The following is a 141,294-nucleotide window of genomic DNA, read 5'->3' as shown; positions in this document are numbered from 1 at the left end:
CCCTTTCTCCCCTTCCTCCACCACCCTGAGTCATCACCAATGCCAATGCAGTGCAATGCCGGAGCGCCTTACTGGCCCAGGCATGCAGCACAGATGCAATGTAACATTATTGTATTATAGAATTACTTAAGGGATATGACTAGACACCTCATTACAAAGACTGAGGAGTAGTTCATTTTCAGAGCTATGTCACCAGAAAGCTGTATTTCACTACAACAAACATACAGCTCGTCCGTTACCTTTTATCTGTAAAAGATACCTTATTAAGGAAGCGATCAATCAAACAGGAATATTTTCAACCTAAGGCTATTTATAAAATAGTCAGGCAGAACCAGCGCTTTAAAAGCTCTTCAGAGATGACAGGAGCACAAGCAATGCGCCCTCTAGTGGAAATCTGCCATAAGTTGTCATAAGACATTTGTTTATAAACATTTGAAATCCTATTTGCGAAGTCCAAAGAATGCCCCATATAGAAGGCTAAAGAGACAGCCTAGAAATCCCTCAGGCTTTGCATTGTGGTTTCCCTGTGATTGGAGCCCCTGGATGGGCGGGTTCTAAGCTTGTAATTTCCAAAGTAGCATCATCCCCGCTCTTTCAATGGATATAACAGACATGCTAGTCAGAGCTAGCAAAAAAACCCAAACAAATCATAATGCTTATTAGCTGCATACAGTCCACTGGCATTCACTCGCACCAGCCTTTACTGTCTAATTTTTACTGCAGTAGCATTTAGATGCTCCAATCAAGTTTGAGGTCCCATTGTGTTACCAGCTGTATGAACAGACGCAGGCACGGCCCCTCTGCTGAAGAGCTTACTTACAGTTGAAGCTGGCAAATATACCCAGTGATACAGTCAAAATATGGACCACTTTTTAATATACATATCTATTCTTACATGATAAATCAATACAGATCAGCTATATCCAATTGCCCCTCGGCCTCTTTGGGGTGGTCAGATTTCTGGGGGTCTAGCAGAAAACATAGGTGTTGAGGGTGGGGCTTTGGAGGAGAAAAGTGGAGTGAGCTGGTGGATTGGTCTGAGGAAGGCATTTCATGCATGGAAGGAAGCTTGGCCTCATTTACAGAAGCAGTGGACAACTGAGCCATCACGTTGGGTATCACTGCTGGAGAGAAGGGGACGAAGGAGTGATGGAATAAGAGACAAGAGTAGATGAGCAGGGAGGGGCCGAGCAGGGAAGGGCCCTGAAGACAAAGGGAAAAAAAGGTAGGGGAAGGGTGCAATGGTCAGAGAATTAGGCAAGGAAGACTATCCTGGTAGCTACGTTTGGAATGGACTGTAGGGGACAACGGTAGGTGGCAGTGTGGGTGGCAGGGGACCAGAGAGGAGGAGGCTGCAGTAGTCAAGATGGAAGATGAGGAGGACCTGGCTGAGATATATTTTAGTGGTGTGGACAGAGAGAAACGGTTGGTTCTGAGCCTCCTAAGTATCATCCAGCTGGTTTTATAGATGAGGAAACAGGCAGGAAAAGATAAAGGGACAACATGACCAAGGTCACCGAAGGAGTCCGTGTCAGTTCCAGGATTAGAATTCCTGGCTTCCAGTCCCGTGCTTAGTCAACTACATCAGATGCAGTCGCACCGTAGCCGGGATGTAATTCAGAGAGCTGCTATCCCATAGCCATGATATACCAGTGGGAAATAAGAGTGACATTCAGTCCTGACAGAGAACAGATATAAAATCCCTGACTCAAGTAGAGTTGCACCTATCTACACCCGGGCTGAATTTGGTCTCACAGATGTTTGAAAAAGATTGTGGGCAAAATCTCAAGACGACTTGCCAAGCATTTTTCAACCCACACAATTACAAATTCTAGAAGTGAACTGTCCGAGTCCACGACGGGTAATTCAGCCTGTCATCTGCACTTACAGTATATGGCACCTTCCACACAAGTTACTCAGATTGCTTTATTAGTACTAATGAATAAAGTCCCATGCTACCGCTCTGGAATGATGGGCCCTGTATTATGAATGAGGAAACTGAGGCACGGCGAGGTGAGCTGTGACTAGCCCAAGGTCACACAGGGAGTTTGTGATAGACTTAGGGATTGAATCAGGTCTTCTGGCTCCAATCCTGTGCCTTAAAAACAAGACCACTCCACTTCTGCCAATGTATACAGTGGACCGGCAGCTCTCAGAAGGTTCTGTTTGGATACATCTATGAAAATGTGGCTGCTTAGCTAAACTAGACTGGTCTAGCAATAGGACTGAAAATTTCACTAGGAACCTGCTGCTATCAAAATCAATGGGACTTCTTGTGTGCTTAAAATTCAGCATATGTTTTAGTGTTTTGCTGGATGGAAGACTCAGTGCTGATTGTGTTGTGTCTCAGTGAGGTGAACCATCTCATCTGTTAGGAATGTCTTTACTTTGCCAAGTGATGTTTTTCCAGATTCATTATGATGGGTACATCTCTTGTGGCTGGCAGATATCTGTTAAAACAAGAGTGGTGCTGGTGATGGCAGTGTGTTGTATTTAATAGTTATTAGATTATTATATTTAAATACAAGGACTCCGCATTATGTCCTAGGAAAGAGTGACAGGTATGGTGTAATTTTTAGTGTTAGCCCTGATCCCACAAAAGAAGTAACTGAAAGGAAAGACAGGCCCTGAAGGGAAAAAACTCTGTTCAGATAGTCCCTGTTTGTTCAAACACGGCCAACCCAGAGTGGCATAAAACAAACTGGAAGTGCAATGCATCCAGTGGGTATTGCCATTCTTGGCTTGATGCTCTAGGCAAGGGCTTTAGGATTTTGGCCAAAGAAACTAAAAACAAACACCAGATGGCAGCAAAAGGACATGTTGTGGGGAAAGCATGGCTTAGAATACATTTCCATTTTGTCTTGTGGTTACAAGCGTCTCCCCCCTAAATATTATCCTCTGTTTAAGCTTTTCATGTTGATTGGGAGCTCAAATCCCAATGGAGAAAGTTAATGGGATTTCTGCTCCTAAATCACTTAAGTGCTTTGGAAAATCCTACCCAGAGTCCATCAGTTTTAGGCCCCCTTCTCTTAAAACCTCTGGCATTTTAAGGGCAGAAGGATTAACAAGTTAGACTAATAATTATAAATGGCAAATAAAGTAAAAGGAAAAAATGTATGTTGAATTATGAGAACTGAGGCTGAACTGCATTTATGTAGACTCGCTATACATGGGCCTGCATTGAAACACCTATGAACTTAGTAGCAAACCTGGAGCTGAGCCTATCCAAGCAGGCCAAACCAGACAACTGCGGGAAAGTTCACATCCAGATGTTGCTGAGGCCCGTCTCTAATAAATACCCCACTTTCTTAAAGACTTTCAGCAAGCCAGTGCCAATTATCGTTCAGGATGGGCAGAAGGGTGATGTAGCTACCCCTCGAGAGGCGGTATTTACGGTATTTAATGGTATGCTATCCTGTAGAAGCTCCCAGGAGAAAATGAATTCACCTAGGTTACCTCTAGTGCCCATTCTTTTAAAGGAGGGAGAGACGTGAGTATCACGATTTTCATAGGTGACTAGTCATTTTATATGGCACAGTTTTGAGGTGCTCAGCTTGAGACACCTTAAAAGGGCCAGATATTCAGAAGGTGCTGAGCACCCTCCTTCTGCAAATCAGACTCCTTTAAGATGAACATCCCAACACTGAACAAAATCACTAGCTACTTTTGAAACTCTTCCCATCAGATTTTCCGCTGGCAAAGGAGAGGGTTTTTAAAAGTATTGCTGAGGAGGCCGATTTTCCTACTGTAGGATGGCCCATCTATCATATTCCTAAACATCTGTTCTCGGTACATCTCAAACTACTTTCCTGTTTTCTACACTCTCTTGTCTTCCTAGTACAATTCTTACATGGCTGACAGGGACTAATTTATTCAAGTTTGAAAAGACTGGGCAGAAGTTCTAGTCTTTATGCTGTTAGAAGAATCTCTTTCCTTACTCCCCTCAACATCCTACCAGCTCTAGAGATTGTTTCTCTAGAGATTGGTAAAGCGTTGCAAAAACATAAAAACAGGAGAACATGTTAACTCAGCCTACAGAAGACAAGGCAGCATCTTTGTCAAATGACGCCAATGTCTTCAGTGCTGCAGCTGTAAATTTGTATGGGCAAAATTAAATTAACTACAGGACTAATTTTTAAAAATGTTCTAATCATGCCAGCAATGCACATATAAACTGTAGAGTACAAAATGTACAACAAGACATAATTAGGTGCACTATTTATTTCAATTAAGGTGTATTATTAGACATAATATCCAGTATCCCTAGGGATGATGCATCATTAGATCTCCAAAGCAATGTATGCAAACATCCTCTTGGGCGGTGAGTCTGTTCCGCATACTGTGTATTCCATACAATAGGTACAAAAACAGGACAGCTGCCAGCTCCTCAGCGATGTGTGGGAAATATTGCTAGGTGACCATGAAAAATATAATTTTGTGAAAAAATATTACAGTACGGGGGAGGGGGGGTTGGATGGGAGACACACACACCTTTCAAGGTTACAGATTCTATCCTAGTCTAGATCAATGGGGACTGAAAGTTGCCAACTGGCAGCTGTCCAGCAGCTGTCTCAGGCAAGGCCCTGTGGACTGATGTCCACACAGTGGTTGGCATTAACTGCCAGCAAGAGTGCCGGTCTCATACCAAGACGCCAAGTGTTGAATGAGCATTTAGAGAGAACTATGCTCTTACCCCTAGAGGTGGCCCATCCAGGCCATGGTTGGGGTGCGTTGATGGAGCAATGTGGGGAAGGTTGTGCTCTTGCCGGCTAATGAATAGCGGGTTTGATCCTGCATGGGGCTGAGCGCCCTGGCCCCGAGCCAGCATGTGGCTTATCCCACTTGAGGCAAGCACATGTTTACGTGCTTTGCTTGATTAGGGTCAGGTGTTCAGCGTCTTGCAGGACTGAGCCCAAAGAAAGGACTTCAGAGCTGGCTACCTGATTACCATCCAAAACACTGAAGCGGTTTGGAGCCAGAATCTGACCCCGTTGAAGCCCATGGTAAGGGCCCCTTTGACACCAGTAGGGCTGGGTGTTGGCTCTTTATATCAACATTTCAAAAACTGACCCCAACACCACTGACATTTTTCTTGATAGCTGTGGGGCTGGTTCTCTTAGAGTTTCTCTTCTGGGATATGAGAATACAAGATATGGCTCAGTTGTACAAGTGCCTCTTGCACTGAGGTCAATCCAAATATTGTCCAATATGGATTGCAAGACTGGACTCCTCCCTCCCTCCCCCCCACTCCCCCGAAGTAGGGGAATTGGCAATGCTGTATTGTAGCTGAATGGGAAAGCAGGCAAAGGAGAGAGTTCAAGCTATGCCAGAGTGCCATGCTCTCTCAGATATCTGCATCTAGCTTTACGTCTGCAAAGCTATACCAAGAGCCACAGGCTGTCCTCAGGCCCTGTGTGTGCCCAGTTCCAGGTATGGTCCAGAGAAGGGGTGGCCGAACAGTGGCTCATGAGCCACATGTGGCTCTTTTACAGTTAAAGTGAAGCTCACGCCTCATGAAGCCCCCCACACCCCACCCATTCTCCACCTACCGGTGGGTGGGAGGTCGGGATAGTGGGGCAGGGGCTTCTGCCCCATGGGGAGCGGGGTCTTGGGGCTTCAACAGGAGTGGGGCTGAAGCCCCAAGCCCCAGCAGGTGTGCCCCGTCTCTCAAACGTCTGAAGATTGTCGTATGCGACTTGGAGGGTCAGTACGTTTGGCCACACTTGGTCAGGAGAGTTTGCAACTCCAGCCCTGTCAGTATCTCTGCGCTCAATTGCCTCCTGCTGCCCGTGCTTCTTTGGCCATTGTGCATGCAGGAAAGAACTCAATGGATTTGAAACAGCTGCAGGTTCGTAACAAATAATCTAACCCAAGACATTTTCAGATGCAAAAATAATAAAACCACCACCACTGCATTGGAGAATTGTTGGGCCATATGAAGATGTGATACCTAAACAAATGAATATAAAATAAAGCAAGCTGTGCTAGGAAAGAGTTGGTTATTTACATTGTTGAATTCAAACATTCTTCCATCCCACAACTCTGACCATTAGGACCCTTTTTACAGATCATAAACCCACATGGGGAGCTCTGAGTTGGGGATCTGAAGTTACTTGATGTCTATGTAAACAAACAGGAGCAGACGTCTATAGCCAGACAACACCCCGCTATGTGGTTGAATTGTCCTTTTTCTAACTTGGAGCCTGATCCCAGAACCCCTTTTCCATGCATATACCCTTATTCAGTTATATGACCATTCCTATTGCCATCAGTGAGATTACTCAAGTGAGGAATCAAGTCCTGGGCTTCTTGCAAAATATTTTGGGGCAACTATTTATTTTAACCCTCCTTTGGGAACTGACAAGACTTAATCACTCTATGGATGGAAAAAAATGAATAGAAATGTACATAAAGGAACCACTCCAACAGGATTAACAACAGGATGTTCCCTTGTTGAATGGAAAAGCAGCAAACTCATGGCTCTTAGCGAGCCATGTCAAGAGGATGAAGGAAGGCCTGTGAAATTTTAAATTAAAGTTAATCCATATTTTGCACGCTGCTCAAACAAACCCATGTTGCGAGGAGGTAACAATGCGTGTGGTGTTTATACCTTTAAAGGAAGAGACACCCCCATATTGTACCTAAATACTGGAGCAATGGGCCCTTCATGAAGGCCTAATGGACAAATTCTCAGCTAGCAAGATGCACCATGGAAAGGACAGGTTACGCCAGCATTCGGGTGCATCTGCAGCTTTCCCCAGGCTCTGTCTCAGTGCATAAAACAATAACCAGGATTTGATCTCATGGACACAGTTCCCTGGTTTGTACTAAGCCTTTTTGATCCTGTGTGTGCAGCAGCCTGTGTGCGCAGTGAGGTCCTGATCTGGCACCATTAAAGTCAATAGGAGCTTTGCCACTGACTCATGAGCATAGACTCATGCCCTTAATTGGGATAAAGGGGGGCGAGCGGGGAAGAAGTCGACGATAATTGTCTCCCTCACTCCGTTTTCCTGGCTGTAGAGAGTTGCTGGGTTTTCTTGAAAAACATGGAAGCCAACAGGTCAGGTTGAACCAACAGATTTTTTTTTTAAGAGTCTCTTTATGTTAGACACCATTAGAATCAACAGGAGTTTTAGTTGTCCTGAGGATTAAACTTACCTAAGATCACATTTTAACAGAACCAGAGTGGTAGCTTGCTTGCTCCTGAGCTACAGCATTTGACCGAGTTATGGGGTACATTGCCTGTCTGTTTCCAACGGGGAAAGAAAGAAGTCCACCCATGGCATTTCTAGCAAACCTCTTCTTGCAAAGCAAGTGCCTGGAAATCGGCTGCCTGACTGAGTGTGTTTCATGCATTCAAAGAAGCACAATAATTTAAAATCTTTCCCAAGCAGGAGGATGGTTTTGAGACTAAGGCACCTGACTGGGACTCGGGAGACCCGAGTTCAAATTCCTAGCCTTGCCAGGGATTTCCTGTGTGATCCTGGCACATCATCTTCATCGGCTCCCAGCCTGCACAATGGGGAGAATACTTCCTTTCTCCCACCCTTTGTCTGTCTTGGCTATTTAGACCATAGGCCTCCCAGCCTGCGTAGCCAGACTTGTGCTGGCTTTGGCTCGAGCTAGTGCATTAATAATAGCAGTGTGAATGCTGCAGCACTAGCGATGGCTTGGGCTAGTCACCCAAGCTTGGACCCACCTGACACCCCACGTCTGAGCTGGGGTGGCTAGCCTGAGCCACTGCTTGTGCTGCAACACCCGTCCTGCTATTTTTAGTGCTCTAGCGCCAGCTGAGCTAGCTCAAGTCTCTCTACCTGGGCTGGGAAGCAAGCTCCCGGGGCAGTGTAGACATACCCTTTGGGGCAGGGATTGTCTCCTATGAGGTGTGCAGCACTTACCTACAGTCTCAGTCTTAGTTGGGACCTCTCATACAAAGAGCAAACGACACCATTACGGATGGGGTAGCACAGTGTAGGTAACAGCAGCATTTTCCCCCACTGCAAGTTTGAAAGTGGAAATAAGGCCCTGGGAGCTGTAATTTGAAAGGTGACAGTTATTGTTTAGAGTCTGTTTACATGAGGCAAAGAGATTTTAATTAACACTTACGGTACATTCCAGCCCATTCAGCCTTTATTAAAACCACAACACTCTTACAAGTTCCTGAACAGTATTGCAGATAATGCTTTCAGTAATACAAACAGTTCATAACTAAATCAATGCACATTTTCAGCATTTAGGGAGGAAGTAGGCCTGAGCTGCAAAATTTGGGTGCACATCTAGATCTGAAACTCTCCAATGGTCTTTTTTTTTCTTTTCTTTTTTTTTTAGAAGGGAGTTGGAGGGGGGAAGGGAATTTGTTGAGTCCAGTTTGACGGGTCCATGTAGTTTAATGCAAAAACATTTCTCTTTCTCTGTCTACGTATTTACTCATTACCATTGCACTCAGACTACACAGCTATCATTTCCCTTGCAAGTTCTAAAAGACACACAAAGGTTCTCGGTTTCTTTTCATCTCTCTAATAGATGGATTTTTTTAAAACAAAGTAATTATTGTGGGAAAGCAAATGAATATGGTCCCATATTAATGTACTGCTTATTAAACAGAAAGGAAAGCCTTTTCATGGAAACTGCCTCAGATACACACAGCCACAATTATCTTTTTAAATTCTAAATCAAAGCAAATTAGCAGCCTAGTGCTGAGCAGTAAACATGAATTGATTAGGCACGTCATAGGCAGGATGTGACAGAAGTTTTTGAAGAACTCAATTACGATTTGTGAATCATGCTTTTTCTGTATTATGAAGAGCTCACAGCACAATGATGACAGCTAATGCATACAGGGCCACAGTTTCAAAGGGATCACAACCGAGCATCGAGATTTAGCTTGGCACAGTTGGTCGAACTGAAATGTTTAAACTCCATGTTGCCAGCTCTCGTAATTTTATCCCAAGTCTCATTATATTCGGTGTTTTAATTAAAGCCCCAGCTCCTGGAGGCATGTGAATGCATCAAAATCTAAGCTTTCAGATTTTTCAAAAGTAAGGGTTCAACCTCAAGGTTCAAGGAAAAAAGGCTTGAAAATGTGATACCTGAAGTCTCAAAAGCCATAAGCAAATCCAAACTGCTATTTTACATCTTCAATTTTTAAGCAAATCTCATTATTCTGGCAGGACCAACTCCTGATTTTCAGTGCTTGAGGTTGGCAATATTGTAAACTACCTGACTGGGAGCACAGTCTATCGTCTGTGGCATCAACTGATTGTGGGCATAATTATATCTCTAATATGGCAGGGTCAGTTTGAGGCATGCTGTGAAAATTCTGACCTAGAAACTCAACAGTTCAGTAATAGTTATCTGACTTTGGGTGGCGTTTATGTCGCTTGGCCACAAAGCTTTAAGTTCAAGTCAGCTGGAGCAAAGATGTCCTTCTGCACCGTGCTTGCAAGGGTGTAATGGAGAATCAGAGGGCACTTCACACCCTCTAATCTTCACTAAAGTCGGGCAACTAATGGGCTCTCTGGGTTACTCTGAGGATCAAATAGGGCCTCTGAAGTTGACCGTGTACATTCACAGCATGCTAAGGCCAAAGTTTTCAAGTGGGGCTCAGGTTTGCAGACACCCATTTTTGCTCACAAGAGCATGCGCCTGTCATCCATTGCAGGTGCACATTTAGTAGTTAAAGTAGTTTTCAAAGGTAAAAGTGGCAATTTGGCACCTCGCTCCTATTGGATTTCAATGGAAGTTAAGCACCCAACTGCTGTTTGTACTTCTGAAAATGACCCTCATGAGGTTAAGTAGCTCCCCCTGTGAGGTCTAACTTCTATCTGTGCTTGCAGTTAAGTGCGGGTACAAAACAGAGCTTGGAGAGAAAAGAAAGAAGCCTCTTTTCTGGTCCTAAATATGCTAATCCAAGATGATGATTTTAAATGCCCAGAGCATGCCAGGTGTTTTCCAGACAAACAGAAGACATGATCCCTCCCCTGATAATCGTGTGGCCTAAACAGATGTGACAAGAGACTGCAAAACCAAAGGGAGTGGGACAGGACCAGGATGAAATGACGAGGACATGACTTTGTGTAAGTTGGTCTATCAGCATCTTGGTGGTACGTTGTCATTAGAAAATAAGCATCTTGTGAAGGGATCTCCTTGTAGAGCTGCCAAACAAGCTTGCACACCTCTCAGAGCTATAGTTTATAAATAATAAAACTGAGCTAACAATAAATGGCTGGAGAAATCTGGTTTCTCGTCAGCTCTTGATTTTCTCCAAGACTGAAGCAGGAACTGAATATCGGGAACATGCCGTTCTGACAGATTGTAAAGTACAAGAAAATCAACGAACAAAATAAGGCAGCATTAACAAGCTTGTTAAAGAGGAACTGAAACAGGGCACTGTTGCCTTGCCTAGTTCCTCAGAACATCCCTCTTTCCTTCTGCATCAAAGTAAAACCGTCAGTGCTCACCAGTTCCTTTGCACTGAGGCTTCGGGTCAGTGTAGTTGTAAGGAATTGTGTGCCAGAGAGCAACAGCATCAGCCAGAGGTGACACAGGAGGTAGCTGATGGATTGCAGACAGGGACATGCACAAGTGGCAGACACACTACTACTAGTCATATATTACACCACAGACGCCCGCCACTTCCACAGTACACAAGTGGTACTTGTTAGCCACAACAATCCACTATGGTCACATTTGGAATTCAGATTTTCCCTCCCTCACCCTCAAAACCACCTTTGTAAGAAACAGAAGCACAGAGGACATCTGGAAGAAGATTCACAGTAGCTAAGAGACTGCAAAAGCCCCAGGGGATGTGCCTGATGCTGCTATGCAGAGGCCAGTCAAATGAAAGGTGCATGTAGGTTTTCTACAAATTGTCTGCAGAGATGTTACAGGGCCATGAAACCAAAATCACTTTTGCTTTTCAATTGACTTATAAAATAAATAAAATATGGAGATACACCTCTCTCATAGAACTAGAAGGGACCTTGAAGGTCATTGAGTCCAGTCCCCTGCCTTCACTAGCAGAACCAAGTACTGATTTTGCCCCAGATCCCTACGTGGCCCCCTCAAGGATTGAACTCACAACCCTGGGTTTAGCAGGCCAATGCTCAAACCACTGAGCTATCCCTCCCTCCACACTTGTGTGTCTCTGTGCAGCTAATTCTCCCTGGGGCTCCCTTCCCCTTGATTGTTGTCAGTTCCGCTCTCTTTGAACAGGCCCACTAACTATTTGGGTAGGAGCAATGGAGCCTTGAGGAGTTTCCAGTAATGATTACAATGGAAGCAATGCCACATGCCTCTGCTGGCAATTTGTTCAAAGTGGCAGTCGTGGGTCTATAAGGTTCTGTGAAAGTTTTCAGTAAAGATTATGGATTATTCCCCTGCCAATAAGCTGCCGATGTCAAAGCATTTTAGTGTTAGAAAAGTTGTCTGCAGTAAGATACATACAGCATATCTATCAGTCACCTACACCCCATGAAGTCAACATGAGCCACACCTACTAAAGATCCATCTGAGCCCATGAATTCTTCATGCAAAGTATGTTAGCTACACAGGAAACAGCAGTGATACAGAGGAACACCAAAGATTGTTCCAAAATCCATTATATTAATTAATATTTTGATGTAACCACCACAACACATCTGCCAGTTAAATGTGCTTCCCAATTTACAGATGGAAAAATGGAGGCAGAGATTAAGGGTCGGATTAATTTTTTTTTAAATGCATATACAATTGCTTGGGTAATTTGCAAGCAGAATTTCTGTAATTACAAGCACAGATTGGATGATTGTTCATGAAAGTCAGAGGCAAAACTAACTGTTTCCCTTTAAGCATATTTGCAGCAATTTTTGTATATGTTGTTGTGTGCTTTCTGGGGAAGGGGAGGGAGTTGGTGATTTGACAAGCCCATGGGGGAAGGAAGAGTCAGTATTAAAGCTGGGAGATGAACTTGTGAGTTTCTAGCTCCCAGTCTCACAATCATTAGGTGATGCATCTGTCTACTGTGGGCTAAGTCTGCTATATAATTGGTATTCAGTTAGGCCCTGATTCAGCACTGCATTTAAATAGGTACTTTAAGCATGGACGTAATCCCAACAGAAGCTAATGCAACTCATGTGCTTAAGCTATTGGGACCCACTGCCCAGTCCAATGGCACTTAGGTTAGTAGGAGTCTCTCCATTGATTTCAGTAGGGGTTAGGGCAAACCCTGGTTGAATACGGATACTGTGCACATGATTTAACTGCTTTGCTTTTCTTAAATTCAATTTTATGAATCAAAGAGGGGGGTTATGGGTATACAACATCTCTGGGAATTCCATGGAGCCCTTGTTCACAATAGCAAAGGAAGCCATGCCATCTACTGGCTGTAACCAGCAAGGGAGCTGCCAAGGATCTCAGACCGAATTCTTAGCTCTCATTGCTTCTCTGCTTGATAAGCAGCCAACCAGAAAAGGAGGCATGGCTGCATATTAATAAGGTGCTATTTTTCCTAACCAATCTAATATTATGATAGTTTTACTGCCTAGTTTGACAGGAGAGGGAAAGTCACTGAGGAACTGGAACTGTTTATCGAGCTGGGTAATTTATGCCTTCTGTTTTTTCTGCATCACGTGTTAAGCCTTTAGGACAGTGCTGCCTAGACAGATGGCCACTCTATTGTCAGTTCAGTGCACGCTGCTGCAGAACATCCCCCACCCCACACACAGTGGACTCAGAGATGGCGTCTTCACCTTCATTCATTCTCAAGCTAAGAGCCAGGTCAGTCTGGCTGGAAGTATTGTTTGTGATTTGTGTGTGTGTGGTGGGGGGGAAATAACTTCTGAAGAGTTAGGAGAATGAAGACTTGATGACTAAAAAGATTACGTCAGTATTTGATAGACGACCAAAGAAAACGCAAAGTGATGCACGATGTTGTGCTAGTGATTCAGGAGATAGCTATTAAGTCAGTGCTAAGCCAATGCCCCGCACAGTGCTGGAAGCACAATGATGACTGAGCTTCTGTTTCTTGTGTTTGAGATCCCGCCCACTTGCTGTCACTAAGCTCCTACCGTGTGGCATTTATCACCAAGATAAGCGTGTTAGACATTGCATCGTGGCAAAAGCCCATTGCAGATATTTACTTCCTGGCTACACTCCACCTGGAACTTTCATCTGGATCTTGATAAATTGGAGAACTGGTCTGAAATCAATAGGATGAAATTCAAGTAAAGACAAGTGCAAAATACTGGGGTTACTTGTGATTGCGGGGAGGGAACGGGGAGTGGCAGAGCTCAACAGCCCAGTTCATGTCTTGTGTTGCTAAAGCTCATGCTTCAGGGTTTCAGCCAGCCACCAGCAGTGGTCAGGAAGTGATTATCACCCATCCCAATGTATTCTGGGAGGGTTTTTTAAAATCTTCTTCCTCTGAAGCATCAGGGATGGCCACAGCTGGAGATGGTACACTGCGCAGGACGGCTCAGGGTTCTGAGGTGGCACCAAGTACTCTGTCTCTCAGCTGCCTAGGTCACTCATTCTTGCTCACATGCTCAGGGTCTAACTGATCGCCATACGTAGGGTCGGGAAGAATTTTTTCCTCCAAGTCAGATTGGCAGTAACCTTGGGGGGTTTCAACTTCCTTGGCAGCATGTGGGTGCGGATCACTTGCCAACATTATCTGGGTATAGCTCATTTAATCAATTCCATGCCATTGCAGCGTACTACAGCCACTGGCGCACTTAGGTCCCTCCTATTCTCTGCATGTGGCACATAACAGTCTAGTCTTCTGTGGTACTTGGTCTCATTGCAGTTGTTGGGTTAGTGGCAGATGCTGGGTGGTATTGATGGCCTGTGATATACAGGAGCTCAGGCTCAGTGTTCTAGTGGTCCCTTCTGTCCTTAAACTCTATGACTTAGAAAGAAAAAATCAAATGTACAACTACAAAATGGGGGATAACTGGCTAGGCAGTGGTACTGCTGAAAAGGAGCTGGGTGGCTAGTGGATCACAAATTGAGCATAAGTCAACAATGTGATGCTGTTGTGACAAAGGCAAATATCATTCTGGGACGTATTAATAAGAGTGTCATATGTAAGACATAGGAGGTCATTATTCTGCTCTAGTCAGCACTGGTGAGGCCTCAGCTGGAGCTCTGTGCCCTAAATGATAAGAGGTTTAGAAAACATGACCTTGGGTATGTTTAGTTTAGAGAAGAAAAGGCTGAGGGGAGATATGATGAGAGTCTTCAAATATGTAGAGGGTTGTTATAAAGAGAAGAGTCATCCAATTGCTCTCATGTTCACCAAGGGCAGGACAAAAAGTAATCAGCTTAGTTTGCAGCACGGGAAAGATAGGTTAGATATTAGGTCAAACTTTCTAATTATAAGAATAGTTAAGTACTAGAACCCGTTACCTAGGTAGGTTGTGGAATCCCTATCACTGGAGGTTTTAAAGAACAGATTAGACAAAAAGCATGTCAGGGATAGTTAAGGTGTACTTGGCTCTGTCTCCAGGGGAGAATGCGGGGAATAGACTAGATGACTTCCTGAGGTCTCTTCCAGCCCTACATTTCTCTGATTCCATGACGGACAACTTCTCAGGTTTGAGACCATTCTAAACATCATAAATTAAAAAAGCATTTGAATGTGGCCTGCAGCCCTGCTACTCTGTGCTGTGATTCTGTCCAAGCAAAGCAAGGACAGGTAGGTTTGATTAGAACTGACTGGGAGAGGTCTTTAAAATACACCACCAGGGTGATGCAGGAAGTGGTGTTGGTGACTCAGGAGATATCAGTCAATTCTCTAACTAATGAGACACAGCTCAAATATGTTGAGGGAGCTCTGCGCTACTAGAGTTGCCATTTTTAAATGAAATGTATGATCTGAACACATGCGATGATCACCCTTAGTAAGAGTAAGGGTGTCCTGGCAAAATGCCAACTCCGATAATTTGTGCGATCTAAGGGTCTGATTCCTTTTGAAGTCAAGAGGAACCTTTCCATTGACTTCATTAGACTTCGGATCAGATCCTCAGTGTTTCACTGATATATGGTAACCACCACCTCTTTTCTTATACCATTTATGATTTTGGTGAGCTGTTACATAGCTGCTGCATTTCACCCCCAGCAGTAACTGTATTTCAGCAGGTGATTAAATGATCCTTGTGTAGAGCTGGTCAGGATCTGGAATTTCCATTCTATAAGAAATTCTGACTTTTGTGGAGGGGGAGGAGGGAAGATTGAATCAGAACAAAAAGCCAATTTTTCAAAATTTCCCACTAAATGAAAATATCATTTCAACTGTGTCAAAATGTTTTCCTTCTAGTTTATCATTTTGACCATGTAGATAATATTTTAATATAATATAAAAGTCAAAATGAAACAGTTGGACTTTTTCCTTGCAAAAAATGCAGTTTCATTGAAATCAACATATTCCTGCAAAATGTTTAAATTTTGACAGAACTGCATTTTGTGATGGAAAGTGATCAAAAATATTTCAACCACCTATATCCTTGGAAAACAGTTTTGGGACTCAAGATGAAAAGGCACAATTCGAATATAATATAATTTAACAACTACTATGTACAGAACATTTGAAAAATGGAAGAAGATATTTGCCCATGGTCTTCTTGATGAAAGAGACCAAAAACACCCTACAAGGGGAAGAAGTGGACTGCTATTAAAAACAAGATTTTAATTGGGAAAAAATCCACAGCTTTGCTAATTAACATTTTGGAAGAATGTCTGTTTAGACTATTAGACACATATGCTTGAAAATGAGTGCAATTCCCCTCTTGCAAATAATACAGGATTATCTGCCGTGTGGATTGAAGAGAGGGGTTTTGCTCAGAGGATTCATGGTGCATTAAGTCAGAGGTTTCAATGGACTGAAAATGCTTATTCTGACTAAGGGAGGATAGAGATCGCTCTTTAAAGCCACAGTGCTTATGATTCTGGGCCCTGATTCAGCTTAAAATTAAACATGTGCTTGCACAGACACTGACTTTTGTTTTTGTTGGTGGGTGCTTCTCCCTGCCCCCCACCACAAGCAGTGGGCGGGGCCTCAGGGGGAAGAGACCAAGCAGGGGCAGGGCCTCAGGGCGGCGTGCAGTGCAGGGCCACTCTCTGAGCACTGGGACCCACAAAAGATTAATACGGCCCTGCAGGCAGGCCAGCTCCAGGCACCAGCGCAGCAAGCAGGTGCCTGGGGCAGCCAATGGAGAGAGGCGGCACGTCCGGCTCTTCGGTGGCAATTCAGCGGCAGGTCTCTCAGTCCCTCCGGGAGGGTAAGACCTGCCGCTGAATTGCCGCCAAAGAATGAAGTGGTGGTGGTAGAGTGCTGATCGCGGCTTTTTTTTTTCCCCGCTTGAGGCGGCAAAAGTGCTGGAGCCGGCCCTGCCTGCAGGTGCTGAGCACCCCCTATTTTTTTTGGTGGGTGCTGGAGCCCTAGAGCACCTACAGAGCCAGCCCCTATGTGTGCTTGAGTAGCTTACTGAACTGAGGCCCTGGTGATTGGCTGGCTCAGTGCCATAAACTTGAAGAAAACGGAATCACTAATACGTTTTTGAAGGGAGGAAAGGATTCTTTCTCTCTCTCTCAGCAGATGCACAGTGTGCCCAGCCATTGAACTGCATCATCATCAGCCAGGTGAAGAGCCGGTAGCTCACTGTCCAAGTCAGTCAGCGGACACTCCTCAAGGATATGTGACATAGCCTGAAGTTGACTGCATCTACCTCGCGGGTCATTAGAGAAACCCCATTTGAAGCGGCTGACCGCACCATTGCCCTGTCCTGTTCAAAACTGTTTCAGGGATGACCACAGGTGCCTTGGTAGGTCAAAACCTGGGGAGCACATGGTTGGGTCAGTGACAAGAGAGTGATTAACACCTGTCGTTGCTGACTACTCGTTACGCCAGGAAAGGATAAAAATGCCACACAAATACCAATGAAGTCTATTTTATTCACAACAGGATTTGGTTACAAGTCTCTGCCACTTGAGAGACGCTCTCCTCAGTCTTTATCTAGGTTTTTGTACTGGCAGCCTCTGAATGTCATACACTGGTGCCCTCTCTGGGGGGCCCAGTCAGGGAACTCGACTTGTGGCTGAAAGCAATGGATCTCTTCACGTGAGCAAGTGAGGACTACTCCCACCAGTAAAGTTTGGATTGGATAATGTAACTTCCAATCCCATCACGTGTTTATTAGACAGGGACAACCCTCCCCAATAAAACCGAATAATTATCCCATTCTTCGACCTCCCAAATACAGCACTTTTTTCTTCTTAAATCCTGTTTTAGAAACTAGAGATGTGGTGATCAACTGGATAGGGCACTGCTACGATCTGTTGTATGACTTTGCTCAAGACACTATACCTCACTGTCCCTCTGTTTCCTTCCCACCCTTTGCCTAACTTGTCTCTTTAGACTGTAAACTCTTTAGGGAAAGGGCTGTCATACTATTCATTTGTACAGCACCTAGCACAGTTGTGATTCGGTCGCCATGGAGACCTCCAAGTATACAAATAATAAACAGCAACAGATAATGCCATTTGCACTTGGAGAGCTAAAGGAGAGGTATGGCTGAACAGGAGGCTATTTTGCTGCTGAGGTGGGGATTGTCATTTAAATAAGTTTTACAGGTAATTTTAAAACAACATGAAAAAGGTTGCAAGGAAAGCAGTTTTTCCATTGCTAGCTGAGGATATTATTTGGACTTGTCCGGACCAGGCCAACATTGCACTCTGCACATTCCCTGTAAATATCAACAAGTGGATATTTGAGGAATAAAATGGACTTCACTTCTGACCAGTTCTCCTTTAATGTGTTTTCTATTGTAAGGCAAAAAATTTAGCAGTTTCCACAGCAAATTGCTCTGTAAACTGTTTTTTCCCCTCTACTTAGGATACAAATTGCTCTCTCAGAGAAAGACCTTTAATTGCTAAACTTTATGAGCCAGTATATTCGAAGGAAGAAAACAAATCATACTCATGCATTCATACTCATGAGATGGCTGCCCAACAGCAAGAATAAAAAAGCCACTTATCCAGCAGATGGTAACACTCCTACAAGCACCAGGGGCAAACTCAAGCCTAACCACTGGAGGAGGGAACACCAATCCAACTTTGCCCATCCCAGTGAAGCTGACCAAAATGGAGCCCATGGATGACCTTGACGCATTCCTGGTTGCTTTCAAGCAGGTGGCTGTCATGGCCCAATGGCCCAGAGAAAGCCATCCTATTGGCTTCTTACTTGACCAGACTGGCCCACACCACCTATTGGGATCTCAGCGAGATGACTGCCCTGAACTACACAGCTAAGCAGACTCCTTCAACAAACCTATCAATAACAGTTATACCGTGAGAAATTCCCTGCAGTGCACGGCCACGAGCAGTCGCTCAAAGCCTGAAGGAACACTGCTGGCAGTGGCTCCAGCCAGAGGGGTGTAGTGGGGTCCAGGTGGCAGAGAAGATCATTGTGGAGCAAGTCACCCAAATCCTACCAGTGGGAGAACGTGTGTGGGGTGAGACATTGGCTGGAGACACCCATTTTTTCATGTTCTCTGTGTATATATACATCTTCCTACTGTATTTTCCACTCCATGCATCTGATGAAGTGGGTTTTAGCCCACGAAAGCTTATGCCTAAATAAATTTTTTAGTCTTTAAGGTGCCACAAGTATTCCTGTTCTTTTTGCAAATCTGGCAGAGTTTTTCCCTTATCACAGGTGAGATCCCAAGACATTTTATGAAGTTTTCAATCCCTCCACGCAGAGGCAGCAGCTTCCTTAGCCCTCACTGGTGTTACCCTTTGGATGAGGAATCATCCCTAACTGAAGCCATTTTTGGAGACAGAGCTTAGGTGAGGCACAGTCCCCCCCTTTACAGACAGAGAATAACCCTACAGTTACCTGTTGCCAAAAGTTTAAGGAGAAAAACATTGGAAACCATAATGGTTAAAATGGACAGCATAGAATAGAGCAGCAGATGCCAGTTCTGTATGTGCTAGAAAAGTCAGAGATTGGCCCAAGAACTCCTGTGAGAACCTGCTGCTGTAATTCTGGTAATAATTTAACCTAGATTATGTTCTTTTTGTTATGATTCAAAATGGCAGCTCCATGACACGTGTGAACAAACTAGATAAGGATATTGTAGGGAACAAGCTCTGTCCGCTACCCTCTAGTGGATGGAATCACAGCTGGTCAACTGTGTGACACAAGCCCTTTATTTCTTCCAGCTGGTAGGTTCTCCTTTAGCTCGCTGTGCAGCTGGAGAATCCGAGTTCTATCCCTGTGCAACTGATAATCGCCAGGTAGTCCAAGTGTGCAGCACAGCAACAACATGGACGTCCTGTGAACCCATAGGTTTGTTACAATATTTATTAGCCCTGCTTTGTTACCTTCACTTTCCATTCAGCTCCTTACAGACTATTCCTCACCCATAGTATCTGTACACCCACACTAAAGTATTCCTCTCAAGTCAGTCTCCAAACACTTGCGGGTCATTACTTTATTCCTTTTCATTCCCCACTCAATGAGAAATTCTCCTGGATCCAATTAAATTTATCCAGGAGCCAAAAGTAACAACAACAAATCAGAATCAATTCATGTCTCCACTGAGTCTAAAGGAAACCAGATGAATACCATAGAAGTGATTCAAACTCCATCAATACTTGATTATTCTGGACTCACCCTTTCATTATGGTTAAAAAAAAGTCTCACCCACATTAGTTTCCTTAGTCTAGAGAGTCTATGATTAAAATGGCATCTGGATAATTGGGTGTTGCCTTTTATTTTTCAGTCAGTTTACTCCCCTTTCCACAAAGCCATATGGTATCAGGAAACAGCTGTATGGGGGTTTCCATGAGGCCAAGAATGTAACTAATTCTACAGCCATTCTGTTCTACTCATGTAAACCTCAAATGATGCAAGGGGCAGCCGGACTTTAGGTGGGTGTCTTAACACAAGGGGTGGGGTTGAGACTCAAATCCACAGCTTTCAGACCAGGAGAATGCTTCCCAGCAGCCTCTTGCTGGTTCTGTGTGAGTGTTAGCCCAGCAGATGGGCTAGAGTAACATTTACTATGCCTCAGCAACCCACTTGGGAGATTTCTTGGGTACTGTAGCCACAGATTCAGCAGTGCCTTTTCCATCCTGCCCCTAGCGCTCTTTGTCACAAGTGTCTTCACAGTCAGCACATAGCCTGCTTCCCCAGAGCACTGAGGCCCATGCACATGGAGCTATGCATGAGAGAGCTCATTTTCTGATTTGATATATTTTGTTCCTCTACCAGAGAGATGACTCACTTCACTAGCCAACGAGGGCTGACGTAGACACATTGTTCCTGCACAGCCAAGGGTTGTGGAGAGACTCTCAGAAGCTAGTTTATGGGTAAGGAGGAGGGTAAGGCGAAGCATAAACAATGGTTAAGAACTAAGCCCTTGAAATGGCTGACTTAAGTTTAGTAATGTGCCTGAGTCATTGTAGCACACTGTAGAGTAGGGATGAAAGGAAAGAAGAGCCATGACGCAGGGACAGCGTGAGCGTCAAAGGAACAAAACGTTTGTGATTGCAGAGGTCCCACTTGTGTCACTTCCACTGGCTAGCTTCACTCAACACGGCCTTATCCCCATGGCTGTAGCAGGGAGAATGGGGGAGCAGACAGACTATATGCTGCCCTGCTCAAAGGCATCCAGTTTATCATTAAACATCTAGGCATATGTCTATTGAATCCTTAAAAATCCCTCACTTAAAGAAATTGAGGATCTGATCAATTCTGACTGGGGGAAAATTTCGAGGAGGAAAAGCAGGCCCAGGGGAGGAAACCTAGGCCAAGTTAATCACTAGCAGCAGTCTCTACTTGTTCAGTTGTAGGAGGAGGCACGTCTGTCCCCTCCCCACAGAACAAGCTGAAGAAGTGAGGGCTATGCAGGAAGCCTGGGAAATTCACTGGTGGCCCAACTTGGAGCTGTGGTGGGCTTGGTATGTGTCAGAATCAGGCCAGCCAGCTCTCTTTACCTCAGCTTATTCATCTGTAAATTCCACACTGGTCAACTGGCCCCTCAGGTAAATCCATAAGGAAAAGAAAAGATTCTGAACCTAGCCCCCAAAATGATGTCATTGGGTTACCTTGCTGGAGCTCAAACAAGCCGGAAGTCTGAAATTCACCAAGTTTAAAAGTTAAGCAAAACCTCGTGTCTCCTTCCCCCTCCCCAAGAAAGAACAAACTTCAACGCTTTTCTCTTCAGCATTTAAATCAACAGAAGCCCTTGAATTACATCTTACTTCAGAAAGAGGGAACAACACATGAATTCTAAATAGATTTAAAGCCAACCAACTCACATGTGCTTTCAAATATCCCCTTCTATGGAGGGTTGACTTCCCTCAGTGCAGTTGCTTGTGCACCCCAAGCACTCCCCCGGCCAATTTCCTCTTCCTTTTCCCTGCTCCAGGCTGATTTCCTGGGATGCTAATGGGCTGCAGGTGTTTCTAGGCCCTGCTGGTTAACCCTTGCCTCACCTGAACCTAGAACCCAGAGACTTCCTGACCCAGCCACTCTCCTGCACCCATAACAAGTACAGGAATTAGGGCTTGTGTCCTTATAACAGGGTAGCTGCCCTCAGATGAAACCAGGCGCAGCTCTCCTGTCCCAGTGTGCCCCCGTGTGGTGCAAAGAGGAGGGCGGGGCTGCCCCTGGATTTATAACTGAGTGACAGCCCAAAGGCCAGGGAGCGCTCAGAACTCAGAGCAGGGAATGGGGAGAAGGAGGAAAGAGCGTCTGTAAGCTCAGAAGAAGGGCAGAGCTAGGCTGAGAGCTTCAGGGAGGGTGTGGGGTGGTCACCCGCTCCTACCCTGAAGGGCTTGAAATCAGCCTTGGGTCAAGGCTGGGGCTGCTGCTAGGAAAAGCAGCAAGACTCGGCTGATTGGGGAACCAGCCACAGATGCGGCCATGCCCCAATCAGGGCCCAGCTGGCCCTTCTAAGAGGGCAGTGGGCCAGGAGCACACCGAGTTAGTCTCTCTCTGCTTGTAGAGAGAAGGGCCTGGCTGCTGGGGAGCTGAACAGGGTACCGAGAGTGGAGCAGGGCTGGGGGAAGGCTAGAGGAGCTGGGGAGGTCCAGTCTGTAAACCCCCCAGGCTGCAGGCCTTGTTAAAGGCCAAAGAAAGGTATTGGGGTTGCAGAGGGCAGCCCAAGGGTAGGCAGAGGTGGCAGGTCCAAACCTCCCTTCCCGGTGATCCCAGGGAACAAGGGCTAGTTGATGACTGGCAGTGGTCATAGACTGAGGTGAGGTGGGGATAGAGGGTGGGGGTTCCCTGGGGAGGGCAGACCCAGATCTGTGGGGGTATGGCCCAGGGGCAACACCCTGGCCTGAAAGGGGCACTGGGGGTCCAGGAGAGACTTGGGCCCAGCGGCAAACAGGACACTGGCCTGCAGAGGGCGCTCCGGAAGCTGGAAATGCTAATTCCCTGGACAACCAGCAGGAGGCGCCACACCAGTGAGTCCTGCCCTGTTACAGAAGGGATAGAATTACAGAAATGTAGGACTGGAAAGAACCACCCGAGGTCATCTAGTCCAGTCCCCTGCACTCATGGCAGGACTAAATATTATCTAGACCATCCCTGCCAAGTGTTTGTCTAACCTGCTCTTAAAAACCTCTGATGTTGGAGATTCTGCAGCCTCCCTAGGCAATTTGTTCCAGTGCTTAACCACCCTGACAGTTAGGAAGTTTTTCCTAATGTCCAACCTAAACCTCCCTTGCTGCAATTTAAGCCCATTGCTTCTTGTTCTATCCTCAGAGGTTAACAAGAACAATTTTTACCTTCCTCCTTGTAACAACCTTTTATATACTTAAAAAATTATTATATTGCCCCCTCAGTCTTCTCTCTGATCTAAACAAACCCATTTTTTTCCCCAATCTTCCCTCATAGGTCATGTTTTCTAGACCTTTAATCATTTTTGTTATTCTCCTCTGGATTTCCTCCAATTTGTCTACATCTTTCCTGAAATGTGGTGCCCAGAACTGGAGACAATACTCCAGGTGAGGCTTTAACAGGGTGGAGTAAAGTGAAAGAATTACTTCTTGTCTCACTTACAAGATTCACGCTAATACATCCCAGAATATTTTTTTGTTTTTGTTTTGCAAATGTTATACTGTAGATTCACATTTAGCTTGTGATCCAGTATGACCCCCAGATCCCTTTCCATAGCACTCCTTCCTACGCAGTCATTTCCCATTTTGTATGTGTGCAATTAATTGTTCCTTCCTAAGTGGACTACTTTGCATTTGTCCTTATTGAATTTCATCCTCAGACCATTTCTCCAGTTTGTCCAGATCATTTTGAATTTTAATCCTATCCTCCAAAGCATGTGCAACTCCTCCCAAGTTGGTATTGTCCACGAAGTTTAAAAGTGTACTCCCTGTACCATTATCTAAATCATTTATGAAGATGTTGAACAGAACTGGACATCCAGGACAGATCCCTGTGGGACCCCTCAGTATGCCCTTCCAGCTTGACTGAACCACTGATAACTACTCTCTGGGAATGGTTTTCCAACCATTCAGGATGCCCCTGAAAGAGGGAGTGGTGAGAGTTCCCTGGCTGAACAATGGAGCTGGATTTGAAAATGTGATCCGAGTGTAGTTAAACAACCATCACAGCTAGAGACTTTTTCTTTTTTAAACATGAGAGCTTATGTTATGGAGAACAAGGCAGCAACATGAAAGAGATGCCAGTACACCACTCCACTCCACAGTGGCTGAATCCTAGATGTGAAATTATTATAGAGATTACTCACCTGCTCCATGTAGTCTGCAAATAAAAACATATATTTGAAAATTCATGCTCTGTTGCAATGAAAGTCACCAAATGCTATTTTCTGTATTTTTTTTCCATGGAACAATATATGAAAAACTTTTTCTTCTAAGGCTACTAAAACTTAGTCTCATTTGTAAAAATGGAGGTTGCTTACCTGTAACTGGAGGTTCTTCAAGAGGAGTAGACCTTATCTGTATTCCACATGTGGAGACGCATGCACTCCATGCACCTGAGACTGGAGATTTTTAGCAAGTACTGTCTGTTGGTCTGCACATGCATAGTTGCTCTCCTCATGCTCAAGCTGAGGTTATAAAGGGCAGCGTGCACTGATACCTCCCCAGTTCCTTCTCTGACCACAGATCAGATAGGAAGGGTAGTGGAATAAAGATAGAGACCACACATCTCAAAGAACCTCCAGTTACAGGTAAGTAACCCCCACTTCTTCTTCGAGTGCTGGTCCTTATGTGTATTCCACATGTGGGTGATTAGTAAGCTATATTCAAATAGGAGGAGGGTGTGAGGATGCAGTTGGTATGGATGTCTGTAACACTGCTGTACCCACAGCTGCTTCTGCCAAGAAAGATTGGCCCAGGGTATCACAGAGCTCCAGGTAACTGCCTTACAAGTGTCTAGTGTTGGTACTTACTGAAGAAATGTCATTGATGTTGTTTGTGCTCTTGTAGAGTGGACTTTCACCCCATCTGGGGGAGGAATATGTGCCAACTGATAACATAAAGCGATGCATCCAGAGATCCACTTAAAGAGTGTCTGAACCAATAATGCTTGTCCTCACGATTGATCTGCTATAGCAACATAGTGTTTTCCCAGTTGACTTTGCTCTTTGCAGACAATGTGTGTCCCTGTGGGTGATCCACTTTAGGTGTTTGTGTGCCCCTGCGCTCATAATTGGGGATTTCTGGTAGCAGTGCCCGGTTGGTTCACACATTCGCAGTACTAGTCTCGCGATGCTTCAGGCAGTTAACTAATGCTGTGTGACCAAAACTCCCTCTGGGTTCAAATGGGGAACTGGTGAGGGCCCAAAACATAGTAGGATTGTGCAGTTCTGGGTAGATGTTGATGAGGCCTTTGAGGAAACGTTTGGTGAGTGGGTGAGCAAAGATAGATAATTGATCTATTTTGTGATGAAACACTGATAGTGGAGAGGTGTACTCTTATTGAACTCATCGAAAGGCCTGACATTTTAAGGTCTAAGAGGTAGTCTAATATTAAGGGTAAGGAGGCTGAGATGGATGCCGTCTGTTTTTGCTGGCACCAGGCATCAAATCGCTGTCATTTGTGTAGGTATGTGCAGCGGGTAGTTGCTCTATGACTATTTAACAATATGTTTCGTACAACTTCTGAGCTGGTCATCTCAGATCTCTTGAGCCATGGAGGAGCCAAGCTTTGAGATGGAGTCTTTGTGGATCTGGATGCAGGACGTGACCTGTGTCCTAGGACACCTGAAGAGGCAGAAGCGGGAGCATTTGTGGTGAACGCACAGCCATCCTGAGAAGGTAAAGATACCAGATTTGTCAAGAACATGCGTGGGCTATTAGGATTACTGTGGCTCTGTCCTATCTGACCTTGTGGATCACTTGAGCCAGGAGGAGGATGGGAGGGAAGGCATATAGGAGGGGAGCATTCCACTCAATGAGAAAGGTGTTGCCTAGAGACTGTGTGCTGAGACCTGCCCTGGAGCAAAACCAGGGGCATTTGGTATTTTGCATGGGTGCAAAGAGGTCTAACGTTGGGAACCCCTAGTGTTGGAATACGTGTAGGAGCACATGATTGTCGAGATCCCATTCGTGGTCCTGAGAAAAGTGCCTGCTTTAGGGTATCTGCCGTGGTGTTCTGGCATCCACGTAGGTATGATGCTGTGATGTGGATATTGTGCCTGATGCACCATTGTCAGAGTCTCATGGCTTCCACACATAGGGAGTGTGATCATGCTCCCCCTTGTCTGTTTATGTAAAACATACAAGCCATGTTGGCTGTAAGGATCTGAATGGCCTTGCCTTTGATGTTCGGCAAGAAGTGGGAGCCGGCGTTGCAAATGGCTCGCAGTTCTAACAGATTTATGTGGAGAAGGGATTTCTGCAGGGGACCAGTGTCCCTGGATGGAATGCAGATGCAGGTGTGCCCCCCAGCCGAAGAGCGAAGCGTCTGTGGTGATGGTCAGTGTTGATGTCTTCTGAACAAAGGACACGCCTGTGTAGATGCCTGGTTGTGTCCACCAGAGTAGGGAATTTTTTATTTTGTCTGGCATTGTGAGGTTTGTTTATGTTGTGTCTGTGTGGGACATAGTTTATATGGAGCCATGCTTGTAGGCAATGCACGTGCAATCTCATGTGTCTGACAATGAATGTTGTAGCAGCCATGTGGCTGAGAAGTTGCAAGCAGGTCCTGGCAGATACCTGTGGACTGTTTCGTGTCGTGGATATCAGGTTGGTTAGAGTGAGAAAGCATTGCTTTGGTAGAGAGGCTATGGCCTCAGGAGAATTGAGATGGGCTTCAATGAACTTCAGCTCTTGCATTGGTGTTAGTGTGGACTTTTGTGCACTTATTTGGAGACCTAATCTTGTGAATAGGGCCACCATCTGTTTGGTGGCTTGTAATGCTGCTTTCCACGTTGGTGCTTTCAACAGACTGTTGTCCAAGTACGGGAATATCATGATTCCATTTCTTCAGAGGTAGGCCGCAACCACTGCTAATACCTTCAAAAAAACTCAAGGGGACAGTGGATAGGCCAAAAGAAAGGGCCTTGTATTGGAAATATTCCTATCCTATAGTAAATCGGAGATCCCTCTGATGTGAGGGATGGATCATATGAAAATATGCATCCTGGAGGTCGAGGGCTGAGAACCAATCCCCTCTTTCTAGTGCTGGAATTATGGTACCTAGTGTAACCATTTTGAAGCGCTGGGTCTTCACGAACTTGTTGAGTTGCCATAGATCGAGCATGGATCTCCACCCGCCTGATTTTTTCTTTTTGAGAAAATAGTGGGAATAAAATCCCTTCCCTCTGTGTCTTGTTGGAACAGGTTCCATGGCTCCTAGATGTATGAGGTGGATTACCTCCTGACGCAGTAGATGCTAGTGAGAGGGGTCCCTTAGGAGGGATGGGGAGGGAGTGTGGGTAGGGGGCTTGAAAAGAAAGGGGGTGGAGTAACTAGTTTGTATGATTTCTAGAACCCATCTCTCAGATGTGATGGTTTTACAGAACTAAGGGATCTCTGAATGGTTGGGAGAGAGTAGATGTCTTCAAAGACATGGGGTTCTTGGGCCCTCGACCAAGGCTTTAAATCTGTTGCCTGAATATCGATGGCTGCCACACAGCTGCTGGAGGAGTAGACTGTCGTCTCCTCGATGGTCTATTTGCGACCCTGTGACTTGTATTGCTGTTGTTGTGGATACGGAGTGTGGTGGTAGTGCTGAGGGGCATAGTCCTTTGTCTTTTCTTGGGTCGAGGTGTATAAATCCCCCGAGATTGGAATGTCGCCCGTGAATCTTTGAGTGTATGGAGAGAGTCATCAATCTTTGTGGCAAAGAGTTTGGGTCCCTCGAATGGTAAGTCTTCGACCATGGATTGCAGTTCTCTAGGGAAGCCAGAGAGATGGAGCCATGAGGCCCTTCTCATCACCACTGTGGTCGCCACTGATCTTGCAGCTGTCTGAGGAGTCCAGTGCAGCTTGAAGGGCTGTTCTAGATATGAGTTGTCCCTCTGATACAAGTGCTGTAAATTGTTCTTTTTTATCCTCAGTAATAACATCAATGAATTCAGAAAACTCTGTGTAGCTGTAATCATACTTTGCCAGCAAGGCCTCATAATTGATTATCCAGAGATGTAGTGTAGCCAAGGAGTAAGCCTTGTGGCCGAAAAGGTCGAGACTTTTCCAGTCCTTATCATAAGGTGTGTTCTTGGGCTGCTGTTATCTACCACGTTCATGGACTGTGTCTACCACCAGAGAATTGGGTGCTGGATGGGAAGAAGAGGAACTCTGTGTCCTTCGCTGGGACATAATATTATTTGTCAGACCTCTTGCAGGTTGGAGGAGCAGTTGCAGGGGTCTGCCAAATGGTCTTGACCGGTTCCATTATCACATGGTTCATAGGTAAAGCAATTTTGGAAGAAGAGGATGTATTCAAAATGTCCACTAGTTTGTGCTATGTCACCTGGACCTCTTCCAGAGAGATGTTCAGAGAACTCACCACCCTTTTAAATAGGTCCTGGAATTGTCTGAAATCATCCCGCATATTAGGGGGAGAAGGCATGACAGTGTCATCTGGGGAGGATGATGAGAGGTGGTGCCTCTTCCTAGTCTGAGGGTTCTTCCTCCTCTTCATCTCCTTCCCCTGCCAGTTCCGATGGTCGAGGTACAGAAGGTGCAAGTGATTGCTGTGTGCTTAGTCTGGATGTGGTAGGCAGTCCCTGTTGTTGGGTATGTCACCCACAGATTCCAGTATGTCCACTGGGGTAGAAAGGTCACGGCTGGGCCGCAGGGCTGGCTGTACCACTGTTAGATGTCTGGGATCTGTATAATATGCTCCCTGAGGGGAGGGGGTCCCAGTTTGGGCAGCTCATGGTAGGCAGGAGATTGTGGAGGGGAGTCTATTTGCCCTTCCTCCTCCTCCTCATCGCTCAAAAGTGGGGGAGTGAAGTGTGATGGAGTTGCAAGGAGATTCAGTGCCAAACGTGCCAGGGTTGCATCCGTGCCGAGAATGGAAGAGTCAAGCATAGATCAAACTAAGAGATCTTTGTGCCGTAGGAACTACTGCGGTATCTGCATGATCTATACTGGAGGCTGCATGGTCGTTGGTGCCAGGAGCCACAGTGTTGGTACTATAGGCTGTGCCGATGTGTGTACCGAGTGTGCAGTGGAGGTCGAAGAGTGAGACACAGTCTGCATTGATGCCGCGGCTGTGTAGATGCTGAGGCATGGGATTCTGATTTCCTCCTCAGTGCCTGTGTCTGAGCTGGCTCTTTTAGAGTCCTTAGTTCTTGTGGTACAGGCGGTGCCGGATGGTCCTGCTGTCTCGGAATGGCCATTGCAGTTGGTGCTGAGACTATTTGCCCATTGGCGGAATGGCATTTCTTGGCCAATTCCTGCATTGAGGACGTGGTTACCTGCTTTTTGGAAACTTTTGGTCAGAAGCCTGGGTGATGGCTTCTGGGTGAGGAGGGACCCTTGCCAGAAGCCATGGTTGGCAAGGCTTGTCCAGGTGAGGTCTGGGCTTCAGGCTCAGACACCAGACTTCTCCATGAGAAGGAATTTTACTTGTAAGTCTCTAGCCTTTCTTGTTCTAGCACTTAACTTGTGGCAATGAGGACACTTCTTGGATGGAAAGTTTGTGCAGACTTAACTCCTTAGTACTCACCCGATTTGGAGCGACATGGGGAGGGATCCTTTTTCTTAGAGGCAGATCTCAACAGGGATCTGTTCTTATGACAATGGAAATGTCCCCTACTCTTGTGGGAGGTTTTCTTAGACTTGTTTTGGGCTGTACATGGAATGATGCTGCTCGCAGTCTGAGGCTACTGTATGGGGATGGGGTGTCTCCCCAGCCTTGATCCATCAGGGGCCTCATGGCCTTTTCCATGAAGTATTTCTGCAGATGAAGATTTTGTCCCTTATGCATTTGAGGGGAGGAAGGGACAGCAGATACAGCACTTGGTGGCAACATGAGTCTCTCCGAGGCAGTAAAGGCAGCACTGGTGTTTGGCACTGGTGAAAGAGCTGGACTAGGAGACATAATTCATAAACCCTAGGACTCTTGGCATAGTCTGGGGAGAAGTTCCCAGAGGTGGGAAGACTACACTAACTATAAAAACTATTTATAATATGTATTTACAGGAATTAAAGTATAGAAAAATTTTAGTGGACATAGAATTCTTACCCAGGCCATGTGGCAGTAAGAAGGAACTAGAGAGGAGTCAATCTGTACTGCCTTTTATTACTTTCGTTTGGAGCATGAGGAGAGCAACTAACTGCATATATGGACCAACAGACACTACTTGCAACAAATCTCTGGTCTCATGGAGCAGATGCATACCCACATGTGGAATACACATCCGGATCAGCACTCCAAGTTTTTCTTTATTTGAGATGTACAGTAAATTTCCCTTTTAGCATGTATGTTTTCTTCTTCTTTCATCCATATGTGCTTCTTATGTATCATATCTAATTACTCTGTGTTATTCCTTTAGCCCAATTGGGTTGGGATTTCTTTAGTCTTTCTGCACATATACCTTGTATTTGAAGTTTGTGTGAGCAATGATTTTCCAGTCGTTAGGGCTCTAACATAGGACATGGGAGACCTGTGTTCAACTCCCAGTTCCGCCAGACTTGTGATCTTGGGTGTTGAGGATAAAACCATTTAAGATTGCGAGGCACTCTGATACTACAGTGATGGGGGACATATAAATACCTAAAAGAGAGAGAGAAAACTGAATTGTCAACATATGTGAAGGATAAATGATTCTCAGAACCAAAAAGTTAGAATGACTTTCTACAAAGAATACACAGGAATATTATGAACTAAAAATGTCTGCTTCATGTTGCTGTTTACATTGTTCTGGAAGGGAACAAGCCGCTCATTTTGTCCTCAGAAGGGGAAGAGCCATTAGGATCAAGTCAGACACTATGTGTGCGCACTGCAATGCAAGCCCAGGGTTAGTAGAACTTGAGTTAGCAGACCCTAATTTGTTAACCCAGGGCTTGAGTGTCTACACTCATTTGTAACCCTAGATTGAACTCGTTCAACCCTGGGCCTCAACCTGGGGCGCCAGTGACTACACTGCATTATGCAGGCCTGAGTCCAACCACCCATATCCCAGACTTCCTAGTGCCATCCCAAAATATGGTTACTCTAGCCCAGGGGTCTGCAACCCGCGGCTCCAGAGCCGCATGCGGCTCTTCAGCCTCCTTGTTGTGGCTCCCTTCGGCCTTGACAAAAGAAAAAAAAAGAAAAAAAAAGAATAACGGTTATTAATTTAATTTTTATTTATATATTATTTTATTTTTGTTTATTTTGTTGCACAGTTATCTTGGAGTTCGAGGTGATACTTTAACATCGAATTTTTAAAAAGTTTTTATAATTTGTCAATTAAAATATGCGTCACATCCACGTCTATAGCCCTCGCCTTTACCTGCAGGTGGCTTCTTGAGTGTGCGACCCCCGCGGTAAGCTAACCATGAATACATCCCAAAAAAGAAAAATCTCAGAAGAAAATAGAGAGTTTAATTCTGCATGGACAGATTCCTTTGCCTTCACTGCCAACGACGCTGGCTTACCTGTGTGCTTGATATGTGGCGAGAAATTAGCAAACAACAAAAAATGTAACGTTGAAAGACATTTTCAAAACAAGCACTCAGCATTTTCTGAAAAGTACCCAACTGAAGATGGGTGAAAGAGAGCGATTTCGGAACTACTATGGAAAGTTGAGCAGAGCAAACATACTTTCAAGAAGTGGATCAACTCTCCAAACTCAACTACAGCTGCTAGTTTTGTGGCAGCTCATGAGATCGTAAGGAGGGGGAAGCCGTTCACAGACGGAGAATACATGAAAGAATCGTTCATAAAAATATCAGAGCATCTATTCTCCGAATTCAAAAACAAACAGGAAATTATTCAGAAAATTAAAGAAATGCCTCTCTCTGCAAAGACCGTCAAGGACAGGACCATTAAAATGGCAACAAACATCACCAGTAAGCAAATTGATGACATCAATTCAGCTCAAGCATATTCAATTGCCTGTGATGAGTCAAGTGATGTAAACGATATTGAGCAGACAGCACTGTTATGCAGATATGTGAACTCTGATGGGAAGAACTGATTGAACTCATACCGCTACAGGGCCAAACGCAGGGACAGGACATTTGTGAGGCTGTTTTGAGTTGTCTAAAAGCCAAAGGAATAAACACCACTCACCTGGTGTCAGTGTCTACTGATGGTGCACCCAGTATGAGAGGAGCACAGAAGGGCTTTGTGAATTTACTTCAAAAATCGCTGGATCGAGAGCTGATGACGTTTCACTGCATCTTGCACCAAGAAGCACTGTGCGCTCAAACACTCCCCCCTGAATGTGTGGAAGTGATGAACCTCGTTATTAAGATAGTGAACAAAATAATTGCAAACGGGTTAAACCACCGACAGTTTTGTTCATGGTTAGATGAAGTCGAGAGCGCATATTTGGATCTCCTGCTGCACAACAGAGTTTGGTGGTTGTCAAGGGGAGACGTGCTGAAACGCTTCGCTGCTTGTCTGGAACATGTGAAAACCTTCTTGGAAAGCAAAGGCCTCAGCTATCCCGAACTGGGAGACCTTGATTGGCTGGAAAAGTTTTATTTCATGGTGGATATGACAAGTCACTTAAACACGCTGAATAAAAATCTCCAGGGAAAGGGAAGCACGGCCCTGCAGTTGCTGGAGGATGTTCTGGCGTTTGAGCACAAGATGACAGTGTTTGCCAGAGATGTACAGAGAGGTACGCTCTCTCACTTCCCCTCCCTGAGAGAGTTCAAAGAAGAGAACAATCACATAAATTGTGATTATTTACACCGTGCAATTATGGCAATGCAAACTGCATTTGGAGAAAGATTCAGCGAGTTCAGAAAGGAAAAAAACACTCTGTCCTTCCCTGTCACACCGCTGGACATCGACCCATCCCTGCTGAACATATCCGCATTCACAGGGATAAGTCAGCCCGATCTTGAAATTGAACTGGCCGACATAGCGGATAAAGACTTATGGGTGTCCAAGTTCAAAAGCCTGACAGCGGATCTCGAAGAAGTCGCCCGTCAGAAGGCCACTCTCGCTAAAGAGCACAAATGGAATGATATTGAAAACCTCCCCAAACCCGACAAACTTGTTTTTGAAACATGGAGTGCCATTCCCGACACGTATATGAACATGAAAAAGTATGCATTTGGAGTCCTGTCCATCTTTGGCTCAACATACTTATGCGAGCAAGTTTTCTCGAGCATGAACTTCATAAAGTCCAAATATCGCTCCCGCCTCACAAATGAGAGCCTACAGTCCTGTGTGAAGATCAAAGTCACATCTTACAGCCCCGACATAGGGAAGATCAGCATCGAGCTTCAGAAACAGAAGTCACATTAAACAGGTGAGAACACTAGCATTTAATGGGCTATTATTATTCAGAAAAAAACATTTATTTCAGACCCAGAGCTGATGTAGTTTTTTATTGTATGTTCAGGTGCTTCGGTTGATTGCTGGCCAAGAAAGAAACCCGAAGAGGATGAGAGCACACTGAAATGGACTTGTCAAAAAACATTCCTAATTTTATGTTTACTTTTTTAAAACTGCTAAGCTGCAACTATATGTTTTTTTTATATTAAAGTGGGCTACATTTTATTTTAATTTTACACAAATACGGGAAGGACTCAAAAAGGCCTGCATAGTTCAGTGTTTAATTTATTTAAAAGTAGGCCTACACATGCACACTGCACTTCTGTTTGTTGTATTCTGTTGTAACAGGTAAAATTAAAAAAAGATTAAAACTTTTAAAAGTTTATAAGCAGTGTTATGTTTTGTGGCTCCAGACTATTTTTCTTTAGTGGAAGAGGGGGCAAAATGGCTCTTTTGATAGTAAAGGTTGCCGACCCCTGCTCTAGCCCTTTGGTTTTTTTGGTGTAGTGTGGGAAAACTGGACTGCCTACCAAACTTGACTGTCCAGAGGACAAAAAGTCAGTCCGTAGGATCGTGGAATACTATTGGCACATTCCTAGAGCACGAGTTCAGTGGGGCTGTGTCTACACTGCAAATCAATAGGGATTGAACCCTAGGACCCAATTTGACTCAGGCTCAGAGCTTCCACCCCCTTGGGGTCCTGGATCCCTGGTTCCAAGCTCTGGACTAGCATGATTTGTGTGTAGATGGAAGGGAGGTTAGGTTTGAGCTTGACTTCAAAAGCTGGGTTTACATTGTGGTATAGACATCCCGCAAGTAACTATACCTTCATAAAATGCACCATTCTTTGAAAATACTCTCTAGAAATCTAATATTAGAATCCTGCGTCAAATCCTCCCTTGACCACCCAGGGCCGGTGCAAGGAAGTTTTGCGCCCTAGGCGAAACTTCCACCTTGCGCCCCCCCACAGCCCTGAAGCAGCTCCCCACCCCCCATCCGCCCTGAGGCGCGCCCTCCCCCGTGGCAGCTCCCCGCCCCCTGGCCTGGGGAGCCCTGTGGTACCTCCTCACCCTAGCTCACCTCTGCTCCGCATCCTCTCCGAGCACGCTGTCCTGCTCTAATTCTCCTCCCAGGCTTGCAGCGCCAAAGATTGGCACCGCAAGCCTGGGAGGCGGGAGAAGCAAAGCAGCGACTGCGTGGTGGAACCCCCAGGCTGCCGGCAGCGGCGCGCTGACCCAGGGGAATCCCTGGGCTGCCGGCGGCAGCTCAGACTCTCTCTCCCTCCCAGGGCAGCAGCTGTTCAAACACTTAAAAAAAAATTGGGGGTGCCGCTTTTTGGCGCCCTAGGCAACCGCCTAGTCCGCCTAAATGGTAGCACCACCCCTGTGACCACCAATCATATACACAACATCTGTGCAAGCCAGTTGGCTCTGGACAGCTCCTGTGGTTCTTGAAGGACTATTTCTTGGCAGATAATTGTTTTTTTTTACTCTAATTGAAAGGTTAATCAAAATCCTTCATATTGTGTGTTGGCTACATAACCACTGTCTCCAATGATGATGAAACAGATGCTTTACAGCTCACATTTCCCAGGGGATTCATTTGTTCCATCATTGCGTTCACTTTTCTTCAAGCTACTCTATGCAATACCTGACAGTATTTTGGACAATTTTCATGAAATGAAATTGTGTTACCTTGAAGACATTCACCTCTTTTCACTGTTCTATATTTCTGTCAAATAGTAATACATCAACAGCATGGTTGCTGAAGATAGAAGAAATTTCTCCTAAAGGTGAGAACAGTTATAAAAGGAGACACAAGTAGGGCCAAATCCAGCAGTTCTATTTCAATCCCTAGGCAAAATTTCTCACATTCAATGCTACATTTGCCTGAGTAAAGATGACAGGATTTGTGCTGCAGTAAGTAGCTCTAACAATTTTAGCGGTAAGATCCCAGTCCTGTGAAGGCATATGCATGTGCTTAATTTTATGCACAGTGAGTAGTCCCACGGATTTTTGCCATGAGGAGTTATGCACACATGAACAGAGGCAGCTAACAGGAGAGTTTCAGAGGGAGTAGCTCCAGCCGCAAATTCTGTGCTCGGAGGCAGAGGGACTTGGTGAATGGTCTGTCTGTGGGCTGTTTGTTGTTCTCTGTATACAGACTGTGTAGCTGGGCCATGGGCCTGAGTAAGACCTTGGAGCTTTGATCAGTGCCTTGCTAAGGCTGCAAGGTGCCAGCCCTGGCATGTTCTCTTTCCTGTCTGAAACCAGAAAGAATTCCCTGTGCCTGAAGCACAAACTGGTGGCTGTGCTGGAGGAAAAGATTCTTGAACTGGAGGACAAGCTGAGACACTGTTGAAGAGCTCCTAGACAACCAAGTTCAGGAAACACCAGGAAGGAAGAATTGAGTTGGCTGCAAAGAAAAATCAATGTGAGGGGGAGTCAGACAGGAAGCCTGACAGTTCATAACCACCAGGAGCAAGTATTTGGCACTGGTGCGATCGCTGCTGCAATACTGTGTCCACTTCTGGTGCCCACAATTCAAGAAGGATGTTGATAAACTGAAGAGGGTTCTGAGAAGAGCCATTTAATCCTTGAATGATTAAAGGATTAGAAGACATGCCTTATAGTGATAAGCTAAATAGATTTGAGCTTCTAGAGTCTAACAAAGAGGTTAAGGGATCTTTTTGTTGTGTCCTCATACTGCCTCTTGCTATATCTGTGCACATATCAGTGCACTCCACCAGGTAATTGGAAGAGCATTCATGCTCAAGCAGATGGCACTGCAGGAGATGCTTCATATTTTGAAGCTCTCTGCCACAGTCCAGGTATTGGGGCCAATGGGTAGCCCTACTTGATCATCACATCTCTAGTCTGGCCAGCTCCAGTGCGGAGTTCATTAAGGTAACACTATATAGTCCTGGACTGATTTGTACCAAATGGAAGGTGCTCAACTGTTGGAAGCTGGAGCACACAGGCTACAAGGTTATTCTCTACTCTTGTTTGCCATAACTGAACCCTGGTCTGGGTGACAATGTTAGGCATTTAATGGTGGCAAGAAAACTTTGTTGCGACTTCAGTCGCCTCAGCATCCTGTTATGATATAGTGGATGTCTTGAATCTGTGCATCGCCCTGTGCGTTTGACTCTTAGCGACTTCATGGCATCTATAAGGAGCAATATCCGGAAGAAGGTAGAGACTGTTGAAGTGAGTAGGCCTAAGGCATCCTGCAATATAGTGGCAGGCAGTGTGAGGGGATTGGGCCCACACTGCACAGACTTATTCAGCAGATAAGTAGAAAAGGGCCAGTGCTGTTGGCTGGAAAACTGACAGGTCAGCATCCCGCTTTGATGTAACCAGCTTGCTGATAATGTTGTTTCAGATGCCAACCTAGGTTTTAGTTTTCTCACAGTGCGCACTCTACTGGAGAGTGTGCAGTTGAGAGTAACACTGAGGTATAAAAGATTTATGGAATGAGTAAATGTCATTGCATTTGTGCTCGGCTTTTGAGACAGAATGCACTGACTTGTGACTTTAGTGGGTTTGCATGCAGTTGGTTGGCTGTATAGTATTTGTCTAGGGTGTTAAGTGCATTCACCAGAGTACTCTCTAATATGCCAAACTTCTTAGACTATGTCTCACACAGATCATCTGCCTAGATAAGGCATCTTGTGCAGGGTAGCTTGATTGGTCATTTGTGTAGATGTTGAAAAACGTAGGTGCTAAGATACTACCTTGGGGGGGGGCATTTCTCTGTTGTTGCCATTGGCTCCGTTTGCCACAAAAGTTCATGAAGAATCTTCTGTTCTCCAGTATGGTCTGTATTAGCTTTGTGAAGTGGTGGCTCTTTCTTACCATTGATACCTTGGCAAGGAGCCCATGATGATGAACTGTATCGTAGGTGGCTGAGAAGCCAACAAACACCACTTCTGTAATCAATCCCTTTTCATATCAATCTTTGATATATGGTCAAATTCAAACGCTGTCCAGTATATAACTGACCCGGGTGAAAACCAGCCTGTCATTGTTAAATGGCTCAATATCTGGTATAAAGAGATATAACAGTAGTTAGATCAGTAGGTTAAGGGGTGACTTGATTACAGTCTGTCAGTACTGACGTGGATGTGATGGGGCTGTGGGCTGCAGCCCTGCCTCTACTAAAAGCACAGACTGCACTGAGACCTTCTTGTTTGTAAACACCACTGTGTAGTTTATTTAGTGTTCTAATCCCTCCTCTCATACATAGTGGTGTCTCACACCTTTACACACTGTATCTCAACTTTCTAACCCCTTCTCCAAAAGGGGTGTGTGGTAAGGTGTCACTGGCTCTCCTAGCCTTCTATTTCTCTCCTTCTCTTCCCCGCCCCAAGCACTCTTTCCTGTGCCCTTTTATACAGCTTCCCTATTAATGGGCTCATTAGCCCCAATCTGGCCTGGTAATCAAGTACACTTCTGTCCAATTAGGCCTTCTCCAGGGGAACCTAATTAATACCAATAGTGACTAGTAGTGCTGCCTTAAATGCTAGGCCTCAGCACTGTCACAATGGGGAACAAATGGGTTCTTCAGTCTAGCAGAGAAAAGTATAACGCAATGCAATGGCTGGAAATTGAAGCTAGACGAATTTACACTGGAAATGAGGTGTAAATTCTAATTAGCCATTGGAACAATTTACCAAAGGTCACGGTGGATTCTCCATCACCGACAATTTTTAAATAAAGAGTGGATTTTTTCCCCTAAAATCTGCTCTAGCACTTTTTTGTGGGAAGTTCTATGACCTGTATGATACAGGAGCTCAGACTAGAAGAGGATCATAGTGGTCCCTTCTTGCTTCTGAACCTATGAATTGCAGGATCAGGGCCTAAGTTTGTTAGAGGATTAATCTTTGTAATGTACTGTGAAGACATGAAGTTCTGTAACTGCCCTAAGTACTAGAACTCAGACTGGCATAAATAATTTTGCACTGAAAATATTTCTGCTTCAGAACAATTCCTTTAAATGCAAGGCCAGGAGCAACAAAAGCAGGTTTTTTTTGTATAACAAAATACATCTTAATCCCCACAAAGTGATGCACGGCACAGAGAAAATGCTTTTTAAACAACATACAACAGCTAACCCATCAGATTTAATTTTTATATCACAATCTGTGAAATTCATAAACATTTCAGGAACAATACAGTCACTATACCAAAAGAGAATATTACCCCATTCAATTTAAAACAGTTTGTATACAACCATAGAATAATAGAAGTGTAGGACTGGAAGGGACCTCAATAGATCATCTAGTCTAGTCCTCTACTCTCAAAGCAGGGCTATGTAAAAACTAGACCGTTTGAATGGTGTTTAATCTTAAAAACCTCCAGTGCCAGAGACGCCACATCATCTCTGGGTAATTTGTTCCAGTGCTTAACTACCCTGACAGTTAGGAAGCTTTCAGCCCATTGCTGCTTGTCCTACCCTCAGAAGTTAACGAGAACAATTTTTCTCCCTCCTTCTTGTAACAACTTTTTATGTACATGAAAATAGTAACCATGTTCCCCCTCAATCTTCTCTTCTCCAGACTAAATAAACCCTGGTTTTTTTCAATCTTTCCTTGGATATCACCTTTTTTTAAGACCTTTAATCATTTTTGTTGCTTTCCTCTGGACTTTCTCCAATTTGTCCATATCTTTCCTGAAATGTGGCGCCCAGAACTGGACACAGTACTTCAGCTGAAGCCTTATCAGCGCAGAGTGGAGTGGAAGAATTATTTCTTGTGTCTTGCTTACAACACTCCTGCTAATACAGCCCAGAATTATGTTTGCTTTTTTTTGCAAGAGTGTTACAAGAGTGCTTGTGACCCACTATTAATCCCAGACCCTTTTCCGCAGTACTCCTTCCTAGGCAGTCATTTCCTGTTTTGTATGTTTGCAATTGATTATTCCTTCCTAAGTGGAGTACTCTGCATTTGTTCTTATTGAATTTCATTCTATTTACTTCAGACCATTTCTCTAGTTTGTCTAGATCATTTTGAATTATAATTCTAGCCTCCAAAGCACATGCAATCCCTCCCATCTTGATATTGTCCACAAAATTTACAAGTGTATTTTCTATACCATTATCTGAATCATTGATGAAGATATTGAACAGAACTGTAACCAGGACAGATTCCTGCAGGACTCCACTCCATATGCCCTTCCAGGTTGACTGTGAATCACTGATAACTAGTCTCTGGGAACAGTTTTCCAACCAGTTATGCACCCACCTTAGAGTAGCTCCATCTAGGCTTTATTTCCTAGTTTGTTTATAAGAAGGTCATGTGGAGACATTATCAAAATGTCTTAGGCTGTCTACACTACAGCATGTCAGCAAAACATATGTTGCTCAGGGTGTGAATATTCCACCCCTCTCAGAGACATAAGTTACACTGACATAAGCGTTAGCGCTGTCCACACGATGTCGGCAAGAGAGCTTCTCCCACCGACATAACTTACACCGCTCACGGAGGTGGGTTTTTTATGCTCATAGGAGAGCTCCCTCCCGTTGGTACAGTTGTGCTGCAGAAGCACTGTATGTATAGACATATCCTTACTAAAGTCACAATATCTACCGCTTCCCTCATCCACAAGGCTTGTTATCCTGTGAAAAAAGCTATTAAGTTGGTTTGACATGATTTATTCTTGACAAATCTATGTTGATTATTACTTATTACCTTATTATCTTCTAGGTGTTTGCAATCTGATTCCTTGATTATTTCTGCCATTATCTTTCTGGGTACTGAAGTTTAAGCTGATTGGTCTGTAAGTCCACAGGTTGCATTTATTCCCCTTTTTATAGACTGGCACTATATTTGCCCTCTTCTGGTCCTCTGGAATCTCTCCCATTTTCCATGAGTTTTCGAAGATAATCACTAATGGCTCAGATACCTCCTCAGTCAGCTACTTGAGTGTTCTAGGATGCATTTCATCAGGCCCTGGTGACTTGAAGACATTTAACTTGTCTAAGCAATTTTTATCTAGTTCTTTCCCTAATTTAGCCTCAGATCATACCTCATTTTCACTGCCATTCACTATGTCAGACATCCAATTGCTGCTAACCTTTTTGGTAAAAACTGGAAACAAAAGTTGTTTAGTAATTCTGCCATTTCCACATTTTCTGGTATTGACTCCCCAACCCCTCCGTCATTGGGTAATGGGGCTATCCTATCCTATCCTTGGTCTTCCTCTTGCTTCTAATATATTTGTAGAATGTTTTCTTGTTACCCTTTATGTCTCTAGCTAGTTTAGTCTCATTGGGTATGTCTTCACTACCGGCCAGATTGGCAGGCAGCGATCGATCCAGTGGGGAACGATTTATCGTGTCTAGTCTAGACATGATAAATCGATCCCTGAGCACTCTCATGTCGACTCCTGTACTCCAGCTTGTAGAGAGGCACAGGCAGAGTCAACGGGGGATTGGCAGCTGTCGACTCACCGCGGTGAAAACACGATAGTAAGTCGATCTAAGTACAACGACTTCAGCTACGTTATTCACGTAACTGAAGTTGTGTAACTTAAATCAATCCTCCCCCCTGTCCCCCTCAGTGTAGACCAGGCCATTATGTGCCTTCGCCTTTCTAATTTTGTCCCTACATGCTTGTTGTTTGTTTATATTCATCCTTTGTAATTTGTCCAAGTTTCTACTTTATGTAGGACTTTTTTTTGAGTTTCAGATCATTGACAATCTCCTGGTTAAGCCAGTGTGGTTTCTTGCCATACTTCCTATCTTTCCTACACAGTGGGATAGTTTGCTCTTCTGCCTTTATAATGTCTCTTTGGAAAAACTGCCAATATACAGTAGAAGTTCCTTACTGCTTGAATGAAAACAATAACCCATCAGAAATACCCAGCCAGTTGACTCCTGCTGCGTTTTTCCACCCCTTTCCTTGACTCCCAGAAATCTTAAAATTAAACAAAAAAATACTGTGAAGGTTGATAATTTAAACATCAACAATGAGAATTATTTCACTGCTGATCAAACCCTGCAAGAAAGAGATCATATTATGAAGAGTTGCACAACTTGCTGAATGGCATCCCATTTTGGTGTCACAAGGAGGTGGAACTTCGGAGAGTCTCACCATTTTTTTCCTGTTCTGATCCTGGCTAACTTTTGCTCCCTTTCAGCCTCTCCACCTGCCTTGAAGCAAGAGACAACTTATTTCTAATGGCTTTGTCACCTGTGATAGGGCAGCCATACCAAAACTCATGCCGATCAAATCTTTGTCACTATTGTCACCATCATGTATTTTCTGTACCCAACACATAAAAATCACTACTCAGAGTAAAAAGATATGAAGTGAAAACTACAATGCTAAAGAAAACTGAAGTGATAGTTCAGGGACCCATTGCCTATGGTGGTAAGAAAACAACATAGGACAACAGGGCTGTTTCCTCAAATATCCTCACACTTAATTCTCAAATTCTAGAAACGTACACAGTGTACCAACATTCACTGCTTTCTAAACAGTTTCAGAACTCTCACTGACAATGTGCACATGCCCAAGAGTGAGAATCTGCAGAGGCAATTCTCAATGAAGAATCAATATTTATTTTGAATGAAACATGTTTCAACAAAAAATTCCAATAGATATTATTTGAACTGGCAAAAAAAATATATATTCTGAACTCAAAATTTTATCCAGCTCTAAGATCAGCAGTAAACAGTCTGTATAGTTGAAGATCTCATGTATTATAGTAACCCCAAGGAGGAGCAAAAAAATGCTTAAGAAATCACATTAGAGAGTGCAGGACTCCAGTTCAGCAAGGTACTTAACCATATGCCTAACTTTAAACATTCCCAGAAGGGAAGCAACAGAGAAAGAGGTCAATTACCACAAAGATTTTATGCATAGTTTTAAATACTTATATAAATTAAATAGTATGATATAAACCGAGCTTTCTATGGACAAACTGAAGATCAGCTTTGCTCACTTTTTGATATTACTATCTTTGCAAAATCTTCTCAACAAGTGGTGTCTAAATAAGAACATAGTGCCTGCTAAAAAACATGGTTAGATACTGTTCAAAATACTTTTGAGCAATTTACAGGGCACACTTAAATGCAAGAGTTACACTGGGTCATCATGCATGGTCCTTCACAAGCAAACAGAATGCCTCTTCCCTGAAGAGTTTAACATAACTGCTTGCTGATTAAGCAAAATGTAGGTCCTCTCTGACTGGGTTTTTTAATCTATTTGTTGATCGGGATTAAGAATCTAAAGTGATAAAGTAGATGTAATGGCATGTGTTTTGCAAGAACAGTTCACTTTTGATAAAATACAAGTTAAAAATAATTTTGAGAGATTTTAAAAAGTATTTATTTCATAAAATTGATTATACAGAAGAAAGTTATCACAACAGAGTTACGAGTGTGTGGGCTGTAGTCACTCCCTCCTCCAAGTTTATAAATGCGTTGGAAGAAACACATTTATACACTTACAAGAATTTCCGTTTAATTTACCTGGCTTTTATATATTAACATACCCCAAAAAATAAACTTAAAGTCTTACACCACGTGGAAAAATGATTCACTTTCTTTTACCAGAGTGCCATAAATGCACAATATTTAAAAAAACACCACTAAAATTTAGAGTAAAACATTTATAGTACATTTATTTAAAACTTGGGCAAAATACCAATATAAAAGAAAATAGAGTGTAAGAAATAAAAATAAAGTACAAAACATTTTCAATCTTCAAATCCATAACTTAAGAGACAGCAATCCCTTATTTTTATTTTCACATCCAAATTTTCCTTTAGGTTGAAGTACCATAGTTAAAATATTTAAAAACTAGCAAACTAATTATGATATCTAAAACGGGATCTTTTAAAACAGTAGTATCATACAAAACATAGTAAATTATGTTTCCTCATAATAAAATTACACATCCTAAAAAAGATGCAGTTTTTTTTGCTTTCCTGCTTTGAACTGCTCATCATCCCAAGGAACACGGCTGGAAAACAGCACTCACAGGAAGTATTAGTTACTTTACACGGTGGCTGGAACAGCTAGATTTAATGCTCCAAGGACTCCGAAGCAATAAGGCATTTTAATATCCATCAAGTAAATTTATATGTAAGTTTGTTAAGGGAAAACAACTTTGAAAAATCAGTGCAGAAAAAAAATGTACATAAAACATTAACTCAAAGTAGTATAATATTTGCTTTTCTTAGGCGAATATTACTGATGAGCCATTTGCTACTTCTAGAAACCACTGACAAATAGAATTCATACTTTTGCTTAAAATGTTGCTATTATTATGTTCAACCTACTTTTTTGTGTTCAGAGTAATCTTTTCTAGAATATACTTCAAACAAGCCACACATTTTTAAGGCCCGCCCCCCCATAGTGAATTACATCATATTTATGTAGTACCTTCTTTATCCATCTTTGATACATTATTGCAATCCAAAAATGTTTAGTTTCAGTAATCAGGATAAAATCTGTCATTTAAAATTAATTATTCAGATCATTCCCCAACTCACCTACCCCACAAGGTTCTCTGCTTCAGGGGAATCCAAAGTAATCTGTCAAGTACACCTCTACCCCGATATAATGCTGTCCTTGGGAGCCAAAAAATCTTACCGTGTTATAGGTGAAACCGTGTTAGATTGAACTTGCTTTGATCCGCCAGAGCGCGCAGCCCTGTCCCCCCAGAGCGCTGCTTTACCGATTATTTCCGAATTTGTGTTATATTGGGTTGCGCTGTATCAGGGTTGAGGTGTACTGGGAAAACAGCAAGTATGTTCTCCACAAATCCACCCAAGTTTTAAATTCAAGACAAAGCAATCAGTGTCTAGATAGGTCCAACTGTGCAAAAAGGGAGGAGGATGAATATGACAGAGGATATTACACGTCTGAGTGATTGGAAAAAAGTCACCAAATTCATTCTACTTTAAATTGAACCTACATCTCCAGAAACCACAGAATAACGTAGTAACTTACCTTGTTTCCTAGTATATAAATACATTTAGTAAAACCATAGACCCTTTCCCAACAATCACATTTCTTGGTTTTCATATAAAAAGGATATGATTCATAATCCAGTGTTTGAGTAAGTACTCCAGTCAGAACAAACTCAGCATTATGGACATCTAGAAATATTTTAAAAATATGTAAGATTAATATACTACAGAGAGCATTCTACATCGCAAGGAGCATGGGGAATCAGCTGAGATATGTCCACTGACAGACCTAGAATTGAACACTGAAGAACTGGAAGGCAGACATTCTCCGTGGGATTGTTTTAGTTTGACCCTATTTCCTCTACCAGTGAGAGACAGCTCAAGTATACTGACTTGGCCTATCTGCTTGACCAATTGCCCGAAATGGGCCCTGATCCTGCACAAAGTTTTGTTTGAGAAGAACCCTGTAAATCACTGAAGCACCATGGGAGTGCAGTTCAGTCAATTAAGCACTACAGGAGTGCAGGGGAGAGAGGCTCGCCACATGGAGTTCAGCGCAGGATCAAAGCTTTGGTTAGGAAGGTAGTGTTGGGGTTTTTTTTGTCTGAAATGTGATTAATGTTGGTTATTACACTGGGTCCATATTTTGTGGCTACTGTATGTAGATGCGCAAGTATTGTCTGTGTGGATCCCACTGTTGGTGTTTGGGCATCTCATACATGCAGGTTCAGAAAGTTTGGCCAGCAGTGTCAATTGGGTCTGCACTTGCACCCTGCATGTCCCAGTTCCCCAAACCTGAGGGCATAAAAGCGGGTGCAGCCCCAACTGCCACTCAGTTCTCTCTGACTGCCTATGGCTTTGAGCTGGAACTGCATACAGTCCTCCCTGCTACACGCAGCAGATTTAGAACTTCTCTGTCTATCCCCTCTCTAGTGCAGGATTAGTTTTAGTGTCTGAAGTGTTCTTCTGTCCTGTTGACAAATTTATTGTCTTTGGATATTTCAGGATTGGTACCAAGGCAATTCCCCCACCTCACAGTAAACACAGACCCAAGTGTTGAAGCCCTGCCCTTCAATGATGGCCTCTTATCAGTCATAGGTGGGTCTATGAAATGGTTTCTCACCCTGTTGTTTTTAGGGGGACACATCTCAATGGGTGCTCCACTCTCTGTGTACTTGCATGCCTTGTGCCTTTGTTCGGAGATTTCACATAGCAGTGTCTGTTCGGCCTGCACACAGGCTACATAGTCTCATGCTCCACACCGAGCGCTGCATATAGCGCTGTGCAGAACTGCCCTCAGTTCCTTCTTTACTGTGAAGCTCCATAGCACACAACTCCAAAGCAGAGGGGAAGGAGGGCGAATAGTGAAACACCCCTCAAAGAACAAGTTACTGCACTGAGTAACCATTTCTTCTCATCTGACTAGTGTGTCTGTCTGTGCTCCATTCTAGGCGACTACTGAGCAGTTCCCCTTAAGGAAGAGGGGTTTCAGAGTTGAGTCCATATTGAATAAGTATAACAGAGCCAAACACAGCAGAGATGACATAACTGTTGATAGTGGGGGGCAATTCTGAAAGATTTAGTCCCGTCAAGACAGAAGGCCAGGGATCTTCTGACTGGTAGAAATTCTGGGAGAAGTTGCAATGTGACTTTATCTTTGAAAAATATAGTGAAAGAGGGGGTATGACATAAGGGCCTCTATTTCCCCAACTCGTCGAGCTGATGTGATGGCTACCAAAAATGCCATTTTCATCGATAAATGGAGGAGTGTACATGTAGCCACTGGTTTGAACAGAGCTGTCATAAGACATTTAAGAACCAAGCTAAGGTCCCAAATTGGAGCAGGATGATTGACTTGCGGAAAGAGATTTTGGAATCCCCTGAGGAATCTCATTGTAACTGGGTAAGCAAGCATGGAATAATCCTTTACTGAGTAGTGGAAGGCTGTGATGGCTGCTAGGTGGACCCTAGTGGAGCTCAGCGACAAACCCAAGGTTTTTTTTGTTTTTGTTTTTTTTATTTCTAGGATGTATTTCCAGTGTATCTGACAGCAATGAGGTTGCTAGTGGAAAGATCATGCCAGCAGTGAAATTTTGTCCATTTCTGCAAGTAAGTGTAGCGCCCTGACTGCTTCCTGCTGTGTAACTGTACTCTTTGTACTCCCTCCGAACAGGCTGTCTCTAAACCTGTGAACAATCAACTAGCCATGCTTTGAGGCAAAGGACTTAAGAGACTGGGGCAAAGGATCTTCTCATGTTCTTGGGAGATAAGATAAAGAATGATCCAGAGAATGGTTGGTGAGCAAGCGGCCAGCTGTATGAGGTAAGGAAACCATGACTTTCTGGGCCAGGCTGGAACTCTTAGAATAACTCTGCCTTTGTCCTTTTCATCTTGAGCAGAACTTTGGAGATTAGAGGTGTCAGCGGGAACGCATACAACAGACCTGATGACCACTGACGGTGAAAGGATTGCTGACCCTGCCTGCCTCTGGAGAGGAACTGAGCACATTTCTTGTTTCTGGCTGTGGCGAACAGGTCTTTCCAAAGGATGCCCCATTGCCAAAATATGTGGTGAAATACAATGGAATCTATTTCTCACTCATGGTCCTGAGAAGTGCCTACTGAGTGTATCCGCAGTCAGAATCTGAGCGCCTGGAAGGTAAGCTGCTGTGATGGTTAAAATAGAACATGCATGACGTATTGTCCATCATGACCTTTATGTGTTTGCCTCACTCAATGGTAGAAATTGGAGACAGGCATATCTGACTGCCCCGAGCTCTAGGAGGTTGATGTCAAGAGAAGTCTCCTGAGGGGTCCACCTGGCCTGGGCCATGTGGGTGTCCAGATGTGCTCCCCAACCTAACAGGGATGCATTGCTTGTTACAACAATTATTGAGGAACTGTAGGCAAAAGGGACTCCTGTGTTGACACTGTGAGATTCCTTCAACAAAGGTGGGTATGGAAAGTAATGTGGTTAGTCTGTGTTTGCCTGGTGAATAAACAGTCCTGAGCCACCCTTGAAGGCAATGCATTCACAGTCTTAAATGGTCTGTAAATGAAAGTGCCAGCTGCTATATGTCTCAACAGCTGTAGACCATTCTTGACTGGAGTCTGTGGGCTGATCTGGATTGTGCTATCTTGGATAGGGCCATGAATCTGTAAATTCGGAGGTAGGCTCTTGCTGCTATTGAATCAAAATAAGCTCCTATGAATTCTAACCCTTGTACAGATCAAGGACTTTTGAATGTTCAATTGTCGGCCCAGTCCGAGGAAGAGGTTCATGGCCTTGCAAGTAGCCAGTGAAGTTTTGTCATGGGAGCAACCTTTCAGAAGCCAATCGTCTAGGTAAGGGAACACCAGAATTCCTTTTCTGAGGAGGTGTGCTGCTACTACTGATGTAACCTTTGAAAAGATCCTTGGGGCAGATGAGATACCAAAAGAGAACCCAGTTCTGAAAGTGCTCATGACCAACAGTAAAACATAGGAATCTTTTGCGAAACAGGTGGATTGCTATATGGAAATATGCATCCTGAAGACTCAATCCCCTTGATCCAGAGATGGAATTATGGCCACAAGTGTCACCATTCTGAAATTTTGTGCCTTCACAAATGTGTTGCGTTGCCTTACATCTAGGATGGGCTTCCAAGTGCCATTTTTTTTTCTGGAACCAGGAAGAACCTGGAATAAAAACCCTTCCCTCTGTACTGCATGAGAACAGGTTCTATAGCACCCAAGAGTAGGAGAGAGCCTTTCTTATCTTAAGTATCAGAGGGGTAGCCGTGTTAGTCTGGTTCTGTAGAAGCAGCAAAGAATCCTGTGGCACCTTATAGACTAACAGACGTTTGCAGCATGAGCTCATGCTGCAAAACGTCTGTTAGTCTATAAGGTGCCACAGGATTCTTTGCTGCTTCTTTCTTATCTTAGAAGGGGCTCATGAGAGGGTTCCCTGAAGAGTGATGGGGAAGGGGGAGGAGAAGTGACCTGGATGGAGTACTGAATGTAGATGATTTCCAAAACCCACCTGTTCGTAGTGATAAGACTCCCAAGCCCGCCGAAAGTGGTAAAGGCAGTCGCCGAAGGGAGGAACACAAGTGAATCATTGCAGTTGGTACGAATGGGGATGGAAGCTCAGCACCTTGACCACCCTGTCAAAATTAGTGTTTCAAGGTGGAAGGGTGAGAGGTCAAAGGTTGGGAAATGGGTAGTTTTTTCCTCTGGGACCTCTTTCTTGTGTTAAGATTCATATGATCTCTGGGAGCTTGAGAATTGGGCAAGGCAGAACCTCTGCACTGTGTGGGACTTACTAAACTTTCTCTTGTGGGTAGGTGTATAAATTCCCCAAAGAACACAAAGTAGCCCTAGAGTCATTTAACATATGCAGAGATTTGTCTGTGCTGTCAGCAGTTTAGTGTCGTCAAAAGGGAGGTCTATGACCATATTCTGGACCTCTTTTGGAAATCTGGAGAGTTGCAGCCAGGAGGCCCTCTTTATAACTACCGCTGTAGAAACTGAACGAGCAGCAGTATCAACAGTGTCGACAGAGGCCTGCAGAAATGTTCTGGCAAGAAGCTGGCCTTCTGCAATAATTGCTTGGAACTGCTCTCTTTGGTAGATGCTCAATAAAGGAATTCAGCTTGGTATAATTTGTATGGTTGTACTTCGCCACCAATGCCCGGCAGTTGGCAATTCTGACCTGTAAAGTATCTGACAAACAAGATTTTCTACTGAACAAATTGAGACACTTATGATCTCTAGCACAGAGCATACATTTAGTGTGGTGCTGCCTTCCATGTACATTAACCACCTCGACCACCAGGGAGTTAGGAGAGGGATATGAAAATAAAAATTCTGAATACTTACAGGGGACATAATATTTCTTATCCACTCTCTTGCACAAGGTGGAAGTGTGGAAAGGGTGTGCGAGAACCTTTGCTGGGTCTAGGAGGGCCTCGTTAATAGGCAGGGTGATGTGGGCCGATGAAGTTGTATGAAGGATGTCAAGAAGCTTATGATATGGCTCTTTAACCTCCTCAAGAGGGATCTTCAAAGAATCAACAATTCTCCTGATAAGGTTCGGGAACTACCTGAAATTGTCTGCCAAGGATGGTGGAGGTGGCATAACAGCTTCATCCGGGGATTAAGAAGAGATGTTGGCTGGTGGAAAGACCTCTTCATCAGCCCTAGCTTCCTGTTCCTAAAAGGTTTCTTCCTGAGATTCTGGTCTCCCAGAGAGAGAGGGTGATGAAGGCTACCTATCCCTATGACAGGTGGTACTTGAGGCCCTAGAGAATTGCTGATGGTAGGCCACTCAGGGGCCCAGTATGGCCAATGAGGTGGCACATATGGCATGGGTGGAGGCATCCATGAGTGCCTGTACCAGTGAGACAGTGGCTTCATCTTTCATGAATGAGATTACATTCCTCAGAGACTTCTGGAAAAGTGCCTTTATAGGGGTGGAGAGGACAGCCTTGGACAGATATTTGAGAGACCGAGGCAAGATCTTCATCAGAATCCTCCTCTTCCAGATCACTCTGGACTGGTGGAGCACTGGAAGAAACAGAAGGTAAAATTGTCTGTACCGGACGGGTGTCAAGAGAGCTGCAGGTCTTTGGTACCGAGAGCAGATCAGAGTCAAGCAATGGTGAGTCAGGCATCTTGGACACAGTGAGGTCTTGGGGAAAACACAAAACTCCCGGAGTACCAAGAGTGTTGTCAGTACCACGTCAATGGCCTGAGCCAAAGTAACAGTGGCTGAGGGAGTTGAGGGTACTATGTGTCTCAAATGCTCTGAAGGGAGTCCAGATGGAGCCCGAGTGGTTTTCTTTAGTACCAAGTGAGAAGAGGTAGAGCTCTTCTTGCTGCTTTTCTTCCCTGACTGTACCGATGGCCTTCTGGAGCCCGATGATCTGGAGTCTTTAGGCTTAACAGTGCCCTTGGTACTTGAGAAACCAGCAGCCTAGTGGGTGCCAGGTTGGAGACCAATGGGTGTTGAACTGGCTGGCGTCCTTGGCCACTGCAGCATCTCTGAGGTAGATTCCCTACCTAGAGAATTCAAGGCACTATCCTTGGAAGACTTATGAGAGGAATCATGGGTTTTCCTCTTAGATACCCTTAAAGAGTGCAGCTGGGAGACAGCAGAGGTAGCCCACTTACTCGGAGACCAGCATACAGAGGGGGTCCTTTGTCCTGGTGCAATGAGTTCTCCATGAGGAGCTGAAGTCTGATCCCATTTTTTTCTGGCTCTAGATATTTAATGCCAGGCAGAAGTTGAACTTTTGGGATATATGAGATTCCCTAAGGCAATGGATGCGCTAGGAGTGTCTGTAACTCACCGGCATTCTTCCCGCCATGATAGGTAGCATTTGAAATCAGGATAACCAGGCATGCCCATATATATATATAAGTTGTTGTTAGTGTAGTTATATATTACTACACATTAACAACAACTATAATAAACTAACTATAAGAGCTATGGGGTCACAGTTGAGGTAAAAATCAATACGGATGACTGCTAAGGCTCTGTCTCAGACCGAGGCGGTTGAGAAGGAACTGAGGGTGGTTCGCCCACAGAGCACTATATAACCACAGTGTGGAGCATGAGACTGGATAACACACATGCACAGGCCAAATGGACACTTATGTGAAATCTCCTATTAAAGGCGCAGAAGGAGCAAGCACACCTAGAATGAAGCACCCATAGGGACACTACTTGAAGGAAAACTGATTACTCTGCCTTGGAGACACTGACAACTTCAAAATCACATTTCCATCTGAAAATGCTGTACCTACTATTTAAATTATAATGATTTTATGAGAGAGACAAAGATCAGAAAATAAACCTAAACCAGAGAAAGATATGCAGCTTGTGCATTTATTGCTAGTCAACTGCATTTCCTGTCTTATGAATTGGTATGATAACTAACATGCAGTCTTTTTGGTCCTGGAAGAGTATTTTGCAGTAGCAGAGATGAAACTGAAAGGCAGCAGAAAATTTGCACATCAAGATGGCAGGAAGGATAAGGTGACAGTAACAGGCCTGCTCAAACATCAGCAGGTAAGCAGAAAAGCCCTATATTTTATTTTAAAACTGAGGACATACTATTAAAAAGGTGCTTCATCACATCTGATTCCTTTAACTGTATTTTAACCTCTGACTGTTCCCAGTAATGGGTGTAAGTACTTATACAATGAAAAATAAATACAGTAAGCAAATTATGAATTGGAATTCTATTAGCAGTTCACACGTACCTATGCCTCTGGCAAAATATTCTCGACATAAGTGAAGATCATTTTCACAGGATATCAAGATTATCGCTGACAAACTCTATAAATTAAAAAAAAATACTAAATATGAGTTCAAATAAAGAACAATATATTTTATACATAATTTTTGGAAAGCCAAGTGATACTGTACTCACTTTGTTTTGTTTGTGTTCCATAAGTTTTCGAAAAGAAGGTTGTTTGGATAATACTTTTCCTCCTGCACATTCCACAATTGCCTTCATGGTGGAAAGGCTAGGACAAATTCCAGGTGTAATGTAAAAATATTTCCCCTAAAAACAAATCTTTTTTTTAAAAATATGTACATACACATATATAAATAAAATGTAAAAAAGGGAAAGTGAAGAGTACAACTTTTGATCCTTTAGCGTCTGATGTGTATAGTGCTGACATCCACTATAATGCAAGGGTCATTTTATAAATTATGAAGCAGATCTTCAGCTGGTGTAAACTGTCATAGCTCTTAATGGAGCTATGACAACTTACACTAGCTGAAGAGCTGCCCCTATTTACCTCAATCTTTCTGTGACACTTACAATAATGACCATAAAACCTTCAAATCGTAAATATTTTCTTAATGAATATTAAACAGCAGTTAGGTAAGGATGCAAAACGAAACACCCCTATTATTTCAACTGTGTGTTTGCCCAATGGCTTGCAAAAGGACTTCTACAAAGAAAAGGTGAGTCTTATTTTCCAATTTATAACAACTAAATTTCTATTTCTATCTAATTTCTATCTATCTAGTTTCACTGACGATTTCTTATTGTCCAGTTTACAACCACTAATTTCTATTGTCTGCCAACAAAACTACAACTAGCTTTCTGCCTGCTTGAGACTCTTAATACAGGTGATTATATAAAGTGTATTTTATCTGTTCCTACTTGCTAGAGGGAAGATGTATTCTTGCCATGTGAACTGGTAAAGAGATGCTATTAACTTCTTTGATCCTCCAGCCAACTTTACGTCCAGAAAAAACTGAAATTTTACATTATTTTTGGCTTCTGAATTTCTGACTGAACTATGCCAGGTGCAAAAGGTTCTATGCTTGATCCCTAAAGAGTTATTTTGGCATGCCTCAAGTGACAGATTAAAAAAAATAAAATAAGCCTAAGTAAATTGGTCTCTGTTAAAACAACACTTCTACTCCAAATCTAAAATTGTTTCTTATAATGTACAATCCTGGGACAAAGTTCAGGAAAGTCTCTTTAGATGAGGTATGTCTCATTATGTATTGCTCTCAGGACAAAGGTGGATGGTTTTCTTGTTTGCTGTGAAAACATAGCACATAAAGGCCAACTTTTTCTTTACGTATAAGAATAAAACCAATAGTGATATATATGTAGTATATTCCAATAGCAATACTATCTGACATATGATTTTAGTAATTTTCAGGTTATTTCATTGTAAGTTTTACATGAAATATTTAGAAATCTACCTATACAAATATTCTTAGAAGAATCCATATCATTCTTCTCTTAAAAGGAGTCTGAAAGTAAAGTGATTATACAGATTAAACTAGCTTGCATATATGGTTCTAAGTGGAACTCTAATTCAATGCTAACAATAAAAATGTCACACTTGTATCAGCATTCTGCAGAAAACATATATGCAAGATTGTTTCCCCTATAAGTACATGTATAAATTTCAGCTAATAGCAATAACACACTCTAGAGAGTTCTTTCATTTGGTTTTAGACACCGAAGTGTTTAGCCTTTTGTGTTACTCTGCCTTCTTACATATGCGCATGCCTACCAGGAAAGCTGTCTTATTACTTAAACACATGTTTGGGAAAAGCATTGATAATTATCAGAAAAATACATTTAAGACTGATCAAATGAGTGACCAAGTATGTTTTGTCTTTTACTGTAGCAGTGAAAAAATATATGTATTTACGCATGTTATTAAAAAGTGTGTACCTTAAAAAGCGGAGCCACTTGTGCTCTCTTTAGAGACTCCTCTAAGCTGAAGCAGAAAAGCACCTCAGCTTCTGCATCTCGGAGCATGAAGTTCTGCTCATCTGGAAAAGAAAATATAAACGTTACAAATGTGACAAGGGAAGAAAATATGTCAACATAAGGTTTGAATGTGGGTAAAGGGTTATTTCAAATTGTTATAAAAAAACTAATGGTAAAAAATTTGGTAAAAAACTCACTTGCTTTGATGTGACATGAGCATAATCCCATTGCTTTTAATAAAAAACTGCCTTTTATTGAAGTCAAGCTACTAAAAAATGTTGTCCATTTAAAAGTCATGACCCCTGTATAAAATGTATTATTATTTAATTTTACTATTATTGAGGATCAACAAAAATTACTGACAAAAATTCTTAATATATTTCTGTATTTTTGCTGTGTTTATTTTGTACATTTGACAGCATTTTCTATCCTATATATATCCCACAACTTCTGTATTGGAGAGCTTCAAGACACATTAATGCATTTATCCCCATTTATAAAAACAAAGGCACAAAGTGGTTAACTGAATTGTGCCCAAGACACAAAGGATATCTGTGACAGGCCATGGAACTGATTCCCAGTCCACAGCCTTATCCACATGGCAATCTTTCCATTTGTTTCCCCTGCAAAGTCAGTCAGCATTCCCTTTTGCTTGTATGGGATTTTCTTCCGTCAGGTCTCTCGCTCACACCCCATCCCCACCCACATACCACAATAGGAGAGTGAAAACCATTTATTTATTTAAGATAGTAAAATCAAAAAGACAGGTAGGGTGACTTGGGATGGATGCTGTACCTGAAAATACATAACTCCTTTATTACAGCTGATTAGATATAATAATAATAGGAGATATACCAATCTCCTAGAACTGGAAGGGACCTTGAAAGGTCATCGAGTCCAGCCCCCTGCCTTTACTAGCAGGACCAAATACTGATTTTTGCCCCAGATCCCTAAGTGGCCCACTCAAGGACTGAACTCACAACCCTGGGTTTAGCAGGCCAATGCTCAAACCACTGAGCTAAACTATACTCAGTATGAAAATGTCAACTTCTTACATTTTTTTTAGTTACACCTTCTAATAGCTTTCTTACTGTTTGTTTTGTTTGATAAGGCTGGACCAAGTAAGATAAAACTCTACCTCATGTTTATAAACAAGAAAAGATTTCCTACTTCTGTCTATAGTATTGTCTTATCTATAGTTTTAAGTCTGTGCAGTGGTTTGGCAGCAACACCATGTGTTTAGCTCACCAAATAAATAAAAAGCTCAAACAAATTATATATATATCATACATACCCACACACATGGTACTGTGAGCTTTTATATGTGGTCGTGGTACAATGGTACCAATGACATAGGGAAGGATAGAAGAGGGGTCCTGGAAGCCAAATTTAGGCTGATAGGTAAGAGATCGAAGTCCAGGACCTCCATGGTAGCATTTTCTGAAATGCTTCCAGTTCCACAGGCAGAACTACAGGGTCCTAATGCGTGGATGAGACGATGGTGTAGGGAGGAGGGGTTTAGATTTATTAGGAACTGGGGAAACTTTTGGGAAAGGGGGAGCCTATAGAGGAAGGATGGGCTCCACCTAAACCAAAATGGAACCAGATTGCTGGCACTTAAATTTAAAAAGGTTGTAGAGCAGTTTTTAAACTAAGGGCTGGGGGAAAGCCGACAGGGGTAGAGAAGCACATGGTTTGGACAGAGACATCCCTTAGGGGACGATCTATAAATGGAGATTCTCTATGTCCTAGTAAGGAGGAGAGGATGGAAGATGATAAAATATGGGTAGGATATGATGAGAAACAGTTACATGAAAAAGAGTCCCATTCAATTACATCATCTAATGGCAGTCAGCTAAAAAGTGACAAGTTTTTAAAATGCTTATATATCAATGCTAGAAGTCTAAATACTAAGATGGGTGAACTAGAGTGCCTCGTATTAAATGAGGATATTGATATAAAACAGGCATCACAGAAACTTGGTGGAATGAGGATAATCAATGGGACACAGTAATACCAGTGTACAAAATATATCAGAAGGACAGAACAGGTCGTGCTGGTGGGGAAGCGGCATTGTATGTGAAAGAAAGGGTAGAATGAAATGAAGTAAAAATCTTAAGTGAACCAAACTGTACCGCAGAATCTCTATGGATAGTAATTTCAGGCTTGAATAATAAGAATATAGCAGTAGGGATATACTACTGACCACCTGAGCAGGGTGGTGATAGTGATTGTGATTGTGAAATGCTCAGGGAGATTAGAGAGGCTATAAAAATAAACTCAATAATAACGGGGGATTTCAACTATCCCCATATTGACTGGGTACATATCGCCTCAGGACAGGATGCAGAGATAAAGTTTCTAAGTGGAGCACAGGATATGATTAAAGAGGTGAATATAGCTGGACCGCCTGATAATATGACCACAACATAATTAAATTTAACATCCCTGTGGCAGGGAAAACATCACAGCGGCCCAACATGGTAGCATTTAATTTCAGAAAGGGGAACTACACAAAAATTGACAGGTTTCAGAGTAGCAGCCGTGTTAGTCTGTATTTGCAAAAAGAATAGGAGTACTTGTGGCACCTTAGAGACTAACCAATTTATTTGAGCATAAGCTTTCGTGGGCTACAGCCCACTTCATCAGATGCATAGAATGGAACATATAGTAAGAAGATATATATACACATACAGAGAACATGAAAAAGTGGAAGGAGCCTGTGACGATGCGGTTCTGGCGGGACCCAACTGAGAGTGCCAATTCAGGACCAATTGCTCAAACAGGGCAGTCACAGCCCAAGGCTGGGGTTTTTCCACCTCTAAGGCAAACCAAACCAGCCAGACAAAGAGGACTTTGGTTTCACCCCACTGGCTAACCACAAGTCACACAAGCAATTCCCTTAGACACTCCAGTCTCCCAGTATCACCACCAGTGCCACTCGTCCTGGGGATGAATGGTTATGAAAACCAACACCCCAGTAAAAGAAAAAGGTTCTCTTGATTCCAAAGAATCAAGCCCCAGACCCAGGTCAGTATACACATCAGATCTTACCCACAAATCACGCTGTTGCCAATCCTTTAGAATCTAAAATCTAAAGGTTTATTCATAAAAGGAAAAAGGTAGAGATGAGAGCTAGAATTGGTTAAATGGAATCAATTACACACAGTAATGGCAAAGTTCTTAGTTCAGGCTTGCAGCAGTGATGGCATAAACTGCAGGTTTAAATCAAGTCTCTGGAGAACATCCCCCGCTGGGATGGATCATCAGTCCTTTGTGCAGAGCTTCAGCATGTAGCAAAGTCCCTCCAGAGGTAGAAGCAGGATTGAAGACAAGATGGAGATGAGGCATCAGCCGTATATAGGCTCTTCCAGGTGTAAGAACCTCTTTGTCCTTACTGTGGAAAATTACAGCAAAATGGAGTCTGGAGTCACATGGGCCAGTCCCTGCATACTTTGCTGAGTCACAAGGCGTGTCTGCCTTCTCTCCATGGGTCAGTTGTGTAGCTGATGGTCCTTAATGGGCCATCAAGCAGGCTATGCAGAGCTAACACCAACTTGTCTGGGATGTTTCCCAGAAGCACAGCACCAGCTTGAAATACAGACAGTATAGAGCCAATATTCATAACTTCAACTAAAAATAATACATGCACACAGACAGCATAATCATAACCAGGAACCCATAACCTGGTCTTAGACACCTTATATGACCCCCTTTACCTAAGATTTGGTGCCACTACAGGACCTTGGTTGCAACCCATGTTCTATATGGTCCCAATTTATATCAATAACGTCACAGAGCCATACCAACGGTAAGAGGCTAATATTAACATATCTTCTTACTATATGTTCCATTCTATGCATCTGATGAAGTGGGCTGTAGCCCACGAAAGCTTATGCTCAAAACAATTGGTTAGTCTCTAAGGTGCCACAAGTACTCCTGTTCTTTTTTACACAAAAATGAGGAAGTTAGTGAAATAAATTAAAAGGAACAGTGCCCAAAGTGAAATCCCTGCAAGCTGCATGGAAACTTTGTAAAGACACCATATATACCCCAAATTTAAAAACGTAGTAAGAGAACCAAAAAAGTGGCACTGTGGCTAAACAAAAAAGTAAAAGATGCAGTGAGAGGAAAAAAGGCATCCTTTAAAAAGTGGAAATTAAATCTTAGTACGGAAAATAGAAAGGAGCATAAGCTCTGGCAAGTGAAGTGTAAAAATGTAATTAGGAAGGCCAAAAAAGAATTTCAAGAACAGCTAGCCAAAGACACACAAAAAAATAGCAAAAAAATTTGTAAGTACATCAGAAGCAGGAAGCCTGCTAAACAACCAGTGGGGCCACTGGATAATCGAAATGCTAAAGGAGCTCTCAAGGACAATAAGGCCATTGCAGAGAAATTAAATGAATTATTTGCATTGGTCTTCATGGCTGAGGATGTGAGGGAGATTCCCAAACCTGAGTCATTCTTTTTAGGTGACAAATCTGAGGAACTGTCCCAGATTGAGGTGTCACTAGAGGACCTTTTGGAACAAATTGATAAATTAAACAGTAATATGTCACTAGGACCCGATGGTATTCACCCAAGGGTTCTGAAGGAACTCAAATGTGAAATTGCAGAACTGCTAACTGTGGTTTGTAACCTATCATTTAAATCAGCCTCTGTACCAAATGACTGGAGAATAGCTAGTGTGACGCTAATTTTTTAAACAGGGCTCCAGAGGTGATCCTGACAATTACAGGCCAGTAAACCTGACTTCAGTACCAGGCAAACTGGTTGAAACTATAACAAAAAACAGAATTGTCAGACACATAGATGAACATAATTTGTTGGGGAAGAGTCAACATGTTTTTTGTAAAGGGAAATCATGCCTCACCAATCTATTAGAGTTCTTTGAGGGGGTCAACAAGCATGTGGAAAAGGGGGATCCAGTGGATATAGTATCAGAGGGGTAGCCGTGTTAGTCTGGATCTGTAAAAGCAGCAAAGAGTCCTGTGGTACCTTTTAGACTAACAGACATATTGGAGCATGAGCTTTTGTGGGTGAATACCCACTTCGTCGGATGCATGACAGGATATGGTGTACTTAGATTTTCAGAAAGCCTTTGACAAGGTCCTTCACCAAAGGCTCTTAAACAAAATAAGCTGTCATGGGATAATGGAAGGTCTTCTCATGAATCGGTAACTGGTTAAAAGATAGGAAACAAAGGGTAGAAACAAATGGTCCGTTTTCAGAATGGAGAGAGATAAATCATGTTCCCCAGAGCTCTGTACTGGGACCAGTACTGTTCAACATATTCATAAATGATCTGGAAAAACAGTGAGATGGCAAAATTTGCAGATGATACAAAACTACTCAAGATAGTTAAGTCCAAAGCAGACTGTGAAGAGCTACAAAGGGATCTCACAAAACTGGGTGACTGGGCAACAAAGTGACAGATGAAATTCAATGTTGATAAATGCAAAGTAATGCACATTGAAAACATAATCCCAACTATACATATAAAATTATGGGGTCTAAATTAGCTGTTACCAGTCAAGAGAGAGATCTTGGTGTCATTGTGACTAGTTATCTGAAAACATCCACTCAATGTGCAGTGGCACTCAAAAAAGCTAACAGAATGTTGGGAATCAGTAAGAAAGGGATAGATAAGACAGAAAATGTCATATTGCCTCTATATAAATCCATGGTACGCCCACATCTTGAATACGGCGTGCAGATGTGGTCACTCCATCTCAAAAAAGATATATTGGAATTGGAAAGGGTTCAGAAAAGGGCAACAAAAATGATTAGGGGTATGGAACAGCTTCCATATCAGGAGAGATTAATAAGATTGGGACTTTTCAGCATGGAAAAGAGACGACTAAGGTGGGATATGATAGAGGTCTATAAAATCATGATGGGTGTAGAGAAAGTAAATAAGGAAGTATTAGTTATGCCTTCTCATAACACAAGAAATAGGTGTCACCAAATGAAATTAATAGGCAACAGGTTTAAAACGAACAAAAGGAAGTATTTCTTCACACAATGCACAGTCAACCTGTGGAACTCTGCCAGAGAATGTTGTGAAGGCCAAGACTATAACAGGGTTCAAAAAGGAACTAGATAAATTCATGGAGGCTAGGTCCGTCAATCGCTAACAGCCAGGATGGGCAGGAATGGTGTCCCTAACCTCTGTTTGCCAGAAGCTGGGAATGGGCGACAGGGGGATGGATCACTTGATTACCTGCTATGATTACACACACACACACACACACACACACACTCCTAAATGCACTTTTATCCACAAGTGCATTGGACTCAAGCTTTCATCTCTACTTCAGAAAAATTCCTGTTAAGCACACCTCTTAATTTAATTTTAAAAAAGGGGTGGATCAACATTAGTTATTTTTTCTTTGTCTACATTATAGTCATGCCTACCAACATAATGCATAAAATGTGCATTTTTTTTTTTAAACCATCTCCCCCTCCCCCTCAAAAAACCCAAACACATCAACCAACCAACCTAGACACCTAAAAAGCAGCAGAAGTGCAAGTGGAGGAAGCACTAGTTAAATTATGGTTGGCTATACTGAGAACAGAAATAAAGAAAAGGAGGGGAAGCTTATGAAAGCTTTAAGTAATACTAGTGCATACTATGCTATTTGATAGTTCAGAACGTTTAAAAAAATGAATAATGTTATTAAAAGTTAAGAAAAAAGGAACTACTTTTCTTTCCTTTGGGTGAAGTAATTGGTATTAAACCATGTGGAGAGCTGAAGGCAGAGGTCTTTAATTGAAAAAGAAAAAGTTAATAGAAAACCAAAGTGAATTTTGTTCCTATGATAGTACTACACTGATAGCAGAACCCTTATTCAACCATGAAATATTTTTTTAAAATTAAACATTTTGTCGGTTCTAAAATACAAAACAGACCGCTAAAGTCTTAGCTGTCAACTATGTGGAGAATTATGTTTGAAGTTTTACGTACAATTTATTCAGACAATAACTGAATGCCTAATATCACATTCCAAAATAGCTGTCTAAACAATGTCAACCACCAAAAAAAATGTTTTGTTCAAATATAATTACCACCCTTGAATACTTTTTAAAAAAAAAACTGTTCAGTTTATCTCTATGAGTGATTCTAGTATTCACTTACCAACAAATTTCTGGCATTTGAAACACTCTTCTAACCACTCCGGAGTTACTATGTGCTTGACAACTGAAATTGCTGTCAGGAACTTCACAGTACGGGTCACTTTGCTGGCAACTAGATGTGTGCATTTCTGTGCAGATTCTGCTACTTCACCCCCAAGAATGTAGAGTTTCTGAAAGTTAGAATCATAGAATTATAGAAATGTAGGGCTAGAAAGGATCTTCAGAAGTCATCTAGTCCAGTCCTCTCTGCTGAGGCAGGACCAAATAAACCTAGACCACCTAATCTGTTCTTAAAAACCTCCAATGATGGGGATTACACAACCACCCTTGGAAAATTATTCCCATGCTTAATTATCCTTATATTTGGAAAGCTTTTCCTACTATCTAACCTACATCTCCCTTGCTGCAGATTAAGCCCATTACTTCTTGTCCTATCTTCAGTGGAGATGCAGTACAATTGACCCCTTCATAACAGCTCTTAATATATTTGAAGACTATTAGGACCGCTCCCTCCCTTCCACCAACCAAGTCTTCTTTTCTCAAGCCTAAACATGCCAATTGTTTTTTAACCTTTGCTCACAGGTCAGATTTTCTACTCCTTGTATCATTTCTGTTGCTCGCCTCAATTTCAAACAAACTAGGAACTGAATATTCATTAAAAACTAAACATTATCTCATCCACAGCATCATTATGAAAAACAGCAATATTATGCAATACAAATGAGGTACCAATTAAATAAGAAACATAGGATATTGGTGGTTTTGTCTAAAATGCACATTAACCAGAGGTCCATCATAAACTCATTCCTGTATCTATTAGAACTGGTTGGAAAACTGAATTTCCATCAAATGGGAAATTCCACATTTTAAAATGGAAATTTCTTGCAGAAGAAAATTTTTAAAATAATGATTTAGAATCATCAAAATATTCCAATTCACTAATGTCCAAAGATTTTGATAATGTTATAACAATAAAATATAGACAAAATACAGCTGAAACAAAACATTTCAATGTTATCAAAATGAAACGGTAAAGTCAAAATGAATCATTTTGGACTTTGTTGATGAAATTTTCAGTATAGACATGTTTTGCAGTAATGTTTATTTTGACAAAACTGTATTTTTGACAGAACATTGTTTGGCCTAAAATGTTTTGAGCAGGTCTAGTATCTATTAAATAAAAATATATATTTTTGGAGACATGTATTGGGGGTTCCCCTGGGAGGGGAGACCCAGTGACAGTAGGATGCTGCTGGGGGCAGGACCCTGAAGTAGAGGGGTACTGGGGTCCAGGAGGGACACGGGGGCTAGTGGTGGGCGAGTCACCGGCCTGCAGAGGGTGCTCTGGGCTGGAAAGAGAAAGTTCTTCACCTTGCAGTAACTGAAGTTCTTCGAGATGTGCGTCCCTGTGGGTGCTCCACTCTAGGTGTCGGTGCGTCCTAGCGCCGTTGACTGGAGCTTTTCGGTAGCAGTGCCTGGTCGGGACGCAGGTGCTCAGATGGCATCTCCCGCCTCGTTGGAATCTTCCTGAGCGCCTGTGTCCTGCATCCCCCTCAGTTCCTTCTCTACCGTGGAATGATTTTACTAGTACTCCAAAGTAGAGAGGTGAAGGGCAAGGAGTGGAGCACCCACAGGGACACACATCTCGAAAAACTTCAGTTACTGTAAGGTGAGTAACTTTCTCTTCTTTCTTCGAGTGCTGTCCCTGTGGGTGCTCCTTGATCCTACAGAGACCAGGGAAGAGACGCAGCACTGCCCCAAGTCCCGTCTTCAGCCGGGGACGGTTGAAAAGGAACTGAGGGGGGTGCGGGACGCAGGCGCTCAGGAAGATTCCAACAAGGCGGGAGATACCATCTGAGCGCCTGCGTCCCGACCAGGCACTACTACCGAAAATCTCCGCTCAACGGTGCCAGGATGCACTGACACCTAGAGTGGAGCACCCACAGGGACAGCACTCGAAGAAGAGCTAATTCCTGAGACGACCAGCAGGAGGTGCTGCACCAGTGAGTCACTGCCCCGCCACACTGTCATAAGCCAGTTGTTAAGTTACAGAAAGATGGAAAACCAATTTCCTCTCATCCAAGCTGCCACCACTGAAAAGACTTTTGCAAAGACCTGGGGTTCCATAGGTAGCCCAAACTGGGCTCTGAATTGGTAATTGTCTTCACCAAAGAGGAACCTGAGGAACCTTCTGTGGGATGGGTAAATGTCTATATGAAAGACTGTCCATGTGAAAATTAAAATTCAGCATGGTCACACTGGCATCAATAACTCCCTCCAGGGAAGAGGGCAAACTATTTAACAGTTTGTCCTCTTACAGAGGGGGGATTATTGATGCCAGTGTGACCATGCGGAATTTTAATTTTTGGATGAATAATATATTTAGTTGGCATAGGTCAAAAATCAGACTCCATCTCCCGTTCGTTTTGGGGACTAACAAGTATGGGGAGTAGAATCCTTTCCCTTGATGCTGAGACGGAACTCTTTCTATGGCTCTCCAGTGGAGAAGGGAGTCCACTTCATATGCACAATTTCCCCGTGTGACTAGTCCCAGCAAAGAAGCCAGGAAGGACGTTTGGGGATAGGGACTAACAGAAACTTGATCAGACAGCCATAGTGAATAATTTCCAGCACCCATTTATCTGTTGTGAAAGCCCTCCATTTGTGGGCAAATTGGGTATGGTGGCCTCCAAAAAGCTGAAGGGTAGGATGATGTGGCATCAATAAAGGGATACAGGTCTCAACAGTCCCATCAAAAGAAATTCTTTTGGTGAGAGTAAGGTGTGGCAGTCGATGTTGCAGGGGTTGTGTACCTTGGCCTGTGTACTGTCTGTTGTTTGTGTGGTGGATCCTGGGAGCACTGGTGGTAAAATGATTGAGGAGATGGTCTTAAACTCTGTACCACTGCTTATGATGGTTCCTCTTAGGTTTACAGACAGAGATAGCCAGACAACAAACTCAAGTTCTTGAGAGAGTGGAGAGATTCATCAGTCTTTTCACTGAACAGGTTGACTGTATTGAAGGGGAGATCTTGAATGGTACTCTGCTCCTCCCCAGGGAAACCTGAGGATTCTAAAAGGAATCTCTCCTCAGGACAATGGCCACAGCCTGCAGCATCTACTGCAACCTGGAGAGAAGTTTGGGGCACTAATTTTCCTTCATCAACTGAACTCTATTGTCCTGAGGGAGCTTGTCCTTAAAATCCAACAAACGCTGCATAATTAGTGACGTTGTATTTAGGAGGAAGGGCCTCATAATTTGAAATTCTAAATTGGAGAGAGGCAAACACCTTTTCTCCTAGAAGGACTAGTCACTTGACAGTCCAGTCCGAGGATGTAGTTTTGGGGTGCTGCAGCCTGGATTTTTCAGTGGCAGCTTGTACCACCTCAGAGTTGGATGATGAGTGAGAGAACAGAAACTCTGACCCTTTAAATGGAACAAAGTAGTGCTTCTCAGCACTCTTTGGGGTGGGAGTGCAAGAAGCAGAAGTGTGCCACACTATTCTAGCTGGATACATGATGGCCTTGGTGATAGGGAGGGCTGCTCAACTGGGACCCAAAGGTTGCAAGATATCCAGCAATCTATGTTGGGACTCCTGAACCTCTTCAAGCTATATCTGGAGCTTGGACACCACCCTTTGTAGGAGCTACTGATATTGCCTCTAGTCATCAGGCAGAGATGGTGAAGATGGGATAGCTGCCTCATCTGGGAAAGACAATGAAATTGCTCCCAAAACCATCAGAACTGTTGGATCCAGTTCAGCTCAGTCTTCTACATATTCCGATGGGGCCAGCTGGTGTTGGCCAGGAGATGGCAAGTAATGTTCATGTACTGATCCTGGGTAATGCACGTATGAAGGCTAAACCAGCTGAGGAGAACCCCATGGCACTGGGTACCACCTGTTTTGATTGCAGGATGGAACCCTGCTCTCTCTAGGCCCGTTTCTGCATGATAGGGTAGGGGCTCTTCTGAAACCTCTAACTCATCAGATGAAAATGCTGGATCCTGAACTTCTGGCAGAACCAGTGATATGGTACCCAGATTCAAGGGTGGGAGAGGAGAGAGATCCCATGACCTCAGAATAGCTTCCTCTTCTGCATCAATTATGTCTGTGAATAAAGGTGAACCTCAGAGTAGTGGGGAGTGAGGATAGGGGAGAGCAAAAATGTCCTCCAGAGAGACATAGGTCTCGGACCATCTTGGGGTATGGGAAGAATCAACTGGTGGGCCTGTTGGATCCAGTGTTTCCCTGGTCACATTGGAAGTTGGATACCGCCAGGGCTGTGACGTTATTGGCAGAGTATGATTTGGATGTTAAAGGGAGTGGTGATGAAATGTCTTTCTGTCAGCGTATCAGAACCAGTACTGGAACAAATGGATCCATTCTCCTTAGTGCCACTTTCTCCTGCTGAGGAGATTTACTTTGGCCTTAATCTTTAGGTGCAGGGGCAAGAACTCTCCCAACTTTGAAGGGATTGGGGGGTGTCTTTTTTCCTTTGGGGCAGCGTTGGAAGAATGTTGTCTCTGTGCTTGTGACAATGCCCCATATTTTCATGAGAAGCCTTCACCTTAGGCTTAGACGTCTCAGTCTCGAGCACTGAGCTTATGTTTGGAGGGACTCTGCCTGTTGATTGAAGCTGATGTCTAGGGGGTTGTCATTAGCCTGGATCTGACTGAGATCTCATGGCCTTTTCTAAGTCTTGACTCTCTTGAGTTCTGGGAGAGAAGGAGCAGCAAATGTTGCACTTAGCTAAGATGTGAGCCTCACCTAGGCACTAAAAGCAGTGCTGGTGTTTGTCACTCACTGAAAAGGAGCAGGGGGCAGGAAACAATTCTGTAACCCTGGGACTCTGGGCATAATCCTAGCCTCCCATGGAGGATTTCCCCAGGATGGGGGAAAACAACTAACTAATTACACTAGTACTTAACACTAAAAGAGTAAAGAAGTAAAACTATTTACAATATTTATACACAGACTGAAGCAGTCAAAGGAAGAAGGTGTGGACACAGAAGATTCTGACTCAGGCCATGCAGTGGTACGAAGGAACTGGAGAGGCTCCAGTCCACACTGCCCCTCATATCCTTGGTTCAGAGCACAAGAACAATTGTGCATGTGCAGATCAATGGACATTGCTACTAAAAAGTCTCTGGGCTCAAGCACATGTGTACCCATATGTGGAATACACCTCACTAGGCTAAAAGTTATGAGGGAGGTCCTCCTCTCTGAGAGGGGTGGGGCTTAGGACATACCCCTCTGCTTGGCATCTCCTATTGGCTGGCTTAGACAGGGAGCCATTTAATGTGCTTGCTTTTGTGACTCCCATTCTAAGGAGCCTATCTCTCCCCATACATTGTATAAGGAGCCTGAGCATCCAATTCAGGCTTTGAGAATCCCAGGGATTTTCTAGGCATGGTTAGGCATGTTGAGGCTGAACATCGCCACACCTAAGTTCATTTCTGAATCTAGCTCCAAATATGTAGCAAGGTTCAAAGAGGGACTGGACTTTTATATGGGTAACAAGAATATCCAGAGTTTTAACAGTTAATAAGTTTTGGAAGGGATATAAAGCCTCATGCTTTAAAATTTAAAACAATGTCTGTGAAGAAGCAGGATTAAACATTCATGGGAGACAGACAACACAGAGTAGGCAGATATGGGGTAATCTCGCACCTTCCTGTGAAGCATCTGCTGCTGCACAGAGTCAAGAGACAAGATACTGCACTAGATGGACCTTGGGTCTGATTCAATATGGTAATTCATATGTTCCTCGCCTAAACTTGGTCATTTGGTTTGCTATTGGAGGTACTGAAGGTATCCCCCCCTCTTTGAAAATGAACATTAGGAAAGAAAAAATAAGACCTGAGTAAAATGAAGTACCTGAGTAATGCTAACTTGGATATAACTAGCAAATAAAACTCAATTTACCAAAAACTATATTCTCTACTATTTTAAAACCATTCCCTACAATTTTCTCTCTTTATATCTATTAGGCCTGTTCTGATAAAGTCTTGTAGACACAAATTAAACTTGATGTGTTAGGGAAAATAATCTGAAGTTGCTAAATGTTCCAAAATATTGTGCATAAGTGACAAATATGAAAGTCACCTTGATATACTGCTGGACTTGTGTAGGCTCAAATCCTGTGAAGAGCACCATTGGGGTCAATTCTGGTGAGAGCTTTTTTGTAGGTGGTGGTATGTCCTCAATTCTACAAAATAGAAAAATACAGGACATCATGATGACTGGGACCAATGTTTTTATTTTAAAACCACTGAAGCACAATCTTGCAAAACTTTTACTCATGGGACTACTCACACAAGTAAAGGTTTGCAGGCTTTATGGCTTTTTGATAAAAGGGGTGCCAACCTGAGAACAAGATGTGTTTAAGTTGGTACAAGGAACAGACTGAGCACAGTCCTGACCCAGTGGAGCTCAGACTATCTCCAAAAAGGCTTCCTAAGCTGCAGTGCTTTTCCAGAAACATATCAGATACCCTGGCCACTTTTCTTATTTACACTTTCTTATTTACACTTTCACCATTATAAAGGATTGTAGACTTTACAGAGTGAATGGCAGAATGATTCCTTAGAGAAAATCACCAATGTCAAACTAAGCATCCAGCATGATTTTAATCTTAGAGTTAAGCATTTATATTAAACAGGCAATGTATTGTTTGTGCCATGAATGCTAACCTTTTAGAAGTCTCTGCTCAATTGCTGGACTCAGTTTTGGAGACAAGGTGAAGAAAACTCTCACAAGATGATGTAGTCTCTGATTCATGAAAGGCTTATGAGTTCACTTTTTAGTTTATTTAAAAAGAGCCCTTTGCAATTATTATGTTTTTATGTGAATATGTTGTTTCCATTTCACTTTCTTTTGTCCATTCTCTCTTCCCCTCCCAACCTTTTCTATGTACCATTGGCTTTTTAAATCCTTTTTTCAGTTTTGCTTTCTATTTTTTATTTCCATGTTTTCCTCTCCACTTCTCATCCCATTTCCTCTCACTGTCTCTGCTTTCTTCCCTCTACCCCTAGTTCTCTGCCTCCCTAATTTCTCCCCCACAATTTCTCCACATCCTCTCTCTATTCTCTCCTCCCCTCTCTCTTTCTAGTTCACTACCTCGGTGTGCTCTCTTTTTTCCATCTCCTCCAGTGCATAGTTGGCAACTAGGGCTGTCAAGTGATTAAAAAAATTAATCTCAATTAATCCTGCTATTAAAAATATTAATCGCGATTAATTGCACTGTTAAACAATAATAGAATACCATGTATTTAAATATTTTTGGATGTCTTCTACATTTTCAAATATATTGATTTCAATTACAACACAGAATACAAAGGGTACAGTGCTCACTTTATTTTTTATTACAAATACTTGCACTGTAAAAAAAACAAAAGAAATCGTATTTTTCAATTCACCTAATACAAGTACTGTAGTGCAATCTCTTTATTGTGAAAGTTGAACTTACAAATGTAGAATTATGTACAAAAAGCCTGCATTCAAAAATTAAACAATGTAAAACTTTAGAGCCTACAAGTCCAATCAGTCCTACTTTTTTTCAGCCAATTGCTCAAACAAGTTTGTTTACATTAGCAGAAGATAATGCTACCTGCTTCTTCTTTACAGTGTCACCTGAAAGTGAGAACAGACGTTCGCATGGCAATGTTGTAGCCGGCGTCACAAGATATTTAGGTGCTAGATGCGCTAAAGATTCATATGTCCCTTCATGCTTCAACCACTCTTCCAGGAGACATGCGTCCATGCTGATGGGTTCTGCTCGATAACGATCCACAGCAGTGTGGACTGATGCCAGTTCATTTTCATCATCTGAGTCAGATGCCACCAGCAGAAGGCTGATTTCTTTTTTGGTGGTTTGGTGTCTGTAGTTTCGGCACCAGTGTTCCTCTTTTAAAAATTTTAAAAGCAAGCTCCACACCTCATCCCTCTCAGATTTTAGAAGGCACTTCAGATTCTTAAATCTTGGGTCGAGTGCTGTAGCTATCTTTAGAAATTTCACATTGGTATCTTCCTTGCATTTTGTCAAATTTGCAGTGAAAGTGTTGTTAAAACGAACATGTGCTGGGTCATCATCCGAGACTGCTATAACATGAAATACATGGCAGAATGCAGGTAAAACAGAGCAGAGGACAAACAACTCTCCCCCAAGGAGTTCAGTCAAAATGTAATTAATGCATTTTTTTTTAAACAAGCGTCATCAGCATGGACGCATGTCCTCTGGAACGATGGCCGAAGCATGAAGAGGCACATGAATCTTTAGTGCATCTGGCATATAAATATCTTGCGATGCCGGCTACAACTGTGCCATGCAACAGCTGTTCACTTGTTTCAGGTGACACTGTAATTACATTATCTCTTGTAAATGTAAACAAACTTGTTTCTCTTAGCTATTGGCTGAACAAGAAGTAGGACCGAGTGGACTTGTAGGCTCTGAAGTTTTACACTGTTTTGTTTTTGAGTCCAGTTATGTAACAAAACAACTATATTTGTAAGTTGCACTTTCATGATAAAGAAATTACACTACAGAAATTGTCACTACTCGCATCCGACGAAGTGGGTATTCACCCATGAAAGCTCATGCTGCAAAATGTCTGTTAGTCTATAAGGTGCCACAGGATTCTTTACTGCTTTTACAGATCCAGACTAACATGGCTACCCCTCTGATAAATTACACTACAGTACTTGTATGAGGTGAATTGAAAAATACTATTTCTTTTGTTTATCATTTTTACAGTGCAAATATTTGTAATAAAAATAATATGAAGTGAGCACTATACACTTTGTATTCTGTGTGGTAATTGAAATTGATATATTTGAAAATGTAGGAAAACATCCAAAAATATTTAATAAATTTCAATTGGTATTCAATTGTTTAACAGTGCAATTACTCGCAATTAATTTTTTTATTGCGATTTTTTTTTTAGTTAATCGTGTGAGTTAACTGCCATTAATCGATAGCCTGTTGGCAACATGTAGCCATTTCTGCCAGATACAACCATCTTAGTAAGTAAGGGGATTTGATGGTTCCAGGCTGACAGCTAATGGACAGTTTTGTGGACATTCTCAAGTTTTTTTAATAACAAAGGAAACAGAAGTCCTGTGCAAAAGGAAGTTAATGAGCTTTTGTCACTGGTAGCCAGTTATTCTTACCTTGCCCGTTTAGAAGAAGGCTGAAGACTTGATTCATTTTGCTTTGGTTTCAGGGGCAATCTCACACCCTGCAATTAGACCACCATACATTTGTGTCTGAAGTAAGCACAAACTTTCTGATTAGCCATCCTAGTTTTTCTGTTTCACAATAAAACATTTAACTACTATATTTTAAAGCAGCGGTTCTCAACTAGGGCTCCGGGGACCCCTGGGAGGCCACGAGCAGGTTTCAAGGGGTCTGCCAAGCAGGGCCGTCGTTAGACTTGCTGGGGCCTAGGGCAGAAAGCCAAATCTGTGCAGTGCGGTGCTGAAGCCTGGGGCCCCAAGCCCTGCCAGTGGGGGTGAAGCTGAAGCTTGAGCAAATCAGCTTTGCGGGGCCCCCTGTGGCATGGGTCCTCAGGCAATTGCCCTGCTTGTGACCCCCTAGCCCCAGCCCTGGCTTTTATATGCAGAAAAACAGTTGTGGCACAGGCAGGCCGTTGAGTTTTTATAGCATGTTGGGGGGGCATCAGAAAGAAAAAGGTTGAGAACACTTATTTTAAAATATATGAAGACAACTAAATCTACACACAGATGAAAAATATGTACTAGCACAGGCTACATTTCAACTGGCAACTAGAAATTGAGGCTGCATATCCTATTGCTGCCTACTTAGTCAATCAGTCCCTCCTTAAATATTGTGGTAAGTACCAAATAGTGCAGGCACACAAGAACATATTCCTAAGTGTCTAAAATTCATTTAAAAAACTGGAAGATGGCATCAGGCTTAAGGCCAGGTGTCAGGCATACTTTAGTACTGGTTTTGTCAACTGCTGAGTGCTTGAAAAAAATGGAATTATTTAAAATATTTTGACAGCTAAAAAAAGTTGAAATGAATTAGAAAGTTATTCAGCTCTTGCTTACTAAAGAGTATGGTAATAAGACTAAGATAACAAATAATCCAGAACAGAAGAGATAAGGCAAGTATTGTGTGCGCAATGTGAAATTTTATCTAAATGCCATCTGCTGTACAACTGAGCTGTATATTCATTGGTGCAAACTGGAATTAACCATAAAAGCAAGTCAAACATTGTGAAATTGTTAAAAGAATGACCCTGACATGGCTAGAGAAATCCTAGTCTAAAAATTTTCAAGATCATAAAATAGGTTAATGTTATTATACATTGACAAAAACAAGGAAATTCAGAGTGGAAGTTGTCACTTCAACCTTAATTTTTGTATTTACATTAGTCTATATAAAATAAAATAAAAAGAACTTTTACATATCCTACAGTATGGATTGCAATATCAAGAAAATGTGAGGAAAATGTGGAACAGTCACTCTAAATCTCCTTGCTTTTGTCAGTTTACACTAGTCTTACTACATTTTTTAATCAATATAACTTTTTAAAGCATAATATTCTTAAATAAAATTACAAATGCCTTTCACTTGGTACCAAGTCCATGGTTTTGGGACTTGATATTGTGTACGCATAACAGTACTTGAAACCATATGAATGGAACAATTCTGCCTTAATTTTGTGCAGTATAAATATTATGCATTAAGGCCAAGATTTTCAAAAGTAACTAATGATTTTGGTTGTCCAACCTGAAAAGTCTAAAAAGGGACCTCAGTTTCAGAAAGTGCTGAATAATGATCCTCTGAAAACCAGAACTCTTTAAGAGGTTTCAAGTGGGCACCCAAAATTGCTTGGGTTTTGCAAAATGATTTCTTTTCTTTTTCTACTCACCTGAAGCATGAAAATAAATTAACATGGAGAACATCATCAAATACAGCAAGGAGGCTTTTTTTAAAATACACTTTCATGCCCATCCTGATTTTCACCTACTCTCTCATACGTGGATACAACAAAGCCCTAGCAATAACTATTTGAAAACACAACTGGAAGAATAAATCAACATACCATTAGAAGCTCTGATGATACCTTTAATGGCACTCTCCAAGCATCTACAAGAGGTGAAGAAAAAACATATAGGACCGTGTGAGTAATTTGTTACAAAAAAAAAGATATGACAGTCCAACATGACTGAGTATAATTATAATGTTATCCAGTAGGCTAATCTCTGTGGGATACAGGATATTGTGAATGGAAATTCCCACTTACCCAGGAGATTTAGAACTAGATGCTGAGTAGGAGAAAGCGGGTCCTGAAGATTGAACACTGTATATCGGCTATGCTGAATCTGCCGCAATGCTTCAAAATTTCCAAGCAATATATCGCAAATCCACTGTGCGTTTACACATGGTATCCTCCATTCTTTGGCTTTCTCATACTTTAACCCAGTAGGCCTTAATTGTGTGGGGGAGGGGGGGAAAGAAAATATACACATTAATAAAAAGGTACTTCCTTCAGTAAGTTCTAGAATACCAACATTCTCTTCTCAGCCTGCCCTATGGATTTTTTTTTATTGGTAGTTGCAGCCAAATAAGTGCTTTTCCTAAGAGATATTTTTGCTATAGACGTGAATGGTTGGTGAGCTAGAATATCTGCCCAGAACAGAAGATCTAAAATGGCACTAGTTGAAGACCTTTTAACCAATCAGTATTAATCATTTACTTATAAATGGCCTAATAACTGCATCCTCTCTTAAAGAGAAATTACTTTACACTTAATGGCTCAAAAGTTAGCTTTCTAAACTCAGAAGTAAAAAATTGTAAATTACTGGAATATAACAGACTTAGTAATATAATTAATAAAACTGGGCATCCATACTGCAGTTGTCTAGCTCACTCCAGGAAAACAATAGATTAAAACATAAGTGCCTTTATCATGAAATACCTATAAATGAATAGCATATAGCAAGAAAGTAACTAACGTAATCAAGAATCATTTTGTAGCTAGACTGGAAATAGGTTATTGAAGATGTGAATGCTGTTGAGATAAAACCACTTACTCTTTACAGATGAGAACTGTGTTGCTGCGACACAGATAGCCGGTGTATTTGGCCCCTGCTAGGTAAGCCATTAGTTTGAGATCATCTCTGTCACTATCAACAAATCCTGTCACTGAGATAATCTAGAGTAGAAAAGAACAAGAGTTACAATAAATAAATAAATAAATAAATAATAAAAGAACTAGGCAGTATTTACACCCAGGCTGTAAATAAATAAGAGATTATTCTTCTCTAGCCTGGTGAACTTGTCAATGTGTCTCAATGAAATGTAGGTTACTTATTGTAACTGGAAGTTCTCTGAGATGCATGGTCCCTATCTGTATTCCACACGTGGGTACACATGCACACCATGCACCTGAGTCTGGAGATTTTAACAAGCAGTATCCGTTGGACTGCACCGGTAGAGTAGGTCTCCTTGTTCTCCTGAGTGAGGGTATAAGAGGCAGTGAGGGTGGATGCCACCCACCTGGTTCCTCCTCTTAACACAAATCTAACCAGATCCAAAGCACAGGGGATGGAGGATGGATAGTGGAATACAGTTAGGGACCACACATCTCAAAGAACTTCCAGGTACAGTAAGTAACTTCCATTTCTTTGAGTGCTGGTCCCTATGTATATTCCACACATAAGTGAGTGGCAAGCAGTGCTCAGGCTGGAAGGGAGTGTAAGGACGCCAGAAACAAAGATGCTTTCAATATGGCAGATCCCACTGCTACATCTGCAACAGAGGCCCGGACTTGTGCATGCTGTTTCCTAGACATATCAAATTTACAAGCACAAAAAAGAATTAAAGACTGAGAGTGTAAATTAATTAATGTCAAGCAGAAATTAAGAAACCAGAAAGCAAAGAAATAAAACCCCTCTAACCACCCCCAAATCAACCAACATGTGTACAGTTTGAGTGTGTGGAAGATCCAAGTTACAAAATGAGGAAGCTACCAGGCCTCTTGAAATCAGGCCATTAATTCTGAGAGCTGGCAACTAAGCAGTCTAAGGTTATGTCTATATTATGTTTTAAAACCCCTGGTACCGAGTCGCAGAGCCCACGTCTACAGACTTGGGCTTCTGCTATGATGCTAAAAACAGCAATGTAGACATTGCAGCTCAGGCTATGAAGCCCACCCTGGGCCTGAACATCTACATAGCTGCATTTAGTCATGTAGCACAAGACCAACTCTGTCAACCTGAGCTCTGAGACTTGCTGCCATAGGTTTTAAAATGCAGTGTCAACATACCAATAGTGAGAAATGACAGCTATCCAAGACTACCAAAGAATGCTACTGCTGAACTAAGAAAGGATTGCCAGGATTCCTAGAAAACATACCTCATTTCAACTGCGGTGTTTGTTTGGGCTACTGCAAACCTGAATTTCTGTACCTGTATAATTATTAAAATTGCTATTTATGCATATTATAATACATGGGCCAAATTCTCAGATACCTATAGCCCTTTTCTGCAGCTCTAGCAGTAAAAAGGAGACTCAGAGGACTGGAAACAGACTCCTGAGAATGCCCATGCATAGGGCACCTCTTCAGCAGGTATAAGAGCTCTACATCAGCATTTCTCCCACCCCCACATGCCGCAGCTGTGGCACTAAACTGTTCTCTCCTTCCTAGGGCCCTGAAGCTAGACTAATTTACACCAGGAGCACAGCAGGACTCTAGCTGCATCAGAATATGGAGATCACAAAAGGTAACTTCAAGCTAATTTTGCTCCCCAATATACTCCCGGCTCAAGTGCAGGACCACAGTAACTGAGACCTGGGACCAAAGAGATGAGTTTCTATACTGCAATGAACTGCACAGTGCTGACTGACTGCTTGATGTATTGCTGTCTGACTTCTACGAAGTCCTCATGAAGTTTTCTTCATTGAGAAGGCACTCAAGATTAAAGTTATATTTTAACATCCAAATTAATAGCTTGCTTTTTGCCTTTACAAAGCCTGCTTCAGGCATCAATGCAAACATTAAATTCTGCTCATTGAAAAAATGTCCAGCTTTCATTGTCCAGTTAGGAGAAAGCATCATCCTAAAATACCTCTCTCCTATTCTATATGTCCCTTCTGATTTGAATTCAAAATCTTCTCATAAAAGTTACAGGAACTGAAACTACTGGCTTTGGCCCCAATCATGCAAACATTACTCACTGACTTCATACACAAATGTTTGCAGGATCAGGCCCTGTATGGGGAAAGTTCAATGTCTTGTAGCGGGTTTTGCCATTAGTGTTAATGAAAGTGGTGCAACTAAGATGCCATCCACTGCACTCAAAAAAAAAAAATGATTTCTCAACCTGAAGTATCAAAATTCAATCTCTTGAGTTTGTGAATGGTTAGTTATCAGTCTAAGAACAGTTTTCATTATTCTTTTTGGTCCTGCAAATTGGGATTTCTCAATACTGAGCATTAAAAACCAAAACATACAAACTGCCACAGTTGCAAGAACATCAGCATCTATGAAGTTAGAGAAAAATGATCACAGTCTAGTGGTTAAAGAACAGGGGACCTAGATTCTAATCTTGATTCTTGCTGTCCAATCTTAGACAATTTGCTTAATCTTTGTGCCTTAATTTCTTCATGTGTAAGAGGGAGAACTATTAAAGGGTATTGTAAGGCTTAAAACTCATTAATGCATAAACCACTATGAGATCAATGGATGGTACACACCATAGAAGTGGAAAGTTCTAACTACCACTTGTAAGAACAAGAGAAAATCCTTTATTTACATGTATCTGAAGCCAAGCCCACCACTGGGAAAAGTCAATTAGGTATTTTCTGGATATGCACTGGATACTGACATGCAGTCAAAATACAACAAATATTCAATACTCGGTGCAATTAAGCTTTTAAAGAAAATGCTAGTTGTTTTAACATTGGGTTTTCTTACATGCTGAGAGCATGGTTTTCCTCCTGGTGGGAATGCCACTGGAAAATGAAGGGCTCGATGTGGTGGCATCATTTTCTTCTTCTTCAAGATGGAGTTCAGCCAGTGTGCTGTGATGCACCTCTTCCTTTCTCTCACAGCCTACCAACACATGTATGTACAGTTAGAAGTTGTTACTCTAGCTTTAACTTATATTAAAAACAGCATGCTAGGACACCCACACTTAACCCATTAAAAAGACATGTTTTGCTCTTTTGAACTCTCACAGGATATAATTCTTTCCCCCAGCCCTTTAGGTGCCCTCTTTCACACTACATCTCCTTCAGACATACTATGAACACTAGACCTGGGTGTTCCGGAAGATACATTTTATTTCTCTTTTAATATTAAACATGTATTATTATGGAGGAGCTGGTCAAAGGAAACTGTTACTTATTGTAACAACAGCTCTTTGAGATGTGATGCAGATGTGTATTCTACTTAGATGTGTACACACCCCGAGCACCAGAGCCAGATACTTTTGCCTAGCAGTACTAATTGGAGGGGGCGGCGCTTGCACCTCATGGGTGTAACCCCTCCCCTGGCTCCACTAGGCAGCACCTCTGCGACACTCCTCAGTTCCTTCGCACCAAAAATCATGCGTATAGACTCCGATGCAGAGGGGATGTTGTGGAGGGTGTGTTGTGAAATACGCATCTGCATCACATCTCGAAGAACCACAGTTACGATAAGTAACTGTTTCTTCTTTGAGTAGAGTCAGATGTGTATTCCATTTAGGTGGCTCACAAGCAGTACCTGCAGAAGGTGCAGCCTGGTGGCTACTTAAACAAGGACTGCAAGACTGCTCTAACAAAGTTTGCATTTGCTCTGGATGCCGCAGTAATGGCATAATGGTTGGTAAATGTATGCACAGAAGACCAAGTGGCAAACTTGCAAACATCCAATACTGAAACGTTGCTTAAAAACACCATTGACATAGCCTGTGCCCTCGTAGAGTGAGCTTGCACCCTTTGAGAGGGCACAGCTCGTGCTATTTCATATGCAGTCTTCATGCAGGAAGTTATCCACCTGGACACTGCCTGCGAAGAGACTGCTTGTCCCTTCATCCAGTCTGCATATGACATGAACTGAAAAGGCGAAGTATGAAAGGGTTTAGTCCTCTCCAGGTGAAAGGAGAGACAGCACCTAACATCCATCAAATGAAGAGGCTGGTCCTCCAAGATTGAATGCAGCTTGGGACAGAAGACAAGTAGATACACTGGTTCAAGTGAAACTGAGACACCACTTGTGGTGTGGCCACAAGGTCACTGTGTCTTTAAAGAACTGCATGTAAAGAAGCTCTGCCATCAAAGCCTGCAACTCACACACTCTCCTCGTGGATGTTATAGCCACCAGGAATGCAGTCTTTTGACACAGAAGAGGAAAAGAAGATGCCAAAGGCTCAAATGAAGGTCCCATCAGAGCTGCTAAGACCATATTCTGGTCCCACAAAGAAACTGGTTCTCTCACTGGCAAATGGAGATGAAGGACTCCTTTCAAGAGCCATGGCATTCAAAAACACCAACCTCCCCTGGATGGGCAGACGAAATGCTGAAATCACCTTCAACAAACTGAGTGCAAGAGCTGAAGATGCAACTAGTACTCCAAGGCATCCTGAATCCCAATCAACATCAGCTGAACCTGGAGAGCCAATGATTACACCAAAAAAAGTTCTCATTTGGTCAAACAGGCCAATCTGATGGAGGGTTTCCTGCTATTAAGTTAGATCAGTCAAACAGCCTCCAAAATGTGTTCCTTCTCTTTCTCCTCCTCGTCTAACCATTGATCAGCTACGCAGTAAGGGGTAAAGAGCTGAGCGTGGGACACAAGGTCTGACCTTGATGCTGGGTCAGAATGAAGAGGGAGAGATATGGGAGGCCAAACTGATAACACCAGAAGGTTGGAGAACCAACATTGCCTCAGCCATGCTAGAGCAGTGAGGGTGATCTTGGCATAGTCCAGCTTGAGTTTGAGGATTACCTGTGGGATGATTAGTATCAGAGGGAAAGCATACAGGAATTCCTAATCTCAGCCCAGGTGAAAGACACTGGTCAGCAAGCCTGGACTGAGGACCCCTGGAGAACAGACGGTATTTCTAGTTGTCTCTCATAGTGAACAGATTGATCGTAGAGATGTCCCAAAATGCAAAGATAGAACACAGGACTCTGGGCTTCAGAAACCACTCGTGCCTCAGGGAGAAACTCCTGCTGAGGTGAATCTGGGACCCAGGTAAGCAATCGACCACCAGAGTAATGTTCTCTCTGATGCAAACCACCAGCCTGATTGCTTTCTGACACAGCACTGTCAAGCTCCTCGTCTGTTCACATAATACACTGCGGTGGTGTTGTTTGTAACAATGTGAACCACTGAGCTCCTGATATGATCTCGAAAGACATGGCATGCATTGTAAATGACCCAAAACTCCAGAATGTTGACAGGAAACCTAACCTACTGTTCTGACCAGCAATGCCACCCTGCGTTTTGCCTCTGGAAGACGCAGCGCCAGATTCCAGGAGAGGCGGGCCCATCCCGGGAATCCAGCCAAGCATGGAAGGTGGAGAGCGCTGGGTAGGGAGGGTCAGGTTGGTCGGTCACCACCCCCGTGTGAGAGAGGTGAACAGAAGTGTGTGTATATGTTACCCCCTCCCTGTGTGTGTGGGGTGGGGTAGGGGTGTGTGTGCGCGTGTATGTGTAACCCCTCCCTGTGTGAACCTTAAAGCCTAAAAGAAAAGAAGATAAATAAAAAGAATCCAACTACGCAGTATTTCCTTTTAATAGGGGCTCGGTCAACCTGATGTTAATTTGAACGTTTGTACTGCATCGTTCTGATTGCCATTGAACTCGCTTGAATACAAGTAATTTTACCAGGTATCCCGTAATAGGGAAATAAGGTCACCCTATCCAAAGCAGCAAACCAGTCATTCTGATTTAACACAGGAGAATAGTTGATAGAGTGACCATCCGAAATCCCACATATATGATATATCTGTTGAGGTTGCAGAGATTGAGAATCAGTCTCACCCCTCCTTTGAATGTGGGAACCAGAATGTTCTGGGAATAAAACCCTTGTCCCTGGTGCTGCAGAGGGACTGCCTCTACAACTCCCACTGCGACCAAAGAGTGAATCTTCTCGAGGAGCAGTGTCTCACGAGAGGGGTCCCTGAAGAGGGATGGGATAGACGGGCAGAGAGAAGGGATGGAAAAGAACTGGATGGTGTAACCAGACCTGATGGTGCTGAGGAACCAGCTGTCGGTGGTAATCAAGCCCCAAACAAACAAAAGGAGTCAAGCTGTCTCCAAATTGGGGAGACGGGGACATAAAGGTCACAAGTGGATTGCTACCCTGGACAAGCAAGTCAAAACACATGCTTGGTAGACACCGAGGTAGGACAAGTTGACTGACTGAAACCAGTATCAGAAGACCTCTGCCTCTGGTATCTATTACTATTTCCCCCAGGGGAGGGAAAGACTGCCCTAAGGAGCACCACGAACAACACTGTTGATGCTGCTGCTAACTGTAAAAATGGCATCACTGCATTGCTGGAGTACAGATCCCCAGAGCGCACAGGGTAGCCCTGGAGTCTTTAAACGAGTGCAAGGTTTCATCAGTCTCATCCAAAAAAAAGCACTCGACCATGAAAGGCAGGTCCTCAGTAGTCTGCTGCACATCAGTAGCAATGCCCAAATTTTGCAGCCAAGATGCCCTTCTCATGGTTACCGCTGAGGCCATAACTCTGACTGATATCTCTGCCACGTCCAAAGCCACCTGCAAGGATGTCTTGGCCACCAAAGAGCCCTCAGCTATTAATGCTCGAAAATCCTCCCTGGAGGCTTCCTGGTCTACAAATTTAGACATAGCAGTCTAATTAATAAAATCACACTTGGACAGCAATGCTCACTGGTTCACAATACACGTTTGCAGGGAAGAAGAGGTATAGATTTTTCTACCCATTAAGTCCACTCTCTTGGACTCCTTGTCCTTGGGAACAGAGTTTTATCTGCGCTGCCGGGTCCTATCATTCGCTTCAGTCACAACCAGGGAATTAGGGACCGGATAGGAACGGAAGCCCTCAAAACCCTGCATAGGTACAAATAACACTTCTCTGAACACTTCACTGCAGGTGGCAGTGAAGCAGAGTACTCCAAATAACCTTTGAACCCTCCAGGAGTGCATTGTTAATAGGGAGGGCTACCCTTCACAGGGCAGATGGCTGGAGAATATCCAGCAGTTTGTGACTATTCTCCAGCCGAAGATCTGCCTGGATGCCCACGGTAGCAGTCACATGATGCAAAAGGTTCTGGTAGGCCTTGAAGGAGGGAGAAGAGGAGCCTGGTAATGCTTAATCGTCAGGGGATGACAATGAAACGGTCAGCTGCACTAGGGATGAGTCCCATCCCCAAGCTGTCAGACAACTCTGGAGGCCCCAAGAAGGACAGCTCAACTGATGCCAGAACCTGTGGTAGAACCGACATGCCTGGTGATCTTGCTCTGGAATGGGATGAGAAGCGCAACCTCTGAGACCAAGGAGCGTCCCATGGATTCCACGGAGGCCACTGGGGATACGTTTAGGGAAATGATGGCCAGTAGGCTCTGGGCCAGGGCCTGTCTCAGTATGATGCTGCTCCGAAAACTGTCTATGGAGCAGATTAAGTGATGGAGAGCAGGAGAACTCCAACCTGGATCCCTGGGTCTCTGGGGACAGTGGTGGAGCTAGTCCCAATGGTGCAAGGAGCCAGTCTGACTCATTTGCTACCCTGTAGGAAAGAGGTTCTGTTGCCAACGATGGAATTGGCACAGCCGATGCCAAATGCATCACAGTTGCATGCGGTGCCAGGAGCTGTGACAAGGTGGAAGACAGGATCTGCTGCAAAGAAAATGGCAGTGCTGAGGAGTACACAGGTGCCAAGGAGATCCTCAGTGCCGGGCCTGGCAATGGCCTCAACACTGAGTCTGTGGCAGGGGGAGACCACGCTGCACTGCTGATAGACCCTGAGATTCTGCAACACACCCAAACGGTGCCAGTGAGGCCACAGATGCTGTAACCCCAGCAAAGTCCTGGACAAATAGAAAGTCCAGAACTGATAGGCAGAGTGGGGAGTCTGAAACCGATGGGATGCTGCCCGCTATGCCATCGGTGTGGAAACAGCTGGTGCCGAAACTGATGTCATTGATATTGACCTCAACGGACACCCCAGGGCCAGAACCAGAACCAGAGGCAACTCTCGCAAGTCTCTACGCAGAACTAATGAGCAGTTTGAAGGAACTGCTCCATCCCATATGCCGGAAGTGGCATAGTGCCGGTCCTTACTCTTCTTAGACAAAGAGGAAGAATCTCTAAATTTGGAGCAGTCCCGACTGGTCTTATGAGACCTTTTCCTCAGCGAACTCGAGGAGGGCAAACGGCTGATCCCACATGGCCTTCAGTGCTGAAACAGGCCTCAAGGCCTGCTTGAGGAGGTGATGCTTAAAGGGGAAGGTCTCTAGCCACCTGAGTCCTTTCAGTGAACAATTTACAAACTGAACACCGCTCCTTGGCATGACCCTCACCCAAACAGAACAAGCACCGTGTGTGGGGATCACTGATGGGGATTACCCCTCCCCCGAAACGATGAGCAGTGTCTGTACCCTGGTGAGGGCATCATCCAAGGCAACTAACTACAGTAACTTACTAACACTAAGTAGGGTACTAACTATACAACCATACACAGAGAAAGCTCTCAGTAACTGAGGGGATTGTGATGTGAAACCAACACAGCCCCCAGGTGATGAACTGAGAGGTCAGTGACACCTCTCTATGGGCACTGCTAGGCAAAGTTTTCCGGCTCTGGTGAGCTGGCTGCGTGCACACCTAAATGGAATATGTGGCTGCATCTACTGGAAGAACTCTGTAATTAAGGTGTGTGTTCCATTCTTCACTTAAAGAGACAATCTATGAAAAACAGAGCATATCCTCACCAAACTTACAGCACTTACTATTTGAGTAGAGAATGAATTTTCTGAGGAAGTACAGGTAAATCTATTAGTAGCTTATGAGTTAAAATATTAATTAAAAACCAGGTCCCCTGAAAATTTACCATTTGTATCAGTCTTTTCCTTGTCCCATGTGATTTTAATAACGGAACACAGACTCTTCAAACTTTCCACACAAGAAAAATTAATTGAAATCTTATTCATGGATTCTGTTCCTAGACAAAAAACTATGGTAAGATGCAGTTACGGCTGAGAGTAATCTAAGGATAACAAATATTACAAGTTATAATTATCCCAAAACTGAAAATTATAAACCCAGGAAATTCAGAGTGGAGGTTACACTTAAAGGAAATCAAAAACATGTTAAGATAAGAAATGCATAACTGAAGTGCTCAACCATCTCCTGTACGGGCACCACAGAATAACCATATGTAAGCATTTTACTGTTTGCGGTCCTAAATTAAATTAATTTTAAAGGCATGTTACACATTATTCATGCTTTTCCTCCACTCAGGGTGCCAGAACTAGTTGTTTAAAAATTATTTATGAATTTTGATTAACCCTCCCCCCCCATTAATTAATAAAATAATAGTAGGACCATTTCTTATAATTTCTATTAAAAACTGGATTGAGAGAAACAGTGCCAGTCTACAGTTTGATTTTCTCTTGTAGTCCCTGAAGCAAGTATTAGGATTGTGTGCATTTATTTTTGATTAAAAATAGAATGTAAAATGTATGTGTTTCAATGCAAGTTAGGTGCAGCCCATGTCTCTTGGCAAATACCCAATAAAGCCTACAAAGGTTTTACTGGTATAAAATTAGTTGCAATTTATATAATTTAAACATGTATGTATATTTCAGGATAAATTGGTCTGGATTTTATGTACAAGTACAGTCTAGCTGGTAGGGTTTTTTTGTTTGTTTTTTTACAGTAATGGAGTTCCAAAACTGAATATAAGTTTTATACTGTATGGTTCCACTTTATCACTTATTTTCAGTTGTATGTACAAATCATGTATCTGCTGAAATATTGAACATTGTAATCTTACTATAAAACAACTTCCACTTAAAAGGAAAATGATGAATTAATGGGATCAGATCACAAGTTGTCAGAAAGACAAGCACACAGCAGGTTAAAAAAGAAATAATGTCAATATTTAATGTAAAACTACTCTAAAAATCAACTTTCTAGTCTTAAATTGCAGGGTTTAATAATTTCTCCAATTCTTTGTATTTCTACTCCACACCGTGAATCTAATAACTATGACAGTTTCACATATGCTGTCAACTTCTTTCCCCATTGGAGCTATGAAGTTATTAATATAGTGACAAATCTTGCAGTCTTTCCTAAGACAAATTCCCATAAATAGCAATGGAAGTTTTATGTTAGTGAAAACTGAAGAACTTGACCCATAGCGTGTTATTCATTCTTTACAATAAAACCTGCAAACACTGGCATACTTCAATGATACTTCAGTACATGAGCGTGTGCCAACTTATGTTATTATTTTGCTTACCTGAGCATACATATTACTGACTTGGCTTTCACAGAGAAGATGCGTACATCTGCTTGTAAGCGTGGGGTCCACAGTGCCGCCATGTGCTTGAATGATCTGGTAAACCATTAAAACCAAATTTTTAATTAAAATGTTTGTTAACCTAACCAGCACACATTTCCAAATGGAGTCCTCTGCTTAACAGACTTAATGTAAGTGGAGTGTTTTTACATCTTAAGTGCTGGCCTCAGTTAAAAAAAACAACACAATGGCATACTTGCAAGAAGCAAGTAAGTTTTGTAAACAAAGCCAAATTCTTTCATACATCAATATGACAAGTGTTCTCTTGCTTATTCATCTTTAAAAACGCATTCATTCATAATGATTTAAAAATGCATTACTTGGGAACAGCTTCTCTTTGTATGACTTTAAAAAAAAGACAGTGTCACCTGTTCTGTAAGTGGTGTTCTTCGAGATGTGTTGCTCATGTCCATTCCATATTAGGTGTGTGTACTTGCCACATGCACTGGTGCTGGAAGTTTTTCCCTCAGTGGTGTCCGTATGGGACTGGCTCTGGCACCCTCTGGAGTGGCGTGCACATGCCGTGGTATAAGGTGCATTGCCAGCTCCCCCCACACTCAATTCCTTCTTACCGGAAACTCCGACAGTGGGGAAGGAGGGCGGGTCATGGAATGGACATGAACAACACATCTCGAAGAACACCACTTACAGAACAGGTAACTGTCTTTTCCTCTTTGAGTGCTTGCTCATGTCCGTTCCATATTAGGTGACTCCCAGGCAGTACCAAACAGAGGCAGGTAGGCGTTGTGACGAAGTGGGAATGTTCTTGATGTGTTATTTGAATGCTGAGTGGGGAGTATTAACCTGGGAAGGTTGCAGGGGAGTTTTGCTGGGACTGCCTGCATTGGGGAAGGGAGCATACCTGAGCATGTAACATAAGAACCCAGGAGAGGGGTTGGAGGCCAGGTAACACCTCTGCCCGGGGAACTGGACAAAGGAGACAAAGGCTGGGGATGGAGCCAGGAAAAGGCCAGATAGGAGACGGCTAAAGGAAGTTTCAGTTTTGGAGCTGGCTGGGAAATAAAGGGGAGAGCGCCCCGACCAACAGGGCTGTGGCCTCCCTGGGGCCGCCAGAGGGACCTAACTAAAGGGGGTCCTGTTGTCTGTATCGGCAAGACCTGTTTTGGACTGTGTTCCTGTCGTCTAAATAAACCTTCTGTTTTACTGGCTGGCTAAAAGTCATGGTGAATTGCAGGAAGCCGGGGTTGCAGGGCGCCCACACTCCATGACAGGCGTTCATGGACATGTAGATTGCAACACAGCTCTGCCGAACCCAGAGTCATCTCTGGTCTGCTGAGTGACGGCATAATGCGCCGTGAATGTGTGAACCAAAGACCACGTTGTGGCTCTACAAATGTCCTGGATGGGAATGTGTGCCAGAAAGGCCACCAAGGATGCCTGGTCTCTGGTCAAATGGGCCCTCATGATCGGTGGTGGTGGGACCTGTGCCAGCTCGTAACACAGTGGTGGGCTACTGGCAACCCATGGGCCACACTATTCCTGGCCAATGGGAGCTGCGGGAAGAGGCGCAGGCCGTCCGTCACTTCCTGCAGCTCCCATTGGCCAGGAACAGCGAACCGCAGCCACTGGGAGCTGCAGGTAGCCGTGCCTGCGGACGGTCAATGTAAATAAACTGTCTCGCAGCCCGCCAGTGGATTACCATGACAGGCCACAGGTTGCCCACCACTGTCATAACAGGTCCCGGATGCAGGAGATGATCCAGTTGGAAATCCTCTGTGAGGACACCGAAAGCCCCTTCATCCTGTCTGCTGTCGCGATGAAGAGCTGGGTCTACCTGCGGAAGGGCTTGGTACGCTCCAGGTACAACACCAAGGCACATCTGACGTCCAGGGCATGCAGCCTCCTTTCCACACTATTGGTGCGTGGCTTGGGACAAAACACCGGAAGGAAGATCTCCTGGTTGACATGGAAGGAAGATCCCACTTTCGGCAGAAAGGCCAAATGGGGTCACAGTTGAACTTTGTCCTTGTAGAACACCATACACGGTGGCTCCAATGTCCGACACTTGTCTTACTGATGTTATCACCACAAGGAAAGCGACCTTCCATGACATGTGGGAAAGGGAGCAGGAGCCCATAGGCTCAAAGAGCAGACTCGTGAGCCTAGAAAGAACCAAGTTAAGGTCCCACTGTGGCACAGGAGCCGAGACCGGCAGGAAGAGTGTAGGAGGACAGGGAATCACGGAAGATTTTGTTACGGCCTAGCTTAGGCAGTTCCGCTTTCTCAGCGCCCGGTTACTGTAGGGCACGGCCTGCTAGTTCCAACCGGCTATGACCGGTTGGAACTGCTGTGTGGAAATCCCCTACGCCGTTGGCCAAGGGGGGCGGCCCTGAGGGAGGAAAGTCCCTACTGCATTATGCATGAGCTGCTTTGCTGCTGTTTATATATATGTATAATTTGTGCTTGCTTTTGGACTCCGTACCAGGCCGAACTCCAGGGCGCTGGGTTCCCCGCCTCTGTGACAGCAACGCTTGGAGTCCCCGTTGCGGGTGTGTCACTTTACCTTCATTAAAGCCAATTACTCACAGTGTGTGTGTCGGCCTCGTTCTTGCAGAGCATCGGGGGGGGGGGGCACGGCCTCCATAGAACCTAACAAAGAGCCTCTCAAGACCTCTCAGGAATCTGATCGACATGTCATGCAAGAATACCATCTGACCTTGGATCGGTGGGTGGAAAGCAGAGATAGCCACAAGGTGCACCATGATGGAAGAGAGGGCCAGTACCTGGTTCTTAAGATGAAGCAGGTAATCTAAGATAGATTGTAAGGAGGATCACGACAGAGATGTTACGCTCAGATGCCCAGTGGGAGAACCTTGTCCACTTGGCCAGGTAGGATGCTCTAGTGGAAGGCTTCCTGCTTTCCAGGAGGACTTGCTGGACCTCATCAGAGCAGGCCCGCTCCTCTGGGTTCAACCACACAGCACCCAGCCTGTGAGGTGGAGGGAGGCAAGATTGGGGCGGAGGAGATGCCTGTGATCTTGCAAAATCAGATCCAGTCATTCAGGAAGGAGCCAGGGAGTGGTCGCCGCTGGGTTTATCAGCGTGCTGAACCAATGTTGGCACAGCCATACGGGGTGATCATGAGGACTTGGGCCTTGTCTCTCTTGATCTTTGACAGGCCTCTGCTGATGAGTGGGATCATTGGGAATGCGTATATCAGATCCCCTGACCATGACAGGAGGAAGGTGTCGGAGAGAGAGTCCTTGCCCAGACCCTGGAGGGAACAGAATTGATAACATTTTCTGTTCTGTCTTGTGGTGAACAGTCCACTTGGGGAATTCCCCACCTCTGGAAGAGCATTTGGGCTACCTCCGGATGCAGCGACCATTCATGGTGAGAGAAAAAAAGACCTGCTGAGGTGATCTGGTCATGCCGGGGAGGTGATAGGCCTTCAGGTGCATCACGTACTTGATGCAGAAATCCCACAATTGGAGAAGCCTCTTGACAGAGTGCTGACGAGAGTGCTTCCCCTTGTCTGTTGATGTAAAACATCGAGGCCGTACTGTGTGACACCACTCTCACCACCTTGCCTGACAGATGCGGTAGGAAGACCCCCACAGGCCAAATGTACCACTCTGAGCTCCATGATGTTTATGTGCAACGTCATCTCCTCCAGAGACCATGTCCCTTGGGTCTGTAGCTCGCCTAGATGAGCTCCCCAGCTGATGTCCGAAGTGTCTGATATCAGTTCAACTGAGTGGCGTGGGCTGTCGAACGGAATTCCTTCCAGGACAGCCTTGGGATCTGTCCACCATTGCAGGGAGGTAAGCATCACCGGTGGATCTGTAATGACCATGCACAGGTGATCTTTGGGCTGCATAGACAGTTGCCAGCCACTGCTGCTAGGGTCACATTCTGAGCCTTACATGGCGGATGACATACATACATGCTGCCATGTGGCCCAGCAGATGCAGACATACCCAGGATGTGGTTAGAGGGAATGCAGAGACGCCCGCAATGAGGTCCACCATTGTCTGGAACCTCTCCTGTAGCAGGAAAGCTCTGGTGCAGGTGGAGTCGAGCACTGCTCCAATGAACTCTATCCTTTTGCATCGGAACTAACGTTGACTTCTTGTCATTCACCAACAGGCCCAGGGACCAGCATATGACCTGTAGCACCGTGATTTCCCTTTGGACTTGAGACCTGGAGTATATTTGAATACCCCGACGCCTGAGGTAAACTGCTACCACTAACATGCACTTTGTAAACACCCTTGGTGCTGTCGCTGGGCCAAAAGGGAGAACCGCAAACAGGTAGTGGTCTGATCCCACTTTGAAGCACAGGACGCTTCTGAGTCTTGGATCGCTATATGAAAGTACGCATCCAAGTTGAGGGCAGCATACCAGTCCCCTGGATCCAGGGAGGGGATGATAGAGGCCAGAGAGACCATGCAGCACTTCAACTTCTTTAGGTATTTGTTGAGGTCTCACAGGTCCAGGATGGGGTTTTGACCGCCTTTGGGATTAGAAAGTACCGGGAATAGAACCCCTTGTTCCTGTACTCACGAGGAACTTCTTCCACTGCTACCTTCACCTCCTGTGTGAGGAGACTTTCATGAGAAGGGTCCCTGAAGAGGAACAGGGAAGGGGAGTCGGAGGGGAGGTAGAAAGAAACTGGAGGGTATAGCCCTGGGCCACTGAGTTGAGGATCCAGCGGTCCGAAGTTATTGCTGTCCATGCAGGGAGGAAAAAAGAAAGGCGGTTGGAGAACCATATGGAGGATGGAGCCAGGGTACAGTCTGGTTGGTCGCCCTCAGGTGCACCCTCAAAACGCCCGCTAGCCACCCTGCCTGTTGCGGGAGGTGCCCGATTGGGTAGAGGGCGGAGGTTGGTGGCTCTGGCAACACTTGTAGCCTTTGCTCATCTCCTGTTTGGGTTGGCTCCCTTGACTTTGGGGCTATTGCAGCTTGAACCGTCTACAGGCCAGATCAGGGATGTAGAGCTCTAGGGTTTTCAATGTAGTACAGGAGTCCTTCAACCTGTTTAATTTATTGTCTGTTTGCTCATCAAACAGCACTTGGCCATCAAAGGGAAAGTCCTGTATTGATGGCTGGGCCTCTGTCGACAAGCCCGAAAGATGGAGCCAGGACACCCTCTGCATGGAGATGGCTGAGGCCATGGTGCATGCCGCGGAGTCTGCCGTGTCCGAGGCTGCTTGCAGGGCTGCTCTGGCTGCAGCCTTGCCCTCATCAAGGATCACTCAGAACTCCTTCCTGGTGTCCTCAGGAAGAGAATCCTCAAACTTGGCCATGGCTTGCCACATATTGAAACCATAGCAGCCAAGGAGGACTTGGTGGTTGGCCACCCTCAACTGGAGGATGAATAAACTTTGTGTCCGAACAAATCCAGCCTCTTTGGCCTTGTCTCTCCTGCTCATTAACGGTCACTGCTACTAGGGAGCTTGGGGCTGGGTGGGTATATAAGGACTTATGACCCTTAGCCAGCACAAAGTACTTTCTTTCTGCTCTCTTGGAGATGGGGGGCAGGAATGAGGGTGTCTGCCACAGGGTGTTTGTGATCTTAGACAACTCTTCATGGTGGGGCAGAGCGTGGCCAGTGTTGTTGATCAGAGGAAACTGAATAGGGAGTCCAATGGTTCCTCCAGCTCCTCTGCCTAGAGCCCCAAGTTAGAGGCAACTCTTTTCAACAGTTCCTGATGAGCCTTAGCATCGTCCTGAGGAACTGGGTGAGGGGCCTCCACAATCACCTCATCAGGCGAAGATGAGGAGGAAGCTGGTGCCATGGGGTCTGACACGTCCATTGGTGGTCCAGCTGGCTGATCCCCGGGGTCCAAGTGAGCCTGAGGGGTTCCCGCTTCAGGAACGGCTGGCTCTGGGGGAGGGCGGGATACCGAGGCCAATGGTTTGTCCAAGGCCCCTGCCACTGCCCTGAGCCCTTGTGAAGGCTGGGTAAAGCCCCGTGGGTTACATGGGTACCAGGCAGCCGGCCACTGGCCCTGGGGCAGTTGGCAGCACCGCCAACATCAAGGGGACCACCAGTGCCAGGTTTTGGCACACTAGCAACAACTCCTGTCCGGTGCCAGAGCTCGAGGCAAAGTGGTTGCTCTCAGGTTACCCTGAGCAAGTAGATCGGTGATCCTGGTCGCTAAAGTGCCAATCACTGTGCTTGGAAGGGGAACTCTCCACTCAGGAGGAGTCTCTTCCGTGGGTCCTTGGAGACCGACAGTGTTTGGCAGATCAGCGACAGCATTCCAGCGATCTACATCTCGTGCTGCTCAACCAGTACCAGGATCTGGAGTGGGAATGGGAGCTGCAGTGGGTCAGTCTCTGGGAAGACCTTCCTCCCAACCTAGGGGATCTGTGTTGCAATGACACGTACCAGCGAGCCGACAACTGGTTACTCTGCTCCTGAGATCAACTGTCTTGGGCCCGCGACTGGTGACGAGCTATGGGTGAAGCAATGGGCTGGGTCTTGGTGCTGTTGATGCTGGGAAGAGCTGACTTCTATAGGCCTGTGCCAGGTCACCGGCAAGGTGTGCCTCGAGTCCTGCCGGTGGTGCTGAGTCTGGACACTGGTGAGGGCTTCGCCCAGCCTGCCTCTCTGCCTTCAATGCCTGGTGGCTCCGTGTGGGCAAGCGCTGGTGGGATATCCCCCATGATGGGAAGCAATGCCGCTGAGACAGTGACTTGTAGGAAGGACCCAAGGTGGATTTACCCTCAGACCGGGGTAACGCCGTAGCCGGTGTGGACAGCACCAGTAGCACCAGGATATCCTGCGCTGCCTGCAGGGCCTTGGGCATCGACAGGACCTCTACCTGACGAAGGCCCTTGTCACTGTCCAACGTGGCAGGCCTGGGTTGGATGGGCTGGACTGCTCGACCTGAACTGCTCGACCTGAACTGGGGCCCAACTCCTGGTAGGAGATATTGAGCTGCCCTCCTCGGGCCTTGGCTCCTCTCCTACCCTCTCCTTCCCCTTGCAGGATGTAGGAGATCTTCCTCTCCCGGTCTTCTTTTGCCTTTTGGCAGGTTCTGGGGAGGGGGATCAGCACCGGTCCATCAGCGGCGCCAGTGGGGCTCTCCGCACCGATGCTGTGGTGCTCGGGGCAGAGTCGGACCTCCTCTGCTCCAGTGCCGGAGTTAGAGCTGACTCCATTAGGAGCGCTTTGAGATGGATGTCTCTCTCCTTCTTAGTCCGGGATTTGAAGGACTTGCAGATATGGCTCTTGTTGCTGATATGCAACTCGCTGAGACACCTTAAACAACTATTACACTTTTTCGCTGAACCATGAAAAATGCATTCTCATCTTTAGAAGTATTAGAAAAACAAATATGTAATAACTATTAGTACTTTTTAGAAAATTAAGCAGGACTTTTTTATTTCTTTTTGTGCTTAGCTATAAAATTAGCTTATAAAATCATGCAATTCAGCCTGGATAGTAAACACAAAGTCTCTACAGAACATTCACTGTTAGAATTTTGCATAATAAAATATAGTTATGGGGATGACCTTGGTAACTTTGACTACAACCTGTCCAGCAGAGGCTCCGAGAAGATCCTCCTCCTCTCAATTAGAAAAGAACAGGGTTGGGGTTTTGCCAGTATTTATTCATCAGCATAGGTGAAAATACATCCCTCTCCCATCTTATTCACCTCCATCAGATGTGTGCTTCACAGCTTACTTAGGCCCATTTAACTGCTGAAGTTATTATGTGTGCACAACTTTTTTTTTTTTTTAGTAATGTAAAATGCAAAAAAAAAAATGATAATACAACATTAAGATTGCGAAGTTTAAAAACACAAAAGGCTAGGAAATGATAAATCATGCTGCCAAGAGCAGCATTAACTGAGCAATATTGTATATGTTGCATTTTCTATTCCTGTTTGGTTAACTTTGTAGTTTAATATTACTCTTTATGTCATAAGATAGATAACAAAACATCTGGAACGTGTAGCACAAAGTTTGCAGTGTTTTTAAAACCACAATACTTGCAATCTTTGCTTTCTAATTATTTTACTTATCAATCATATTACATTTTGAATAAAGGTAGAACCTTACCCGTTTCCAAGTTGCTAACAGCTGTTTGTCAGACATCTGTTCTGGGTAATCAGCAATTGCAAAGACACAGCCCAACAGGAAATATTCTTCTGGAACTAGAATAGTATGCAGATGAAAGAATAGAAAATTGTAAACTAAAGCAGTTTGGAGGCTACCATTTCAGACCACATTTGTTATATTAAAATTTCCCACTATCAGCTATGGAATAAATGAAATTTGAATTGTCTTTCTTTCTGAAGTCCTGCTTCTCTACAATACAGCTCAAGAAGTGTTCCCCCCCCCCCCATGTGAAATGAAAACTAGATCAACCAAGAATTATATACTATTCATTTCATATAAACCACCACCAGTCAGATGGAAAAACTTTCCAGCTGATACCAGGATGGGCAGGCACTGAAACAGAAAGTAAATATGGCAGGCGACCAGCTTGGCTTAACAGTGAAATCCTTGCTCGTCTTAAACACAAAAAAACAGCTTACAAGAAGTGGAAGATTGGACAAATAACCAGGGAGGAGTATAAAAGTATTGCTCAGGCATGCAGGAGTGAAATTAGGAAGGCCAAATCACACTTGGAGTTGCAGCTAGCCAGAGATGTTAGGAGTAACAAGAAGGGTTTCTTCAGGTATGTTAGCAACAAGAAGAAAGTCAAGGAAAGTGTAGGCCCCTTGCTGAATGAGGGAGGGAACCTAGTGACAGAGGATGTGGAGAAAGCTAGTGTACTCAATGCTTTTTTTGCCTCTGTCTTCACAGACAAGGTCAGCTCCCAGACAGCTGCACTCTGCAGCATGGTATGGGGAGGAGGTGACCAGCTCTCTGTGGAGAAAGAAGTAGTTCGGGACTATTTTGAAAAGCTGGACGAGCACAAGTCCATGGGACCGGATGCGCTGCATCCGAGGGTGCTAAAGGAGTTGGCCGATGAGATTGCAGAGCCATTGGCCATTATCTTTGAAAAATCATGGCGATCGGGGGAGGTCCCAGATGACTGGAAAAAAGCTAATGTAGTGCCCATCATTAAAAAAGGGAAGAAGGAAGATCCAGGGAACTACAGGCCAGTCAGTCTCACCTCAGTCCCTGGAAAAATCATGGAACAGGTCCTCAAGGAATCAATTCTGAACCACTTAAAGGAGGGGAAAGTGATCAGGAACAGTCAGCATGGATTCACCAAGGGCAAGTCATGCCTGACTAACCTAATTGCCTTCTATGATGAGATAACCGGCTCTGTGGATGAGGGGAAAGCAGTGGATGTGCTATTTCTTGGCTTAAGCAAAGCTTTTGATACAGTCTCCCACAGTATTCTTGCCAGCAAGTTAAAGAAGTATGGGCTGGATGAATGGACGGTAAGGTGGATAGAAAACTGGCTAGATGGTCGGGCTCAATGGGTAGTCATCAATGGTTCCATGTCTAGTTGGCAGCCAGTATCAAGTGGAGTGCCCCAAGGGTCGGTGCTGGGGCCGGTTTTGTTCAATATCTTCATTAACGATCTGGAGGATGGTGTGGACTGCACCCTTAGCAAGTTTGCAGATGACACTAAACTGGGAGGAGTGGTTGATACGCTGGAGGGTAGGGATAGGATACAGAGGGACCTAGACAAATTAGAGGATTGGGCCAAAAGAAATATGATGAGGTTCAACAAGGACAAGTGCAAAGTCCTGCACTTAGGACGGAAGAATCCCATGCACTGCTACAGACTAGGGACCGAATGGCTGGGCAGCAGTTCTGCAGAAAAGGACCTAGGGGTTACGGTGGATGAAAAGCTGAATATGAGTCAACAGTGTGCCCTTGTTGCCAAGAAGGCTAATGGCATTTTGGGTTGTATAAGTAGGGGCATTTCCAGCAGATCAAGGGACGTGATCATTCCCCTCTACTCAGCACTGGTGAGGCCTCATCTGGAGTACTGTGTCCAGTTTGGGGCCCCACACTACAAGAAGAATGTGGATAAATTGGAGAGAGTCCAGCGGAGGGCAACAAAAATGATTAGGGGGCTGGAGCACATGACTTATGAGGAGAGGCTGAGGGAACTGAGATTGTTTAGCCTGCAGAAGAGAAGAATGAGGGGGGTTTTGATAGCTGCTTTCAACTACCTGAAAGGGGGTTCCAAAGAGGATGGATCTAGACTGTTCTCAGTGGTAGAAGATGACAGAACAAAGAGTAATGGTCTCAAGTTGCAGAGGGAGAGGTTTAGGTTGGACATTAGGAAAAACTTTTTCACTAGTAGGGTGGTGAAGAACTGGAATGGGTTACCTAGGGAGGTGGTGGAATCTCCTTCCTTAGAGGTTTTTAAGGTCAGGCTTGACAAAGCCCTGGCTGGGATGGTTTAGTTGGCTTTGGTCCTGCTTTGAGCAGGGGGCTGGACTAGATGACCTCCTGAGGTCCCTTCCAACCCTGAGATTCTATGATTCTATGAAATCTGGACGTGAATGGTAATAGAATATCAATTTCTCCCATGACCCATCTAGTTTCCCCAGCCTTTGGAATATTCTTCCCCAACCTCTCTCTCTTTTAAAATTTCCCTCCCTGCCTCTCAAAAATAAAGTTGTGTTTTGCTTTTATATGTACAGTACACATGGACTCACACAATATATACATTTAGATGGCAGTGGCGAAAAACACAAACCAGAAAATAGGAAGATCTCAATGCTTTCACCTTCCATCGAGTACTGGATAGTCCCTAGTTATTATGTGTTTATAGTATATTTTTGATCAAGAACAAATTTTAACCCAACAAACATTTCATATGATTGGCCATCACTTTCAGGATTATAAATCAATCATTACTAACTCTCTATGGCTGGATCATGTCCAAACAGCTGATGTTGTTGCAGCTGTGGCTGCTGTTGCTGCTGGTGATGTTGCAGTTGCTGGGCTGGCACCTGATGTTGTAGTGGCTGAGATGTTTGAGTCAAATGTTGCGGTGCTTGAGTTTGCATTTGCTGCTGTTGATGTTGCTGATGTAATCGCTGTAAATGCTGCTGCTGCAACTGCTGTTGCTGAATTTGCTGCTGTTGCTGCTGTAGTTGTTGCTGTTGAAGGTTCTGCTGCTGTATTTGCTGTAATTGTTGCTGCTGCAACTGTTGTTGTTGTAACTGATGCAACTGCTGTTGCAAGGCATGCTGCTGTTGGAATTGCAGCTGTTGCTGAGGACGGTGGAGTTGTTGTTGAGGATGTAACTGTTGCTGTGGAAACTGTAGCTGCTGTGCAAACTGGTGTTGCTGATGAACTTGCTGTTGTTGTTGTGAAAACTGATGAGACTGTTGCTGTGGGAAAGGTTGTTGAGGAATCTGTGGTTGTTGCTGCTGCTGCTGCTGTTGCTGCAACTGCATAAGTTGTTGAGGTTGAAGGTGTAAAAGAGGGTGGTGCTGCTGCTGCTGTGTTTGATGCTGTTGTTGTTGTAATAAATGTGTCTCTGGAGTTAATTTGACTTGGCTAAACAACACAGCGTTTGTATGTCCCTGCTGGCTATGATTTACTTGTTGTTCTAAACTTTTTGTAGGTGCTGAAAGGGATTGCAAGATCTAGAAAACAAAGATTAATGTTGTGACCTTTAAGATATAAAAATATAAATAACAAATTTGAAAAATATTTAGCTTTTTAAAAAATGAATGAATGTAATATGTCTATGTTTTACATACCTTTCAAAGTAAACAAAATCCTTCATTTATATGTTATTACATCATCACTACAACAGCATTCAAAAATGGAAAGAGCATATTTAAAGGAATAATTGCACTATAAATGGCGTAGCTAAACTCTAAAGAAAACATGAAAGTGGAAATAACTCCAAAAATCTGTGCAGAAAGTCCCAACTGTCTAGGCTGTTTGGGAAGGAGAATTCAGCACAGGTCACCTTTTTCCCTCCAAAAATCTACATGGCATATGGCAAGATTTTTTATGCGCATCCCAAAACGGATCATGCGGTAATAGCACAAACGCTAGTAGTCACATTGCAATCAAAGGAAGTTGTGATGTCATGAAACTACCTATTCTGATGTCCTTTACAAAAAAGTCTAAACGTTGCTAAAATATGAGGTTTTGGGGTTTTTTTTTTAACTTTAGTCTATGTTAATGGTAACAGTCAAACTTCTGGGGCTTCATTTTCATTTTTTACTTTGCAGTTCACAATTAAGGAAGATTGTTTCACAAGAGCTCAGATACCATATATATTTTTGTTAAAAAAAAAAAAAAGATACTAGATAACAGAAAAACTATGCAAATGGTCAATAATACCAAAATGTGTACTAAAACAGCAGATACTTTTCTAACATTAATAATCAACTTCAAAAAGCCACAGAAAGATACTGTAGTCTCCATGAACCACTAACCTACAAATTTCATAAAAGTCTTTCAAAACATGAAGAGGAGAGGAATCTAAAAGTTATTCTGAAATAATCAAAACTGGTTTATTGGACTACTTCACTACATAAAATCTGAATTTACTGATAAAAAAAGAGTTCTTTAGCATCTGAAAAAATCTGATATTGTGTCCAAAAAAAACCAATAAGGAAGGTCAAGAAGCCCACTTTCATTTTTGTTTAATACATTTTCACTTTTGGAGTTTCAGTGATTTCAGTCTTCCCATACAATAGTAGACAGAAATTCCTTCTGTGATGGCATCAGCCATCTTAGTCAATGCAGGATAGTTTATGAGGGCCAGCAACCATCACAGTACCCATGAGCCAAAAGCAAACATCCCTTGTTAAACGAGATGCCACTACTCAGGGCTGGTACTTTATTTGGTGTCAGGATTGATCAGCAGGCAGTGCAGACCTGCCCAAAAGAGACAGTTATGTGGGCCCATCATTTGTAGATTCTGAACATATCAACAGATAATGACTTAAATTAATGAATTTTATCCTCCCAAGTTCCTGATTATGTACAAAACCACAATTACCCCACTTTACAGATGGGAAACTGAAACATAGAGGAATTAAGTAACTGTTTCACAGATGTATGGGACACTTGTGCCTGAATCTAAATCTCTTGAGCCCCAGTTTGGTGTCTTAAGCACAGAACCATCCTTCCTTCTAGAGGTAAATCGTTTTCAGATGTCCTCCTGCACAAAGTCTTTACTACAGTAAATTTTACTATAAACACTTTTTAAAAAAATCTCTGAGATTGTACAGAATGCAGGGGGAAGAGGGAACACAAGAATTCTAGTGGAAGGGAAATTAAAAGCACAGCCAGCATTAGATTTTCCCTTTCAAATCAAAGAGAAAAACACAGAAAATCTGTCTTACACGAGATCCCCATTAATATCAATGGTAGTCTTTGTATAAGGGCTGCAGTTGTGAAACACGTATCAGCAACATCAGCTAAAATTTGACAGAGACAGACAAATACACCTCTACCCCAATATAATGCGAACCGATATAACACGAATTCGGATATAACATGGTAAAGAGGCACTCCGGAGGGGCGGGGCTGTGCACTCCAGTGGATCAAAGCAAGTTCAATATAACGGGGTTTCACCTATAACGCGGTAAGATTTTTTGGCTCCCGAGGACAGCGTTCTATCGAGTTGAGGTGTAGCTTAAAACGAAAGCTTAAGTGAAATTTGCATTAGTTATATTTGGTTGTTCTACTGCTACAAAAGGAGGGAAAAAATATCTATTTTAAAAGTTGCATAGTGTCTTCAAAGGCCAAATGATTTAAAAAACCTGCTTGCACATGCATTGTTGTGTACGCATGTGCAATTGAAAGCCAGGTATTGGCACAAGCAGGAAGCCAAGGAGACACCTAGTAATCTACACACACGTGTGTCTATTTACTCAAGCAACCAACAGTTAAGCGTGCACAAAAACTTGCCCTAAGGTCTAATTTACCTTTGCAAATAAAAACAATTGAGAATTTAGCATGGTCATTCCATTTTGCGCAGGCAATGCTATGTGGTATGCACTGCTCTGCCCACCAATGGAAAGGCTGTCAGTCATCCTAGGCCCCTTCTGATCCCATCTTAAAAGGAGAAGATGAGGTAGGACAGTGTCCTCAACCAGGGGTACCTGTACCCCTGGGGGTACACAGAGGTCTTCCAGGGGGTACGTCAACTCATCTAGATCAGGTTTCAGAGTAGCAGCCGTGTTAGTCTGTATCCGCAAAAAGAACAGGAGTACTTGTGGCACCTGAGAGACTAACAAATTTATTTCAGCATAAGCTTTCGTGGGCTACAGCTCACTTCTTCATTCTATGCATCCGAAGAAGTGAGCTGTAGCCCACGAAAGTTTATGCTGAAATAAATTTGTTAGTCTCTCAGGTGCCACAAGTACTCCTCATCTAGATCAGTGTTTCTCAACCTCGGGGGGTTGCAACCCCCCTGAGGGTTGTGGGACAGGTTTAAATGGGTGGCAAGTGCAAGGCTGGCATTAGGGGGTGGCAAGCAGGGCAACTGCCTGTGGCCCCACACCACAGGGGGCCCCACGAAGCTAAGCTACACGCTTCAGCCCAAGACGGCAGGGCTAGGACTTCAGCCCCACGCAGCGGGGTTTGGGCTTCAGGGATACGGTAGTCAGGAAAGACTGAGAACCACTGAGGTAGGATTTATCATACATAAAAAAATATTACATTTGTTACTCAATCCCTTCCCATTTGTTTCTCTTATCCACCTGTTATGTCATATCTTTTAAACTGTAAGCTCCTTGGGGCAGTGACTGTTACATGGTCTATGTTTGTACAACACTTCGCACCAACGGGTCCTGACCTCACAGAGGCCTCTAGAGGCTATAATATAAACATTAAATAATAATAAGCACACACAGAGAGGATTGCTTTGGAAGGATCTCAGTATGCAAGGAGAGCTGTACACTGATTCCTACCTCATCCAAGCACAGAATTCAAAAGGTCTGCAGGACACACAGCAAACAAAGGTTATATTTCAAGATGTGGGGCAAAACTCTCAAAAGTGCCTAAGTGACCCAGGAGTCCTTGTCCAATTTGCAAAATTGACTTAGGCACACGGGAGCTTTCAATGTGATTTAGGTTCCTGAGTGACTCAGTGATTTCTGAATATGGGATGTGCGCTCATATGTCACTTGGTGTATGTCTACACTGCAATGCAAGCCCAGGGTTCAAACTCAGGCTCAAGCCTAAGCACACATCTGTCTACACATAAATTGTGCTAACCCAAAGGTGAGACCTAGGGTCCCAGGACTGCACCGGGGTGGAGGGTTCACTTTGTAGTTTAGATGCAGCTCCACCAGACTTGTACTCCCAAAGACTGCCAAAAGTATCCCACGATCCCATGGGCTGACTTTCTTTGTGCTCTGGATAGTCAAGTTTGGTGGACAGTCAAGTTTTCCCACGCTGCACCATGAGCAAAAGGCTAGAGTAGCCACATTTTGAGAGGGCACTAGGAAATCTGGGATATGGATGATTGGACTCAGTCCTGTATAATGCAGTGTAGCCTCTGGAGCCCTAGTTTTGGAACCAAGATTACAAATTAGCGTAGATGCTCAGGCCTTAGGTTAACAAACCCAGGTCTGCTTACTTGAGTTCTACTAACCCTGGGCTTACACCGAAGTGCAGACATACCCTTAGGCACTTCTGAAAGTTTTACCCATGGTCTAGCTGTTGCACATTCAAGTACAATTATCTGAATAAAATGCACTGTCTAGAAGAGTCAAATAAATTCACCAGCACCCTGCCTTTCCCTACGCCGATCCTTTCAACATGCATTCATTGAAATCTAGTAGCGTGTTTATTTCAATGCATGATCACTTATTTCATATTCTTTCTAGAAGAAATAAATTAACCATAACTATTTACACCAAAACTATGTGGATTGCACTGGAGATGGAATGTATAAATTAGGACCTTGGCTATACTGCATAGCAATTTATAGTTACTCAGTAGTACCAAACACTGCAAATGCACAATAGGAATCAAATTGCAGCTGTTTGAGAGAATCATCAACTTTAAAATTTTCTGAGTATAGAACAGGGCAATCTATTGCACTGAATAAAAGTACTGAAGGACACAAAGTTTGGTTTAATGAACAGGGCAACTAGCTTGAAGACCGTGAATCACTTTGTGCTCCTGCCAACAATGAAAGTGCCTAATATGAATCTTGATATCAAATGCTGGAATTAAATCCTGATTTTTGTAATATCACTATATTTCACCAGTTCGTAATTTTTTCCTTTTGTGAAGCTAAAATACTAATGAATAGGTTGACTACTGGGGCAAAATTTAATCTAGCCGTATGTAATCTCTATGTAGTCTGGGAATATTTACCCCCCTTTCTCATATGTTGAGGATTTCAAAAGGAAACAAACTTCTTTAAAATGTTAGCCCAATATTGTAAATTAAAAATCCAACACTTACATGTGCTACATTTGATGGTCTATTAATCTGCTGAATATCAGCACTATTAGTAATGTTTCTTAATGTCCGTACTGCTGGACTCCACGTAGTCATCATTTCTGGTCGTTCAGAGCCTTGGGTACCTTGAACGGAAGCCATTATATTACCTCTGATTTCCGGAGGCAAAATATTGCCTGGTACTGGTGGGACATTGGCACACAAATTAATTAACCCAGAGTCCTTGCCTTGAGGCAACCTGCGCTTTGCTGCAGCTGTCTGTGGGACTTCAGCTGGTGTCCAGTTCAAATTCCTTTCTTGCTTTTCAGGAGAGGAATCTGAGGAATCATCAAACATCAATTCCCCTTTTGTTTTATCAGCACTAATAGATTTTGGTGAAAAAGCCTGGTCACCCAAAGGCGATCCTTCTCGAGATGATGCTGGGCTTGATAATTTTTCATCAGTACTAGCTTCATTTTGAGAATCTTGTTCTTCATTTTCTGCGTCTTCTTCTTCCTCCTCCTCTTCCTCCTCATATATAATTAGACGGGGATGATAGGATATCTCTTCTTTTTTAGCTTTATCAGATATAGAATCTAGTACCCAATCAGGTGTCACAATTTTAATGCTCTCTCGTTTACAAGCGCATTCATATTTTTCCTGTGGATGAGACATAAGAAAAGACTATAAATAAAATGTATTACATATCCCCTCCCACACATAATTAGACAAGATTTAATTATTTCTAGTGGTATGAATAAAGATTAGCTCTGAATATGATTTCATATACACTTAGCCGACACCATCACTATCAACTTTTATCTTGGTGTCATAGTGCACATGACTACACCGGAATCCGTAAAACAGCAACAACTGAACATTTACAAATTTTACACTTTAACAAAACCCAAACTAAGAACCAAGAAAGAAGTGATCAGACAGATTAACTCAAAGTAAGGCAACTGCTTTCAAGCAACCAACTTTTACCCTTTCAGTTGCAGCCTACTACAACTCCTATAATTATCCATTCACTTATGGATGCAATATAACAACTGAAATGTCGTTAGTTTGTTATGCCACTAGCTTTAAAAATATATTGTCAATAACTGTGACAGTGACGTTTTTAAATAAAAGATCATTCTTGCTGAGAAGTGGTGCTGAATTACTCAGGATGAGAACCAAAGGATCCAAACTATTCAGAAGATATACCCATCTGTTGGATGGTAACATCCAGTAACCTCTCTTACCATAGTGTGGCCTGTGTTACACTAAAATATTAGGTTGACCAAGCTATGTCACTGAGGGGTGTGAAAAATCCACACCCTGAGTGGCATAGTTAAGTCGATCTAACCCCAGTGGAGAGAGAGCTAGGTCAACATAGGTGGACTACCTATGCCGATGGGTAGGTGGCATAGGTGGTCCATCTCTTCTGTTGACCTATGCCCTAAATGGCCTCCTCAAGGATTGAACTCACAAACCACTGAGCTATCCCTCCCCCCCCTCACTAGTCTGGACTGCACCCCAGAATGTGATAGGGAGAAATGATACTCCCCTTCCAATGATCTCACAGATGAAAAGCATTGTAAGAGAGCTAAGTATTATAACCACTATTACTAAAGTAAAGAGCCAAAAACATCTTAGAAAATGGACTTGTTTGATTTGTGTTTAAATAGAAACCTGCTCCTACTGGAATTTCATTTTTGACTTCCACTAGTTCCTGTTAGTTTATTTGTATTTCTAGACTGTCTTGCAAACCCAGGTACTATAGTAGAACCTGAAAGTTACAAACACCTCGGGAATGGAGGTTGTTCTTGGCTAGGGGGGAAAACAGATTCCCCACTTGGCTCCTGTGCACTGTCCTCCTCCTCCTCTTCGTCCTCCAATGACTCTTCCTCCTCGCTCCGTGCAACTCCCCCCTTGCAGGTGTCCATGGACAGTGGTGGGGTAGTGGTGGCGTCACCCCCTATAATTGCATGGAGCTCACGGTAGAAGTGGAATGTATGGGGCTGTGACCCAGAGTGCTTGTTTGCCTCCCTGGCTTTTTGGTATGCTTGCCTGAGCTCCTTGATTTTTGTACAACACTGCTCTGTGTCCCTGGAGTAGCCTCTTTCCGTCATGGCCCTGGAGAATTTAGCATACATTTTTGCATTCCTTTTTTTGGAATGTAGTTCTGCCATAACAGCAGGGGTGAGCTGGAGCCGGTTCGCACCGGTTTGCGCGAACCCATTGTTAAATTTAGAAGCGGTTTTAGAACCGCTTGTTAACTAGCTTCCCTGCGAGGGAAGCTTTGATGGGCTCTGCCTGGGAAGCCTGTAATTCCTCCTCCCGGCCGCCGGGGGGCGCTGCGCTGTGCTGCGAGAGCCATGTGAGCTGCCTCCTGGGCCCTGTTGCTGCTCCTGCTCTTTGGACCTCTGGCCCTGGGGCTCCAGCTGCGTCCTGCTGCTCCCAGCCGCCTCCCCCGTGTATCTGCGCCCCTCCCCCGCCTTCCCTGCCCCCAGCCACCCGCAGCCACCCCCTGCCCGCAGCCACCCGCAGCCACCCCCTGCCCCCAGCCAGCCACAGCCACCCCCTGCCCACAGCCACCCCCTGCCCCCAGCCACAGCCACCCGCAGCCACCCCCTGCCCCCAGCCAGCCCCTGCCCCCAGCCAGCCACAGCCACCCCCTGCCCACAGCCACCCCCTGCCCACAGCCACCCGCAGCCAGCCCTCTGCCCGCAGCCAGCCCTCTGCCCGCAGCCCCCCGCAGCCACCCCCTGCCCACAGCCACCCGCAGCCCGCCCGTCTGCATCACCTGCCCACAGCCAGCCCATGTCACTCCCTGCCTCCAGCTAGCCCTGCCCCACGCCCCTATCTGCAGCCAGCCCCACATCCACTGGTGCCCTGCAGTTCCCAGGGCAGTAACCCTGCACACCTGCTTTAATGGGGGGGGGGGCAGGGAGCAGCTGGGACCCACACATGTGCACACCCTAGAGTGACCAGACAGCAAGTGTGAAAAATCGGGACGGGGGTGAGGGGTAATAGGAGCCTATATAAGAAAAAGACCCAAAAATTGAGACTGTCCCTGATCACCACCCACACATGTGAAACGGAGCTCATTTCTAGTTCAGCCCCATCTTTTTAAAAAAGAACTTTAGGTAGGGTTAAAATACATCTGTATTTTCCTGGACATGTCAGGCTTTTCGGTTCTTAATCACCTCCTGGGAAAATATGGACGTATGGTAACCCTATTGGTACAAAAAATACATGCTGTTGCACATCCCTTAAATCAGAACTTTTTATAGGGAACCCGTTGTTAAATCAGAACTTTTTATAGGGAACCCGTTGTTAAGATTTTGGCAGCTCATCACTGCATAACAGACTCTCTCCCCAACATGCGATGAGATCCAGTACCTCCCATTCGGACCATGCTGGAGCTCATCTGCGAATCCGGGACTGCGTGATCTCTTGTGATGGTGGACTCTGCATGGTCACCTATGCTGATGGTCACCAAACAGGAAATGAAATTCAAAAGTTCCCGGGGCTTTTCCTGCCCACCGGGCTAGTGCATCGGAGTTGAGAGTGTTGTCCAGAGCGGTCACAAGGGAGCATTCTGGGATAACTCCCGGAGGCCAATAATGTTGAATTGCATGCACAATACCTTTAACCTGGGATTGCGATCTCGATTTAAGCGCTACTCCACTTGCCGAGGTGGAGTACAGAAACGATTTAAAGAGCCCTTTAAATCGAAAAAACTAGTTTGGTCATGTGGACGGAATCATTTTTTTTTTCGAATTAACTCAGCTAATTCCAAAATAACAGACTAGTGTAGACCAGGCCTAAGATTCACATTAGAACTATACTGATAATGTGACAATATCTGCAAGTGGCGCTGCTATGTGAAAACAAACTAGCAAGTATTTTAAGAACACAGTGAACCTATAAAATAACTAAGCCCACACTGCTAAGAGACCAAATGTGTAATATAAGTCTTTGGACAAATCCATAAGGATTCTCTAAACTACATCACACTTCCTACCATAGAATTAAGCAACAGACATCCTATTGTTTGTGGCCAATAAAACTGTTCAAATCAGCAGGACAGTCACACTTGTGCAGGAAGTTGCCGTATTCAGATTTAATGCTGCTATTAGTTAGTCTGCTTTATTCTCTGGGGTGTGTAGACTGTCAAGATTATACTTACCAGTCTTTCTAAAACAAAGATGGGCTGCAATGGACACACTTTGACCAGTTCCACGGGAGGCTTAAGCAACAGCAGGCTAATTAATGGAATTTAGGCACTCTTTTCCTTTGTGATCATTCTCACTTAAGATTCAAAGTACAAAAAACAAATTGGACACAGAGTACATGATTTTCATTCCAAACCTCATGGGATCTCACTGCGCAAATAACTCTCTCAGGTGCAAATAACTCCAGGAGAAATGTAAGTCATTCAGATATTCAAGCACATAATTTGTACCTCAACTAATAGTGGCCACAAAATTATAACCACAAAATGGATGCCACTTTTTGAAAAATCTAGCACCAAATATTCATTCCGTGGTTCTGATTTTGCTGAATTAGTCCTGAGGACTAAGAGGACATAAGATCCTGGGTATTTGAAGGATCCCTAAAAGGAGTACATCGATGAAACTAAAGGAGAGAGAGAGAGAGAGAGAGAGAGAGAGAGAGAGAGACACAGACAGACAGACAGACACATTCTTCAAAATGAAATCTGGACAGTGGAACAGCTTTCCAAGGGAAGTGGTGGGTACATCCTATTGCTTAAAGCACTTAAATTACATTTTACAATATGCTAATAAGTGTGCTATTATATTATCCTCAGCCTCTCAAATCTCCCCTTTCACCAGCAGAAGCCAGAACAGCTCTATCTGGGGGATAGGTCATTTTCAAGTGTACCAGATTTTGCTGGTCATTAGAACATAAGAACGTAAGACCAGCCATACTGGATCAGGCCAAAGGCCATCTAGCCCAATATCCTGTCTTCTGATAGTGGCTAATGCCAGGTGCCTCAGAGGGAATGACCAGAATAGGCAATCAAGTGATCCATCCACAGTCGTCCATTTCTAGCTTCTGGCAAACAGAGGCTAGGATCACAAATTGCTGCCCATTCTGGCTAATAACCATAGTTCCACACCTCAGCAGAATTAGCCTGCCTACTGCACAGCATGTTTGCCGACTGGCACAGGCACACATGCTTTAGGCTAGAGAAAAGTGCATCAGGCTGGAAGCCAGGACCACAAATTCAAAACTCACCTCTTCTACTCATTTATATTTCTCTCTCTTAGGCCTGTACTCCTACCTTAGTATCAGCCCTCCCCAACAACACTGATTTTACAAATAAGTTAACTGTGGATTTGTAGAAGGTCACTTCAGACAGAACTCAGAACAGGACGTAGGTTCTGAGGCCCAAGTCTCAGTCATACTGCCTTACAAACCCAGTGTGACAAATCTGAAGATAACTCAAGAATTAGAGGTCTGTGCTAGGGATCTGAAGGTCCAGAGTTCAAATCCAGTTTACAGTCCACATGAAGAGTCCTTACGACTGCAAATGAGGGTATCTGATTTTTCCAGTTCTCTTTTTAAAAACCGATTTATTTAATTCACACAGTGAGAAAGCTTCCTTTAAAACTGAATGTATAATTAAAAATCCATTATAATCTATAATGACACAACGCATAACAAAATACAGGCGCCTCACGTTTCAATAGTCTGTTACACATTTCTATTGCTTGTATTGCACATTGGTAGATTGCATGGTTGAGTCATGGTCCTGGTCATAAGAGTCATGGTCCTGGTCCATTCCCATCCAAATCTATAAGGGAGCCATTGTTAAAATATTAACTTAGCAGCTTCGCCTCTTACATTCCTCATGTTGGGGCTCAGGACCAGCAGGAGACATTCTGGGCTGGCCTAAAAGCTATAGCTCCTTTTCCTCCACCAGCAACAGCAGACTTTCACACCCACGCCAGCTTCCCGACATCAGATTTTTACAAACAGATCTATGGTCACGTTACAGATGAACAGCTCTGTGTTCCAAATTGTGCACGTTATTTGTCTACATAACCATGCATTGTTGTTTCTATTATCCCTGCCTCACCGCAATTCCCACAAACCTGTTGCCTCTTGCCTTTCATTAATTAGTCTGTAGACATTTTGGGATAATATCTTGTATAGCTTCCAGCACAACCAGGGCCTCTGGGTGCTACTGTAACATAAATAGCATCCCAACCTACCCCAGTCCCCCAAGTTATTCTACTCCTGAAGCAAATCTCAACCTCCCTGCCCACCATTCTCCTCTCTATCATGCTCTCCCTATTTCCATTCTATTTCATAATACAAGAATAAGAGGATGTTCAATTAAATAGAATGTCATATATTTAAAACTGATAAGAGAACAATCTGTAGGCCTCACCCCCACAACATATCAGAGGCCAAGCATTCAGTAGGATTAAAAAAAAGGATTGTACAGATAAGAACACTACATTTACATTAATTAAATACCAGAAAGGGTATAAACTCTCATGCCCAGGACCTAAATTAACCTTAAGAAGGATTTGGAAGATACTGCTTGTATAAATCAGTTAATCCAGAACTGTCCACTATGGAGTTTCTTACCCCTTCCTCTGAAACACTTAGTTCTGGCCACTGTCAGAGATAAAACGCTGGTCTAGATGGACTACTGGTCCGATCCAGTATGGCAATTCCTACAATCCTATTTCCTCCATCAACTTCTCTCTCCATCCCTTTGGTCTCCTTCTCCCTGTCCCAATATTCTACTTCTTCCTTGGTCTCTATTTCCCTTTCTTACCTTCTTTCATCCCCCTTCTCCCCACTAACTGCCAACTCATTTTAAAACTTCCCTCCCCCACCACATAGAGACAGGAAGATCTCTACAAACCCAAAATAAAGGTAAATGTGGAACCCTCTAAATCAAACTCATGTTATATTTGTAAGCCTTATCCTCACAACCTCTACCTACCACCTTTTTCTTTGTCTCCCTTTTGTTATGTTATCTTTACATGGAACATAAAGGCATAGAAATGACTTTGTGTGTGTTTCTGCGGAGTGCCTGACAGAGTTTTGGGCATTATGTATAAAAGCACAATTCAATTAAAAAGTTTGGAGATTTTTATTCAATACTTGTTGTGCCCATCCCTGTGGGAACTGCAAACACCACAGATTACGAGTGATCGACAGATAGCACTCTCTCCTGTTGCTTTCAGCAGCATGTCAATTTTGGGTAGGAATTATACTTCCCTAGGAAAGCATAAGGAACTTGATTTTTCTTAAGTACAGAAACAAGAGAGATCTGGGAAGGTGAATAAGTGACTGTAGCCAAAAGCCCAGTCTATATTTAGATTTGGCTGGGAAAGAAGATCCACAGTTATTCTCCGTCTGTTCTTTTAAGTATTTAATTGAAAGTTCCTTAGCCATGGAAACCTATGGAGAAGGCTGTAAGGCCAGAGCTTCATAGCATGCAGTAAACACAAAAAATAGAACAGCCTGACTAAGACTGACCAGGAGGTGCTGACCACACAGAGATCAATGGTATAGAGCCCTGTAAGACGTTTCCCAAGACCAACTGGAATAATTAATATTCCCTGAGCCACCTACTCAGAACTGAGATTTCAATGGACCTGAACGATAATCTCTGTTTTTAGAAGTGATGGTCCCTGAAGGAGCAGATCCAAAGGGAGAACTCTAGATTTCAAAAGACAATGATCTGAGTCTTCAGACAACTCAGCCACCAAAGCTTTCAAAGACCACACACCAATTATAGGCGAGACCAACTGGCTTGGATCTGAGAAGGCCTTCAGAAAAGGAGGCTAGTTACCTGTAACTGGAGGTTCTTTGAGATGTGTGGTCCCTATCTGTGTTCCACACATGGGGACGCATGCGCACCATGCGCCTGAGTCTGGAGACTTTTAGTAAGCAGTGTCCATTGATCCACACATATCCAATTGCTCTACTCATGCTCTGAACCAAGGGTTTAACGTGGGATGCAGACCACTCGTCCCCAGTTCCTTCTCCTATCGCAAATCCAGTTATGATCCTCAGCAGAGGGATCAGAGGGCAGGTAGTGGAATACAGATAGGGACCACACATCTTGAAGAACCTTCAGTTACAAGTAAGTAGCCTCAATTTCTTCTTCGAGTCATGGGCCCTATGTGTATTCCACACCTGGGAGATTAGCAAGCAGTAGTCAAACAAGAGGTGGGTGCAAGGATGCAGAAGTGACGACTGACTGTAATACTGTTGTCCCTACAGCTGTATCTGTAATAGAAGACTGGACCCAAAACGTAATGTCATGTGAAGGTGTGTAAGGAACTCCAGGTAGCTGCCCTACATAGCTCTAGTAGAGGTACATCTTGCAGAGCTTGAGCTTGAGTTTGCAGATACTTGCTCCAATAAGCTTCAAGTTCAAAACAACACATGCTAGCACAGAAAGGCATAACAGAACAGACAGAGGAATGGGGGAGGTATGAGAATGGTGTTAGTTAAAATGATAAAAGTTAATTTTATATATAGATAGATACACACACACACACACACTTTTAAAAATAGCATGTAAGTGTAGCAATAGAAATTGGCCTTACTTACAGTAATGCCCCTTTTACTCCACTCTGATAGTGTACAGGAGACCTAACATGGGCCTAAATTTAATTTACACCCAATTTAAGGGTATAAATGAGAATCTGGCCCAATATTTATAATTTTGTTAAAGTTATAATATTGATGATTTATGGGAGCAAAGTCCAAAAAGACTGAAAAGTGGGTATTCACCCATGAAAGCTCATGCTCCAAAACGTCTGTTAGTCTATAAGGTGCCACAGGACTCTTTGCTGCTTTTACAGATCCAGACACGGCTACCCCTCTGATACTTGAAAACTCAATGACTATCTCTCACACTCCATGCAATTTACTAAAAGCTGAAAACAGAACTGAAAAGACCACCATCAACTTGAAAAAAATGCCTGAGTTTTTGTACCTTCTATTGTTACAAAGGGGAAAATGTGTTGTTGTTTTTTCCAGTTTGCAGTCAAATACACAAAGTAAAACAATCTGTACACAGTCAATATCACTCTTTCCCCTTTCGGAAAAGTATGAATTACCCACATGCATGTTTGCAGGAGCAGTGCTATAATCAGTTATCTCCTTTGCTTGAAACGCCTTCAGACTTCATCAAGCAGAAAAACTCTATTAATTTCTTTAAATTAAATTTTAAAAAACCCTTTCAGGATGTAATATTTAAAGGGCATTCTATCAGAAGCTGGGATTTTTAGTCAATTTAAAAAAAAAAATTGACAATGTCCCTTGAACTATATTTTGAGAAACGCAATTTCAGCTAATGGTCATCCAGCATTATTGCTGGAAAGCAAAACTCGCATTCACACATCATAAAACCGGGCTGCAGGAAGTATTCGCAGACATGTGCTCCTATTTTCTTTTCTCATTGGCAAGTATTAGACATCTCATTTTATCTCATCCTATTTAGTCATAATGACTTGTAAATCTTTATTGATATCATGGCTATTGTCAAAGCAAATTACTCCACAGAAGTACTCTATTGTATTATGATAAAGAGGACTCAGAGTAGTCATCTTATACAGTCTTTTTCCTTCAGTAATTATGTAAAATTAAATAAGATGTCTGAAAGTTTAGAGCGAAGATGTAACGTAGGGTGCACACACATCCACAAAAATGACAGTTAAACAATATGAAATGCTCATGTGTTTTCTCTATCATCATAAATATGCATCGAGCTCAAAACATAGAACATAGTGTTTCTGCCCAAAAAAGCTTATAATTTAGGGCTTTGATCCCGCAACACACAGCAAAGCCCACAAGAAGCCCACAAGAGTGGGAGGCCACAAGAAAAACCAGTCAGCAGGGAATGTCCTGTGTATGAATAATGATCTGGAGGATGGCGTGGACTGCACCCCCAGCAAGTTTGCAGATGACACTAAACTGGGAGGAGTGGTAGATACGCTGGAAGGTAGGGATAGGATACAGAGGGACCAAGACAAATTAGAGGACTGGGCCAAAAGAAACCTGATGAGGTTCAACAAGGACAAGTGCAGAGTCCTGCACTTAGGACAGAAGAATCCCATGCACTGCTACAGACTAGGGACCGAATGGCTAAGCAGCAGTTCTGCAGAAAAGGTCCCAGGGTTACAGTGGACGAGAAGCTGGATATGAGTCAACAGTGTGCCCTTGCTGCCAAGAAGGCTAACGGCATTTTGAGCTGTATAACTAGGGGCATTGCCAGCAGATCGAGGGACGTGATCATTCCCCTCTATTCGACATTGGTGAGGCCTCATCTGGAGTACTGTGTCCAGTTTGGAGCCCCACACAACAAGAAGGATGTGGAAAAATTGGAAAGAGTCCAGTGGAGGGCAACAAAAATGATTAGGGGGCTGGAGCACATGACTTATGAGGAGAGGCTAAGGAAATTGGGACTGTTTAGTCTGCAGAAGAGAAGAATGAGGGGGGGATTTGATAGCTGCTTTCAACTACCTGAAAGGGGGTTGCAAAGAGGATGGATCTAGACTGTTCTCAGTGGTACCTGATGTCAAAACAAGGAGTAATAGTCTCAAGTTGCAGTGGGGGAGATTTAGGTTGGATATTAGGAAAAACTTTTTCACTAGGAGGGTGGTGAAGCACTGGAATAGGTTACCTAGGGAGGTGGTGGACTCTCCTTCCTTGGAGAGGTTTAAGGTCAGGCTTGACAAAGCCCTGACTGGGATGATTTAGTTGGGTTTGGTCCTGCTTTGAGCAGGGGGTTGGACTAGATGACCTCCTGAGGTCCCTTCCAACCCTGATATTCTATGACCAATGGGGAGAGAAGATACTTTCAAATGGGGGGGGGGGGGGTTGTGCTCTTTGTTGTTCTCTCTGAGACGAAGAGAGGGACCAAGCAAGTAATCCAGCTCCTACTGAATGATACTATTTCTGTAATTTTAGATGTAAGTAATAGCAAGGAAATGTATCTTTTGTTTTAGCTTGTGAATTTTCCCTATGCTAAGAGGGAGGTTTAGTCCTGTTTTTTGTAACTTTGAAGTTTTGCCTAGAGGGGTATCCTCTGTGTTTTAAATCTTACTACCCTGTAAAATTACCTTCCATCCTGATTTTACAGAGGTGCTTCTTTTATTTTTTTTCTTTATAATAAAGTTCTGTTTTTAAGAATCTGATTGGATTTTTAGTGTCCTAAAAACCCATGGATCTGGTCTGTAATCACCTTGTTTACCTATCTGGTTGGTATATTATTCTCAAGCCTCCCCAGGAAAGGGGGTAAAGAGGCTTGGGGGGATATTTTGGGGAAACAGGAACTCTCTTTCCTGAATCTTTGTCTAACTCACTTGGTGGTGGCTGCGACACTGTCCAAGGACAAGGAAGAATTTGTACCTTGGGGACGTTTTTAACCTAAGTTGGTAGAAATAAGCTTAGGGGGTCTTTCATGCGGGTCCCCACATCTGTACCCCAGAGTTCAGAGTGGGGAGGGAACCCTGACACATGTATAAAAGAATTATTTCTCAATCAAAAAATTCCAAACTTGACAAAGATCTACACAAGTTTAAAGTATACATTTTAGACCCCCAATTCAGCAAGCCTTCAGACACATGCTTATCTTCACAATTTTTTTATAGACTACTCAGATCCATAATGTCAAGCATTTGTTAAAGTACTTGCAGGATCAGTGCCTAAGTTACCAAAGCACAAAACAAAAACCAAAGAAAACCTTGATAAGATAGCTAGAAATGTCTAAGTAAAATTTTTTGTGGTTTGGGTTTTTTTTATTTTTATTTTTTTAAATATTTAATTATGGTTTGAGAACAAACACATTAGGACTTTTTTTTCCCAGAAAAGTAAGTACCTGAAATAAGTACTTATACTGGAACTGCCATAATTAGAGCATTACTAATAGGACACTATAAGACTTGATTCTGGTGGTTTCTCCGTGTGCCATCTCTGGCAAAGCCCTTAGCCTATTATTCAGTTTCCCCACCCATATAAAAGGCAGTACCATTTACTTAATCTGAAGGTTAGCTAGGGTTTGTGAAGAGCTCTGAATATTAAAAATTCTCTATAAATGCTCAGTATTTTTCATCAAAATATGATGCAGTAATTAGTGGGACAAAATAACCCTTCATCTTCCTCCAAGAGGAAAATCCTTTGGGAATTTTGTTATTTAGGGTTGCCTTTTGGCTTCTTCTCCCCATACACATACACCCCTAAAATGTCAACAAAAGGGAAGGCACTGCAAATCTTTTTTCAGTGATAGTCTAGTAATAAGATTATAGAGTCAATATGTGGTTTTACAGTATTTCTACTCTAGCCTTGTAATTTTTCTTCAGGAATGCCACTAAGTAATTATAAAGGACATATACTAATGCACATGCACTACTGACTAGTGCTGGGGTAGGCAACCTATGGCATGTGTGCCGCCTTCGGCACGTGAGCTGATTTTCAGTGGCACTCACACTGCCTGGGTCCTCGCCACCAGTCCGAGAGGCTCTGCATTTTAATTTAATTTTAAATTAAGCTTCTTAAAACATTTTTAAAACCTTATTTACTTTAACATACAACAATAGTTTAGTTATATTTTATAAACTTATAGAAAGAGACCTTCTAAAAACATTACAATGTATTACTGGCACATGAAATCTTAAATTAGAGTGAATAAATAAAGACTCGGCACACCACTTCTGAAAGGTTGCCGACCCCGGGACTAGTGTATATGAGTAACTAGGAAGGCAACTGTAAAGCCAGTTTAGACATCAAACAGTTATTTGATAAATAAGTTTTTATGCAGCTACAAATCAGATTAGAAATACATAAACTGAAGCTGGGATACCTTTTGAATTAATCAAACTCAAAGCTTTAGGGAAAATAAATATGAAACAATTAGCTGCAATGCATTAACATGATCAGTTCAGCTGTTCAAATCCAGCGAGCAATTTGAGACTCTAAAAGAACTTCAGGAATGGTGAAAATTGTTTGATTATTCAGAAGCAAATGAGAACTACACCAGGAAAGATTGTACATGTAATAAACTCTTACCCCCTTTGGCTCAGGCACAATCAAATGAGTACACTTATTATTGAGGCTCAGCTGGCAATCCCCTCCATAAAAAGTAATCAAAGCCCACAGCACACTTCGGTCTTCAGATGAAATCTAATAGGAAGTTAAAAATAAACCTTTTAGATGTATGCAACAACACTTCTTTTGCTTTAAGAGCATTATTATAGCTTGTAAAATACTGTTTAGCAATTTGACTAATGTTCTACTTTGCACCATTTTTAAATAAAGGATTAGTATGAAAGTTTACAAAAAAACAGTGAAAGACAATTCCATAACCCATACACTGAGAAGAAACTTTAGAGATGTTCTTGACTTTTGCTAACCTGAAAATAAGGTATTATTGGGGGGCGGGGGGGGAGAAAGCAATTAACAACTATAGAACTAAAATGCCAATATCAAGTTTTGTAGATTCATTCAAGACAGCCTGTTTATTTAGCTTCAACCATTACCTTACAAAACTGGCTACTCGAAAAAAAAACCCTTATAATAAAAAGGACTGCTTTATGGACTTTACTTGCATCAACATTCTCCAACCTAGGGAATGTCATTATTGAATAACAATAATCTGTTGGTTATCCAAGGCAATGGCTACCTAATTCCTAGGGACTGTATGTAATTGTAATGATCAAGACACCCGCAGCCTTAAAAAAAAAATCCCAGCTTCAATATTCTTCAAATGAACTTATCCTCATCCTTAAAAATCTGAAGTATTAATGTCTGTTAGGGAAAATGGCACTAACAAAAAGTAAAACAGAATTGAAACCAAGAGACCACATTTAACAACACATGAAGACAACCAGAAGAGCTTGTTGCCTCTAACAGATTATGTTCTATTCTGCCTGACATGCCAGGTAAACCTGGACAATCATTCGTATGCAACAGAAAATTAACATTTTTCCTTACAGCACCAGCAATAGCAGCAATTTAAAACTATAGGGCATCAACCTGTAAAGGTGAATGCACCTGTTCACACACTGATTTCAATAGGAATGCTCACAGTGTTCAGAGTTAAGCAAGTGCATACATCTTCCCAGGGCTCTAGCCTAGCCTGTCTCAAATTTTAGATGTGGCACCTCCAGTAAAGTGTTAGTGCACAGAAGAATAGGTATAATCATAGCGATCAGTTATTCTGCAAAGTTTTCCTGCTTAGTGCATGGATAACAAGCAAAACAAAAAATCCCAAAAATAAGAAGTTGCAAATAATTTAAAAGTAAAAGGCACATAATTCCTACATGCTGCTCTCTGCATACTACAGTATCTCTTTACTGCTGAATGCCATATAAATCATTCCCCTTTTATGCTAAGTGTTGAATGATTGTGTGGATCCCCATGTGTGATATCCAATTCAGTAATTAGGGTCATGCTGCTCAGGTAGTGGTACACCAAAGAAGAAAAGTCATGGTACATGTAGAAAGATAAGGAAAACAAGAATCAGAATACAAAAGTATACAAATGTATTGTAATTATTCTAAGTTATATTTCTTTTAAATGGTTATATTCTCACCTGAGAGAGACAAGCAGTGACTCCAAAAAAGATCTGACATGATTCGGGAGAGAAACCATTCACCCTGGGAAACAGATGTCAAGGACATAACAAAACCAACATGGAAATTTTTTGAGGGGTTTCGGAAGAGAATTAATGATGTTATGCACAGCACTTCGCATAGATTTGACCATTAAAAAAGCCAAACCAACCAACCAACCAACAAACGCTAGTCTTTCAAAGTGAGAGGTTTTTTTCTTCAAGTTGCAAGTTTCAGTAAAAATTTAAAAGTTTCTAGTCAAACTGATCCAGATTACTTCGAACTACTGCGGGGGCCCTACATGATAGTGTGAACTGGCTCCTCCTGGACAGCCTTTTCAGCACATTCTATCCCACTAAAAGAAAAAAAGAAAAACAAAGACATGAAATCATCAACTTATTTTTCAGACATGTATCTTGTCTTTATAACCACGGGCCCTCCATGTAGGAGGATCACAATCACATAACTCTGCCTGACTTTTTGATATTTTATTCCTGTTTTTCTTATGATTTAGCTCCTGAACCTACAAACACTAACACTCTCATTGGGACCACTTATATGCGTCAAGTTAAGCATGTACAGAAGAAGGACCTTAATTTTGACTTAGTTTTGTTCCCCCGCCCCCACCACGTGCTTTGGAAGGGCAAGGGAATCATAAATATTATAAACAATACTAAGATTTTGTTTTTTGGATTTCATTGTCTTTTCAGAGCAGTGAAATGGTGCTCTTTTTGTAAAGAGTTCAACAAAATCTAATTAAAAATTGATTTGTACTTCACAATTTATACAGAAAGTATGTGTATACTTCTTGCTGATATACTCCTGTTCTCTGTACAGTTGAGGGCACCAGTGAAACTAATGAGACGCTTGGAAGTTATTTACTGAGCTACTGCTGATCAATATGTTGTGAGCAGCTGCTAAGGCAGGGACTAGACCACCACACCTCATCCAAGCAGCAGAGGATTCTGCCTTAGCTCTTTTTTCCTTTTTTAGCAGTATGAAAGTGAAACTTTCAGACAGCTTAATAGTACTATACTGAGGAAAAAAAAAAAAGAAAACGTATTCAAAGATGGCAATAGCATGCCCATTATTGTACATTTCTATTGGCTAAACCTGTAACAGGTTGTCTGGAAGAGCTATTTTTCAAATGTTTACAACGTTCAGCAGAACTTTGAGGATAAAAAACATTTACAGTCATTTTATGTAGTACTCTCATATGCCTCCATGGCTTCACTTTTTTCCCCCTTAATACACACACTAGAGCTTTTGCCTGGCCTTGGTTTCTGTTTGAAAACACTGATTAGAGAATGCTGGAAACTGCCAGGCAACAGAAGGAAAATTCTTCAAATTAAGTCAGCACTACAGAATACACAGGACATAAACATATTAATAACACTATGCACATTTTAACCACAACATGCATGTTCAAGAAAAAAAAACACTGTTGAGACATTATTTTATACAGATGATATAGATATAAATACATACACACATACTGTAATTGACATCACATAACGCAAAAACCTCTTATGATTGCACCTTTAATTCCTATATTACCATAAAGTGCCATGAACACGTACGGCACCCTGTAAATAATAACTAAACCACAAGGACTGAAGAAAGACCGTACATAGCAAGTGGAAAGCTGTCAATGACTGCCACAGCACACTAAAATTTACAAGAATATAACCAGTTTTACTGCTGTTACATATAGAGTTCAAAAAGCAATAAGACTAATGAAAAGTTCTTGTATGTTTCACTTTAATACTGCTTAGAAACATATAATAGAAGGCAGAGGTTCAATCCTTTGCTATTTGGTGGAGGTCTATTCCCTGCATTAGCAGCTGCTCATAGCATACTCAGCAACAATTTCCAAGTTTCAATGGAGATCTCACTTGTATACAGAGCAAGAGTGGAACTGATCCTTTTCATTCTGCCTCTAAGAAAAATTAGAAGAAGCAGAACAAAGGTGTGAAAAGTGGGAGCGGAAGACAAGAAAGAAAGAATGGGAAATGTAAAGCTGTTATTTTCCAGCAGCAAAGAAGGAGAAGAGTGCAGACTGCCTCCTACCCTCTGTCAGAGCAGTGAGAAAGAGAGAAACTCCTCCCACTGCCTCTTCGGTTGCTAGTAGGGAGAAAGTATAATTGACCCTCTTTTCAGGATGGTAAAATAGGAAAAATGATCTGTGCTCACCTGAATATTTGTTTTCTTTGAGTAATAAGAACAGCAGATCCATTACAATGTATACGTCAGCCTGCTTGCAGGTTGGGGACAGAACCAGATTTGTCAGACGCTGGCACCAGGGGAATACCCTGCTCCCTTAAGTTCCCTACTGCTGAGATGAATTATCCTGGCTGTAGAAGTTAATTTCAGTTCTAGTCACACCATCTCAAAAAAGATACATTAGAATTGGAAAAGGTACAGAGAAGGGCAACAACGATTAAGGGTATGGAAAAGCTTCTGTATGAAGAGTGATTAAAAAGACTGGGACTTTTCAGCTTGGAAAAGAGACAACTAAGGGGAGATATGATAAAAGGCTATATCATGACTGGTGTGGAGAAAATGAATAAGGAAGTATTATTTACTCCACATAACACAATAACCTGTCTCTTCTCCCCTCTCCCCCCGCAATGAAATTAATTGGCAGCATGCTTAAAATAAAAGGAAATATTTCTTCACATAACTCACAATCAACCTGTGGAACTCGTTGCAAGGGAATGTAGTGAAGACCAAAACTATAACACTGTTCTAGATATGTTCATGGAGGATAGGTCCATCAATGGCTATTAGCCAAGATGGTCAGGGATGCAACTCCATGCTCTGGGGTGTCTTTAGCCTCTGATTGTCAGGAGCTAGGACTGGATGATGGAATGGATAACTCAAGATTGCCTGTCCTGTTCGTTCCCCCTGAAGCTCCTGGCATTGGCCACTGTCAGATGACAGGATGCTGGGATAGATGGGACCATTGGTCTGGCCCAATATGGCTGTTCTTATGTAAATCTACCTTCCTAAATAGTAGGTTGTGTTAACTGTATTTTCAGGAAAAACATAAGGGTTTCTCCTACTACAAAGCATGGTAAATTGCACTTAACAACAACAAAGCCAAATCTTTGGATGTCCATAGCCATCTCTATTCTGTATGATCCATTTGTGTGCAGGATGGGCCAGATCTGGGGACCTCATCACTCTAAGAAAATAATTCTCCATGTAATCACAGATAATTTTTCTATTCTTCATTCCAAGGTCCACAGAACTGTTAAAATAGGATTTTTATAGCAGTGTGCCTCCAGGGTGAGAAGCAGGGCAATCATTTTAATATGGATATCCAAAATGAGGTAGTGCATATATTATATCCTCCATCTTCCACTGGGAAGTAAGCATGGAAAAGACTTCTGCCAAAACTAAGGAAATGGCATTCACTAAGACTGGATGACCAATATACAGAATTTGGTGAAGTTATGTACTGATGGCTATGTGGCAGTCTAGCAGATCTCGATATTGTATAGGAGACATGACTACTCTGCCCTGAGACTGTCAGTGATTCTAAGGACTGGACTTTGTTATCTATGGAAGGAACAGTGCTCTGAGACCTCAATTAATCACTGTGTTCTAGCTGGTAGGTGCTGTATTCTCTCTTTCTGGAATCTTCCCTGAAAAGAATCAGGAGAACCACCAAAAAAGGGCAGAGAATATACAACTGGAGCTAGATCTCTGAAAACAGATAAGATTGGGTAAGAGGCAGGGGAGATATCTATCCAGTAATTCCAGGTGTCATATACACTTTAGATCACAGACGCATGCCTCTGAATGAGTTCCGAATTCATAATAGGCTCCTAAGAACTGGATTTTTGTTTCTGATACTACTTGCTTTCCATTATGGCCATCTTCATCTTCTGTTATTCTTCTAAGATGAAACCTTGTACTTGATAGTATTTATCCTCATCCCCAGACAATGACCGACTTCCTTGCTATCATATGCATGTATTTGTCCTGAATCCAAGATACTCCAGGAACCGTATCACTCAGTGTATTTGCTTCAGCTTTCTCTTTGTACAGATCCCTGATCAGAAAAATTGTCTAGAAAAAGATAAGCAAATTTCCTTCTTCCCTAAATCCAGCATTACTGATACCATGATCCTAGAGAGAGTCCGTAGGGAGCACATTGTAACATCAAATGAAAATGATTGAAGCTGAGAAAAGAAAAAGGGTGTGATTCATCTGCAAAACATAAAGAACTGTCTGAAGATAGTAAAATGGGAATGCTCTGAAGACAAACCTCCTTTAGATGCCTCAGACAGGGCCCTGCTCCGCTTCTCCCTGGTTCTCTGAAGCTAAAAATGAGGAGCAGGCTGCAATCCATCACCAGATGAGCATGACTGATGACTGAATTCATGCGATGGCCTTTGCATGGGTTGCTGAGACTGGGAACTAGATAAAATTGTTCCTGTAATTCTTATGTAGCTCCATAGGGTTTTCCCTCTGGACAGTGTCCTGTGACCACATTTGATGAAAGCTATAAGTATCCCTATTGATGCTGGAAAAACCTCAGGAGGGTAAGGGGAGTTCAGGGGAAGCTCCCAAAAAGTAAAATGCAGCCCTGGGACACTAATCTAGTGTAATGAACTAAATTGTTAGTCTGAAAAATCTGAAATAAACTTTGTAATTTTCCTCAGAAAAGCTCTGCAGCCAGGGGATCTGATTGAGCCACCTGTTGCTGGGGAGGCAAAAAAGAAAATGGAAGGAACTTCAGAAGGCAGGGCATTCCCCTGCTCCCAGGCTCTGACAGGTCTGCTTCTGCCCCTACTCTGCAAACAGACTGAAATTCCAATTGTAATGGAGCTGTGGACCTCAGCAAGACGAGGACAAGCTCCAAAAGAACTTATCAGACAAGTCAAGAATGACATAAAATATAGGGCCCCGCAGGGACAGGGACAGGACATGATACTCCCCATACAGGACATGCTCTTGCTGTCTCTAAATAAGTAAACAAACTCTGCAATAGAGCATTCATGGTGGAATTTCAAAAGTGATTAAGTGTTGGCCTAATTCTGCTGCCAGTGAAGTTGTGGAAGTAGTAAGGCCAATGCTGAGCACTTCTAAAAATCCTATCACAGGATTATTTTCAGATTATCCCTCCTCACACTTTCTAGCAGCTTCCCCTGGACCCATAAGGGGTGCGCCCTCAACAGCTCTCAACTTTCTTATCAGATTCTGGCAAGTAGCTATAGTCTACTGGCTAGTAGTTTTCTAGCAGCTATCTGGTAAGTATTTCAAGCCCTTTTAAACATTCAAAGGGCAGAAAAAGATCACTGCATCTTTGGCAGTCAAAAAAACCTCTATCCTTTTATACCTGGATCTGGTACAAAGGGAAGAAAAGGTAACACAAGATTGTGAGATCATCTGCCAGGCAATTCTCACAGAAGGGAAGCATCAGCCTGAATCACTGTCTGTTATAAAGGGTCTCCTAGGACCAAATTTTCAAACAAGCTTCAAACTTCACCCTTGCAATAAGGTTACTTCATTACCCAATCTGCATCCCTGGACACAAACAGGCTATACACAAACAAACTGGTGAAGTAGGCAACTACCTGGTTTCTTTGTGCAAATCCAAACTGCTTATGCACAAGTGTAGAGGCCTGTCTGAAAATTTGGCCACCAACATCCAGAAATGATAATGATAACATGGTATTTTTCTGCTTACTTGTGTCTCCACAGCTTGCAGGTTTTGCTTTATTTAATGTAGAGATTGTAAAAAATTCTGAATCGATGTCCTAAAGACTGGGAGGAGCTGCATGGCTTCCCCACACTGCCCTGCCAACATGCAAATCCTTCCTTTTCACAAAGCGATTACTCTATATCTGACCTATCAGTACTCATCCTCAAAGGAAGCCTGCATAATATTTTCAAAAGACGAGCCTGGGAGCCTAAGTTCATAATTTTGCTAGACACTAAAAATCAGGAACTGACTAGAGACCATGGATTTATGGTTTATTACAACATTCTATAACCCACAAACAACACCGCACCCCCCAGCTGCTTTCCTCCCAATGACTGGAGAGATGTTAATGGATCACTTCACTTGAATGGTCCCTTGGAATATGTAGTAACTACTTAAGCTAAAAAAACAGGAGTACTTGTGGCACCTTAAAGACTAACAAATTTATTTTAGCATGAGCTTTCGTGAGCTAAAGCTAAAGCTCACTTCTTCGGATGCATCCGAAGAAGTGAGCTTTAGCTCACGAAAGCTCATGCTAAAATAAATTTGTTAGTCTTTAAGGTGCCACAAGTACTCCTGTTTTTTTTGCGGATACAGACTAACACGGCTGCTACTCTGAAACCTGTACTTAAGCTAAACAATTTGTTCTATCTTGTATTTAGCCCATGTTGTCTCTCTACTATCCTGGCACTGACTTGGCTACAACACTGCATAAATCTTTCTCTGGACATCCCTATTGGCAAAAAAGTGTAAGAGCTTGTCTACTCTTACCAGGGGTTCGACACGTGATGATCGATGCATCGGCAGCCAATCGCTCTCCCGTCGACTCCTGTACTCCACCTTAACGAGAAGTGCAAGGGGAGTCGACGGTGGACCCCGCAGTAAGTAGATATAAGTACGTCGACTTCAGCTACGCTATTCACATAGCTGAAGTTGCGTAACTTAGATCGATCTCCCCCTGTAGTGTAGACAAGGCCTTAGCATCCACATCCATTCAATCTTTGGCTTGGCAGAAAAGCCAAAATGTTAAGTAGCCTGAGGGCCTTCACTTAAAATAACATCGAAGGATGGCATTGCTACCAACTGAAAAATACACTAAAAAATTTTTAAAAATGACACCTTCAATAAATAGTAATAGAAGTAATATAGCACGGGGAATGCACTACCACATGCTACAGAGTTATGAATGCTATTAAAGAAATCACCTGGCAACATGGGCAGCGCGTGAACCACTGGCTGTGGGAGGCTAGCGCCTAGTCCTACCCTTTCCACCCAAAGCCCCACCCCGGAGTGCCGGGAGGGTGGGTGGCACAGCCCCAGCCCTGGAGCACTGGGGGGCAGTGTGGCCCCAGCGCCAGCCCCAGCCCAGGCCACGGTACTGAGTCAGGGGAACTGGCAGGAGGGGTCATGGGGTGGAGCATAGGCAGGGCCAAGCTTGGCTGTTTGGGAAGGCCTGGCAATAATCATTACAGATAAATTATACCACCATTTTTATATGTTCATATCTTTAGAAGTTCACTTATTTGGCTGAAATTTCCATACTTTGCCTCTCCTGAAAGATTATTTGTTTTGATAGTGTAAACTCTGAAAAAGTGAAAAAAAAAATCCTCACTTTCCCCCATTTTAAACGAATGTACTACTTTTCCCTTCCTCACAAATAATTCACAAACGGCTCAGTTTTGAAACGTGCCTTGCTAATAGCCTTCACAAGCAAATATGTCCATGAACAAGTTTTTAAAAACTTGGCAAAATAAAGTGATTTAAAAAAAAATCACCCTTGGACATAAGCATCTGCTAACCATTTCTGCAATGCCTAATTAAAGCCTATCACTCTTTGTTACATTAACACTGCATGTTCTCCCCATCCAATCAGACATGCACAGGGGTAGCTACTCGTGGGCTGCTGCTTGGAAAACTTGCTGCAGAGATACTGTACATATTTCATTGAAACAGAAACAAGTTACTGCAAAAGAACTGCCACAAACTGAGAGCATTAAAAAAAATAAAGGACTAACCAATTTAGAGCATCTGTGAAATGGCTGCTCCATAGGCCGATAGACTGCAAATTCAAAACTTTCATTAAAAATAAATAATTCTGGCCCCTTTATACAAAAGATACAATCATCACAACATAAAGAGACATGCTGCTACTGAGTTAACCCAGACTGGCAGAAAACTGTCTCAAGGCAGTAGTAGAACCAAAGGCTGGGGAACTTGCCACTTTATTCACCTTCACTGAAGGTTTAACTTCAAAGCCTGCCTGGAACCACTGAATGCTGATAATCCTGAAGTTGTCTTTGCAAGTCATCCATGCGACTCCCACCCCCACACTTCTTCATTTTTTATTAAATGGAAATGCAATACATTGTAAAATACAACACTTAGGCCAGATAAGGTTGCAAAATTAAAATAAAAGTTAAGGAAGTTCTAAGTTATGATTATACAGCAACATTGACTCAGCCAACCTGCACGAACAGTGTCGTCTGATGCAGATTTTACAGCATAAACACTAATAAAGCTACATTCTTAATCAGAAAGAACAGGTATAGATAATACTAGACATATACAGTGTAACCGAATTATTATTTATTATTTGCATTGTGATGACACTATTATTAGATCTTTAGGCCTCGATACTGTAAATGTGTATGCATGTGGTTTACATTTACTACCACGGGTAGTAACAGTGGGACTACCTGCATTAGTAAGGTTAACCACATGTGTAAACGCTTGCAGTATCAGGGCCTTATCTTCTGTATTTCCTGATTTTTGGCTTTAACAGTGAACCCATATTGCTGCAACAGATTTTAGCATTTAATATGCAGAACATATACTTTAATTTTGACATATTTTTCATACAGTATGTTCCTATTGAGTCGTTCAAATTGTAAGGATACGGCAGAAGAGCTCCACACTGAACAGACAAAGTCACCCAGGAAGGCTGCAAGACAAAATTAATGAAGTATATTTTTAGTGAAGTATCTGCAGTAATACACACAAATAATAGTTTGATTTCTGTTTGTATTCATTTTAAAACCACTCTTCAGTTCTATACCTTTCATCTTAGGATCACCAAGTGCTTTATAAACAATTTACTTAATGTTCACAACACCCCAAATGATATTACTAGCTTTTAAACACAGCTAAACTGACCAAGGCAGCAGCAAAGATTGGAATAGAACCCAGGTTTCCTGACTTCCAGTCCCCTGCTTTAAACACTGTATATTTAGACTCCCTTAAAGATATGTAGAATCCAAGATATAGTATTTATTTTGAGGATTTAATTCTCTCCCCCCTCCCAAACATTCATTTTGTTTTTCCTTAAACTTTTTTAAGCTTTACCTTTTCCATTTTCTCTATTTCTTTTCCCTATTTTAGCTACACACTATAACTCCCTCTCTCTTCATACTTAGGCTTATCTTCTTGATTTACAAGCTCATACTATGATGTTATCAGATCAGACTAAACAGTTTAGCTGAAAGTCCTGCCCTTCTACTTGACAAATGTTTTAAAAAAAAATGTTGGTACTACTACATGAAATTAAATTATTTAAATTAAAGCCATTAGGAAGTGGAAAGCACTGTTAATGCTTCTAAATCCTTCCTCTGCACCTAAGACTGACAGCAATCTCCTTGTTTGTGCATACATAAGTAAGTCACAGAGCATTCATCAGCCATAGCATACAATGTGTCTGCAAGTGCCCCAGCTGAACAGATCCATATCTACTGTATACAAAAGCAGGGGCACTGAGTCACCAGAAGAGATAGAACTTAGAGAGGCAGCATTGTCTAGTGGATTAGCCACTGGGCCAATGGAATCCATGCGCAGGAGCCCTGGCCAACTGGGGGGGCCCCCAGAAAAATGGGTGTCCCCATGCCCCAACCTGCTTGGTGCTCCTGCTGGGGAGTGGGGGAAGCCCACGTGCCCTGACCCCGCTCTCTAGCAGGAGTACCAGATGGGGCAGGAGCACTGGGTGGGCGGGGGAAGCCCCCGCACCCAAACTCAGCTCCCTGGCAGGAGTGTGGGAGTGGAGGGGGAGCAGGGGGGCCCCCCTTGCTCTGGCCCAGGGCCCCACAAACCCCTAATCCACCTCTTGGCACTGGAATGGGTAAGAATCTGGAAACCTGGGGTCTGTTTCCCAGCTCTGTGACTGGCAGGGAAGTGTCTCAAGGTCACACAATTTTGTGCCAGTTTCCCCATCTATGAAGTGGGGCGTGTGACCAAATGCAACCCTGTATTTACACCCAACACATTAGTGTAATAATCATGCATAACATATGCCTTGTGATGTATCATCTGAAATCTAACAACTCACTGGTCAATAATATCATGGTGAAGTGTGAGTAGCAACATTACATTTAAAGTTATGAATATAAGCTAAAACTGACTGAAATGCGTTTACCAGACAAGTCTGGGAGGACTAAACTTGTTCCTCAAAGACAAAGGACAAGCTAACACCTCTAGCCAGGTGTCATCAAAGCTGATTGGCAATCACTGATCAAGTGGCCATTCTTTGGCACCGGAGGGGAGCAGGAACAGATCAATCTGCATTTTAACAAACAACATGGAACCTCTCACCATGAGACTCCATGTCTCCATCCTCAGGAAGATGCATGTCAAAGGGTGACTAGACTATAAAAGTGACGGGCAAAACCACCTCAGGTATTCTAACTTTCTTTCTCTCCCTATCTCTCTCTCGCTCTCTTTCACCTAAGACAACAAAGGAACCAGACTCTGGACTTTGGAAGGGTTCTGACCTGAGAATTTGGTCAGACCCATTGCTGGGAACATGTGTAAGGATTTTACCTTGAACTAAGTCTTGTTTGTTAAGTTTTAGTTACTAGAAAACGTTTTATCTTTATTCCTCTTTAATCATTTCTGACTTTAATGCCTTATACTTGTACTCACTTAAAATCTCTCTCTTTGTAGTTAAAGAAAATTATTTTAACCTTTGATCAAAACTAATCCAGTGTTGTATTTAAGTTGAACTTTTGGATATCTCCAGTTAAAAAGCAAACTGTTGGATACTGATCCCTTATAGGGACAACAGACCTCTAACATCTGAACTGTCCAGGAGAGAGCTGGACAGTGAAGAACACACATTTTGGGGGAATTTTGGGACTGGGAGTGGGTTGGGGTCAATCTGCAAGTGGTAACCGAGGCTGGTGGAAGCCAGAAGGTGACTGGAAGGCTGCAGCTATACAGATGCTCAGGGTGTGACCTGCATACTGTTTGTTAGGGGCCCAGGTTGGGAGCTACAGCAACAAAGCATAGTGAGGCACCTAATGTTGAAGGGCAGGTGGTAACACAACCTATCTCATAGAACTGGCCCCTGCCTTTACTAGCAGGGCCAAGTACTGATTTTGCCCCAGATTCCTAAGTGGCCCCCTCAAGAACTGAACTCACAACCTTGGGTTTAGCAGGCCAATGCTCAAACCACTGAGCTATCCCTCCCCCCTCACTAGTCTGGACTGCACCCCAGAATGTGATAGGGAGAAATGATACTCCCCTTCCAATGATCTCACAGATGAAAAGCGTTGTAAGAGAGCTAAGTATTATAATCACTATTACTAAAGTAAAGAGCCGAAAACATCTTAGAAAATGGACTTGTTTGATTTGTGTTTAAATAGAAACCTGCTTCTACTGGAATTTCATTTTTGACTTCCACTAGTTCCTGTTAGTTTATTTGTATTTCTACACTGTCTTGCAAACTCAGGTACTATAGTAGAACCTGAAAGTTACAAACACCTCAGGAATGGAGGTTGTTCGTAACTCTAAAATGTTCTTAACTCTGAACAAAACAGTATGGTTGTTTTTTCAAAAGTTTACAACTGAACATTGACTTAAGACAGCTTTTAAACTTTACTTTGCAGAAAAATGCTGCTTTCCCTTCTTTTGGGGGGGGGGGGAGGGTAAACTTTATGTTTAATACAGTACTGTACAGTAACTCCTCACTTAACGTTAACCGGGATGACTTTGTTTCATTGTTATGCTGCTGATCAATTAGGGAATATGCTCGTTTAAAGTTGTGCAATGCTCCCTTCTAACGTCGTTGGCAGCCACCTGCTTTGTCCACTACTTGCAGGAAGAGCAGCCCATTGCAGCTAGCTGGTGGGGGCTTGTAACCAGGGTGGATCGGCAGCCTCCCTATCAGCTCCCTGCTCCCCTAAGTTCCTTGTGCTGCAGCCACCCAGCAGGCTATCAATTGCTGGGCAGGTCAGCTGTCCCTCCCCCCACTGCCGTGTGCTGCTCCTGCCCTCTGCCTTGGAGCTGCTCCCAGAGAGTCCTGCTTGCTGTGCAGGGGGGAAGGAAGGGAGGGCTAATGTAAGGGTGTCCCCCTCCCCCCTGCTCCTGCACCCCACTTGCCCCTTCTCCATATAAAGCAGGGAGGGGACACGGATGGAGAGAAACTGAGAGCACCTGGGGCAGCAGCTGCTGTCTCAACTTCCTGATCCACTTAAAAAGACAATGCACTGAAGAGTGGGTCTGCTTACTTAAAGGGGCAGTGTGCATCTCTCTTTCTCCCACACACAAGGTGTGTGTGTGTGTCTCTGTCTGCTATGCTGTCTCCCCTCCCTCGTGTTCGTGCTGCCTTGTGTGAGAGGATACATTAACAACAATGTGTTAACCCTTGAGGGCTCAGCCGAGTGCTAGTTCATCATTTAGCAGCAAGGCATTCCCTGGGACATATCACTCCCTCTTCCACCCTCTAACTTCACCACCTCAATCAAGCTTCACAATCATCATAGCTGCGAACAGTACTGTTTGTTTAAAACGTATACTGGGTGTATATCTATCTATCTATATAATATAGTTTTTTGTCTGGTGAAAAAAGTTTCCCTGGAACCTAACCTTCCCTATTTACATCAATTCTTATGGGGAAATTGGATTCGCTTAACATTGTTTCACTTAAAGTCGCATTTTTCAGGAACATAACCACAACGTTAAGCAAGGAGTTAGTGTATTTGCCTTTTTTTTTTTGGATCTCTGCTGCTGCCTGACTGAATACTTCCAGTTCCAAATGAGGTGTGTGGTTGACTGGTCATTTTGTAACTCTGGTGTTCGTAACTCTGCAGTTCTACTGTACAACATATTATGAGCCACCAGAATTCAGTATTGCCAACTTCTAGCATTAAAAAAATAAATAAATAAAAGTCATGGCCTCTCATCCCCAAACCATGAGATTTTTAAAATAATATATTCTAAGATCTTTATATTGACTTTCTGGCTCTTAAACAATTAGGTTCATATTTTCAAGCTTATTTCCACAAACATGAAATCAAGAAACATCCTTTTTTTTTTTTAAATGAAAGCTGAGATTCTGGTGTATTCACAAGACTCCAGCACTTTAAGAAAAAACACCAAAAGATTCATGATAACATCACAAAAGCTGGAAACATTGAGATTTATATGGAATCTACCTAGGATTTACTTTTTAAAAAAACAGGTCTCAAAATGTGCATGTGCAGAAGAAATGCATATGCAGATGACTTTTTATAATAGAAACTGATATATTTTATTGCCAGCAGCTGCAGACAGACTCTCCCAGGCAAAATAATTGTAAAGTGACTAGGACCACATCACCCTAGATAACCGAGGAAGAAAGGTGAAGGTGATAAAAAAAAAAATGGGAAGGGCAATGAGAACAGGCAGGCAACTAGTAACCAAAAAAAAAAAGGGGGGGGAGGAGGGGCGGAAGAGCACAGTCGTGGTAAAAGGGATGTACTAAGCTTTGGAATCCTATATAACTGTCATTCAGAAAATAAGGTGGGCACCAAATTTAGAAGCAGGTTAGACACCCCTCCCCGACTTTCTTCACACATCAGATGAACATGTTTAAAACCCAAAATACAATTAATTACAGTGGGAAACAATTATATTAACACTTCTGCCATGTTATACAGCAGTTACTCACCTTTACCACAGGGAGATCAAAGACCTCACGAGATTCTCCAACCTCGGGATTGTCCCCATCTTCCGAAATAATGTGGGAAGCCAGTGCATTATAAGAAACCTCCTTTGCTTTCCCAGCTTTCAGAAGCTGAATAACCTAAAAACCAAAGAGCAAGACAAATGAAAAGGTCATTTGATAATTTTTGATTTGGGAAAAATATGAATGTAGCAACACTAACAACCCTTGGGAGTTGGAGAAGTAATATTTCACTTAGTTATCTTCTTGTTTTCTTATAGAAAACATAATTACATTGTAGGCAAGGCTGGTAGCACTGCCTAACATTAAGTTTGCCCAATACTGCCCATCAAAAGACCCTGTTTTCAGTTGCTTATCACTTTGCCAAACTTTAACCATTTGGCTGAAATTTTACATGCTGAGTTTCTGCCTCATGCTGAATCACTTTGGAAAATTTCATAAGAACATAAGAATGACCATACTGGGTCAGACTAATGGTCCATCTAGCCCAGTATCCTGTCTTCTGACAGCAGCCAATGTCAGATGTTTCTAAGGGAATGAACAGAACAGGCCCTGTTGTCTTGTTCCAGCATCTGGCAGGCGGAGGCATAGGGACACCCAGAGCATGGGGTTGCATCCCTGATCATCTTGGCTTATAACGACTTGGAACTATCCTACATGAACTTGTCTAACTTTTTTTTGAGCCCAGTTATACTTTTGGCCTTCACATCCCCTGGCAGTGAGTTCCACAGGTAAATTGTGCATCATGTGAAAGTAGTACTTCCTTATGTATGTTTTAAACCTGCTGCCTATTAATTTAATTGAGTGATCCCTAACTCTTCTGTTCTGTGAAGGGTTAAATAACTCTTCCCTGTTCAATTTCTCCACACCATTCATGATTTCAGAGACCTCTATCATATCCCCCTTTATTAATCTCTTTTTCAAACTGAACAGTCCCAGTCTTTTTCATCTCTCTTCATATGGGAGCTGTTCCATACCCTTAATCATTTTTGTTGGCTTTCTCTGTACCCTCACCCTTTTTTGAGATGGGGTGACCAGAACTGCACGCAGTATTCAAGGTGTGGTTTTATATAGTGGCACTATAATATTTTGTCTTATCTACCCCTGCCCTAATGGTTCCTAACATTTTGTTAACTTTTCTGAATACCTTGGTGCACTGAGTGGATGTTTTCAGAGAACTATCTACAATGACTCCAAGCTCTCTTTCTTGAGTGGTAATAGTTAACTCAGACCCCATCATTTTGTATGTATAGTTGGGATGTTTTCCAATGTGCATTTCTTTGCATTTATCACCAATGAAATTCATCTGCCATATTGTTGCCCAGTCACCCAGTTTTGTGAGACCCCTTTGTAACTCTTCACAGTGTGCTTTGGACTTAATCAGGGGGTCTCAAATTTCATTGCACCACAACCCCCTTTGGACAATAAAAATTACTACGCAACTCCAGGAGGGGGGACTGAAGCCTGAGCCAGCCCGAGCCCCTGGGATGGGGAGAGCCAAACCCCAAGGACTTCAGCCTCAGGCGGGGGGCCTGTAACCTGAGTCCCAATGCCCAGGGCTGAAGCCCTCAGGCTTTGGTCCTGGTCCTAAGCAAGTCTAAGCCAGCCCTGGCGCCCCATTAAAATGGGGTCATTGCCCACTTTGGGGTCCCAAACCACAATTTGAGAACCACTGAAGTTAACTATCTGGAGTAATTTTCCATCATCTGAAAACTTTGACACTTCACTTTTTATCCCCTCTTCCAGATCGTTTGTGAATGTTGAACAGCAACAGGGGACCAGGGGAGATGGAAATGAGTACAGTGGGACAAGGAGTCTGCTGAAACTGAGAGCTGGAGGGGAAGAGAAGGCTGAAACTGGTTGGGCACCACAGAAATACCATTGAGAAAATTAATAATTCTGTCTCCACTACAGAGTCTGAATAGTGTGCAGTAAATAAGGCATGGGGTTACACACACTGAACAATGAGGATAAAATAAAATACTGAATAGCCGCTCATTAAGTAAGCAACATCCATACTAGCAAGGAATGAGGCAGGGTTTTCTCATGGGAAAAATTATACATAATCGTATAATTTAAAACTTCTCATAATGCATATGTACAAGGGGCCTGAATTAAGGCTGCACAGGCAACATTAATTCTGGCATTTCCTATCTTTTGGGTGCTTTACTTTGCTACTTTAATAATAAAAACACTTTTTTGTGTTTAGTAGTATAACTACAAAAACAGAACAAATCTAGGTAAACTGTTTCTGAAAACTCTACCATTTTTTTATTCTGTCTCTGATGCAAGTGCACCCTACCATTAGTCATGCCCTGACAACACCACCCCCTCCCTACCATCCCTCAGCATGTATCCCTGCAGGTGGCACTTCAAGTTCTATTTTATTTTCAATCCTGGAATGTTTGTGATTTCTTAGAATGGTCTGATTGGGGCCTTGTGTGCTAATTACTGACAATCAGCCAAAACTTTGTAAAGAAGTTAGACTGCAAGAATATTCTGATTTACTTTAAAAAGTAGAGCTAAGTTCTTGTAACCAACTGCTGGAGTTGATGACGATAGGTTTTTTTATACAATTTTAATACTTTCAGAGATGAATGCTTCAAGTTTATCATATGAAACTATAACAAGTCCTAAAAAGCCCCCAAAGCACATTTTCCCATGCAAAAAAGTAATAACTGCCTGTTTTAACAAAGTTATGTGCAAACATAGTAACTAAATAGGCTGATCACATGCCTAGTCCACATATTTAAGTGTATTCATTATAAATTCAAGAACACAATGACAATGTTCTCCGTATGTTCTCCATCCACCACAAGCTAACTTTCTGTATAAAAGCAAGTATGACCAGTATGCTCTGGAGCTGGGGAGAGAGCGGTCACTGGGGTCAGGGCCCATGCTCAGGTGCTGGGGGGGATTATCAGTGCCCATAGCTTGGAATTTGGCATGGGGTGGTGAAGGGGGTATGTCAGTGAGGTCAATGCCTGCAACCTGGAGTTGGGCATGGAAGAGACGGAGCAGTCAGTGCCCATGGCTTGGACCTGGTCGGAAGGGTCTGTCAATGGGGTCAGTGCCTGCAGGCTGGCGCTAAGCATATAGGGAGGGAAAGACTATCAGTGGGGTCAGTGGCTGTGACCTGGAACCGGGCATAGGGAGGAGCGGTCCCTCGGTGGGATCTGTATTGGCCGCCTGGTGATGGGCCGGGGGAGGCTGCCTGTCAGTGCCCACCAGCTGGCCCGGGCCCTGGCTACAGGCTGGCCCCAGGGAGGGGAGGGCTGTGGCGGAGTCTGTACCCGCGGGCTGGCCCGGAGGAGGGTGAGGGGCTGGCCCGGAGAGTGGGGAGGGGGCTGACGGGGGGCCGAGCCCGCGGGCTGGCGCCGTCGGAAGGGGCCGGGGTCAGCGCTGTTCCAGCCGCTTGGGGCACTGGCACGGTCCGGCGCAGCAGCAGGCTCCCGGCCCGCCCCCCAGTTCCGCAGGAAGTCCCTCTCCCCCGGCCCGGCCCGGCCCGGCCGCTCCGCGCAGGCTGCCGTGGGGCCTGCGCACCAGGGCGGCCGGTTGTGCGGCGCGAGGGTACAGAGGCTGCAGCCCCCCCCCCCCGCCCGAGAGAGCGCGAGTGCCTCCCCACCCCCCGCCTTTGTGCGGCGCGAGCTTTAAAGCGGCGCGAGCTTCCACGGCTGTCACCGGCGCGAGCCGCGCGGGGAAGCGGTGGAAGAACCCACAGTGCCCAGCGGGGGGGGGGTGACCCGATACCTTGGGGTCGATGTCTCCCACAGCGAAGAACTTGACATCTTTAAACATCTCCTCGGGCACTTTCAGCTCCTCCCCGCCCGCCGACATGGTCCCGTCCGTGCGGAGCCGCGGCCCGCGCTCCCTGGGGCCAGCCCGGCGCTCACGTCCCCTCCCCCGTCAGAGCAGCCGAACCGCGGGAGCAAGGCGCGCGCTGCGGAAGGCACCATCCCCCGCCGGGACCCGGGGGTGGGGGAGACTGAGCCGAGCGGTCCGATCAGCGTCCCCGACTGCTACGGACTCCCCCGGCCGCGCCCCCGGGCACGGGCTCTCCCGGAACCAGGGCCGAGCGCCTGCGTTCAACTACGCCACGGAGCCTGCCGCTCCCCCCTTCTCCCCGCGTTCAATGGACTCTCCCCAACGAACGGGGCAGGCGGCGGGGATGCCTAGCCCCGCCCATTAACAAACAACAGGGAGGAGGGAAGCCGCTCCCCTCGCAGGCCCCGCCCCTCCCGCCCCGTACCTCCCCCGGCTCCGCACCCCAGTCCCCTCCCCCACCTCCTTCCTGGCGCAGCGCCACGCCGCCAGCTTTCTCCCAAGCCCCTCCCTTCAGCCCCCCCCGCCCCTCCTCCTCCTCCTCCTCCCTGGGCACATGCGGGAGCCTCCCCCCCCCGACACAGGCCGGGGCCGGGGATTGCTCGGGCTCACACAGACACTGCCTGGTGTGGGGGCGGGGAGAGGTCTGGCTCTGTCCCGCAGCCTCCCTCCCTCCCTCCCCGCTGCGTAGTCAGACGGTGAGAGCCACCACCCCCTGCAGTGAGATTTACCCACTCAGGGCGGGTCCACACAGGGAAATTGACCCGAATGGTTACTGGGCAGCAGCTATTCCGGAACAGCCCCCCCCGTGGACACTCTCCTCTGGCAGAAATGTCACTTTGTTCCAGAATCATGAGTGTTCTCTGTGAGCGCACTAGGTCCACGTCTGCACTCACACGCGTGCGGTGGCACACCCGTACCAATACAGCCGTGCTGCTGTAAGAATGCTTGTGTAGCCGCATTTTGTCCACGGGAGAGCGCGCTCACGTCCGCATAATAAAACCATTTCACTGAGCATGTCCAGCCTGACATAGCGTTGAGCACACAAGTGCTTATGCCGGCAAAATTTTTGTCACTTGGGGCATGACAATCTTTTTTTTCTGCACACCTGAGACACAAAAGTTTTGCCGACATAAGTACTAATGTAGACATGGCCTAACTCAGGCCTTTCCAGTCCCAGTGCTACTAGTGAGCAAGCCCATTTATTGCCCTTCTCCCTGCTCTGTGCATTCCATGGGTCCCAGTTACAAACATGAGATTAAACAAGTACTTGTGGCACCTTAGAGACTAACAAATTTAACAACATTTGGTAGTCTCTAAGGTGCCACAAGTACGCCTCACTCTTTTTGCTGATACAGAGTAACATGGCTGCTACTCTGAAATCTGTAAACATGAGATTGGAGCTGCTCTACTCAATTTTAAAACACTGGTGCACGTGAAGATTCAAGTCCTATGTTACCTTTGGCTTCGTTACTCAAAGCTCCATTCTCTGTCCATGGGGACCTAATCAATATTCAGTGACTAATCATTGCCTGCTATGATAGTCCAGGTACTATAGATAATGTCGTAATGAGTATTAATATTTGTACCATTTTACATATGTCAAGCAATCCAGTAGTAAATGCCTCAGGGAACAGAATATTCCCTCCTGGGTTCTTTTCCCAGGTCTGCTACTGATCTGCTACTCTCTGTTCCTCAGCTTCAAGCCCTGATTCAGTAAAGCATTTCAGCACTTGCTTAACTCCCTTTGATGTCAATGGGACTTTAATCTTGTAAGTGCTTTGCTGAACTGGGACCTCAGTTTCCTCAGTTGTAAAATGTGAATAATAATTTCTACCTCACAGGAGTATTATGACAGTTAAGTATTTAAGGCCAGATTCTGCTACCCTGACATTCAATATTACAGTACTTCACTCCGAGTAGTTTCATTGAAAAAGCGACTTGTGAATTAAGATGCTGCTCAATGAGAGTTAGTGGTGGCAGAATCTGGCTGCTAATGATTGTAAGGTGCTTTGAGAATCTTGGATGAAAAGCTGGACATAATGCTAGTATTATTACTCAATCACTACATTTTATTAGGTTATTCAATACATGAACAAAAATTACAGACTATGTAGGAAATATCAAATGCATGCTAATTTAAAACAAAACAACAAATTTATTGCAGATAGTGAATGATTTATTAAACACATACTGGATACAACATACAAGACACTAAAAAATACACCAGGCATAATATACAGTATACAATGTAAGGGAAACATACAAGGAAGTAAGACATTTCATAGGACAGTTACAGGGAGAATTTTTTAAATTATCATTAAATATTGAAGGCCCAATTCTGCCTTCACTCACATTGAAAAGTATCTTACTCTGGGAGTAGCCCCACTGAATAATATTCTCTCGGAATAAGCTACAACTCAATTTGAGTAAGTGGGGCAGAATTGGGTCCTAAATAATTATTGATTAGATATGCTTATATGCTTACTTGCTGTTTTGTCCCAAGTTGTTTAATTGCTATTTGTATACAGGTCACCCCTAAATATTTATATTAAAATGATTATTTAACTTCCTGATGCATTTTTCTTCTTAAAATTCACATTTTCCATGCAATATTTTAACTACTTCAAAATTAGCAATCACATGTGGATTATGGCTATAATGGTGTAAGTCCTTTTAAATATCATTTAAAACAAATCTTATTAAAGAATAAGTATTTTAGCAGTTGTGTTGCTGTTTGTAGACTTTGGCTTCTCTCCTCTCCACTCTTTTAGAATTGCTCTGACCAAACTTATTAACAATCTTCTCATGGCTAAGTCTAAACGTTTATTTATCATCAACACCATTTATTGTTCTCTCTTCTTAAGCTTTCTCTACACTGTTGGTTTATGAGTTTCTATGCTCTATGGCAGTGGTTCCCAACCTTTTTGTGGCCAGTAGCACATTCATGTTTCAGAAGAGTGTGGCGGGCGCCACAAATTTTGCAAGGCTTATTTTGTACATTAAATAATATGGAAAACATCATATTTAATATTACATAATATATGAATCCATAAGATAAAAAGGGTAATTTTACATGTAAAAGGTATTAATTAAATTATTTGGCAATTACTCTTTCACCTTACCATGTGAATTTGCTCTTTTTTATCTACCTGTAAGAAAAATTAAGGAGTTTTTACAAAATAAATATCATAAACAGTTTTCATCTTATGTATTTTAAAAAAGTAAAACATTGTTGAATTGCTGGTCCAAATATATTTATTATTCTTACTTTAACATAGAATGAAGCCTACAGCCCTGGAGTTCTCTGTCCCCGGCAGGCGCGGGGCCGCGGCTTCTCTCTGGCTTATGCCATGGCCCTGTGCCTGCCAGGGACCGAGAACACCGGCACCCGCAGCTCCGGAGTTCTCTGTCCCTGGCAGGGGCAGGGCCGTGGTTTCGAAGCCGGAGAGAAGCCGCAGCCCGGCGCCTGCCAGGGAGAGAGAACACTGGCGCCCGCACCCTGCAGCCCTGGAGAAGCCGGAGAGAAGCCGCAGCCCGGCGCCTGCCAGGGAGAGAGAACATTGGCGCCCGCACCCTGCAGCCCTGGAGAAGCCGGAGAGAAGCTGCAGCCCTGCGCCTGCCAGGGACAGAGAACGCCAGCGCCCGCAGCCTGCGGGCCCCGGAGTTCTCTGTCCCCGGCAGGCGCGGGGCCACGGCTTCTCTCCCCTGCTGGGCACTAGGCAGGTGCACATAAATGCCCCGGCAGGCGCCATTGTGCCCACAGGCACCGCGTTGGGGACCATTGCTCTACGGCATCTCCTCCTACCTTCCTGATGGGTCCCTCAGCATCTTCAGTGGATCCTCATTCTTCCCTCTTCCCCAAATGTCTGTATCCCTCAGATTTCTGTCCTTAGTTCCATCATTTTTCTCTGTATACTCTTCTCTTGGTGACCTCACTCACTCCCATGGCTTCATATGCTGTCTCTCAAATCTGATTGCCAAATTTGTCTCTTTACCCATGACTCCTCCCCTGTCATCCAGTCTTATATCTCCAAGTATCTTGTACTGAATGTTTCACTGTCATCACCCCTCTCCCCCCGAAATTAATTTCTTATCTTTCCTCCTGATTCCTCTCCTCTATCTACCTTCTCTATCACTATTAACAGTTCCCCTTGTCCTTCCCATCTCTCAGGCTCACAATCTTGGTGTCATCTTCGACTCTTCTCTCTCCTCTTCCTACATAGCCACTCTTTAAGCCAGGGGTAGGCAACCTATGGCACGCGTGCCAAAGGCGGCACTCGAGCTGATTTTCAGTGGCACTCACACTGCCCGAGTCCTGGCCACCGGTCTGGGGGGGCTCTGCATTTTAATTTAAATTTTAAATGAAACTTCTTAAACATTTTAAAAACCTTATTTACTTTACATACAACAATAGTTTAGTTATACATTATAGACTTATAGAAAGAGACCTTCTAAAAAACGTTAAAATGTATTACTGGCACACAAAACCTTAAATTAGAGTGAATAAATGAAGACTAGGCACACCACTTTTGAAAGGTTGCTGACCCCTGCTCTAAGTCCTGTCCTCCTTGTAGTGTCATCAAAATCCATCCTATCCTCACTAGCCACAGTGTGGTCCACACCTTGATTGCTGAAACCTCTCCTCTCCCTTTGTAACTGCTAAAGTCAAGTTTCTCTCCCTCTGCTATCCCTCCATCACACACTTCATTCCTTGAATCTGTTTGCTGACTTTGCCTCTTACTGGATTAAACTGAAATTCCTTGTCCCCTCTTTCAAGACCTTACACAACCTTGTTCCCTGCTCTCATTCCTTCCTATTCCTGCCTTTACACCTTATTCTTCTCCCAATCAATTCACTTTACCACTCCCTATATGTCTTTTTCACTCGTTTTCCTGCTTCCTGTTATAGGAGCAGCAGTGATCTGTATGCTGTGTATAACCTGTATGCTCAAAAGGTCTGTTACACTTTCCCTCCGCCCGCCCCTTGTCTCCTCTCCCTCTTTGAATACCTGTGAAGTGGCTTTCCCCCATCCCACCCCACCGTCCTGGAATGCTTGTGGGATGAATGGGCTGCTTAAAGAGCTGGAAGATCAGAAGAGCTCCCAGATAGACAAGGTGTCTGGGACTCTAATTAGGCAGCACTCACACACCCAATGCATGGACACTGGCTGAGGTGGAATGTGACCAACCAAATGCAGCCAAGTCATCTCTAGTCGCAGGCCATGAGGAGCAGGTCCTTAGAAGGGGAAGGGGCCACGTGCTCAGCTGTGCACTTCCAATACAGTAGAATCTCAGAGTTATGAACTGACCAATCAACCATACACCTCAATTGGAACCAGGAGTATGCAATCAGGCAGCAAGAGAGACCAAAGGGCGGGGGGAGAGGGGGAACAGTACAGTCCTGTGTTAAACAAACTACTAAGAAAATAAAGGGAAAGCAACATTTTTCTTTTGCACAGTAAAGTTTCAATGCTGTATTAAGTCAATTTTCAGCTGTAAACTTTTGAAAGAACAACCATGTTTTGTTCAGAGTTACGAACATTTCAGTTACCAATAACCTCCAATCCTGAGCTGTTCGTAACTCTGAGGTTCTACTGTATTTATTCAGCAAGACAAATCAGGAGCATAAGAGAGCCACCTGATATTTAAAATCCCATCAACCTGACAGCCTCTTTAAAATATCAGATGTTAACTATGCAAGGTCAGAGCGCTGCACATGTTTAAATCATTGAGACCTATCACTTAATGCCCATTAATAAGGTGTCAGTCTTAAGCAAACTGTTTTTCCTGGCCAATTATGCTAAAGATCTCAGGATTAAGTTTAATTCCATCTGGGCATGGATGTTTAATGCAATGTCAATAAAAAGGGGGAAAGAGTCCATAAAACTGCACCACAGACAGAAATCCATTTTATAATCTTTAGTCTCTTAAAAGGGTGCATTAAAAAAAAAACCCTTATAGTTGTAAACTTTTTCACAATATGTAATTTACAGTTTCTCTACTGCAGCCTTTTTCTTTCAAAATAGCTCCCTGATGGAGTGGTACATTTGAAAAAAAAACCCAACTCCTGGATATTTAGAATGAGGAACACTTCCTCCCCCCATCAGGTTATAAAAACTAAACATAGATAAAGCTTTTGTCCCTAAAATATTAAGTTCTAAAATCAGAAGACTAAAACTCAGGTTCTTAATCCTGAGATTCATGACAAAATCTCCATTGGCATGGAGCAGGACTGGGCCCAAAGGTTATACCAGAAGAGAATCACAATTTTTTCTCCATCTTTTGCAACATCAATGATTGCTTCCATTTTTTCCCATTTTTAATAAATTCTGTTAGAATGCTATCAAATTTAAAACAAAAGCGTGTGTGTGGAGGGTGAGAAGGTAGCAAACTGTAATACATTTTTTGCAAAGGGAAATAGTTTCCAATTTTCTTCCATTTGTTTGAATTTGTCCTTTACCAGTCAGCAAATGCTTCTTTCTTTCCCCACAGTACATGAGTATCTGCCTCCCACTGAAGTCAATGAGAGTTACTTGTACCCTGAGGGGCAGAATCGCGCTATGAGATTGGGAACATTAGTGCTGGTCTTAATTTGTAGAAGGTAGTTCTCTTTCAATTCAAGATTCCTCAGGGCATTTTACAAGAGAGTTTTTAATAGCATATGAGATTTTTTTTTTTAATTTCATTTATTAGTTGGGCTGGCCTGAGAGACTCATGGGAAGCTAATTTACAGAGTTGTGTAAATCCATTTCTGAAATGACAGTCGCAGTAGTCTCTGTCAGAAGCTCTTAAAAATGGAATATATATGTAAAGTTCAGGAAGTTATTTAAGCCAGGTTCATTAATTCTGCATGCATATAGAGATTTATAAACATTTGAAATAAACTAAAATTTCTGTGGGATTTTTAGAGATTCTTGGCCTGATTTTTTTCCTTTTACACCAGTGTAAGTCTGGAGTAATGAAACTGAAGCCAATTAGAAAACAGATCTAATAGCTCTGTGCTGCAGTAAAACTGCTTGTGAGGAAGAATTAGGCTCTCTGTCTTCACAGCATAACTGAGACAGTCTCTTTCCCAACCCAGCCTCCCAAATTACCAGTACTTTTTATTAGAGAAAAGAAATGTTATTCTCATACACATCCCATCCAGACAGTTATTAAGGACTTTATTTTGCTTTAGGCTTATTTTGTAGCTGGTTTTTCTGCCAGAAATGGTGAAGTCAGAGAAGTCAACTGACAAATCTAGCTAAATATTATATCCTGATACTCACATCTCTTTTTTCTAGCTTCCAACTTCAAATATAGGGCTTGATCCTGTAAATTATTACTCATAATGGGCGAGATTGACACCCCGACTGATGTGGAGTAGTATCCTAGGGCTGGTCTACACTGTGGGGGGCAGGTCATCGATGTAAGATACACAACTTCAGCTACGAGAATAGCGTAGCTGAAGTTGACGTATCTTATTTCTACTTACCTCCCATCCTCACGGCATGGGATCGATGGCCGTGGCTCCCCTGTCGACTCTGCTTCCACCTCTTGCCCTGGTGGAGTTCTGGAATCGACGGGGAGCGCAGCGGGGATTGATTTATCCCATCTAGACGAGACATGATAAATCGATCCCCGATAGATCAATCACTACCTGCCGATCCAGCGGGTAGTGTGGACGTACCCTTATTCCATGAGTGGCCCCACTGATTTCAGTCTGACTACTTATGAATTAAGGCGCTACTCAATATCAGTAGGGCTATCAATCTGCCCACATACGAATATCTCATCTTTATCCACGTGAGTAGTCTTATTGACTTTAAGGTGACCACTCACGTCATAAAGACTACTCATATGATTGGATGTTTTTCTGAAAGATCTGCTTTAGGAATTATTTTGGGGACGTTCTAGCCTATGTTACACAGGAGGTCAGACTAGATGATCACATTAGTCCCTTCTGGCCTTAGACTCTATGAGTAAGAATATGCAGGCTCTGTCCCTTAATTAGTTTCTAAATTAGAGGGGAGATTAAATTAACTAACTTATTTTTAATGCTGCATATATTCAATGAGTCATCTCCCAACAAGTTATTTTCCAGTTTATGGCAAAAAAAACCCAACAACATCAAGTTCTGCATTTATGTTTATAACTTATTTTATGAGAGAATAGAAACTAGACTGAAAAATCCTGATTTTAAATATATTACAACTCTCCCACACACACACACAAATATTTACCACATATTACTTTCAAACTCTGTTTACAGGCCAACACATGGAATCAAGTCCAATCTGTGTCCCTAGCATGATGTCAATAACAGTAACAAATATATTCTTTCCAGCACTGTTAGAGTTACAAATTTCTTCAGCTGGAATGGGGGCAGTTCCTTCACAATAAGAGGATTCAGTGAAATCATCATTAAACCCTAATCTAGAGGAACAACTCTGGGCGTGGGTGCCCATTCACTCCTGTCTCTTGGTGTCTGCTGCTAACGTACACACAGGACTGGGTGGACAAGGCATACAAATCTAGAGAGAAAAAGTTACACACATGTATCAAGTCAAAAGGTTTTTGTTCTGTTTTATTTTTTAACTACAAACAAATCCCATACTGATTTCCTTCTTCCCCAGGAACAGGCTTATCAGTTGTAGCATTCTGTAATTATTTATCTTTACAGATTAAATAAATTGTATTGTTGAATTTTATATTAATATATAGTTACACATGCAATAGAATATACACTATATATTGTATATAATATTTTGCATATGTATTATATATTATAAGCAAATAAATATAGAATCATAGACTTTAAGGTCAGAAGGGACCATTATGATCATCTAGTCTGACCTCCTGCACAACGCAGGCCACAGAATCTCACCCACCCACTCCTGTAACAAACCCCTAACCTATGTCTGAGTTATTGAAGTCTTCAAATGGTGGTTTGAAGACCTCAAGCTGCAGAGAATACTCCAACATACACCATAACAAGAAACTGTTCATGTAATAACACCAATTTTCATATATCTACACTCACTCACTTCAGCCATCGCTTCTATATGAATGCCAGGGGTGAAATCCAGGTCCATTGAAATCAATGGGAGTTTTGCCATTGATGTCAACGAAACCAGGATTTTACACAAGCTTAATATATATGGAATTAAGGAACATTTATGTGGAAAAGTCCTTTTGTATATTATATGCTTTAAATCTGATTATTTGACAATAAGTATGGCTTTCCAGTATTCCTGTGTTATACTAAATTTCCATTGGTAGACCTTGATCCTTCAAGGTGTTTGTCTGTATTGCCAATCCCAATGTTCAAGACTCAGCTCCCCCCCGCCCCATCATAAAATTGGTTTAAAAATCATGAGTTTGTTAAAAAGTAATACATTTTGGGGGAATAGGGTTATTTGCCTTTGGGTTTTTGAGCCTTTAGGATTTACTTTTTCCAGCTTTTTTCCTCAACCATGAGGGCTAGAAACTTAGTTTTATTTATATGGGAACTGAAATTCTCGTATCATTGCATGACTCCGGCTGGGGCTTGTTAAGAAGGGCTGAAGTAAACATCATAAGAGTTGGTAATGCTAAGTGGCTCCTTGTGAGGTACTGAGCTTCCTCAACTCCCAGGGAGGTGCTCAGCACCTTGCAGAACTGTGACCTTACTCTGTTTGAGAAACATATGAGACTTAGACCCTCCCTATAGTGAGATTTTACTAGAGTAAGTGACACCTGTGCAAGTCCTGTTTTGCACTGGTGCAGTGTGTCTACATTAGGGATTTGCACCAATGTACCTGCATCAATGTACTTAAAACTGTACAAATCTCCAAAATCCACGTGCCCTGAAAAGCAAACTTGCTGCATGAGAAACATATCATATCCCAATGTAAAGTATGAATACATTTATGGCCACATTTTTAGAGGACCTTCACTTTAGCACAGTGGTTTTCAACGTGTGGTCTGCAGACTCCTGGGGGTCCACAGACTATGGCTAAAATTTCCAAAGGGGTTGGCACTTCCATTTGAGATTTTTTTAGGGATCCACAAATGAATAAAAGGTTGAACACCACCGCTTTAGCATCACTTTGTCATGACCTACAGCTCCCAAACCAGGGCTGCAGGGTTCCTGGGGGTCATCACACTTCACCC

The 141,294-nt window shown here is 43.2% G+C and overlaps 1 protein-coding gene across 4 annotated transcripts; it reads right to left on the bottom strand.

Annotated features, from left to right (window-relative positions):
• Positions 1 to 42,186: 42,186 nt before the first annotated feature.
• PAXIP1 (PAX interacting protein 1) lies at positions 42,187 to 131,457 on the bottom strand. 4 transcript variants are annotated; one of them, XR_006577063.1, is made up of 21 exons: positions 131,087 to 131,456; positions 127,322 to 127,456; positions 122,304 to 122,347; positions 113,672 to 113,735; positions 112,147 to 112,260; positions 99,109 to 99,744; positions 93,575 to 94,307; positions 90,796 to 90,890; positions 82,697 to 82,792; positions 75,173 to 75,310; positions 72,288 to 72,409; positions 71,498 to 71,682; positions 71,297 to 71,340; positions 69,393 to 69,460; positions 66,330 to 66,432; positions 60,225 to 60,393; positions 53,048 to 53,148; positions 51,266 to 51,400; positions 51,096 to 51,191; positions 43,977 to 44,037; positions 42,187 to 43,018 (listed from the first exon to the last, which is right to left on the bottom strand). XR_006577063.1 is itself a non-coding variant. In XM_045006300.1 (21 exons), the coding sequence occupies exons 1-21, from the start codon at positions 131,171 to 131,173 to the stop codon at positions 43,003 to 43,005; spliced, it is 3,222 nt and encodes a 1,073-aa protein (XP_044862235.1). In that variant the 5' UTR covers positions 131,174 to 131,454; the 3' UTR covers positions 42,190 to 43,002. The 4 variants fall into 4 exon arrangements, 2 of the variants coding, with proteins under 2 accessions (XP_044862235.1, XP_044862236.1); XR_006577064.1 differs by having other exon boundaries at positions 51,096 to 51,171; positions 51,266 to 51,362; XM_045006300.1 differs by having other exon boundaries at positions 42,190 to 43,018; positions 51,096 to 51,171; positions 131,087 to 131,454.
• Between the last annotated feature and the right edge of the window lie 9,837 nt (positions 131,458 to 141,294).

Source organism: Mauremys mutica, chromosome 2, assembly GCF_020497125.1.
Source record: "Mauremys mutica isolate MM-2020 ecotype Southern chromosome 2, ASM2049712v1, whole genome shotgun sequence".
Classification (NCBI taxonomy): Eukaryota; Metazoa; Chordata; order Testudines; family Geoemydidae; genus Mauremys; species Mauremys mutica.
The sequence above is the reverse complement of the archived record's forward strand: the minus strand, read 5'-3'. Positions and strand labels throughout refer to the sequence as shown.

Bases quoted from the DNA above. Each gene is read 5' to 3' on its own strand.
- PAXIP1 (XM_045006300.1), bottom strand. From the start codon at position 131,173: ATGTCGGCGGGCGGGGAGGAGCTGAAAGTGCCCGAGGAGATGTTTAAA. The intron at 99,745-112,146 runs GTAAGAGTTTAT...TCTCATCCACAG, and splicing joins TTGTGCCTGAGCCAAAGGGG to GAAAAATATGAATGCGCTTG. The intron at 71,341-71,497 runs GTAAGTGGGAAT...CACCTCTTGTAG, and splicing joins TCTAGTTCTAAATCTCCTGG to ATGCTTGGAGAGTGCCATTA.